The 133,321-nt window shown below is 38.7% G+C and overlaps 3 protein-coding genes across 11 annotated transcripts; all 3 read right to left on the reverse strand.

Annotated features, from left to right (window-relative positions):
• Positions 1 to 3,223: 3,223 nt before the first annotated feature.
• On the reverse strand, positions 3,224 to 67,855 carry LOC137193244 (abl interactor 2-like). 8 transcript variants are annotated; one of them, XM_067604558.1, is made up of 12 exons: positions 67,313 to 67,855; positions 47,513 to 47,680; positions 36,524 to 36,700; positions 34,868 to 34,885; positions 34,464 to 34,567; positions 28,822 to 28,974; positions 26,159 to 26,283; positions 25,370 to 25,696; positions 20,484 to 20,648; positions 20,038 to 20,118; positions 17,534 to 17,716; positions 3,224 to 12,972 (listed from the first exon to the last, which is right to left on the reverse strand). In XM_067604558.1, exons 1-12 carry the CDS (start codon positions 67,427 to 67,429, stop codon positions 12,797 to 12,799), a joined length of 1,794 nt encoding a protein of 597 aa, XP_067460659.1. In that variant the 5' UTR covers positions 67,430 to 67,855; the 3' UTR covers positions 3,224 to 12,796. The 8 variants fall into 8 exon arrangements, with proteins under 8 accessions (XP_067460659.1, XP_067460652.1, XP_067460654.1 ...); XM_067604551.1 differs by lacking the exon at positions 25,370 to 25,696 and having other exon boundaries at positions 3,224 to 3,394; positions 12,782 to 12,972; positions 67,313 to 67,847; XM_067604553.1 differs by lacking the exon at positions 25,370 to 25,696 and having other exon boundaries at positions 3,224 to 3,394; positions 67,313 to 67,850.
• An 8,528-nt stretch (positions 67,856 to 76,383) lies between these two features.
• On the reverse strand, positions 76,384 to 88,862 carry LOC137192169 (transmembrane protein 237A-like). 2 transcript variants are annotated; one of them, XM_067602680.1, is made up of 11 exons: positions 88,778 to 88,862; positions 85,358 to 85,437; positions 84,365 to 84,493; positions 83,190 to 83,295; positions 80,495 to 80,649; positions 79,495 to 79,615; positions 78,978 to 79,169; positions 78,799 to 78,872; positions 78,625 to 78,712; positions 77,574 to 77,695; positions 76,384 to 76,616 (listed from the first exon to the last, which is right to left on the reverse strand). In XM_067602680.1, the coding sequence occupies exons 2-11, from the start codon at positions 85,425 to 85,427 to the stop codon at positions 76,549 to 76,551; spliced, it is 1,125 nt and encodes a 374-aa protein (XP_067458781.1). In that variant the 5' UTR covers positions 85,428 to 85,437; positions 88,778 to 88,862; the 3' UTR covers positions 76,384 to 76,548. The 2 variants fall into 2 exon arrangements, with proteins under 2 accessions (XP_067458781.1, XP_067458783.1); XM_067602682.1 differs by lacking the exon at positions 88,778 to 88,862 and adding an exon at positions 87,252 to 87,339.
• Positions 88,863 to 91,721: 2,859 nt separating this feature from the next.
• On the reverse strand, positions 91,722 to 123,447 carry LOC137193247 (MAGUK p55 subfamily member 4-like). Its single transcript, XM_067604560.1, has 20 exons — positions 123,375 to 123,447; positions 121,259 to 121,380; positions 118,015 to 118,092; positions 116,588 to 116,671; positions 116,306 to 116,437; positions 110,168 to 110,249; positions 109,891 to 109,976; positions 109,624 to 109,695; positions 109,072 to 109,268; positions 107,547 to 107,605; positions 106,993 to 107,010; positions 104,788 to 104,829; positions 104,660 to 104,680; positions 103,800 to 103,838; positions 102,340 to 102,507; positions 101,293 to 101,373; positions 99,939 to 100,032; positions 99,706 to 99,814; positions 94,653 to 94,787; positions 91,722 to 93,391 (listed from the first exon to the last, which is right to left on the reverse strand). Exons 1-20 carry the CDS (start codon positions 123,394 to 123,396, stop codon positions 93,206 to 93,208), a joined length of 1,827 nt encoding a protein of 608 aa, XP_067460661.1. The 5' UTR covers positions 123,397 to 123,447; the 3' UTR covers positions 91,722 to 93,205.
• Positions 123,448 to 133,321: the final 9,874 nt, after the last annotated feature.

The following is a 133,321-nucleotide window of genomic DNA, read 5'->3' on the forward strand; positions in this document are numbered from 1 at the left end:
GTGAGATTGTTGTTTTCACTGTCTCATATTTAAGAAGTATAATGTTATAATATCCAATAATTTGATTTACAACCACTATCTGAGGGAAATAATTGAATAGAAATGTAGATAGCTTTATGATCGCTTAAGGGACAGGGAAGAACGGTTACTGAGACATTTTGCTCTTCAATACTTCTGGAAACCAACCAGAAGTCTAAGCGAGATAGTCTTGTGTTTTATTTGTTACTCCAAGTGAACGGTACCCTATGTGGGGATTTAACTGTCCATATGTCTATTATACAGAACCCTCCTGGGGCAAGCTGAGAAAAAAAAATAGCCATGTCTAAATCCGAGAGCACAGTTTATAATCCATGCACACCATGGTTTCCCAAGGCGATTTACAACATCTGGAAGCTTCCTTTTCCTCTGGAAGAATGTTCTGACAGAATTCTATGACTTTTCTCCTCACGTTTTTGGTTGAGTTTTTGGCGATGCCATAGCGCTTCAGATTCCACCTTCTTTAATAGGTTTCCAACTCGCACACGTGTGTTTGAAGTTTGGCCACTTTGTGTTCTTCCTCTTTAAGACAAGCATCGACATTCTCCATTTTCTTGTTTGTGCTTTATTTCAATGCATGCAAAATTCAGTGTTTTCTCAAACTCTTCGACAGTTTTCTTGGAGCTCTTACTTACCAATTTTTCAATAGAGTGAACTTTGCTCATTTATGAGTTGGGAGAGAATACAGATGACAACATTGTTATGTGGATTCATGCAGCATCCCATACAGTGCGTTTTTTTGCAACTGGGGATTTATAAGGAGTCACAGGTAGTGGAGGAAATTCTTCTTCTGACACAGAGGTCTCTACTGTTGATATGGTGCTAGCATAATCATGGCACGAGGATATCAGAGCATTACCTGGCTGGGCTCCAGGTGTGTGGTTTTTGCTCTTTTGCATTCTTTTTCTTTTGCGACTTGACATTAGGTTGCTTTTAACCATCACAAAAGCTGGTCCAACTGTCACGAAAGTCAAATGAGGTCTTCTTTGTTTTTCACTGTTTTAATGCTTTTGTGTGCAGGAGTTCAGCAATATTGACCTTACTCTGTAGCTATCTTGGAACCCCTAGCAGTTTCACTATTCATTTCAGTTCAGTAAAAACCCAGTAGTGAGCCAATGTAAAATGTGGGTGTTTTGGCAAAGTTTGTACCACATTAAAAATGATTCATCTTCCCGTTGTTGTTGTTTTGCCAGAGAAATATTAATAAATAATCATTTTCTCAAGTTGATAAAAATGAGTAATTAACTGTAACAGAGGCCATTGGGTTGTTTGTAAATAAAAAAAAAATATGTTAATGATTATTAAAGTCATAAAATACATTATTTTCACTATTAATGAATTAATTAATATTTCACTATTATTAAATCAAAATGGTAGAAACCAATAAGCATATTTTCTAAAGTTCAATCAGTTATGAATTTTGTAATATCTTCCTGTAAAATGTCTGCATATGGATAATGAATGTAACAGAGCTGGGGCTCACAAATACTGCATTTACACATGTCATTCTTATACTTCAGAGGACAATGGTTTGTAGGATTAACTGTCTTTATTAGTAAGAAAATATGCAGTATATGGTAAACTTTGAAAACAAAACATGATAGATAGTTTTCTCTTTTAGTAATAAATGATTAATATGCCAAACTATTCAATGTCGTCTCATATGTCATCATTTTTGTAAATATCCCACATTACCAAGACATTATTTTGAGTGAATACTGTATATTTAACACTTGTATAAGGATAGGCACATAGATATTATTCCAACAAAGGGATGTCTTATTAAATGTCGTGAATATGCTCTTCAAAATCTAATTTCTGAGTCAAATTTCTTCCAAAATTATTTCTGAAATATTTGTATATCTTAAAATACAGGGCTTATTTGTCCCATTATCATGTCGTTCAGTGAGGTGAGCATTAACTAGTTAAATTAACAAGTGAATTTTCACAAATATATTGATAAAAAGATGCCCTACTGGCTCATCTTCTCATTCAACCAGCCTTGCCTCTGTCATCAAGGTGTCTGTAGAGCTCTATGGATGTCATGTTTGTCCTTGTTTCTTTTCAGTACCACACTGTTTGAAACAGTGTCTCTTGATTTGCCTGTTTATTTTATTTACCATCCATATGGCAACGCTCATAGGGAGTAAGGGAGGAGAGAAAAAGAAAGGGCATTCTGCCATGAGTGAAGTGGTAACCAGAGAATACACATCAACATCCACAGATGCATCCATGATGGTGAGTAGGACGCTGCTGTGGGGATGATGAAGCTTTCAAGTCTCTGTTATTTTGCCATACAAGGCCCATTCATCAGCCTGTGGTTTTCTGTCCAAATTCTAAGATAAAAACAATATAAAAATCACAGTTTAAGTACAGCTCTAATTAATCAGTTAGTCTTTCAAAACCTAGTAGTTATTGAATGCATTGCTGAAATGATTAGTTGATTAATTGATTCTTCAGTTTATAGAAAATTGATTGTCGAGCAATTTTTGCTAATTGATGAATTATTTCAGTCATTTTTCAATGATTGTTTCCAGCTTCTTCAGTGTGAGGATTTGCGGCTTTTTTCTATTTTATATCATTGTAAACTAATTGGGTTTTGGACTGTGTCTTTGCACTTTGGGAACTTTGGGGAAAAAAAAAATTGATAGCTATGGGAAATGATTGTTGAATCCCTATTTGAATGCAAATGAGTTAATAGTTTTATCAGTAATTGTTACCTTAAAATCCTCCTATTTAGCATGTATAAGCAGTACATAAACATTTAATGTTTTCTGACACACTATGATGTAGTTATAAGCAGATATAAGGTCATTTTTAAGTGTTTATTAATGTACAGTATTTGTCAAGAATTAGAAATTCTCTTATGAAGACATATTCAATACCATTACAACTGTTTTACTATATTGTCATTTCTTCACTTATATCTGCTTATAACTACATTATAATGTTTTTTCTAGGAATTTAAATAAAGTAATTACATTGCTGTAGAAGAAAGCTTGTAGATGGAGGCTTTAATTTATTTTCTAACTCAGTTTGTGTTTTGTATGTCAGTAGTTTTTGTCTTCTTAACAATCTCTTCTCACCAGGTTTATTCTGAGAGTAAACTTTGTGATGTCCACTCCACTGCTCATGCAACCTTTTCATAATCATCCAATGTCTAATAAAAAAAAAATCCAAAGAGACAGACTGTTAAAACATTTACTTTGTCACTCCACTTTTTCCACTTTCTTACAAAAAACAACATGCTTTCAGTCTTGGTACACTTTTGGAAGCAGAAAGCTTCTCCAGATGTCACATTCTACCAGGAAGACACTGCAGACTGGCGGGATGGATTGAAGCTGACTTGATCGGATCACTATGAGGAGACATGAAAACAGAGATACCTGAAGATGAAGCAGGGAATCCAGGTGAAAGCTATAATGCCTTATTGACTTTCACCTGTTTTACATTTATATCATTTTTTAAAAAAGCAGTAATTATTATATTAGCTGAGTGGTGAAATACAAGAATGCTAGTGAGTTTGATCCATGATAAATAAAAAAAAACACAAAATTACAATTAGAAATGAATTAAAATATTTAAACTTTACAGTACACTGTTTAAGAATAGGTTTAATATCTTATATGACCTGCACAGACACAGATCACTGGGAATGCTTTGTATCTTCTTTAACTCATTTATGAATAAAATCCCAAATAGCATGTTTTTATATTGCCATCATAACTGTAGGATATACAGTGCTGCTTGAAAGTTTGTGAACCCTTTAGAATTTGCTCTATTTCTGCATAAATATGACCTAAAACATGATCAGATTTCCCCTTATGTCCTAAAACTAGATAAAGAGACATCAGTTAAACAAATGAGACAAAAATCTTACACTCGTTAATTTATTTATTGAGGAAAATTATCCAATGTTACATATGTGTGCATGGCAAAAGTATGTGAACCCCTAGGATTATCAATTCATTTGAAGGGGAAATTAGAGTCAGTTGTTTCAATTAATGGGATGACAATCAAGTGTGAGTCTGGGAGGCCCTGCCTTATTTAAAGAAGAGAAATCTGGGTCCTCACTATCAAAGTCTGAGCTTCACAACACAAGTTTGTGGAAGTGTGTCATGGCTCAAACAAAGGAGATTTCTGAGGACCTTAGAAGAAGAGTTGTTGATGCCCACCAAGCTGGAAAGGGTTACAAAACCATTTCTGAAGAGTTTGGCCTCCATCAGTCGGCTGTCAGGCAGATCATATACAAATTGAAGACATCCAACACCATTGTTGCCCTCCACAGGAGTGGTCGAACAACAAAAATCACACCAAGAGCAGGCGTGTAATAGTCCAGGAGGCCACAACGGATCCCAGGGTAACGTCTAGGAAACTAAAGGTCTCTCTTGCAGTGGCTACAGTCGATGTTAATGAGTCCACCATCAGGAGAACATTGAACATCAATGGTGTGCATGGCAGAGATGCAAGGAAAAAAGCCACTTCTCTCCAAACAGAACATTGCTGCCATCTACGGTTCACTCAAGACCACATGGATCAGCCAGAAGGTGATCGGAATAATGTTCTGTGAATGGATGAGACCAAAATTGAACCTTTTGGCTTGAATGAGAAGTGTTCTGTTTGCGATGAGCAAACACTGCATTCCAGCAAAAGAACCTTAACCCATCTGTGAAAGATGCTGGTGGTAGTATCATGGTTTGGGCTGCTTTGCTGCCTCTGAACCAGGACAGCTTGCAATCATCGATGGAGCTATGAGTTCTGAATCGTACCAGCAAATTCTACAGGAAAATGTTATGGTATCTGTCTGTGAACTGAAGTTCAACAGAAAGTGGGTCATGCAGTAAGACAACAACCCTAAACACACAAGTCGTTCTACCAAAGAATGGTTAAAGCAGAAGAAAGATAATGTTTTGGAATGGCTGAGTCAAAGTCCTGACCTTAATCCTAAAGAAATGCTGTGGAAGGACCTGAAGCATGTAGTTCATGCAAAGAAGCCCAGCAACATCCCTGAGTTGAGACTGTTCTGTAAGGAGGAATGGGCTAAAATTCCTCCAAGCTGATGTGCAGAGCTGATAAACAGTTACCGGAATCGTTTGGTTGAAATTATTGCTGTAAAAGGGGGTCACACCAGTTACTGAAAGCAAAGGTTCACATACTTTTGCCTCCCACAAATATGTAAGATTGGATAATTTTCCTCAATAAATAAATGAAAAAGATGAAAATTTTTTTTTTTGTCTCATTTGTTTATTTAGGTTCACCTTGTCTAGTTTTAGGACTTGTGTAAATATCTGATCATGTATTAGGTCATATTTATGCAGAAATACAGAAAATACTAAAGGGTTCACAAACTTTCAAGCAGCACTGTATGCATATGTTATAATATGTATGTATATGATATAGTCTATAAGCTTTCTTTTTGCATGTTTCACTATACTGGAGCATATATAATGTTGGAGACAATGAGATATGGGTAATCTTAAACACATGTCATCTTTAGAGGCATGCTATTGGCTGATTCAGTGCTTGAGGGGAGGAATTGTAGTAGACATGATTGTAGTCTGAGCAGTCACTGCAGTCAGCACTTTTAACTTCTTTATACAAAATCAGTCTTTTTACTAAAATGTTAGATTCATAAGTCAAAGTTTATGATCATTCTTGAGATCATTTTTCTTAAGTCTTATGCATATGGGCCCTTTTTTCGAAGGAAATATTTGACAATCCAACTATCTCAGATGCAGGTGCGTTGTGGAGATAGGAGGATCCTGCAGACTGCTCTTGCTCAGTATCAATGATGCAGAGCAAGAGCAGTGTGCAGGTTCTTCCTTTCTCAATACATATGGGCCCTAAAAGACATTATCATATCAGATGAATCAACCTTCTGCTAAAAAACAAAAAAAGACTTTAGTGTCTGATTTTTGATGAATGTGCTTTAACTGACTGGTTGACAAACTACAATTTAAGTTTCCCCAGACACATCATATATTTAGTGTTTAGTTGATGACTACCCAACACTGGTCTTTGCTAATAAGAAACAGAGATAAAAGGTTTGATAATAGATTAGTTGTTTTATTGGATTTATTTATCTTTCCAAACAAACCAGAGGTTTAACATCTGCAGGGATCAGTGTGAAGCAGATTCCTGGTAAAATCAGCCCTGGAGAAGCTGTCTGTAACATTTCACAGATCATCTCATTTGTCAGTCCACACTATTTAAAGGGATACTGCGGGCACAATAAAAAACAGAGTATGCCAAAATGGTTAGAAGCCAGCAGACCAGATGAACAGAAACTTACCTGTAACCTGAGTGTCACAGGTTTGATGTAGACGTCATGACTGTCCACATTGCAATTCAAATAAGCCTGGTGTTGTGCTTGTTGTTCCCTGGTTAGGAAAAACAACAAAGCTTTGCAGGCCAAAAAGAGATTTTCCCTCTAAACCTCTCAGTTGGTCACTTTTCAATAACTATTTGAGACCCAAAGAGGTCAAATGATCCAATACTTCATACAATTATACAGCAAAGATTATAGAAAGGTTTTTAAAATACAACTGTATGTAGCAGAACTTTGTTTTTTTAATTTCCTCTCACATTAATCATCTCATGACCCCAAAGATTTATCTTGTGACCCTTTAAAGGGGGGTCTGACCCTTAGATTGGAAACTAAACAAACTCCACCTCCAGAAGCTACAACAGTAACATGCTGCTTACACACTGATGCTTCAGCATTAATCTAATGTCATATATCAATAGTTTTTAATGCAGAGCAAGAACTTTTCCTTTTGATACTTTTACATTTTATTGATAACACTTCAATACTTCAGTGAGTATTTTTACATAGCTGTATTAGTACTTTTAATGCAGGACTGTGTCAGGCCTTCTAACATTCCAAAAACATTGTAAACACGCATTTCCTGAAGAAAATGCGTGTGATGGCTATGCATACCGATGCTGATAGGCATGATTTGGCATTTGGCATAGGCATTTTTTTTATATGACTTTATAATCACATGAAAATTCATTGACCTTAATGTATTTGATGAATTATTCAGATACAATGGGAGTGAATGGAGTCTTCATAACACTTGCCTTTAATGAAATTACTGTATATAACTTATAAACTGCACATCATCATAATGAGCTTATTCACAGTTGAGTAATGTGCAACAGCGAGCACTTGAACATTTGAATTTGTACTGTATACAATGGCAGAGATATAAATACAATGGGCATCTGTGGAGATTGTACTTCATTAAATAAGTAACAGTTATCAAAAAGGAAAGTCATAGCAGTCATCCACAAAGAATTACACACGACTTGACATATGAATTATCTTGATAGCGTTAACCTGTAGTAGAAGATACAAATCAAAGTGGTCTTCAAACATCCCGTTTTAGGAGTAGCCCATTAAAAAGACTATGAGAACACAGGGAATTGTGAAAATCATGACACATGGGTGTGATTGCTGTACAGTACTAACTGCTACTATGACAAGTGAGTGAATGCAAAAATGTGTCCTCCTCCTGTGATTCTCAGAGAAAACTGAAAGTAAAAGTTTAAATACTTGTTTAGTGTACAAAATGCACTCAGTGATGCATTCATGGCTGTCTTTGAACACTGTAGTCTTTCTACTTTCTATTACAGTGTTACTGCTCCACTCAGTTTTCACTGCAGGTGTATAAAGTTTCTTTTGTGACACACAACTTTCAGCACAATTGGGGGAAACATCATCCAATCAGTAAAATATTGCAAACTGGAACAAAACAGTTTCATACTGAACACATAGTGACTTTACCTTTAGGAAAATATTTGTAGCACTAAACAGTAGTGCAGCCGAAAAGATGGACTCTCCTCTCAGGGATCAACAAGATGATTAAAAAAGAAATAATAGTGCTCTATCCACACTTCTAAAAGGGACATTAGTTTGGCATACTCTGATTTTGTGGTAAAATACCTCTTAAATAACACTGTACAACAAGTTAACACTTTTTCAGGTCCATAGTCACTTCAGTCCACAAGGGAAGGTTTGGTTCATACTGGTTCTCTCTCTCTCTCTCACACACACACACACACACACACATACACACTCTAATGCACGCCCACACACCTGCATTTACACAACACACAGATAAATGGCATGTAATATCCACCTCCATCTGAGAATGTGCCTGGAGTCCGAACACACAGGACTTCAGCCAGAAACCACTGAACCAACCAAAACATCACAAACCTTGGCTGATCAAACAGAGAGAATAAAGCAAGTTGGTGAAATGACAGAAAAATACAAACAATACAAACAAAAAGAATATGACAACTTGGTGAGTAAAAATATCAGTTATATATCAGGCATGCAGGCAAACACACTGTAAACTTCAAAACTGGCAACAGGTCCAAAATCTCTACCAGGCGGTTTGGTCAGGTCCACTTCACTATACACTGAGGCAGCAGAACCACCATGACACGAAAAAGGCTCAGACAGGGGCGAACTTCATATTCAATATTTCAGATTACTGATGCAGTTTGGTATGAACCAATCAATACTTCACTGACTGCCTAGAGGAAGACTTTTACCCGACCTTGGGTTTATGTTCTGTTTTTGTCTGCTATTGGTCCATGACTACTTGTTGGTTCAATTGCTGAGATTTAAAGAGGGTGATTTTAGGTTTTAAAAGGAGGGAAACCAGTTAAACTAATTAGGAATTGAGAACAAAGGCAGATGCACTTTTACTGTCCATTATAACCATCCAGTGAATTACAAGACTGCATAAATAAACACATGTACAGTGAGCACGGTAGATCAAAGTTAAATCAGCAAGTAGTTCAGCAATGCAACACTTTTTGTATATTTCAAAGAAATAACATGTTTAGAACAAGACTAAGAGTCTACAGCCATGCCAGCAGCTCTGTGAGGTCATGCTGTGAGCTAAATGCTACCATCAGCATGCTAACATGCTCCAATGACTAATGTAGTGACATGAGCCAGTACAAAGTCTACAAGGTCTTTACAGAGGCCTGGCAGACTTTGTAAAGATGTATTGAATTGTTTTAGCAATAACTGGACTTCCTTCACACTGATCACCAGATGCAATAAGTTCATTTGTTTCTGCTGTTTTGCATTGTGTTGTGTATTTATATGTTAGTGGGTTCATTTTTTTTTCTTTGCTAGTGTTAAAATGCCTCATCACTGCTAAACTCAGGTACTTTTCAGCCACCAGAAAACACACGGATGCTCAAGTTCCAGACTTCACATCACAGAAGGATGTGCAAAGGATGTGCAAAGGATGTGCAATGTCTTGCACAGCAGAATCACAAGTTTAACTGAAGAATGTCCATCATAGCAGGATGGCTTCCACTTAATTCACAAATTACTAAAACCTGGAAGTCAGTTTTAGTACTTTCTGGTACTAAAAATTCTTCTTACTGCTGGAAATACAAAAATGAATACTGTTATGATATTTTCTCAGAAATTCATTGAAATACAAAATGTGTAGGGACCATGTTTGTGGTTTATGTTTCATCTTTCTGTAGTGATGCAACCACATCATTAGTTATTCATAGCCTCATACTGTGAGCCAACCAATTTCACAACCATCATTAATGGATACATCAGTCTACTCCTGTTCAACAACCCCATTTACCCAAATAATTTATTTATTAGTCAAAGTCTTAAAGTTATAATCCTTGAGGTTTTCATTTAATCAAACCCTATTTTTGATACTATTTATAGTTGGAATTTTGTCAACAATAGCCATTCAATATTTTAACATTCTGTATTTACCTCTCTATATAGTAGTTTTCATTGTTAGTGGGAGAGTGCGCCATTCCCATTTGGGATTCAATTTGCCTTTGCACGCAAAAGGGAATCACAGAAAAACAAAACAATCATAATTACATAACCACACAAATCATCACTTATTAACCTGTGATTGCTTCACAAATAATAAAATGTTAGAATCGTGTTTCCAAACAGTTTGTCATTATTTTAAATAATCATCATAAGGCAAATTTCTGATATTTTGAGGGTCAGTAAACCAGATTATGTTGTGTGCGATTTTTCCCACCAATGAAAAAGTCAAAAAAAAGGGACCAAAGCCAAGATATGCTAAGTGTTTGGAGCCAAACAGAAAGCAAGAGCTGGTCTATACAAGCTCATAACTGAAAGGTGTGCTTCAGAAGGAGGAAGAGAAAAAAATGAATAAAAGGGAAAGAAAATATCAGGATTTAGTGTTAGTATAGTGCAAAGACAGCTACTGCGTAGCTTCCTTTCAGTCTGTCTTTTTAAACTCAGGGATCAGACCCAAAATTTGTCATATAATGACATATCTTCTGGTTTTCTACATGGTAATACTAAAAATAATCTAAAGTCTTCGCTTCAGCTGGAAGACTGATTTTTAATGCATTTTCATGAGATGACCTCGACATGACAAGATTTGTTCTCCCGTGGGCATTAAATTACTATTCCATGACTGAAATAAGTGCTTAAGTTGAGTTGAAAAATAATTTCAGGATTATCATGAGACTTGTTTGACAGCTTCTTTTGTCAAGATAAAGTATGACAAACTTGTCTTACTTTCTAACTTAAAATGTTTCATAAAAAAAGTATTTTGTGATTTCAAGAAAATAGGCTTGTTATGTTGAGATCTTGAAATTTATTTCTTGTGATCACAAGACATCTCAATTTAAAACCTCATCTTTACTAATGTACAGATGTGGCCAAAAATATTGGTGCCCTTCCACCTTGATTTACAACTTAACCTATTATGTAATACAATAAAACAAATGAAAATGGCATGGTAATAAAAATAAAAATATTGGTACCCTTAACTTAATATTTTGTAGCACAGCCTTTGGAGGCAATAACTGCAGTCTGACTGAAATAACTCTGAATAAGGTTTCTACACTTCTCCACTGGTAGTTCGGCCCACTCTTCTTGTGCAAACTGCTTCAGTTCTCTCAGGTTTGATGGCTGCTGTCTCCCAACTACAAGTTTTCAGCTTTTTCCACAGATGTTCAATGGGATTCAGATCAGGACTCATAGCAGGTCACTTCAGGACGGAGCAACGTTTTTTTCTCATCCACTCTCGGGTGTTTTTGATGTATGTTTGGGGTCATTATCCTGCTGGAAGACCCATGACCTCCACCTGTATGTTTTACTCCAAGATGCCTTGATAGTCTTCTGATTTCATTGTGTCCAGCACAGATTCAAGGCACCCAGTGTCTGAGGCAGCAAAGCAACCCCAAAACATCACTGTGCCTCCTCAATGTTTAATGGTATGCATGGTGTTTTTTTCTTTTAAGGCTTCATTTTTTCTTCTGTGAACAAACAGGGTTGGTGTGATTTACCAAAAAGCTCTGATTTTTATCTGTCCAAAGCACATTCTCCCAGAAGGACTGTGGCTTGTCAACATGCATTTTGGCAAAGTCCAGTCTGGCTTTTTTGTGTCTCCCTCTTAGAAGTGGGGTCTTCCTGGGTCTTCTACCAATGGAGCCCATTATCATTCAGACAGCAATGGATGGTGTGACTTGAAACTATTGTACCTTGAACTTGAAGATCAGCTTGGATCTGTATTGGAGTTTTCCTTGGTTCTTTTTCAACCATTCGAACAATCCTTCTGTTCAATTTCAGGCCAATTTTCCTCTTGTGACCACATCCAGAAATATTGACTACAGTTCCATGAGCCTTAAACTTCTTAATAATATTGGCAATAGTGGTTTTGGAGATGATCTTGTAACCTTTATGTTGACCATGCTTGTTTATTACCTTATTTCTAATGACTTCAGACCACTCTCTAGTTTTCCTTCTATTTTCCATGTTCAATGTGATGCACACAGTGGCACAAAACAACAGAGTGAGTCATTTTCTCCTTTTAAACTGGCTGCATGAGTGATTATAAGATTGAAAACACCGTGATACTTATTAAAACACAAGAGTCTGCTTAAAGAATAACTACAGATCAGTTAATTCTTACAACTTCTGAAGGGTACCAATAATTTTGTCCAGGCTATTTTAGAATGTCTTTGTAAAATAAGCATGAATTCAGTTATTTTCACAACATTTTTGTTTTGTTCCACTCCAAACCAAACATAGACACGCACTGATGATAAAATATCTTTTAATTTTAACACAAGAAGAAAAATGCAAGGGTACCAATAATTTCGGCCACGTCTGTATGTCATGTCATGACATTTTAAATGTGAAATTAAATGACTAAATGTCAAACTATTCCTTTAATAACTAATTTGTGCAAGTGAGAATGATGCTGTTTAAATTCTGGTGGCACCACATAATGACACCTTTGAACTGCCTGTCAGTCCTCTAAGAGATCAGCAGCGCAGATTACTTATTTGAGAACATAATCTGAACCAACAACAGCAGACAACCCCAAAATGCAAGGACTTATGGTTAGAAGGACACTGTTGTAGTTGATGCTCAAATTTACAGTCCATTCATCTATAAGCACTAGAATCAGATGTCCTTATTTTGTCATCCTGTCAGGTTAGACACCACGACTGTCCAATACACTATACTAACAATAAAATATTAGTGAACCCATGATTTTTGTTCACAAGCTTTGATTTGATTGTGATTGGTTATGGTGAATCTTAAGGAACGAAATAAAATGGAGTCAACGTTTCCCTTCTAGTTTAGATCCAAGAAACTGAAATGCAGGTGTGATCGTACCCAAACAGCGAGACACAGAGAGTCCAGAGAGAAAGAGGAGCGACTGAACAAACAAGAAAGCAAAATCACCCCTCTTCTTTTTCCTCAGTCGGTGTAGTGCATGATGGACTCAACGTAGTTTCCAGGGAAGAGGCCGGTGGTTGCATTCATCACTCCTTCAAACCAGCCGTCCTCATTCTTCTTGATGACGTAGATAATCGCTCCTTCCTGGAACGACAACTCGTCCTCTTTGTCAGCTGAGTAGTCATAGATGGCCACCACTGGCAGGCGACAAACACACCAAAATATTATTACTAATTATCCACGTTTAGTCATTTCGCATAGTCACATCACGACCTTACAGAATTTTTGTGATTTACTGCAGCAAAATATTAAGGCCAAGTCACAGTGTCAAAGTGAAATTCACTTGTCTTACTTGATGTAGTAACATAGTAACTACTCACAGGGCTAGTTGGTGAACTACTGCAGCCAGTGAGCTAATGGCTAACACGCTAGCCAACCAAGACCACAAAGTCACAATAGCTCAGAGCTTCTTTCTATTTTCTCTGTACTGGGCCATTTACTCCCCCCTGGCACTTTGCTCTCAGGGTTGTACATCATTTCATACAATAAAGACTAAAGGGAGATAGCGGGTCCATCCCAACTGTAGGATGACAACTGCTTGTTCTTCAATTGTGTTAACTAATCTTTGATTCCTGACAAAAATAAGAGACAGACTTGCATGGATTCCAAAGTTGGTAAGAGCAGACCCCTGGCCTGCAGAAATGACCTTTGTAACCCTCTAAGTGGGGATTGATCAGTGATACTCAACAGACTCAGAAAGACCATTCTGATCAACAATTTGAATAACGGCCTGAACTAAAAGCACAATCTGACCCTAAGGCCACTTGGACCGGAGAAAAACAACTCCCACCTTAGATGGAACACAGACTCTCTTATCTCACCAAAGCCATAAACTAACCCACATTCCTGAGGACTTTTGCAAATCTGTGCCAAACCTGAAATTCATGTAAATTAAATGTCTAATTATTATGCAACTTATATCATGTTATTTGTCATGTAAATACAAGAAGAATGGTATAACTTTCATATTTGTGTGACTATCTACTAAAGAGATATTGGACTTTGATTTTATTACCTTTGTACTACATGTAACAATACTGCCCTCTAGTGACAAGAGTTCATTTCCCTTATGTTAAGAGTTAATGAATGTTTGATAACAATGTATTTGTATTTTAAAATCACCCAAGTGTTTAACTATCTGATCTATTAACCTAATAGACAATCATGATTTAGTAGTTAAATTAGATAAGTAGTTGTATTGAAAGAGTGAATTTTCTGAAGTAATAGGAATGTAAAGATATAATGTTTGAAGGATTTGAGTTTAAAGTTTTCTTTTATTGTTAAACTATAGTCACATTTAATGCTTTTATATTATGAAGTAAGGGTTATGTTGAACTTATATTTAAATATGTTTCTGACAGTAATGTAATCACAAGTATTGCCTAACTTTATTTCCTTTCACAATAGTATTAAACTTTAATTTCAGTGTAGATGGTTTGAGATGTGTAAATAGTTTAAGAAAGTTGAATCAATGAAGGCCGGATGCTTAGACATCATGAACATGAATATGAACTTAATGAGTTAATGAGTTTTTCCTTACCGCTGTCGCCAAGTGCTTGCTAATGGGGGAATTGTTGGGTCTCTCTAAATTAAAGAGTACGGTCTTGACCTGCTCTATGTGAAAAGTGCCCTGAGATGACTTTTATTGTGATTTGGTTCTATATAAATAAAAATTGATTGATTGATTGATTGAATGTTTGTTATGTTATTAGAAGAACTGACTTATTATGAAACATATGTAAACTGCCTAAATGTTTTCTTGAATGGTTTTACAAATATGACACAAGCTGCAGGACTGACTGTGTGATTTTCTGCAATAACTTAGTGTTTGGATATTAATAATAATATTCACGCTGACTCTAAATTTCATGAACTTAAAATTCCTCTTGTCTGTAGAATGTTGGTTGTAAAACCAGTCAATGGCGCACTTCTGCCAATTACTGGACCGGTGTTGCGCAGTATAACGTGGTGAATTGTGGGATACACTTGGCTCTGAATACCTGTTCGAAACGGTATTAGGAGAAGTGTGCATCCAGTGTGGACTGAGTGTAGTGTGTGTTGGTATATTTCAGACATGGGACACACTTGCCTACTGTCTGATGGTGCGTGAACTCACACATTAGTCCTCGAGACTACAGGTGTTGGTGTTGGACCCAAAAGTTGGACCCAAAAGCTCTCCAAGCTAGCTTATTAGCTTAGTCACTTACCAGACAATAAGTTCATGCTTGTTAGTTAAAAGACAAATTTGTACCATCAGCTCCTGTCTCATAACTGTCTGCAAACCATTATTCTGTTGTGGAGCAGTTAATACTCTGACAGAGGAGATTTAATAAAACCAGATGGTGACACACAGTTAATAAACTACGATAAGTTTCCTCCATTTTGGAGTCTCCAATCTGTACCCTCAAAGGTCAGCACTGTCAGGACGGCTTGCTATTTTTGAGTTGAAGTTCACGAAAGATGAAATCAATGTGAAAGATTTTACACAGATTTACTGTGCTTTTGTGAGTAAAACCACAGCATTTAGTGATTCCATTTGATGGAATGATTGTACTGCAACATTTTACTGTTTTAAATGCTGGTGTAACCAGCCCTTTTCTGAATTTGCAGCATTTTAGAGTTATTTTGGAATAACCTATGGTAATGTTTAAACTAGTGTACACAACTAAACATATTGTCTAAGTTTACTGTTACAGTAAACCTTCTTTTTCAAATTTGTTTAAGTGCAGTTGGTGTTCTTTACACACCAATTAAGAATATGGAAAAAAACACTGGTGTAATTTCCTAACTAAAAACATTCAGCCCCAAAATACACTGCCTGGCCAAAAAAAAAGTCGCCACCTGGATTTAACTAAGCAAATAGGTAAGAGCCTCCGATTGGATAATTACTGCATGGGCGATTATCTTTCAGTTGGCAATAAGTTATTTAACTCCAACTGATGCAATGAGTAGCTTCTCATTTCTTAAACAACCATATCGAAAGACACAACCCGTCGTCATGGAAAAGATGTTAGTCTGTTTGAGAAGGGTCAAATCATTGGCATGCATCAAGCAGAGAAAACATCTAAGGAGATTGCAGAAACTACTAAAATTGGGTTAAGAACTGTCCAACGCATTATTGAAAACTGGAAGGATAGTGGGGAACCAAGAAATGTGGCCGGAAAAAAATCCTAACTGATCGTGATCGGCGATCACTTACACGTTTGGTGAGATCAAATCGCAGAAAAACAACAGTAGAACTCAGGGCTATGTTTAATAGTGAAAGTAAGAGCATTTACACATGCACAGTGCAAAGGGAACTCAAGGGATTGGGACTGAACAGCTGTGTAGCCCTAAGAAAACCTCTAATCAGTGAGGCTAATTGGAAAAAAAAGCTTCAATTTGCTAGGGAGCTTAAAGATTGGACTCTGGAGCAATGGAAGAAGGTCATGTGGTCTGATGAGTCCAGATTTACTCGGTTCCAGAGTGATGGGCGCATCAGGGTAAGAAGAGAGGCAGATGAAATGATGCTCTCATCATGCCTAGTACCTACTGTACAAGCCTGTGGGGGCAGTGCTATGATCTGGGGTTGCTGCAGTTGGTCAGGTCTAGGTTCAGCAACATTGTGTGCCCAAAGAATGAGGTCAGCTGACTACCTGAATATACTGAATGACCAGATTATTCCATCAATGGATTTTTTCGTCACTGATGGCACGGGCATATTCCAAGATGACAATGCCAGGATTCATCAGGCTCAAATTGTGAAAGAGTGGTTCAGGGAGCATGAGACATCATTTTCACACATGGATTGGCCTCCACAGAGACCAGACCTTAACCCCATTGAGAATCTTTGGGATGTGCTGGAGAAGGCTTTGCGCAGTGGTCCGACTCTCCCATAATCAATAAAAGATCTTGGTGAAAAATTAATGCAACACTGGACAGAAATAAATCTTGTGACATTGCAGAAGCTTATCGAAACAATGCCACAGTGAATGAGTGCCATAATCAAAGCTAAAGGCGGTCCAACGAAATATTAGTTAGAGTGTGTGACCTTTTTTTTTAAGTGGTGACTTTTTTTTGGCCAGGCAGTGTAATTCAAAGCTTAAAACATAACATGTATGATATACAGAAAGTTCATGGAATAACGTCTTTATATTCTCTTCTTTTTGAAGTCAACTAATTTTTGTGTAAGGTTAACCTGCATTGTGTAAACAAACAAAAAACACAAGTGTGACAAAAAATACAAATATATTTGAACAAAAATCAACTTCCAACTTTTAGAGGTATAAAGGAGAGGAAACACGTGATGCATTAGCATTGGCATTCATTAAAATAATTTCAAATGAGCATTTGCTGTTGTATTAAAAAGGTAACAGTGAGCAGTTGGTGAGTACTACTGTGATAGTTTGTAGCCAGTAGTCTATTCAGATAACCAAGAGGTTCTCAGTGACAGTTTGTCTCAGGGACATTCTCCCCTAAATCAAGTCTGTCAGGTAGTGTTTCTCTCAGGCTGAGTAGCACTCCATAAATCATAAGGTTAGTTTGAGGTTATTGATGTGGATGCTTATCACTGTCCCACAATGCAACACACAACCAAATCTAAGGAGCTAAACAATTCAAACTAAATGTGGACAGTGGTGGAGAGATCTAGAAAATATTCTTTGCCCAAACAGTATAGACTTTGTATTAGTGTTGGTTATTTGGTACACTGTAGCTTACCTTTCTCCAGGTAGGTTCTGGGGGCCCATGGTGGGTCCTCTTCAGCGTACGGGTCGTTGTACTCCACTACTGCTGAATCCTCCTCTTCCTGTCCATCCTGCAATGGCTGAAGAGTGGACAGGGGCTCCTCTGGGCCAGCCTGGCTCTCGGGAACCGGGTGAGAAGGAGGAGGAGCATCTGAAACTGGAAGGTTGAAGTGAAATATGAAGATGAGAAGAACACACATACAAACATTTCTGCACTGTAACACATGTACATCCGGCATTTGAAACTGCTGTGTATTTCCTTTCCTTTAAATGGTTCAGTTTGTGCAACAGTGAGCAAAGAACAGCATTGTGTGACAGTAGATATGTGATATTAACATGAATTCAAAAGTAATCTCAGCGCATGAGTGCGGATTTCCCTGATCAACTAACCCTTGTTCAAAGTAATGGCCACGCAGTATCACCACATGATGTTACAGAACAAAATGCCTATTTTTTGTCCAGTTTCAACTTGTTTGTCACCATTATGATATACAAGCTCCAGCGGTAATATTCATTCATAATCAATCATGTCTTAGTGAGAAAAGATAAATAAACACACTGCTGCTGTCAGTAAGAATTTGATTCCCCCACCTGGGTCCATGTGACCTGTCAGCCCATATGACTCCATTTTTATCGCTCTTTTTTGGTATCTTTTGATGTGGAGAGTTTGTATACCAACATTCCACATGATGGTGGACTGGAAGCTATGGACTTTTACTTGAGCCTAGAAAAGATGCACTTCCAGCAGAATTACTTATGTCACTCACTAAGTTTATTCTAAAATCTAACTACTTTATGTTTGACAACAAGTATTACTTGCAATCTCAAGGTACGAGCATGGGGTCACCATTTGCTCCCAACTATGCCAATTTGTTCATGGGTTTGTGGGAAGACAGACATATATTTAACACAATCCCTTTGCTAATAACATCTTGTTTTTTAGGAGGTATATTGGTTACATTTTTACTGGGTTTACAGGCTCTGAGGATGAACTTAGGGCATTTAGTGACTATATAAATGGCATTCATCCCTCTTTGCATTTTATTATGGAATACAGTTGTGAAAAAAAACATTTTTTGGATCTTTTCAATACTGTTAATGAAAATAGAAAATTGGATGCATCTATTTATCGAAAAGAAACTGACAGAAATACCATTTTACACTCTACAAGTTTCCACCCTGATCATATGTTCAGCAACATCCCATATGGCCAGTTTGTGAGGTTGAGAGGAATATGTAATAAAGAAGATGATTATCAAACTGAGGCTAAAGAAATGTTTTAGACAAAGGGGATATAACCAGACACTCATTGATCAAGCTGTTGATAAAGCTAACAGTGTGGATAGGAAAGTATTATTATATCACTATTATTTGACCCTAGTTTAAATCATTTGTCATCCTCTAGACCTTGTTTCTGCTTCAAAAGAGGCAGAAATGTCAGAGATACTGTTGTCAGTTCTATGTATAAGGAACCTTCACAAAGTAATTGGCTTTCTCAACAAGTGTATGGAAATTATAGATGTGGAAAATGTGCACACTGTTCAAACACATTTGATGCCAAGACATTAAATCACCCTCATACAGGAAAGAAATATGACATAAAAGAATTCATTAACCGTCTCTCTACACGTCATATACATCTTGAAATGCCCATGTAGCTTAATGTATGTAGGCCAAACAAAGCGCCATCTCAAACTGAGAGTTGCTGGACATAAGGCTGCCATTAGAAATGGTAATATGGATTATGCCATTGCTAGACAGTACAAGGAGAAAAAACATGGGTCAGCTACTTCCCTCAAATTTATCGGCATTGAAAGAGTGCGACCCGATCCAAGAGGTAGTAATTTGATTAACCAGCTCTTAAGAAGGGAGACACTCTGGATTTATGAATTGAATACTATTGAACCTTATGGACTTAATGAAACACAGGATTTGAGTTCTTTTCTGTGATATGAGTATGTTAACTTTATGAAACACAGGATTTGAGTTTTTGTCTGAGATATGTAAATATTAACTAACCACAGGCTATTTGGACTCTCTGGGAGAGATGAGGGCACTCACCCTTCCACTTATTTAGTGGTGTAGAGGGACAGCTGTAGGGCCTGTAGTCCATTCTGCTTAGGGAATTTTACTCATCCTATTCAATCAGTTGTTTATGGGAGGTAATGAAGTTTAATTATATAAAATGGTGTAATTCTTGTAACTTTGTGTAACAATAATCACGTCATGTTTTTTGTAATATGTATATTTTCATTGTTGTGCCCTTTGTAAAATGTTCAATTTTATCTGCAAAATATTTTTGTATTTGTGGAAGGTGTTTATATTTACAGATCACACATTTACACACAGATTGTCGATCTGTTCACACAAATCATTATGAAACAAATCTCACTCCATATAAAAGTGATGCAAGTAAACACTATTGTGATTCATGATTCAAAAAATTTCAAAATGAACAAAAATGCCATTTACACTTACTGGACTCCTGAACTCGAGCAACAAAGCCCATCAGCGGAAGCTGAGGGGTGAACTGGAGGAGGGAGGGGGGCGGGGGGGAGGCTGCAAACATACAAAAAGAGTTAATTAACATATTGAATTTTTTATTTCATTAATAATCACACATCAGTTCAATTAAGATATAAATGTCTCATGTAAACACCTGAGTCTGATTAAATCAAAGATATTCTCTATAAATTCTGTCCATATTTCAAACTTTTTAATATGTGTAAATAATGAAAATCTATTTCCCACCTTTCCCAAGCGCATTCACTATATTAAACCATGAGTCACAAACACTGGGAATTTTATTTAATAGGACAAAAGGAGCCGTGGTCACAAGTAGACCTTTATCACACACCAACTACAAACTGCAACCTTCATCAGACTGGTTTCACTGCAGGTTGAAGTCGTTTTACAATACATACCTGGGCTTTGGTTGTAGTAGGGACCTCCATTGACCTGGTTCTGTGTTATGATTGGCTGACCGGTCACAGAGGGGGGTCGGCGGTACGGCAGTGACCCCCCTACCTGCGTAGCCTGCTGTCGAGGCTGCGGCCGGTTCATACTGTAGAACTGAGGGACGATAGGACCTGACACAGCAGAGAGGGACACAATAAACACATAACGTTGTTGATAAACTGAAAACTTAATTTAAATTGAAGAGATAAATCACTCTCTATAAGGGATGTGCAGAGAGCCCGGTATTTGTATTTGTATTTGTATCTGTATTTGTTGAGGCAGCAAAATTATTTGTATTCGAATAAAAGTGGAAATAGGTATAAAGATCCTGTTTCTGTTTTTATTACACTTCTAATTTTAGGACATTAAAGTGTTAAAATACTGTATGTGTTCTTCAATAAACTATTGCAAAGTCTCGAAACCCCAGTTTCCCAGACCAGGGATGATTGTGCTGACTGTGAAGCCAATACTTCAGCTCCGCCACACACACAGACCTGCAGCTCTTTATACATCCATGACACAGGGGCTAACGTTAGCAAGGAGGCTAGCGGAGCTTTAGCCGCAGCATGACCACGGGGAAGCACGGCCAGCTAGCCTCCCAGCTAACGTTAGCCCCCACTCTTCATGTGGATACAACCAGAGCACCGAGGCCCGGTTTGTTATTGACGTTAAAGTGGGAAGAGGCAACGGGTCTGACGGGCAGCTGAGTGAAGTGCAGCCTGCGGAGGAAGCATCGGGACTGTCAGGGTGAAACAGTCTGTCGAGGGAAGCACAGTCAGGCTGCGGAGGAGAATGCGACATATCGGCCACTCATAATCGGCAGAATTCGCCGATGCTGATATTTCATTTTAGAGCTTTTATCAGCCGATACCGATGGCATGACGATAATATAGTGCATCCCTACTTTTTACTTAAAACAGAAAAGCAGTATATTTTTGACACTCAACTAGAACCAACCACAAATGAAAAAGCAGGATGCAAAGATGAACAACTGGCTGACTGAATGAAGGGATGACAGAATCAGCATTTAAAAAACAAGTGTACAGTATGTAGTGTGTGCAGTTGGGCAGTTACATTTTATTTTATTTTGTGCTTGTCTAGAAAAGGCATCTTAGGCTTCTGCCTGTGTACCTTCCCAAAATAAAACCATAGTACATCTTACTGGTGCTGACATAAGTTCAATCAAATCAAATGACTGAATGAAAATTAAACAACACGAATTTGGAAGATTGCTTAATCTTTTATTATTTCAAAATATGGAACATTCTCTTATTCCATCTTCTCAAATGTGAAGATTTCCTGCTATTTTCTGTTTAATATCATTGTAAACTGAAAATCTTTGCACTTTGGTCAAACAGAAAAAGACATTAGAAGATGTCTCCTTGGGTGTTGGGATACTGTGCTTGGGATTTTTAACTATTTTCACAGTTTCACAGTTTGCATCCATGTTAGCTACTCTGTGAGGCTGTATTAAGCCACAGCAGTGCTTTGAGCTAAATACTAACTTCAGCATGCTACCATGCTCACAGTGACAAGGCTAACATGCTGCTATGCTCAGGTATAATTAACACAAAGTTATTAGTTTTGCAGGTATTTCATCATAAACCAAAGTAATGGAAAAATTAGAATTTCGACCTCATGTTTGAGTCAGAGTATCACTTAAGTGATTACAATTCATCCTGAGGGGACCATGAATTTGTGTACAAAATGTTATGACAATAACTCCGCTGTTTCAGTCTGGACCAAAGTGGTGGACCGACTGACATCCCATCCTCAAAGCCGCTCCACTAACATGACTAAAATCGAACAGATTGATCCAACATTATATAGGAAACCATGCTGTTTTCTTTCATTTAATGGAATAAAAAAAACTTTCTTTAACTTCAAATTGAGGAGGTGAGTGAATTCTACCGAGACATGGCTTAGTGCCTCACCCCTGGACCCTCAAACCAACCTCTTTGCCAAGTGGGGATCTGACACTGACCAAAGTTTAACACTGTGACAAAATGGAGATTAAATAGACCTCTTTAGAGGCAATGGACAATAATGAAATTATTACTGAACTAAAAACATAAATGACCTTTGGGGTCATTTGAACCAGGAGAAAGTTCCAACAACTTTAATTTGCAAAATTAAAAAGCAACATTATGTAAATCATGTAATGTTGTTTGTCATAGAAATATGTAAAGAACGGTATAACTTTGATAGCTGTGTGGTGATCTATTGCGGAGATACTCATTTTTGATTTTATTATTTTTTACAACATGTGACAATACTGCCCTTGAATTTTTGTTGAATGTTAAGAGTTAATGAATGTTTATATGGTAAATATGAAATGGTATTTTAAAATCACCTAAGTGTTTAACTTTTGATCTATTAACCTCATAGACAATCATATTTTAATAGCTACATTAGATAAGTAGTTGTATTGAATGAATGAAGTTTCTGAGGTAATGGGAATGTAAAGAGATCATGTGTGAAGAATTTCAGGTTGAACATTCTCTTTTATTATGAAATAATAATCATATTTGAATGTTTTTATATTATGAAGGAAGAGTTGAGTTGAGCTGATATTTGAAATTGTCTAGTCACACAATTGTTGCTTTAAACTTTTATTTTTACTACTAGACATGTAGATGGTTTTAGAAGGTGGAATCAATGATGATTGGATGTAAAACATCATGAGAAGCACCAATATGAATGCTAATGTTTGGTATGATAGGAAGGATTGACTTATTATGAAATGAATGTATAATGTTTTTCTGAATGTTTTTACAACATATTGGACAATGTGACATAAGGTATTCAAAGTGATTCTGAAGTGTGAATTTGCATTTAAAACTCAAAATTTAATTCCCCAGTGCAAGAAAAATAATTACCATCTTAAGTCAAAGTAAGACACACCTTAAAAGTCCCCAAAACAAAGGAATTGAATATACATCAACAATCTGGTGCGTCTGTCTGTCTGCCTGTCTTATCCAAACTTCTAAAACAACCTCAGAGGGATTTCTCTTTGAGCTGGACTCCATAAACACATGAGCTAAGACACAGTTCTATTTTCTTTGTTTTCCAACCAAGTCTGCAGTACGTTAATCTTTTACTGAAACAAGTTCAGTTTGTGTTTGTTTTATTTGTAACATTAAGTCTTGTGTTTCCACTAATAGTATTTGCTTTTGAAGTCACATCAACTCACATAGAGTTTTCCCCTACTGAATGAAAATTTGAGTGTAGTCAGATTAAACTTTATTCGGCATTACACTAAGATTACAAGAAGCCAGCGAAAGCCTGAATCCTCAACTCAAACTGAAATGTCGCTTTGAAGAAGAAAACGATGTTTGAAACTGGATCTTGGCCTATTTACTGACAACAGTCAGCTGACTGGGAGTTAAGCCAACAGAGTCTCTTTCACAGAGCAGTCTGAAACATGGTTTAACCCCTCTTCATTGGTGGTTCAACACCGCCGCACTGCACAGACTCTTCTACAACACGGCCCAAGCCGGGCCGCACCGCTCAAGCTCAACAGTGAATCTAACTACAGCTCAACCAACCAAACCTGGACCCTCTGAGTCGACACCAACTAAAACAAATCTTCGTCAACAGTTCGGCCTGACATGGCTTTGTGATGAAGGGCTGATGTTGAATAACGTTAAAATTAAAAGATAATTTCTTTAGAGAAGCTGAGTTAGCATTCTCGAGTTAGCCTCGAGTCACACACTTCAAGCCACTATTTCTAAACAATTTTCTTTATTATTTTATTTTATTATCATTTAAAGGCCTTATTATTCTTTTTTCTTTATTATCTTATGCTTTATCATGCATCCTGAAAACATTTAGCTATTGATAAATGTCTTCATTTATCCTAAGAAGTTGTTGTTGTGATTTCTTTAAGCATAACAAAACAGAGGTCACTGCTTTGAAAAGAACTTACAGTTATGAAACTGATTAATTGATCAAATTGAGGATTGAATTCAGGGTTTGATGTTTCCTCCAGACATTAAAGATTACCCTTTAAGAAGTGGTGCCCATTATACAAGGTTATATGTTGATTATTGCCTACTATTATACAATTAAAATAATAGTAAAGTGCTTTACACAGGTGGGTCCCTGCACACACATGCAGTTGCTGCATCAAGTATGAAAAGCCGAACACTGCTGACTCATTCTTTTCCACAGACAATTATGACAGTATTCAGCGATAGTGATGGTGAATGCATCAGACTAACAAAGGACAAAAGATAAAAAAAGGATAAAAACTGACACAGCAGAACCAGAGATATCGTCTTTTTTATTGCACACGTTCTTCTTCTTTGTCAAAACCTGGTGCCTGCATTACCCACAATACAACTTGATCGCTGGCAGTTCAATCAGAGATTCGAGTGTGTTATGCTAATATAGCCTCAAGCCACTAGCCTCAAGCAGAGATGAGGAGTGGACTAGGTCTTGTAACCTCTCTTCATTCTAATTGCATACCCCCAGATTTCTTTTTCAAACCTCAAGCTGACGCTGACTCAAGTGACATCACTTGAGGCAATTTATTAGATTTCATGTGATGCGTAACAGAGTTCCCCTTTCAAGGTGGTACCAGAGAAACAAAAAGACAGGACTTCCCTTTTTAAATATAAATGTAGCAGACTGCTACAGTCACAGTCATCCACACAACTGAATGACCTGTGAAACCTTCCCTTCTTAGTCAGGATGGGTCTCCGTGAATATGAAAGGGAACTACTATTTCCTTTCTTGTCTAGAAAATGGAAGATGGAGAAAGGGTGATAATGAGAGGAGACAGGAAGAACGGAAGAAAGGAGGACTTGGCGAGGCTGATAATGGAGGCTGCGTTGTTGGAGAAACTCACCTTCAGCAGGTGATGAGGAGGAGGAGGAGGAGACAGAAGGGGCAGGAGGAAGGTGAGGAGACAGTTCTCCAGGAAAAACACCTGACTGGACCTCGGATGTGCCGGGGGCAGGGTTACAGGGTGGGGAGGTGTTGGTGGGTGCGTTTGATTGTGAATTTGGTTGAGGAGTTGAGTCAGCATGTTGTGAAGGTGAGTCTGGTGACAAGGGTGCGTTGGGTTGTGTTAAAGTTGTGGTGGAAGAGGAGGAGGAGAGGGAGGAAGGAGTCGGGGAGGGGGAGGAGTTAGGAGCAGTGGAAGAAGAGCTAGCTGGTCCAGCAGTCGGGGAAACTTTAAGATGGAAGAAAAGAAGGGAAGGAAAAGAGGAAGGACAAGAAAGGGAAAAGCAAAGCAAGAAGCAGTAAAGAAGAAAGTTAAAGGTTAAAGTAGGGAGTGAGTGACAAAGTTGAGACCACAGCTTATTATAAATATTTTAAGTAAAGTGGTTGCTACTAAAAGATATTCAAACATCACATCAAAAATATATTTTAATATATATTTTAAAATATTAATTTGTATCTAAATTTTATTGATCTGACACGTTTGGTCTACTGAAAACAGAAAAGGAAGGAGGAAAAGAGGGAAAAAAAAGATCAGGAAAAAGGAAGAAGAAAAAATGATACTGAAACAGAACAGAGGAAAAGAAAAAAAAAGGGAATGAGGGAAAGAAATTGATCAGGAAGGACAGAAGGATAGAAAAAAAAGGAAAGTGTGGGTGTCCTGTGCGTGTGTGTCTTTCTGGGTGTAGATTACCTGGGAAGGTGGAGGGTGGGGAGGGTGTAGGCACAGCGATGGGAACACCCACACAGCCGCTGCCGCTGTTCTCCCTGCTGCTACTCCGACTGCTGCTGCTGGGGTGGCTGCCCTCACTACTACCACTACACACACACACACACACACACACACACACACACACACACACACACACACACACACACACACAGCAGGATAATCAGTGTCCTTTAGGACACATGACATGATCCTCTCCAGTTTTCCAATTCAAAAAAGTCATGAATTAAACATTCTCCAATTACAAAATATCTTGAACTTCAGTGTGTGTTGCGTTTCTTTCACATATCGAGGCTTGGCTTGTGGTTGCTATAGTAACAACATAAACTGTTGCTGAACAGTAAATATAATATGTCTGATGAGCAACATTCTGTCAAATGAAACTTTTCCACAAGTATGAGTTTGTTGATAGAGACATAGAGAAACAGTGAGAGACAGAAACAAATGGACAGTAAAGGCAAAGACAGAAGAAAAGAGTACGACAGAAGCAGGAAGACAGACTGATGAAGACAAAACAAACAGATATACAAACAGACAGACAGGAAGTCAGCTGCCTGTAGAGAAAACAGCAGAGTGAAAGCAGAGCGATGGCTGTAAGAACTCATGAATGTTAATGCCAGCAGAAGCAATGAAACAGTGAAAAGCAGCAAACACTGAGAATCTGATTGGCTGAGGGCTTCAGAGAGGGATTGCCCAAGGTGGTGATTGGATGGGAAGGATTCTTGAACTGTCTGCAGCAGAGCAGAGCTGTGATTGGACAGCAGAGATGACATTTTAGATCTCTGAAACACCACCAACATCTTTGATATGTTCAGTGATTCCAATAGTGAATAATATTAAAAATAAACAAATACATAAATAACATAGTAAATAATGAAGTGAAATAGAATGGCAATTCAGGCCAATATTCCATATACAATGTGTAAGATTTTAAAATGTGCTTATTTTAATTTTGTATGGATATTTAATTTAACCAATTTAGTTTTTTTTTCTTCTAGTGACTAAAGTGTTATCTGCTTCATCTGTAGCAGGCAGCAAATGGATTATTAAATTGCCACCATGTTTGGACAATATGTGTCCTCTGTCTCATTGAAACCAAATTCTTTCTGGTGACATAAAAACTGTTAGCATTTTGAAAATTTTAAAATTTCAGCTTTAATAAATTCCTAAAACAGTCACAGTCTAGCATGAAAATATTTCAGGAATTTGCAAAATTAAAAAGCAATACGTTTCCCATCCAGAGCACCAATATGCTCACACACTGTTACATGAACTGCAGAGGAGAGAAAATAAAGCTACAAAGAGAAAGTGCATCAGTGAATGAGAAGACAATCAGTTGATGCTGTGAGGATGTAAGCAGAAAGTCGGCACAGTGTGTCCTCTGTGTTCATTCAGCAGTAATGGTGCAACACAGCGACAACACATCACTGCTGGAGATATTTGTAAATGAAATAAAAGTACAAGCAGTCCAAATGTTTCTGGTCTGGATTCACAAACTCTTTCTCAACACAGACACACAGAGAGAGGATGCTCTCACTGAAATTATAGATAATATATTATCGCCAGTAAGTTGCCCATAAACTTATTAGTAGCACTTCACAGAACATCTCTGTGATTAAAAGTTAACAGAAAATCAGTAAGTAGGATTTTAAGAAAAATTTGAGAAAACGAAAAGGTGGTTAAGAAATTTTGAAGAGATTGTTGCTGTCAGTTATACTGTAATACTGAAACCAACCAAATCGAAATTTACTCCTTCAGCATCACTGCAACATGAAACCACAGAAGAAACACTGGACAGCAGCAAATTTCAGACACTGAGAGGCCAAAGCAGAGGGAAATATGACGAAACCAAGATTAACAATGAAGCCAGAAGAAAGGTGATAACTCACAAGCAAAGATTTTGGAAAAATGTAACAGCAAATCGCACTGATGTTTGCGATGTCACTTAAGATTTCCCTTCTTGTTCCAAATCAATGGCTGCCCAAACAATCCACAGAGGTGCTTTTGAGTACAGGTCAAACTCTTAATAAGAGTGAAACCTCATTAAACAATACACTAATAAATGATTATATTATCTCACTGTAGTAGGAAAAAACTGGAACACCTTGAAAACCCAGTTTGGGGACCGGTTCCTTTGGCACATTTCTTGCCTTTTACCAAGAAATTAGCTTTGGACAGATCCAAAATATTTGCTCATGTTCAGTCGCCTCACAAATGTGACTAGATCAGATGAAAATACCAAGAATGGAAGCATAAACTAAAACATGCTGAGAAAAGATGGATGTGATGAGAGAGAAAGGGTGCATCTAAAAACAATCTCCTCATTAGCTTTGGTAGTTTGTTAAAACTTTATCTTCAACACGTGTCAATCTACTTGTGTTACTGCAACACAACACATCTGAACGCCAGTAATTAAATGTTGTTATTAACCTCTATTTGCATTGAGGATCCGTTCGACATATGGATTTGTCTTTGTAGATACACTACTATGAGGCAGATATCTACAGATATAATATCAGAGTGGAAAATATTCAAGATTAGTTATGTAATAAATAATTCCTTTAGAACAAAGGAAAGAGCTCTGAAATCCCGTTCGGGCAGCCATGTTTACACACTGACCCGGCTACCTGTATGTTCGGGGTCGATGGTTGAGGGTGGCTGTGCGGGCCGGACTTGGAAGCTGCCCGACGGCCATATTGTTTCTGGTGGGGCTGGACACATAATCATTGGGTACCACTGGGGGGCGCACAGGCTCCAGTGTCCTGTAGGGGGAGTTCTTCCTGTACATGCAAGACGTAAGAGGTAAGGGTGAAGACAGGGTTATTGTGAAGACAAGTTTTATTCTTTCTTCTTCCTTTTTTTTTTAGATTATTTTTTTCAGCATTTTTTCCTTCATTGGACAGTGTGCAGTGAAGAGGCAGGCAGGAAACGAGGGGAAAGAGAAATGGGTACGACATGCAAAAAAGGTCCTTGGCTGGCATTGAACCAGGGACGTTCTGACCATTCGGCTACTGGGGCAAGAGACAAGTTTATTTCTGATGACAAAGTCTGACGCCACCGTCCTGTCAGGGAAGCACCTCCTGTACAGGACCTCCAACCTGAAGCCGGATATGACAGCCTGGAACAAAGCACTGTCATTTGATATATAAACATGAGAAAGGAACTTTGTTGTCCAACTTTGTTTATTATTATTTTGTGCTGCAACATCTGACATTCAGACTTCCAAATCATAAAAGTGAAAATGGTTCTCCAACATTCGAAAGTTCCTGAAAACCTTCTTGGTTATTTCACATGAAAGATTTATGCATTTGTGTTTTTGTCTGTTCTTTTCTCACTGGTTTGAAGTGACACCTAAGAATGTTTTTTTTACCTTAAAGTTTGATTGTTGCTAGTCATAGAGTAAAGTAATAGAGAAATGCTCAAGATTTGAAACCAACTTTTAAGAAAAAGGATTTTTAAAAAGCTGTAAAAAAAAGCTTTAAAGCTGTAAATCTTTAAAAAGTGTATTCTTGTATCAACTGTCTGTTATGTGAAGCCATAAAAATAGTTAAAATAATCAAATGTGACATTAAATTTCAAGGTTGCATGGCACATAAATATACAGCATCATATTTGATATGTAATCATACATTATTTCTGGATTTGGGATGGCCTGGGGTTTGCCTCCTTGCTGTATAAGAAAGAGGGAAATCTGTTAAGGTCATGTTTAAAGGTTTTAGAGGTTTTCAGAGAATTACACTTCCTTCAGCATAACAACACTCTAGAGAATAAGGACATTCAAATATCATCAAAGAACAAGAACACACCACAACCAGACTGAAGACAAACAGGAGTTGGTCTGATATATTCAGGGTGAGAATTTCACCCAAAATCAAAAACAAATTGCATCAGTTATTGCAGTAAGAAGAAACATTGGACGGGTTTAACTCCTAAATATGGTTACTTGAAAGTAAATACACACACAAAGCACACCTTTCTTGAGTAAAGTCTAATTTCAGCTACATAATTCAGAATGTAAATATTATGTATGAGCACAATATGGAGTGTTGTTGTTGTTAATGTTGATGTTGTTTTGTGTGTGTGTATGTGTGTGTGTGTGTGTGTGTGTGTGTGTGTGTGTGTAATGACAGAAGGACTTGGCCTGTTGATTGCAGCATGATGCTAACCCACTGCTGTGTGTTTGTGCCTTGTCTCTCCATGCACATCTGTGTTTGTGAGTGTGGTGACAGAGGGACAGGAGGAATGGCTTGTTGATCACAGCCCACAGTTCCAACCAACTGCTAAGCTGCTTCTGTTCACTCTCTCTTATAAACTCAAACACATTCTCATCTTATTCATTTGTGTCATTTTTATTTCTGTGTTTCACTGACGTTGATCTCCAGGTTGTTTGATACTTTGACACTTTCAGCAAGGGAACAACTCTGCCACCCATTCCACATTGACTGTACACAAACAGATGGCTGGTCAGCAGGTTACACACAATCTGAACAGAAAGTGCTGCCAACAGGGGGCTACGGTCACCAGCCAATAGAATCAGAGCTTCCTGGCTCTGGCAAGTTTGGCTACCTGGCTACACACACACACACACACACGCACACACACACACACACACAATAATATAATAATACATAGTACAGTAAGGGTTGTAGTAAGTATTGTAATTAATTAATTCTCCAGAACAAGAATTCTTAAATGTATAGTTCATTATTTTGGGAAATATGACTTGCCTTTTTGCTGAGAGTTCGATGAGATGATCGATACCACTCTCAAATCTGTACAATAAATATGAAGCAACGACTAGCAGCTAATCAGCTAGGGTTTGAGCCTCTCGGTGAAGGTTTTCCTTAGCATAAGCTGACTGAGCTCTGAGAGCCAGGACATGCACTGTCAACCTCCATGGTGTGCTAAATGACTGGAGAATGTCATACAGCCAACAAATGTTAATATGAGGCCATTTTCAGGCGCAACAAGAAAACCTCACAGCATAGAATTCTTCAGTAACTAAAGGATAGGTTCAGGTTTTTTAAAATCTATGTTATATCAAAAATACCAGATTGTATCCCTTCGCAGGAGTTCGCAAAGGAACTTCCTTCTGGAGAAGCAAAAAGAGGGTATTTCTGTCTGTTACAGTGTATTCATGTATCTGTGGAATACAGGGTCAGTATGTAGAGTAGGAATTGTTACAATGATCAAGACCTATTTCCACATACATAATGGCATCGCAGTATTGTATTAAAGGTCCAGTGTGTAAGATTTAGTGGCATCTAGTGATGAGGTTGCAGATTGCGACCAACTGAATACCCCCAACCTCTCTCCTTCCAAGTGCGTAAGAGAACCTACGATGGCCGCAAAACTTGTGAAAAACGCAAAAGGCCCTCTCTAGAGGCGGTGTTTGGTTTGTCCATTCTGGGCTACTGTAGAAACGTGTACTTCTCCGCAGAAGAAGACCTGCTGATGTAGATATAAAGGGCTCATTCTCAGGTAACAAGTTATTTTCAGGTGATTATATAGTAATTAAAACATACTTATGAATATTATATTCAATTTCTGCCAAGTCCGTTCTGCTAGATGCCACTAAGGCCCTGTTTATACCTGGCATTAACATGCATCTCCACATGCGTCTTGAGTGACCATTTGTGATCAGATCTCATTTCCCCACTCTATATGCAAAGAAACACGTACATCATTTCCGTTAGCAAAGACCAAATACATTGTTGTTGAGGGGTCTGCTCCGTCCAAAGCTGTGTTCAACTTGTTTGATAACAGGGTTAACAAATATACAATTATGTGCCCCTTCATGAAAATCAAATGCCTGTCCTATTTATTTGCTGTAGCACTGCGCTGGAAAATATAAACTTAGCACAAAAAGCAAGGAAATTTGTTTTTGGTAGATTATTTCTTTGTTGTAACAATGCTTCTTGGCAATAAATCTTATACCGTTGGAAAGCCTGTTTATTTTCCTTTTAAATGGTGCCACATTTGTATGGAACATGCATCCCCCCCACACCATCACATTGCCTCCACCAAAAGATGTTACTCTATCGGTGCAGTAATCACCATAGCGCTCTCTGCGTCTTCTCCACACTTTGACCCTATGATCCAACTGCCGTAGGCACAAACTGGACTCATCGCTGAACATAACTTTCCTCCACATGTTCCGGTGCACCTGTTGCCAACACCAGCGCAAATGGGCCTGACAGTGAAGGGCAGTCATGGCAGGCCTCCTGGCAGCCCTATGAGACTGGAGATTGGCTGCGTGCAATCTGTTCAGGATTGTCTGGGCAGAGAGCCATCGGCCATATTGTCCTGCAAACGTTGACTGCAAATCTGTAGAAGACAGCCTACGGTACCTAAGTGCTGACAGGATGAGGAAATGGTCTTCTTGGGGTGTCGTCTTCTTGGACGCCCACTTCGCGGCCTGTCTGTGACATCCCCTGTTATATGGGACTTGGCCTTCACTTTGGAGATGGTACTAGGGTTCACTCCAAATAATGCTGCAACTTGGTTTTGTGGAACACCAGCTTGAAGTTGCACGGGCCCTATCCAGATCAGTCAAACGTGGCATGCCAATTCTTGGAGCAGACATCTACTGACCACTGGCACCTGATTGGCAGCACTTGAGGGTACCAAAAGCTCAAAATAGCGATAGCAACAGCAAAATAAGCTGTTTGGCATTGGCAGAGCAGATTTGGCAAATTTTTCATGGGCGCAACCCACATACTCAGCTCTGCTGCTCATCCCACAAATGCATGTTCCTTACAAATGTAGTACCATTTTAAAGGGAAATAAACAGGCTTTCCAACAGTATATGATTTATTGCAAAGAAGTATTGTTACAACAAATAAATAATCTACCAAACACAAATTTCCTTACTTTTTGTGCTAAGTTTATATATGACAAATACAGAGTTATATGGAGTGATCTCTCCGCAGCTGCGTCTCTCCATTGAGAGATGCTGTGTGCATTTACACACGAGGCACAGCAGCGTAACTTCATTGATTATTTAAATCTCTGCGACGCCAACAGGATCGGTCAGGATCTAATGTTAATTAATGTCCTGCGTTCTTCTACACATCCAATAGGTCAGCTGTTACAAACACACAGTCCAGGTTCATACTATTTGGAGTAAAGCAGCCGTACAAAAGCTGAAGTGTAAAAAGAAAAAGTTGTGGTTTTACAGGGGATTATGTGCAGGACTATTTCTTGAGTGGGAGCAGTCCTTGACTCTAGTCGTCCTTGTAAGTTTGCCAGGCAGCCAGCTGAGACTCAAGGCAGTCACTGGTCCCAGCCAAGAAATAGTCCAGCACATAACCCCCCGTAAAAGCACAATGTGTTGTTTTTACATTTTGGTTTTTGTACAGATTAAACAAACAAGATATAACATGTCAATTAGTGATCTTAAGTGGTGCTGGTAGATGGATTTCGTTACCTTTGGATAGCTTCATATTTAATGTACAAACATGAGAGTAGTATCATCTAACTTTTGTCAAGAAAGCAAATAAGCGCATTTCCCAAAATGTCAAACTATTCCTTAAATCTAACTAAACCATGGCCTTTGACCCCACAACGTTTGGATGCTGCAGTACCACAGAGAGAGTAAAGAAGAGAAGAGGAACAGAGATAGAGGTTAGAGGACAGGATCAGAAGAATGAGATGCAGTAAGAAAGAGATGGACACAAAGAAAGTGACATGGTTCAAATGAGATGAGGGGAAAGAATGTAGAGAGTGAAAATCCGACAGAGAGGGAGGGAGTGAAATGGAGATGATAAGGAGAGAGAGAAGGAGAGATACAGCTGGGTGACCTAGATGTTTGAGAGAACACAACAAGCTTTCACAACGCATGACGTTATTCCTCTGAGCGTTTCAGTGTGTATGTGTGTGTGTGTGTGTGTGTGTGTGTGTGATGTCATCCCCTCTGCCGGGTCAAATCTGTAATAAGCTCGCCGCAGGATGCTCCGTCCTTCCACAAGAGACAAACACACAAAACTGCAGCACGTTCACACACATCTGTGCATCCACAAAGGTGAATTTGTCTGGCCAATTCTCCCTTTACATTCATGACAAAAAATGAATATAACATACCACATTATTCAGATGTCGCTCACACATTCAGGACAAAAATAATAACATCAAGAGACATAAACCATGTAAACAGAAGAAACAAAGACAGGGCAAAGGATCAGTTACAGTGAATGTTTGAGACATTGAGTGTGTGTGAGTGTTATTGCATGTACTGTATGTGTGTGTGTGTGTTGGGCTGGGTACATACCCTAAAATGCCCTTGCCTGCCCTCGGAGGGCTGGGTGGTTTCTGGGTGGGGGGATTGGACCTGGACAGACCCCCTCCTAGTTTCATGTTCTGCTGGCCGTTCACCTATGGAAACACATGATCTACTTCTTTATCAGATTTAAGTTATTTCTCATATATCAATGTTGGCATTAGCATGAACAATACAGTGTCAGTTACGCCCTGTTCACACATACAAACTGAAAGTAACCTGCTCTTCTTGTCTCTGTTGAGCGTACGTACTCAGCTCTTATTGGACAGTTACTTCCTCCCCTTGCCAGTACACTACACCAGTATACACCTTTAGAATAGTATTTATCCTTCCTCAGTTACAGATATCAGATTTACTGTCCATGTGTTGTGTGTAGGTGTGTTGTGCATCCTTACCTTAAACCTCAACAACCACTAAACTCGTCAATGAAAGCAATGGCAACAGGAGAAAGAAGAGAAAAGTTGTCTAGAGGTTAGTGTCAGTGCTACAGCATCATGCATCATCAGCCATTAGAAACACAGAGCAGAAATAAGACCCCAGATACAGAGAGACAGAGGCAGAAAAAAATTTCTGTTACACTCAATAAATCAGAATTTTGAAAACACAGTGACTAGATAATTATAACTAAATAAATACATATGAGCATTTACACTACTGTAGTCCGCACACCACATGTTTAGTGAGACACACACTCAGCAATGCACACACACATGCAAGTTAAGACTCCATCACTCCTAAATAATCTTATTCTTTGGGCTGCAATCTCTTTTGATGGCTGTATTCCTGTCTTTTGCTTTCTGTTTGCTATTTGTGGCTCATCTGTCTTATTTTGTCTTATTTATCTATTGGGACCATGTACAGTGTTAAACATAAATGTTACCGTGTAATGTACTGCACCAGAGTTAGCTTTTAACTAATTTTCATCTGCAGTCCCTTAAGCAGCTCACAATTAAAACATATAACAGAACAATAACAAACAGTACAAAGCAAAAAGCACACAGGACACATAATACAAAATACAAAGCTACACACAATAGCACATCACATACACCCACAATGTCAACTAGAAATGACTAATGTATACTGTCAAAGATGATCTGTGTTCATGAGAAGACCATGAGATGAAATTTAGATTCAGCGGTCACAGAGCTGAGTAGCTGTTAGCAGACTTTTTAATTTGGTTTTACACATACTGATGGAACTTAAGCTCTTCATATCATCAGGTAGGGCGTTCCACTGAGTTGTGGTTTTCACACAGAATGCTGACTGCCCAAATGCAGTGCCATGAAATGTTATGGTACAATCTTGTATAGAGGATATTCTGGAGGATCTAATAGAACTTACGGAGCGCATATACACAAAGTCACATAGTGGAGGAGCAAAACCATTTAAAATTTTATAAACTAGGCACAAATTTGAAAATAATCTAAAATTGTCAAAGCTCAGTAAATTGTATTTCTCCAGTACCCTACAGTGATGGAAATGCACTGGCTTTTTGTCCAGAGTTTTTAGAGATTGTTTGTATAAGAACTCAAGAGGTTTTATGGCTGTTTCTCCAGCCTGCCCCCAACAAGACATATGGGAAAGAATCACAGCATGCATAAATATCTTGGCTGCATCCAAAGAGAGACAGTTTCTAATATATCTAAAATTTGCTAAGTTGTACTTTATTGTTTTAACAGTTTTTTTTAACATGTTTCTTAAAGTTCAAATTTGGATCCAGTGTCACACCAAGATATTTAAAATCAGTGACTATGTCAATCCTTCCACTTTTGATGAGAATATCACCATGTTTACTAATGGTTACAAATGGCTGCATTGATATAGTGCTGCTGTCCAAAGCGTTTTACAGGTTTGTTTCTGTACAATACATCAACAATCACCTCTGGCATTAACTACCTGCATCTGAACTCTAATATACTGTCTATATTTAATCCTATTGTATCTTTATATACAACTATTTAGTGACACTATAGGTCTTTTCACTACATTGTAAAGATCTATAAACATCATGACCACATTATCATCATCATTTTTATCTTTATTCACACCTTGACTCCATGTCCAATGTCATCGAGCACGCTGTAGTCAATGGGCTTCCTAATGTAGCGCACTGGCCTCTCCGGATTGGCAGGAGCAACGATTTTATGTGAGCGGGATGTGTTCTTATTGGTGGTCAAGATGCCAATTTCCCGTCTCGCCACCTTCTCCTTGTGAATGTCAACAGTCTGGAAGGAGAGATCAGAACAGGTTAATCATCATTGGTTAATCTATCGCTTCTTATATTGATTCATTAATCGTATTGTCTATAAAAAGCCTTTCTGTAAACCTTTCTCAATCTGAGTCCTTGTCTATTCTTGTGTTCTTGTGAAATTCAATGTCTGCATCTGTGTGGGCTAGATAAGTATCCCAGCATGCATTTTGCATCATCCAACAGTGAGGGCCCTTTGATAATTTATCAGGTATACTTCTACTATCTCAACTGCAGATTGAACGTACTGCATCCTCAGGAGTTTGGACCAGCGTTGAACCATGCTTGAACATCCAAGTATGTGAGTCCAAACTTAGCGTACACGGTATCGAGAAAGCCCGTAAATATGTCTTTCTTATATCGTCTGACCAACAGTCCAAAAACCCAAAATGTATTCAGTGTGAGTAAAGCGAGTTAATCTTATTAATGGTAAATGGTTGCATTTAATTGGTATAATAATTTTACTTTTTTTTTTAATCCAAAGCACTTTACAATATTTCTGCTGCTTACTCACCCATTCTCACACACACACACACACACACACACACACACACACACACACACACACACACACACACACACACACACACACACACACACCAATGGTAGCAAGCTACCACGCAGAATGCTAGCTGAATCATCAGGAGCAATTTGGGGTTCAGTATCTTGCATCTTGTAATCTTGACATTTCAAAAGGTTCTCCCACTATAGATATTTTTTGTGTAATGCATTTCAATACGGATGAACACCTGTTCTTCAACCTGGAGCAGGAGTGTTATTATACAAAACACCCTCCTTGTTTTAGGAGGTCCCAAAGACACAGCATTTGGTCTATAAGTTTGAACTCAATGAGTGCGTTTAGGTATATCATACAGATGCATCGTGCATTTGTTTAAACCATGTCCTCTTCATGTTACATTTCTACTCTTTTGACTGATTAGCACACCATGAAATGCAAACTGGATCTTCTCAGTGTGATTCCTTCTGAGAGGGAATTTCGCACTTGCCTACATAACAGATGCGACTGTGTGTCACTGAACAGAAAGTGGTTATTATGACGTGCAATCACAGGGCTGGCGTGACATAACGGTGACAAGCACATCATTATTTCTGTATGCAGAGTATTCTGATTATACTGATTATTCAGAGGCATGAGGACACAGCTTGTTGAACAGAGAATGGATTCTCTGTACCACTGAAAACTATGATTTTATCCCTTTAATTACACAGCTACTCTGGAAAGGGATGGTTGTGGATTTCAATGTTCAGTGAAAGAAATCATTTTCCTTCAGTCGGTGTTGAGCCAAATTAAAACTCAAACTCTGTAATGATGAATCAGAGAGTGCACTGAGTAACTCGTCAGATTACTTTATATGCATATGTGAGTTTGTCTAGGAATATGATAATATTCGACACAGCTGTAGTGTGAGATGTGTGGGTGAGGAGTGTTGTGTAAGCCTGAGCAATGCTTCACACTAAACGGCTGTGTGTGATCACACCTACAACCATGAAGAAGAGTCTTGGTTTTCTTTGTCCTCCCAGACTGTGCAGTTAAATGCACCTATGTTAACTGGTTACTGTCGACTTTTTAGTAACCTGACATCTTAGATGCTGTAAACAAGAATTTATAATGATGGATTAAGAGAAATCCAGCAGGAGAAACCAGATTTCTTAGCCATGCAGGATATTAGCGCCCATCCTGGTTTTGATCTTATTTGGGATATATGTATATATTTTAATTTAATCTTAATCAGGAAGTCTTATTGCGATTAAGCTCTCTTTTCCAAGAGAGAAGTATGGAAGCCCTGAGAGGCAAGTGAGAAAAAAAATTCTGGTAATCCATTTTCTAAGTCTGATCTAAATTGTTTTCTCTCATGTGTTTATGACTTAAAAACAGGTGGAAAAAAAAAAGTTTTGAAAGGTTATAAAAAAAAAGTTTTTCCTGGATCATTTTTCTAAGTTACTTTTTTCCATCTGTGAATACAGGTGAAAAAAAAAAGTTTTAGCAGGTGAATCTTTTTTTTTTGGTCAGGATGTTTGTTGTTGTAATACGAAATATGAAATATTAATGCCACAAAAGGCTTAAGTGCACCATTACCCCATGTTCTAAATAGGACTAAAAGCATTCATGTTTTCTTCAGGTGAGTTTTAATTTCTCCACTCACTCTAAAGGTACATATATTGTGTGTTAGCAAGTTATGTAACATTGCTGTCATGTCTTTCTTTTGGCTAGAAATGTATTTTAATCAGCGCTACTTCACATTCTGGAAGCAAGAATTTATAGATTCAATACAATGAAATTCATATTTTTCCATCTCATTGTATTTTGAACAGAAGGTATGTTGATGTAAAATTGTCCAAAATTTTTAGAACTGTTGTGAAAATGATAAAAGCCCTGTTATCTTTATCCCACTGGATACCAATAGAATCAAACCATTTCAGATATCCAAACTGCTTCCATGAAGAGATTGCATAATCTACTCGGGTTACCCAGATTGGCCCATCAGCCAGTTGTCAGTAGTTGTAAAGGATGTTAGTTAGTCAATAAATAAGTAATGAAAGTAGTTTCACTACAATTTAGTTAATTTTAGTGGTTCAAAAACATCCATAGTAACTGTGATAATTTATTCCTCACCTGCCCATAGAAACCAATCAAAATGGCCCCATGAATTTGTTTATAATTGAAAGCTTCATGTATTATGATACTAACTTGACATCTCTTTCGATGAACAGAAGGCCACGCCCCCTCAACATACTGAAAGTTGGCTGTGCTCAGAGAAGGTGCACTAATACATTTATAACAAATCAAATGATACATCTGAAGCTGAAAAAATGACACTCCTGACATTAACATTCCACATTAAGCTTTTTTCTGACTGAAGTATCATCATATACTAAGTTTTTAAGGACTGTACATTTGAATATTATTTAAAATGAAACAGTCTAAAAAAGATCACATTTTCGGTGTCTCAGTCTGAAAGCATCCAATAGCATCTTTATTGGTAGCATAAGACAACCTTCTTCAGTTGTAGCAAGCCTCTGGTGTTGTTGCAGCAAACTCCCATTTTCACATTCAAATTAGTTTTGTGACTAATTGTTAGCATTCTGGCAAACAGTTCTAGCAATGTGTGGTAAAAAGTGTGGCACCTGTGGTTTCTATTGTTTGCTGCCAGTTTGCAACACAATTGTGTTTGTGGCAAATTTTTTCACATTTCTCTGGCACTCACAAATCAACATCTAAAGTTTAGATTCTAAACATATATAATCATGTATAGTCTCATAAAAACAACAGACAAAACAACAGACTAAAGTTGTGAAAACAACGAGGGTGTTTTGAATACACCTTCGTTTTCACGGGTAATTTGTTAGTCTGTCCCTTCCGCTGCAGGAAATAATGGAAGGGTTACTGGAAGGCTACTAATGTAGCACTTTTCTTCTTATGAAAGGAACACAGAGATTATTTGACCAATGAGAATTTGGTCAGATGAGCGCATATTGACCAACTAATCAACCAGTCGACCGGGAGACTACAGCCTTACTGCAATGTGGGAAGCAGCAAAAAAGTGATGATGGTATGTGCTGCAAGTGAAAAAAAAATGCAAACAGTTTTCTAATGAAAATATCTTCATATGACAAATTATCTGACAATGAGAATTAGGTTGACCACCAAACATTTTAGATAAAAATGAACTCTTGTATACTGAAAACATCTCTGTGTTAAGTCATGAAATGTTAAGGCCTAAACGCACTGGAAGCGTCTGACGCGCGCGTTTTGAAGTACATCTTTTGTTTTTAATGGCCAAACACGCACTAAAAGCATTATGAGGCGCGTCAAAACGTCTTGATGCCCCAACTCCGACCTTGTTGCGATTTAGAAGCATCAAATGAGGACCCAGTTTTCTCTGCAGTCGAAAAAGAGAGAGATAGCGCAAGCCAGCTGAGCACTGGCGAGCGAGAGAGAGAGAGAGAGAGAGCATGGTGGTGGTCGAGCAAGGAAAACGAGCTACAGTGAGAACAAAACCTCTGAATGAGAAAAATAAAACGTTATATTCTGATTATTTCACGGCAGTCACGTTTCAAAGCATAAATAAATAACCATCAAACAGTCAACAGATGATTTACTGTGGACACAGACGCTCTCAGTTTCAGTTTCATTTTCCTCCTCTGCATTTCTCCTTTTCATTCATTCATTACATCCAACTAACGCAGTGGTTAATACAAAGAACAAAATGAAAAACCTGTGTTGGTTCTGTGGTGTTGGAATTTTAAATCTGATGCCTGCACTGCATCATTGGACCATCAACTGACACGTCAATTATCGCTTCCAGTGCGTTTAGGCCTTAAGGACTGTGAAGCACCAACCACCTACAGTTTTTTCAATATCATAGACACGCTTGCTTAGGATGAAGTGAAAGATGGATCGAGTAATGGACTATGGTTTATGCTCAAATTACTGGTTTTGGTATTATAAAACATACTTGCTTGATTTTTTACTTGCCATAGGTGCCATTAATTCTGAGGCAGTAAATAGATACTGTATTTGGGATATGTTAGTCTTCTCTAAAGTCAACTATGAGGATGCATGGTAACCACAGACCTTGTGGCAGAAACCACTGGGTGGTGCATGCGTAAAAGCTGAACTGAGTGGAAACATATTTCTATCAAAGAAATGTCTTTGTAACAAAATGCACTTAGATACTGATGATAGGGATATTATAAATCTTCAGCTTACTGCCTGGCTGGCATTACCAATATGGAACCCACTTGTCATTAAATGGATTGTGGTTTAATTATGTAATATCTTGTCTACAAGAGATTGCATACAGTGAAGTCAATCAGGTTGTGTAAATGTCTGATGAAGTTCTCCAAAAATATAGGTACAACTCTGACACAATACTGAAAAGCTGGATCACATCATCTGATCAGGTTCAGGTACTTTGCCACCAATGGAACCTTCAGGTGTACACTGTATTTTTCCTATAGATTTTATCAAGAGAAGAATTATTCATTTAAATGAAATGATTCCACTCCAATCAGCAATAATCTTATATTGTATACCATGGCAAACAAAGGGAAGGGTCTAAAAGTAAAAAATGAAAGGGAAGGGGAAAATCCATTGAAGTGAGAAGCATAATTATAATGTGTTGAGAGAGTGAGCTGAAATTGGGTCTTTTTAATGCACTGCATGTTGACTAACAACACATTCTTATTTTCTCTGTGAGCACTTTCATCTGCCAATAAAATCAAATTTAGCTCTATAATCCAATATGCTTGGATAGCTTGGGTCATACTTTATAACACCTTACCTACACACAGCTGATCAGGTTTGATTTTCTCCCCAACAGTGTGTAGGTCTCATTCTACCCTCTTTGAAACAAGACAGCATCATTCAGAGTCACAGTTGCTCTTACAAAAAAAAATTGAGCTGACTGCCCTCAAGGGTCATTTAGATTGGTCTAAGTCATTGGTTCACAAAGTGGGGTCTGAGGACCACCAGGGGTCCTTGAGGGGGTTCCAGGGATTCCCCATAAAAATGGGGAGTTGTCCAATTTTACTAATGTTCTTTTCACTAGAAGTTAGCACAATGGATAAGAATGACTATTCTAATCAGAGTTTTCACTCTCTCCACGGTTATCTCCCCACCTACTGTATAGATAGTTATGGAATTCTCTACTAAATCATATCTGACAACTATCTTCTCAGATAGGGATCCCTGGTACGAACCTCTTACGAAATGGGGGTCCACGGCTTGTTACATATCAATTTGGAGGGTCCTTGACATGAAAAAATTTGAGAACCAATTGTCTAAGTACCAATGGTTCACCTGTCCACTGAAGGAGTGATTAAGAATAAGCATCACACTATAATTGCAATAGTCAATAGACAGCATCCAATCCTATATAATAAATATGAATAATAACCATATTAATTTAAATTCCCAAAATGTATCCAAAGTGCTTATTCTGTTGTGTAAAGCTATCATCAAATGTACAAAATCATCCTATTCCCTTAGCAAGTGTCCAAATGTCACACTCTTAAGGGTTTTTTAATCTTTATTGGTAAAACATGCCACTCATAAGGGGATGTTCATCCAATCTACTTCATACCTGGCAAGTTGATTGCTGGGGAAACGAGGAAGTGCAATGTCAATGTGCAAAGTTGTTGATAATAATAATAATGTTGATTTGCTTCTTCTGCCCATGGAGTCAATGAGCAGAAATACAGACAGCACAACTCTGCCATTGCAACCACATTGTGGTTGGAGGTGGGAATACATCCATAGTGTTAAGGACTTGAAAACATTTAAGAGATTCAAACTCTTGTCAACTTTTATTTACATGGCAGTACTTAAAAATATTAGCGTCTATACCTGTCTCATGTTACATAATTATGTTACATAATAATATATGTACCTTGTGTTTAGAGTGCATGGAGAAATTAAAATTCACCTGGGTGAAAACATGAACGCTTTTAGTCCTATTTAAAACATCGGGTAGTGGTGCACTTCAGCCTCTTGTGGTCAAAATGAGTATTACAAAAACAAACACAACAAATTTTTATTTCACTTACTTTTTTTCACCTGTTTTCATGGGTGAACAAAAGTAACTTAGAAAAATTGTCCTGGCAAAACTTTTTTTTCAACTGGTAAAACTGTTTTTTCCATCTGTTCTTAAGTCATAAACATGAAAGAAAACAATTTAGATCAGACTTAGGTTGGTGCCTCTCAGGGCTTCTGTGGAGACCTGATAGCAAGAAATTCATAAGACAAGAATAAAATCAACAAACAGAAACACAACTACACAATCAACAAAGAATGAAATGATAATAATGAAAACCATTACAAGAAACATAAAAAACATCAGATAATAAGACTTAAAATTCTCCAAAGGGAATGAAAGACTCAAGTTTGAGGGCAGTTTGCAGTTCAGTAAATTTAAAAGGTGCATAGTACCTGAAACCAGTGCTGCCATCTTTCATCAGACAGACATAACCATTTACGTGCTTGTCCCTGCAATGTTACGGCTTTCATTCACAACACAGCCATACCGGCATTTTCCTTGAAATGTTACTAGGTCTTGAGGTGGGACATTGGCGGTACAGATTTCCCTGAATATCGATCCCTGTTCCTATTCACACATGACCCCATCCAGGAAATGTTCCTGAACATTTCAGGGATAGACTGCATGTGTGAAAGGGGCTTATGATTCAGCAAGAGTAATATGGGTGTCTTTTCTGCGTTTAAAACTAGTCGGTGATTAAGGAGTAATAATTGGAATGCATCAAAGGCACTGAGGTTTATTTGTTTTCCCAAGATCTGCCTCTGTCCTTTTATAAATTCTTTTGTTAGTCGGAGTTTGAATAATTTCATAAGTTAATTGGTGGCCTCATATCTAATCCACTTAAATCAACATCTTTTATACTCTGTCTCTTCATTTTTAACTCTATGGGCCCTATCTTACGCCCGGCGCAAAGTGACGCCAAGCGCAACGTAACTGTCTTTGTTATTTTTCCGTCCAGCGCCCACATTGTTTAAATAGCAAATGCACTTGCACCCATCAGAGCGCCCATGGGTGTGTTGGTCTTGAAATGAGGTGTGGTCGGGTGCATTGTTGGTGCATTGATATCTTGAGGCAGCAAAGTGCAATTGCGCTATTGACCAACAAAAACCTGGTCTAAAGACAATGGTGCAGTGTTTCACTGTTATTTTAGGGGCGCATTATCAAGACAGTAATATGCGCCTACACAGGGGCTGCACAACGCGTGTAACTCTGCTTGTTACATACACAGGACGCGCAGCAGCGCACAGACATGCAAAAGATGACAAATAAAAGGATTACAATGTGAAAGAATATTATTGTGTACATCAACATATTTTAAAAAATACATGTCATCATGGTTAGGCATAATGTTTATCATAATTAACTAGTCGCATCAATGGCGGATAAAATTGTCTCATTATTTGACCGAATCGTGGCAATAACCGTAGGTATTAAACAGACGGACAACAACAGATCAGACACAGATTGACTTTCCTGCTGCATCAACACATGAGGACATGAGGGACACATGAGGAAATAAATGAGGTGAAATCAATGATTAAACTAAAGAAATAAATCTGAACAGCTTCTAGCTGCTGCCAGCAGCAGGATCAGCACCTTGGAGAGCTGATCCAGTCCTGATAACTGTGTTAATGATTCTTTACATGATTAAAATTAATGATTTAATTTATGAACAATATTTAACAAATATTCTTTAACATTTTTGAGAGTACAGTGATCAGGTTTCCATACTTTCAACAATTAAAACCCTGCTGATTTAACCTGTCACTCCATTACTAACAAAACGATTTTTAAAGAAGCCAGAGCTGTAATTAAAAAATAAACCTTTTCAAAAACCAAACGAAAATACATTCGCAACAAATGAATGAACAGGATCTTAAACTGGTGGTCTGAGGCTGACCACAGGAGGGTCCAGGAGCAGCAGTGTGCTCGTTATGGATCCTGCGTTTTCACTCTGCACATGAGCAGATCTGTTTCCTCTGCAGAGAAGTGCTCCTTCTTATTATTTGACAAATGCGCCATCATATTAGCAATCCGCCAAGGTGCAAGCACACAGCGCTTCTAAAGGGCATGGGAGATGACTGATTGCATGTTACACCGAAAACACACCCATGATTAATGAGACTATGGACAACTCCTTTAAACCATGTGCCTGGCACATCGGCCATTTTTCTGCCATTAAAATAGCAAAAGTGGATTTGGACACACCCTAAATGCACTTGCGCCATGCACTTAAGATTGTGCGCTTTAGATTGTTAAAACAGGGCTCTGTATGTTATTCTTTCCATTTCTGAGATTCCTGTATTGTTACTTTCCATCTTTGATCTGATGGTCTTGAGGGTTTTAACCAATTCCTAGTTATTTGCTTTAGGGCTGCCATTCTGAGTATTCTATATAGGTACTGGTCAGTTTCCGGCATTAACTCTGGTGGTGGTTTTCCAAGAATAAGATGCACTGGGTTAATTGTTTTTTTCATTTTGAGAATACCCATGATTCCCGCCATGACTGAATGCCAAAATGATTTTAAAAAAGGACAGAAAAAGGAATTGTGTGAGTGGTTTGCCTTTGTCTCACCACATTTTCTCCAGCAGTCTGATTTCATTCATGTGTTCATTTTAGAATGTACATTTGGAGTAATAAAAAAAATTGTAATTTCCACAAAAATTCCCTCCAATATTTAAAGTTTGTTGTTTTATGAATTTCTCTGCATGCTTGCCTCTTCATTCAGCTGATCTCCTATTTCAGAAATCCATTTTTGTTTATTGGTGTCTTTATTGTTCTCAAGAGTTTTATATATTTTTGACAGTGTTTTTGATTGCCTTGTTATGATTTTTAATCAGAAAGCTAATTAACGAGTGCATTTCTTTAATAGTTTGGGTTTTTTTAATTTTGAAAGATAGGTCCTTACTTACTTCATATCTAGAGACTAATGACTGAAATTAGTTTACGATATTGTTTATCTGCATTATTGAATATGTTTTTAATCCTTTTGATGCCCATACTTGCAGTATGTTATTTGTCCTGTTTACATACTATTTCTCAGTAGTATACCAAGTCATTTATTTTGTGGATTTTACATATGTTTTTCCTGCTTTTTAGTGTGTTATCTACCCATCTGTTTAGTCCTTTGATTTGTGAATAATCCTTTTTGTCTATACACGGTAGTGTTTTTATGGGTATTGGTATGGATTCTTTCTCAATTAATAGTCACTATGCTTCTGCTCAGTCCTTCAACCATGTTATAATTGTATTTATTTGTGTTGCATTAAAATAGCTCTGCAGGTTAGGACAGTCTTTTGCTTTGGTTAATTTATTAAATTTTGTTCTTTTCCTTTTGTTATTCCAGATAAAATGAGTTATTAATTCATTCCACCATTTAAAAGACGCTGTAAGAATTGCAATACACTCTTTCAATGTGGTTGTGCTGTCTCACTGCTTCAGCCAGGGGTTCTATGCACATAGTAAAAATCAGGCCATACAGTCTCCCTGTCTGGTTTCTTTATGTATTTTTAGATGTCTTGATAGGGTACCGTTCACCTTTACTTTTGCTACAGGATTTTCGTATATTAATTGTAACCATGAAATAAATTTGGGATGAAAACCAAATCTTTTGCTGTATTAAAAATAAAGGTCCAAAGGACCCTATCGAATGCTTTCTGCATTCGTTAACCATCTTTGTACTAAATCCTCCTGAGATGAATTGTGGGCTGCTGCACTCAGAATTATGCAGTTCACAGAGCAGTCAACATAAATGAGTCTGTATACATACATGATTACATACTGTGTGCTTTCACCCATGTGCTCTCTCACCATGAACAGAGCTACACTGTATCTATGATTCTATGCACGTAGGTGTACCTATGCTTTATGTGTCCATATTTTCAAGACAGATTGCAGGTTTAAAAGACATTTTTCATTAATTTCAGAACATTTTTCAGTATCAGTGTGCCTGTAAACACCTGGCTCAAGACAATGTGGTCAGGTGAAAGGGATTCTTATTTGTCTGATTCTCATACATCTACATAATGTTGCAGGTGGAAGAAAATCTTGAATCTCCAAAGTGTTCTCCAAATAATGTTACCGTTAAGGAATACAAACTGCTTTTTAGCTGGTATTAAGTCTGGAGTCTGGAGAATGTTCTCAGTTGTGCAATGTTCTCAAATGAAATGAGCACATTAAAAATTGACCAAACTGAGGTTACAGAGTCATCTTCTGTTCCTGGCACCAACCTGTGAAATGTGGTTAACTGAGCTCTCCATTCGTCGGAGTTGGGAGGCCTGGATGTCCAGCATCTGCAGGACATTGTTGGCAAGCGTATTGATGAGGTAGGCAACGCTGGCCAGAGATTGGGTGGTGTAGCTCTTTGTTTCCTCCAGGGCTTGCTCCTTGTCTGCAGTCTGCAGGGAAAGAGGAGACAGATTCAGGACAAGGGTCATACAGTGCCACCATTTTCTTCACATACACAAAAATTCACATTTGCAAATGAGAAAAATATCAAACAGTAGTGGCAGAACACATAATCCTTACAAGGGATGAGACGATGTGAACATATTTGCTACGGTTGGGTGAAAACAAATGTTGATGGAACAGAAAAGGCAGCACTCAACTGTTCACGGTGCAGAACCTACTTTACCCCTTAACTCATAATACACTCAACATAGCGGGTGGTTAAGTGACAGAGCGAGTGGCAGAAAAGCGACGGTGATGTGAGCGGAGCAGAGGAAAAGGTTAGCAGTAAGTTTTCAATCTGACAGTAAATGTACTGTACAGGCTACAGTGTGTCAGTTAATAAATGCTGCAGCTTCTCAAGACCAAGAAAATACTCTTCTATTGAAGGGGGTTAGCCCAGAAGTTAGCAACCTCACCAGGCTCACTTAAGGTGGACTGACCTTTAAGGTGGACCAGCAATTCTCATTTTAGTGTCAATCTCAGCCGCTCTTTAATAGAGAACAGTGAAATGTCTGCCTGATGAATGTCTTGAGTTTTTCATAAGCTTCTTCTTCCTTCAGCAGATGAATGTGAAAACAACTCTGCACATACATCATTCTGCACAGAGAAGAGGACAACATCCAACTGAAGAAACAAGAAGCAAAACACATTTTTAAGTGGAGGGGGACTTGAATAATATTAGATCAATATTATATATATTTTGATTTCGACTGTCCTTATCTAAATATACGCAGTTGTGGTGTAATGGAACATAGGTGATCCGTGATCCTTAGGGATCGGAACCTACAGTTCGGCCTGCATGTGAACCATTGATTAATTGCAAAATTGAATGTCTCATTGGAGACAAAGTAAACAAACTGCTGTAAGTACAAGTCATGGACAGACAGTGAGCCGCTAACAGGGCTTTTGAAGAGCAACGACCAAACCAGCATCTAACGGGTCCATAGTGACATCAGCAGGTATGTTTACCATAGACTGTATAAAAATATGGACTTAGTTACCGTGACGTCACCTGTTGGTTTTTGAAGAGTGGTTTTAAAGCTCAAAGTGAGCCGCTCCAGCCGTTGCCATCTTGGCAGTGCATGACGCTGCTTAACTCCCAGCCAATCCAAAATGGGCAAAGAGGCGGGCCGAATGGCTGAAACAAGCCACCTAGTGGCTGGTAGACCTGTCATTCAAAGCAGCAATGTCCTTCATTATGCATAACTTTACGGCTAAAAGGTTGAGTTATAAAAATATTCACCCCCCATACAGTCGTCATGAAAGGGGAAATTAGCTACAGAGACCAAAACCGTTTTTTGTACCAGGCTATAAACATGTTTATTTCTGCTGTAAAGTTGGGCATTTTAATATGGGGGTCTATGGGGATTGACTCACTTTTGGAGCCAGCCTCAAGTGGCCATTCAAGGAACTGCATTTGGCACTTCTGCATTGGCTTCATTTTTAATGTGCTGCAGCGGCTAATTAGCTATCTAGCTGCAACTGATGTTAGCGGTGCACTTTTCCCCGGTGAATGTTTGTTTGGTGGCTCATTCAACAAGCTGAGCTGTATAACAAGACATGTGTTCATGTTTGTAAGTTATCATCAAGTTTTGATGATGTGGACACAGGCTATTGGTTCATTCACTACCATGTTTAAAAGAAGATGGTATCATGCCTCATATTGCAATTTAATTAACAATTGAGTATCTTATATATTTTAATATATATTATTAACATTGGACATCTTGAATGTTGTTTTCATTTAAGACCATGGGCAAAAGTTCCTTGCTTTAAGAGTGTTTTACAGAATAAATGGAAAGCAAAGTTATATTTGCCCCCATGCCCCTTTTTTTTTTAATATGAAAAATTATCCAATCTGTGACTTAAAACCGTAATATGATCTGAACCGTGGTTGTGTGATCTGTTGCACCCCTAACATGCAGTGAACTACATGACATACTGCTTTGTTGATAAGTTTACAGTATGTTCCAAGGCTGGATTTTTAGATTGTTTAATTTGTGTTTTTTTTTTTACTTCTGGAACAGAATCTAAAAGTTCCAGTTTTTCTTCAACTCTCTACATGATTTCCGTTGGTGCAGCCTTCTGTTTTTTCAGTCAAACATGATACATTGTCTTCATTTATTTTACACTGGGCTGAGACAGAAGGTAATACAGACATCAACTTAGCAGTCCTAATTAAATTATTGCCCCTCTTTAATGCCCTGCATTGCAAAGTTAATAGATGCGAGTGTAAAGCTAATAGACATAGATACAGAGTGCTCACTGTACATTACACACAGGAGGTGTTTGTGTGTGTGTGTGTGTGTGTGTGTATTTGATCAGAATGTCGACCTGTGATTGACCTCTGGAGGCGAGACACACACACAAACACAAACACACAAACACACACACACACACACACACACACACACACACAGCATATTCTTGTGATTTGTGCTGTAATGTCACATTCAGCATTTTACCAGTAGAGACACACTGTGTGTGTGCGTGTGTGTGTGTGTGTGTGTGTTTTTGCAAGACTGTGTGTGTGTGTGAGGGTACTAATACATTTATTTGTGTTTGTGCACATGTATATACTGTAAGTGTACATAGTACAGGAAGGCCAGTGTAGGGAGACGCACTATGCAAATGTATGTGTATGTGTGTGTGTGTGTGTGTCTGCTGAAGCATGATGTAGGTCAGTGCAAACTCATTCATGCCTGAGGTTGACAAGAAACACTCTGACACCCATCTGTGTCTCTCTCACCCATACACACACACACACACACACACACACACACACACACACACACGATACATACTTACACACAAAAATATAACAGACAACACAGAGTTGGCGTCATTGGTCTAAGTGATCAGAGCCCCACTTTCACATTCTCATACAATTTAAGCTATAAAATCTCTTCAATTAAAGAAAAAACTCCATTCTGATTGGCCGTGACTGCTGAGGTAGTGTCAGCAGCTTAAACACTAACTCCGAATTCCCAGCAGAGGGGAGATGTCAGCAGTGTGTAAGCGCTACTTAAAGTCACAGTGAAGTGTCAGTTAAAGTGGATCACAGACAGGATTTCATGACTTAAGGAAAATATCACGGTGGTGACTATTTTGTCTTTCATGGTGACAATCACGAGGTAAACAGCAGAAATATGCGATTCATGTTACAAAATAATCTACTAGAGATGTGTGTTTGCATGGCATGTACCCTGTATTGTGCCCCTTCTGCGTCAACACACTGCCCCCGTTCAAATTAATGAGAGGGCTGTGTTTTTTCGTGCAGAGCTAATGTCACACAAGGAGGAGGAGGGAGAAATGCATTAATTAGACCTCAACCACACTCTTTTGGAAAGTTCTTCCAAAATGAAATCCAAACACAGCCCTCTGAGCTACTATGACCCACGAGCCAACGTTGACGTTTGCTTTTTTTTATGATGTGCAGGGTTAGGTAGTCACCCGAAATCACATTTTGACACATAAACCAAAAGATAACTGACCAAGAGATAACTGAGAAATTAACACAGGGACACAAAATTAGAGCTTGGAAAACAAGCGTCCATCGGTTCAATCCACACCGACGCAGTCAGACCTCCGTTACGCCATCACTGTTCTCAGAGCCAACTGTCCTGTCAGCAGGCTCGCTGTTTTCAACAGGCTGGTTAATGACAAGTAGCTTCCATGAGCAGTACACAGAAAGAAATCTGCACTCTTTAATTCACTGATTTTCCCTGCTGTATATTATGATGCATTTTACCATGCATCTGATGTATCACAATCTGGATACCAGGTGTATGAATACACACAGTGTTAAAGAATATGTTGCCGTTATTTTAATACTACTCAGCTTTGATATTTATTTATTAACTGATTATAACTCTGTTCTAGTTTTTGATTTTCTTAAGTGGTTATTCGGCTCATGGATGATGTATTACCAATGTATCTTTGAAGTCTTACCGTACATATATTTTGATACTTATTAAAACATAATTATAATTACCCAAGTGCTGGTTAACTTTTACATCAGTTGGCCGGCTGGTTAGCTAGTGCTGGACTTTGGTGATGTTGGTCTATGGGTGATGAGTTTGTGAATTATTCACAAAATACTTCTGCAGATGAAGCTTAGATCAGTCAAGTGCTGTACATCATCTGGTTGCTATGGAGAAGGTCTCATCCGCTCTCTCTTTCTGGCCCTGTTTACACCTGGTATTAACATGCGTCTTGGGTGATCCGATCACATTCGGAGGTGGTCTGAGCCACATGTGACCACATTCATTAGTAGTGTAAACGCAATGCATCCTGGACCACATTGAAGGACCATCTACTCAGCTGATGTCCTCTATTTTCCAGCAGACTAGGCAGGGGAGTTGCATTGCTGCCTCGGGGTCCAAAGCTGTGTTCAACTGATTTGATAACAGGATAAACAAATTAATTTGCTTTTCATGTGAATTAAAAAACGTCATCCACCTCCCGTTTTTTCCCGTTTTTCCCGTTCCCCTAACCCGTTTCCCTCTTCAAATCTACAGTTAGAATAGTAATTAAACCAAAACCAGAAACAAACTTGTTTTTTGCTTGTCTGTCTAAAAAAATATTTCAGAAGCTAAACGTTGCTGGATAGTTTCTTCTTTCCTGTCGACTTGATAACGACAGTTTTTAGTTTTGCTGTGCTGCTCGACACAATGAGCTCAGGATTTATCAGGAGGGTGACTGCTTATCTCCAAACTGTATGAACCTGGACTGTGTGTGTGTAGCGGCTAACGTATTGGATGTGTATTATTAACATTAGATCCTGACCCATCCTGTCTGCGTGTCAACTTCAATCAATGAATTTATGCTGCTGTGTCTCGTGCGTAAATGCGCACAGCTTCTCAGTGGAGAGAGAGCGGGGAGATCGCTGCAACTCTCTCTCTCTCTCTCTCTCTCTCTCTCGCGGCAACCCAGTTCTCTCGCCGGTTAATAACCAACGAATTTGGTCTTTGTGAACGGAAATGATGTGCATGTTTATTTGAATAGAGATCTGAGATCTAATCACAAGTGGTCACTCAAGACACATGTGGAGATGCATGTTAATGCAAGGTGTCCACTTGTGATACCAGGTGTAAACAGGGCCTCTCTCTCTCTCTCTCTCTCTCTCACACACACACACACACGTACAGAAACATCTTGATAAAGAACCATAAATCTTTTTAGTCCTACCCTCTTTCCATCCTCCTTTCTGTCTAATCTTTTCAACTCAGTCTCTTTCTCACCTCCACTGTCATCCTCCTCCCTTCTGACTCTGTTTCTCTTCTGTCCCACTTGTTTTTTATTCTTCCCTCTCTGTCTGTTCCTTCCAGTTTTTCTCCACCATCTCTTTTTCCCTTTCATCTCCCGATCTTTATCATATCATCTTAATATCTCCTCTTTTTCTCTCCATCTTCCCCATCAGCCATCTGATGTCCTGTTAGTGTTGACCTAGTTGGAGGGCTGCCTCCTCTGGCCTGAGGACAGCGCACACACACACACACACACACACACGAATGCACACAGCATAAGCACATTACTGCTGTTGCTGTTTTTTTTCCAGTTCCAACTAAATGTGTGATGTTCATGTACATGAATGAGATCAGACGCAGATACAATCCTATGCACGCTCTGATTCCTCTGACCTCTTTTTTATTGTTATTGTTAAAAACAGACTTAGGTCTACTAGTCGTGTTCCAACTGTTATTTTTTTTCCGCATTATTATGCCAGTACAAACAAGCCAACATCAACATGGAATAAACTCACAACCACCTAAAGGTGTGATGGCAAATTCTGCTGCCAAACCTCAAGATGTTACCATAATCCTTTTTTTTTTTTCTAAAATCAACAATCAGCTCCTTGGTTTTGTTGACATTTTGTTGTTCTCTCTGCACCATTCTGTAAGATTGTTGATTTCCTCCCGATATGAACTCTCATTGTTGTTTGAAATCCAGCAGATGATTTCAAACAACATGACTGCAACCAACATGGAGACAACTCTGTTGTGAAGTTTGCCACCATCTTCAGTGTCAACAAAACCAAGGAGCTGATTGTTGATGTTACAAAGAAGGAGGCAAAGACACACACCGCTGTCTACATCAGTGGAGCTGAGGTTGAGCAGGTGAACAGTTTTAAGTTCCTGGGTATCAGCATCACAGAGAACCTGTCATGGACAAGGAGATGGAGTCCTGGAGTCCACCTTGACAACAGACTGGACTGTGAATGCAACACAGAGGGCTGTCTACAGGAAGGGACAAAGCAGACTCTACTTCTTAAAGAAGCTTAGGTGCAAATCTTCTACCAGTCTGTTGAGGCAAGTGCAATATTCTTCGCTGCTATCTGCGGGGGCAACAGCATCAGAGCCAGGGACACTAACAAGCTGAGCAAATTGATCAGGAAGGCTGGATCTGTGTTGGGGACTCCTCTGGACACACTGACACTGGTTGTGGAGAAGAGGATGTGGCACAAACTCAATGACCTGCTGGTCAAACGACAGAGCACTTTCACTTAGAGGCTTCTTCAGTTCCGCTGTGACAAGGAATGCAACAGGAAGTCATCCTGCCAACTGCCATCAGTCTGTTCAACGATTCTCCTCTGTGTCGGGACAGTGAAGACAGACTTTTAGTTTATTACTACATTGTCCATGACATCTGTTGTATTTCAGATTCATATTCTGATAACCTTTGGGGTACTGTCTGTATATACCGTTATCATGTGTAGATGATCTATATGAATCTACATTTAGTAAACTCAATTCTGACGTCTATGAACAATCATGTACCTTACTACCATTTTATTCTTTCTGTTCTATTCCGTTTTTTTTACATTTGAGTGAGTCTGTTTAGTTATTGTATATAATTTAGCCTTTAATTGCATTTGTTTTTTACCTTTTTACCTCATTTTTTCTACCTGATTGTTGGCTGCTGTAACATTTTAATTTCCCTTTGGGATTAATTAAGTATCTTTTCAATCCTACATCTCAGACACGTCTGACAGAACAAATATGCTTCGGCTCACATTACACAGATCGGAGTGTATTTCTATGTGTCAAGTCTATTGTCTTCCATTTTATTATAAGTACAGTACGTGTGTTGGGCTCTGAATGCTGTCAAAATACAGGTGACCTACACTATTATATACCGTACCTGAATGCATCTTGTGTAGAAACAGATGGATAACTCACGCTGGAGCATTCTCCTTTTACTGCACAGCCTGTGTAGACATAATGTCAGTGCAGCACACAGTGGACAGATCACACAGATAGAAGAAGTGCTGTATTTATGCACTTCAGTATACTAGGAAATATTAACCCTGAATAGCAAACACAGATGTTTTGAAAGGTTTGTTTCAGATTTTGTATACTTTGTATTTCACGTACATAAAAAGACACCAACCATTAAAGAATTGGTAAATAAAAAATTGTGTCAAGAAAAAAAACTTGGTAACTGTCTCACACACTGAGAGGTACAACCAGACCTGTGTCTGTATGTTCTATATCTAAAAATGACAGACTTACAGATCTTTATTTACCATGTGTGACAGATGGGACTTTGTGTGTGTGTTAAAGTAAGGTACACATACACCTCATAACTCTTTGTGTGTTATTCTCTGTGGCTTAGAACCAGATCCTATACCCAATTCTGAGCCACTCATCTAAAACAGCTAAAACACACACACACACGCATGCACACACACACACACACACACACACACACACACACACACACACACACAGAGGTCTGTTTGTACCTTCTCTCAGCAAGGAAGACGGCCACCAACGGCCAACAGCCTGCTTTTACCTTACAAGGACAAGTCCCTCTCTTCTTAGTGTGTGTGTGTGTGTGTGTGTGTGGGTAACAGGAGGTGTTTAAACTTCTAATACAGCTAACTTTATAAGAGAAATGAAATGCTTAAATAGTGCTGATATTTTAATTAAAGGGGCAAATCCCAAGCAGAACATGTTTCAGCAATTTAAAACATCAACAGTAAAACATTTTTGGTAAGTGTCTCTCTGCATCAAGGAGCAAGACTTTCTAACTTCTCCAGTCACCTTTTAGCAAAAATGTTCAACAGTCACATCTGTGGAAGACAAGGAAACATAAGGACCTATCTGGACTGTGCAATAAACTGAAAATTAAACTGCCATAATGAAGGTCTCATTGATCCAGTTTCAGCCATATCTGTATGTTTGGTAAATTCATTTATTCAGACAGGCTTTCATTGGTAGCCTACCCTTTAAAGCACCTGAGAGTAAAACACAATCACATCACACTAGCCGTGTCTCCACTAGATTCACAAGAGAATTGTAAGAAAACTTTTGAAATGTTGCAAAAAGGAAAATGTGAATGAGGTGTGTTTCTATCAACTGGTTTGAGCGAATAAACTAGGCTACGCAACGCATAGTTTCATCAGAAGATGGCGGTACAGAATTAAATAATCTGCCAGTAAACAGAGTAGAAGAAGTAGAGGTTGCCAACCGGAAACAAAACAAATAGCTATATTACCTTGACCAGAGTAAAATGGAGAGAGGCAGTGTTTCCCCTATAATGGCACACAACCAGAACCCTCACCAGGCCCAAAAAATTATTTTTTAATGCCAAAAATAACGCCAAATATCCATTCATTCAGAAATCAATAGAGTTTGGGAGCCTCTGTACAGCGCTGTTCCAAAACGTGAGTTAACCTCTGTGTCGTTGCCTTGGAAACTCTTGGTAGCGTAGCTCTTTTTAAGGAATACAGCAGTGTGTAAAATGTGACATAGGTGGGTGAGTGGTTGAATGAGAGAGCCAGTGGCAGAAAAGTGACGGTGAATGCAGAGGAAAAGGTTTCCATTAAGCTTTTCTAATGCAATACTTCAAAATGTGCATACAGGGTCTGCTTGGTGCGGTGCACACACCTTTAGAATGTTGTGTGCTTAAGTGAAAAAAATCATGATTTGACAATCAAATGTGTCCATAGGGATTTAAATTTTATCCAATGATGGAACTTAAGATGAAAAACAAAGGTTGTGACAAATGACAGTGTTTATTTTGTAGACCTGGGACAATGTGCTTATCTCTCCATTCAATACTATCATGATGCTTGACTGCCGATTCCATTCAGAATCGATTGAATGCATAGAAAAGGGAGAACCATTTTTAGTCTCTTGCTCCAGTATACTGGTAGCCAAACCATTCACTGGTGTCCTTATTCCACTCAAATACAATATGAAACATAGCTGACAGATAAGATAAATGGTCCGCAGCCTTTTCATTTTAAAAAAGTAACTGTGTTAATTAATTAATTAATTAATTTGAAAGCATCTTACAGTCCCTGTATAGAATAACAAAATGAGAGGGAGGCAGAGTGCTCTGCTGTGTTGTTATTAACATCATGTCTCCAGCCAGGGAAGAGCAGCCTCTCTGCTGAACTGTTGGACAGCCATCATTGTACAACACGCTGAGTTATTTTCTTTACCTCAGAGTCCACTAACGTTAGTTATTATTTAGTCATTAAATCCAAAAATGCTTGCAACTGCTGCATTTTTTTTGAAGATGAACTCTATCTCTAGAGTGTGCTCCATGTAGACTGTCCGGATGCTGCGCTGCCCTCGCAGTTGAGTTTCACCTTTTTCGTACCGTCAACATCACATGCCAGGATTTTCAACAAAGGCCTTTGAGTTAGATAGGCAGGGAAAACCCTGGCATAAAAATAGATGAATAGAAACAGCTACTGTCAGAATGTGTGTGCTTGCGAGGTTGCATGATTCTGGTCAAAATGAGAATCACAAATTTTTCTACTCAGAATGGAGATCACAGTTTTCTCCCATTGTTCTTGGGACAGCATTATTATTATTATCTATGTTGTCTTCATGCAGACAGAACAAACAAGATGATTATAACTGCTAAGGGACACACTGCTTTTTTTTTTTTAAACAGACAGCTGATGTTCATTGAACATTCATAGAAATTATTAATTGCTAACTGACCTAATTCCACAATTCCACAAGGTAGTTTGTGGCTATGTTTTTAACTACAAGTGCCCAGTCTAAAGTCTAAGGCCACGTTCAAACCAACATTAGTCCTGTGTAAAAAAATGCAGCTCTCTCATTCATTTCAATAAAGGCAGCCCACCGATGCAATGGGGGTGCCAATGCAGAGAGCTCCAGCAAAACAATGCAGGGTCATCTGCCAAAAAAACACAACGTGACGTCAACTGGCAAGGCCCTGTGTTTAACTATCACATACATGCAAGTGCACATTCCTGGTGGATTACTCTGTAACATGAAAGCTGTATTTCTCTACTGTTAACTTGTGATAATCGTGATGAAATAAAGATAGTTGCTGTTGTGATAATGTTCCACAGTTGTAAAACCCTACCTTTCAGCCTTTAAACTTAGCAATTTGTTACTCCAACTGGACCTCCTGTATCGTACTTTATTGTTTTGCTGTTTGCGGTCTGATTCCCAGCTGAAGCAGGTGAGAGTACCAGCAGCTAGGGATGTGTTTCCACTGTTGGTTTCATTTTGGATCGGCAATATACTCAGATCGTGAAGCTCCGAATCTTATCAAACTTTTATCTCTCCTCAATTTTTATTAGGAAAGATCAACAGAAAACATATATTGTAGATGGCAGCTTCTCATGTTTATCTGAATCTCTGCTTACAATGACAAACATCAGCAGCTGCAGATTAGATCAGCTATATAATCAATGTTAATTCTCTAACGGCTAAAATAAAAAGTTCTCTGGTTAATGTGCTCTCTGCAGCTGCTGTCTGTATTCAGACAAAGTAAGTGAGAAGACACATCACCCTGTGCCACCACTGTATGGCCGCTGTGTGTTTGAATCCGATTAGCTTCATAGTTGTGAATCAGGAGCTTCAGTATTTGGAGTAAGTTGCTAGTGAAGTACAGTAGTCTACAATTCAGATATATATATATCATGTCATTTCATATATTCTGCTGCTCAGCTCATTTTCAGATTGTGAACTTTCAAAACTGTTGTGTTACTGCTTCTCAACCAACAAAAGATGATCAGATGTCTTTGAGTTGAAATTCATTTTGTGTGTACTTTAATTACACACAAATGTTGAAAGGTAAACCTGATCAGATTCGATAAGGTATTCAAAAGGATTCTGATTCAATAAGTGGATTTGATACAGGATTTGAATTTGATGAAAGGCTATCGAACCCCATCTCTACCAGCAGCTGAGTATATAGTTAAGTTGGCCACACATTTGGTCTGGAGCAGTGATGGAGTCTCCCCTGTGCTTCTCAACCACAGTCTGGAGGCTGAAGCAGGAATATTTGACTGCACGATTCAGAAGCAGCAGTCTATTACACAAGCAGACGGAACATAAGCCATACAGGTGGTGTACAAACCCACCAAGGTTAGGTTATATTTCAACTGGTGCCAATGAGTAATGCTGGCACAGAAAAGAGATAGCATGTCGGTGGTGTGGGTACACTTTGGCTTAAACAGAGGAGAGCAGAATATCCTAACATTTGAGAAGCTGGAATCAGATAATGTTGGGTGTTTGCCTATATAAATGACTTAAATGAGTAATCACTTATCAAAATGGTTGGAAATCAACATGATTGATTAATTGATTAATCACTTCTCTGGTTCCTGTTGAAAGGTATTCTGGGAAATGCACAAAATTACTTTAGGTTGAGTGAAAGTGCATTTGCCAACTGGTGTTGCTGGGGTTACTAAAAAATACTGCTGAATGAGCTGAGTATCATAGAACAGAGTAAGAACATTAAATGCGAACTACACTGATTTTACACATTAAAATCTGTATACAGGTGTTTAATACAGCATATGTGAGAAAAGTTATATAAAGGCCTTTTGGGAATGAAAAAAAATCTCTGTTCATCTCTGAGGCTAGTTGCACATTACATTAGCTGATACTAGCATAACACACCCAAATCTCCAAATGAATGAGCTTTGCCAAGGAAGAAGAATATGTGAAATACAAAGATGAAATCACTCGTTCTGCTGCATCAATTTTGATCTTTTTATTAAAAGACTGACCATTGTGAGTCCAACAATGTTATAGAAGAGCAGTTCTAAGTTGTTGGAGTACTCTTTTATAAGGGAGTTTTGCTGTGAAATCATGTAAGCTTGCACACATTTCCTGCTCTGGTTTGAAACTGCCAAGCTTCTGATCACAAACCCATCTTTCCAAATGCTCAGCCTGTTTCGCCCCCGCAGGAGCTGTTCCTGGCACCAACACTGACGGTGGAGGCTGATACTCCTTCAACTGGAAAACCAATCGTTTCCAACACAAAACACACACACACACGCACATGCGCACACACACACACACACACACACACAACCAGCATCGACGTCAAGCCTCTGCAGCGGTACCATGTGTTTTCAATGAGCAGCAGGAGGTCGAGTTACATTACGACTACCTCTGCTGACAACTAACCGGTACCAGCTGTGGAGGACCCAGAGGGAACAACGCAGGACGTGACTGTGGGGGGCAGGGAGATCGGCGCATGCTCAGTACAGGCCGGCTCAAAGGCTTCACTGAAGAAAAGGCACAAATTTAAATCCCAAGTTGGGATTTATGAAAAATGAATGTTGATTAATGGATGCAGAGTTTTCTTGCTTCACTTCCCTCAGTTTCACATCAATTTACCAGCTTTTATAACATTAGGAGATGTTTGCTATTTTTACATTGACTTTTTTGTCAAAGCAAATAGTCCAACAAACCCTGTCCAGTAGGGGTGTAACGGTTTGTGTATTTGTCCCAAATCATTCAGTACAGAATGTTCGGTTCGGTTCATGACTTTTCTCAGTTCAGTATACTCCGTGACCCAAACAATTACTGTCAAAATAGTTTAATAATCCACTTACTCTGACAATAATTCTAGCACTTGAGTTCCACCTAGAACATTTTGGCAGTGCACCACTTAGCAGTAGCATGTGGGTAGCATGCTCACGGATGTATGCTCGCCAGCTTAGCTAAGGTACCCTGGTTACCCATGCTCATGTAGTGTCGCTGCAGTTGTTATTATTAAAATATGTGTCGTTATCCTCATAATTAAACAATATTGTCTCTCCTCGCCTCTCCTCTCTGTGACGGTCAGCTTTGAGTGAATCCTTTCCGAACTATAAACACATTTGATTTCCAACGTGATTGAACAACACATCATAAGAACCAGGTCTGAGCAACCATAAATGAGCAGGTGTCCTGACTCCTTTCCACTCTGTCTTCCTCCTTTTCCACTGCGGCACAACCAAACTGTTTCAATAATAGTTTCCACTAGAGGCGTCACAATTTCGATTTTAAATGAAAAATCGATCAAAATGAGCGTTCAGTTTTGACCTTTGACATCAAAAGTAGGATCAGTGATTCTCTCTATTTTTTTTTCTCCACAGCCGCCTATTTCTGCGCATCCAAAAAAAAAGGTCAAAGACAACACAGCAAAGTTTACCGGTAGCCTAAGTGTGAAAAAACAAAGGCATGAGTGAGTTTCTTGGCATCTTCCAAAGTAAGGTAGGGTCTGACTCTTGCGATGTTTCTTAAATGATAAAAAGCTGTCTTTGTAACGTTGTGGACATGACTTTTAAAATTCAATTCAAAGTCAAGGATAACACCCAAGTTTTTTGCTTCTGGTTTTATCTGTAGAGCCAGATTTCCAAGCTTGCATGAACATGAGCATATACAGGGAGAACAGTAGTGGACCAAGAATTGAACCCTGAGGAACACCAAAGAGAATGTCATGCTTGTTGGAGACATGTTCACAAAGGCTGACAAAATAGCTTCTGCCAGTGAGGTAAGTCTTGAACCAGTTCAGCGCGGTTCCAGAGAGCCCAATCAAACTTTCCAGTCTGTGTAAGAGTATCTCATGGTTGACTGTGATTTAAGCACTTAAATCAAGAAGCACAAGGACTGAAACATTTTTATTATCTGCACTCACTCTGAGATAATTTGTTACTTTTATAAGTGCTGTCTCGGTACTATGACCTCTTCTAAAGCCAGACTGAAATATTTCATGGATCTCATTTTTTTGCAGGAATGCGTCCAACTGTTTTAACACAGCCTTTTCTAAAATCTTACCTAGAAAAGGCAGGTGTGAAAGGGGCCTAAAATTACTCAAAACAGAAGCGTCAAGAGTGTGCTTTTTGAGTAAAGGCCTGACAAAAGCTGTTTTGAGTGTATTTGGGAAGATGCCTGTCTCTAGTGAGCAGTTTACAATGTCCAGTACATCATAGATAAAACTATCTAAAACCTCCTTAAGAAAGAAAAGATAGAAGAAGAAGTTATGTTCATGTTTATAAATTGAATAAGCAGGAGACATTAGCAAGAAAGCTGATATGGGTTGTTGTTCAGAGTCTGTCAAGTCAAGCCAATTTTATAATATACAGCTCAATATCACAAAGCACAGTTCAGATAAGGGAGAACATTTCACCAGGAAACAAATTGAAGAAACTTCAGAAAGAGCAACAGAGGACGGTTCCCTCTTCCAGAACAGACAGACATGCAATAGATGATGTGTACAGAATATCCCAAAACAGCAAATAGCAACAGCAAAGTCTGTGGCTCTTGTGTTGTGTAGCCAGCTGCTATCAGGCTCAGTGTGACCATCTGCTCTGACTATGATAGAAAGACACGTTAATGCTTTATGCAAAGATTTAACTATACCAGTATTCTTTCAAATTAATGCAGAGCTAGGTAATTATATATATATATATGTGTGTGTGTGTGTGTGTTTGTGTGTGTGTGTTGTAGCAGACAAAAAAAATCACTTCTGCATGTATGTGAATAATGAAAGTGTAATTTACTGACCAACATAGCTGGCTAAATGTCTTCAGTAAAGCAAAGGGGGGTCGGTGTGTTGTGGAGTAAGAGGGAAGAGGGTTGTTACTCATGTTATATCTCCAGCAGAGAAGACCAATCTCACTGCTGTAATGCTAGTACTGGCGTGCTGTGTGTAGTGAGTTCAGTACTTTGCCAACATCTATGTATATGCTAACGTAATGCAAAAATAATGACAAATGACGCTCATCACATGCCAGTGAATAGTAATAAAGAGTATACTTCAAATAGGATTCGCTCATTTGTTTCAGGTCTAACTATGAGAGACATGCTCATTTTCTATATTTTCTGTTCATCTAATTAAAAATATGAAAAACAGTATAATGAAAAGCAGCTGCCTTGGGTTAAATAAATCCAGACAGATTTAACCGAGATAGTCACTTGTGGCCACTTTGCCCATGGGGGGGGGACACAGGGCCAAGTAGGGCTTAACATGGGTCCAAATATTGAATCCAAATATTTAGCCCATAAAACAGGATCAGCATCACGACTGGATTATGTAACAACTCACATCATCTGCTGGCAGCGGAAAAGTAGGCCATCAAGTGGGTACTGAGTTAGCCCAGTTAGCCCAGTTTGGACGAACAGTCTAATGAACTAGAAACACAAGAAGACAGTATGTGATTGTTGAGAGGAGAAAGTTATTGCTCATTAAGGCAAAAAAGAGTGTTATGAGTCATTTCAATAAAAGAAAAGGTAGAGAGGAAGGATGAAAGGATGCAAGCAAGGGAAAAGAGGAAAAAGGAAACACTTTAAAAAGGACAATTCGACAAAGCATAGGGAGAAAAGAATGGAAGAAAGGAGAAAGAGAAATGAAAGAAGAAAATAAAGATGTATGGAAATTGAGAAATGAAGAGGGAATAAAGAAAAGAAAGGAAAGAAAGAAAAGGGGCATACAGAAGCAACTATGGAAAAAAGACTGTTGAATTAACCATTGTGAGAACCAGATACTCATTATTGCAAAGGGATGAACAATTCATTGTTTTACATTGAAATCGCAATTAGGTCTGGAGCTAACGTTAGCTTAAGTAGCTACAAAAGCAGATCAATCAACCGTAGCATTAGATTTCATCAGACTGATATCAAAACTTTGTCAAAAGTGATTTACCAGCAGTTTGTCACTATTACTATGATGGCCAAATATGTAGCTGTTATTGATAAATGTAATACTATTTTTGAACGTAATGATTATACTTCAATATTACTGAATAATGTTAAGTATACCATGAATGTAATATCTTAATAAATGTGAACTAAACTGGTCCATTTTTCTATGTAAAACAAAGTAAAGTTGACTTTTTGCTAATTGACTGGTTAAAAAAACTTTTAATGTAGAAACAAGATAGGTTTAATTGGTATAATTATATCTAGTTTAAAACTATGAGGACCATAATTACAGGCCTGTAGTATTATTAATAAATAAAATAAATAATACAATTTATTTAAAAAAAACAACAATACAATTTACAAAGTCACAATCATATATTATATTGGTCAAAATAAAATTGCAATGAGATATTTTCTTCTAATTGTTCAGCCCTATTGTTGCTTAAAAAGGAATTTCAACTTTGTAAATGGGAGGACTTGGAATTGGTATCATATGACCATAGAAAAGTGAGAAAAAGGCTGTAGATTCCCCTATCCCTCTAAGGCTGTGTTCAGAGCGAAAACAGCAGTGCGTGAAAATATGCAGCTCTCCCATTCATTTGAATGGGGGCAGTGCATTAACGCACATTCTCAACTTTTCCCGCTACGCAACCCAAAGTCATCTGGCAAGGCACTGTGTTGGCCAATCACATACATGCAAGCACACATTCCCGGTTGAATACTTTGTAACACGAACGCCGTATTCGACTGTTTACCTTGTGATTGTTGCAAAGAAATATAAAAAGGTTGCCGCAGTGATAACTTTCCAAAGTTGTAAAATCCTGTCTGTGAGTATTACAAACTGCTATATGGTGTTTTGGCTTCTATTAAGCCTTTAAATGTATTAAATGTACCTCTAACTCAACTTCCTGGATTGTATTTCACTCACTGGTACCTTAAACAACATGCCCCCATCATTGTAGCCCCTGTACTGTTTTAATGCAGAGTAGTTCTCGATCTGAACGTTACCTTATGGTGGAAATCCTACAACAACCAGAATGTACTGCCCGTGGCCGGTTAGCAGAGACAATGTTAGAATTGAGCAGCATTAAACCTCTTTACATAGTCTTATTTTCATTTCCAAAATGTTTTTCCTCATCTAGTCCTGTTTATATATATATATATATATATATATATATATATATATATACCGGTGTGCAAGGATCATAAAAACAAATGGCGTGCTGGAGGTATGCGGATTATTGCAAATGTACAGAGAGCTGTACACAAGCCAGAATGCTGCCAGAGCACATCAGTGGACAGTCAAACAAAACCTCTGAGTCTGCAGTCTCCATTTCAGCTTGGTTTGGGAAACCATCATGGACAAAGTGTTGAAAAACTAAAAACTATCACCAAATGCTGCATCTTTTATTGCTATGGATGACAAGGAATCGGGACCTGATTGTGCTCAAGCTGAACACAGCCACATAAATTACGGTTGTGCTGTTCTGTATTCAGAGTTGGCAAAGTCTGATATAGTATTCTTTGAGAAAACAAAGTCAGGTTTACAAAAGCAGCGCAAAGTTTGACAGTCATCACCAGGTACCGGTTGATGCTGCAAAGCTTCTCCGGCCACAGCACCCGTCTTTTAGCTGTGGCTGTAATGTAGCTCCGGTGGTTGCTTCCTCCTCCATACTGCTGTGTCCAATTCCACAACACGATATTCAGCCTCATAACAGTAGCGCCACATCCCTGATTCCAACATCATACTGCATCAAACTTTTTTTTCCACTTATGTTGAAAGCAAATCTTTTAATAGCCAGTATGAACAGGAGGAATAATTACAGCAAGGAAAACCACTTTCAGTGTTCATATGGACACGTGACTGTTGTTTTAAGACACACTTGAAAAATTGTGAACCTGTCCTTTAAAGGCTCTAAAAGGAGACCGTTGATACATCTTATCTTGTTGATTGACAGCAAAACTCACACTCAAGCATGCACGCATGCGCGTGCACTCACACACACGCACACACACACACATACGCACACACACACACACACACACACACACACACACACACACACACAGCTTCTGAAATTTGACAAATATGAAAACAAATCTTTTAAGCAGTTTGTCTCTGGCACTTAACAGGTGTGTGTTCAGAGCCAACTGAGGAAAAACAGTTCATAACAGCCTTGCCTGCCCACATAGAATATTCAATCAACTCATAGTTTAAGTTATTTATTAGGCAAAATATGCCAAATATTTGCTGCTTTTCCAGCTTTTGAAACGTGAGCATTTGCTGGTTTACTCTGTTCAACATTGTAAAAAAAAAAGTATCTTAATGAGTATCTTAAAATATTAAAACTGTTGGTCTGGCAAAAAAATAAAAAAAGAACAACTTGAGGACCTCACCTTTGGTTCTGGGAACTTGTGATGGGCATCCTTTGCTATGGTCTTACATTTTACAGACTAAATGATTGAACACTTAATCTGAATGTGCCAATAACATGACAGAGCATTAAATCCAACTGTTTAAAATGTACATCTTAACCTTTATAAAGTGATCATTAATTTATCATTGTCAAGGTAAATATGTAAAGGTACTCATAATGTATTTTTGGTCATATCACACAGCCCTTCAGCCAAATTTAACTCTCATTAGCATCCTCCTGTACTAATTCTGCTTTGTTAAGTTTGGATAATTTCATCTGGATTCCATCTGGAACCACTTATTAATTCATCTTTAATTATCAGTAAAGTGATCATCTTTCATTTCCACCAAAAATGAATGTTTTGCATGCCAAGTACACATCCATACCTTTCCACTGACTGGTGTGAAACCAGACTTACGACAACTTCATAATAATAGTAATAAAACCTTACTTATATGATATATATACAAATATATATATAATATTAAACATAGGAAGGAAAAAATAATAAATAGAGAAATGTTGAAAGAGGAGAAATCATCTCACTGACTTCACTGAAATTAAGATTTTAAGGAAACATTACAACAATGCCTTGTTAAAACAGCATCGTTTTGTTAGTGTAGCTCAGTTTCTTCCGTCAGTGATTTATGATAAAAACTATCCTTTGCGTTATACTAATCAATACGCTAATAGTTAGGTTAATTGGGAGAATGTGTCTCGCCAGACTCCTATAAAAACATCTCCGTGTAAAAACTCTATGCCTATCTGTAAATGACACACAGCTGATAGAAGATGCTTGAAGGCCTTTTAAAAATAACACAAATCGCTGTTTAATTCGCCACGTATGCAATAACCCAATTAAAAACTCAGGTTAGTAAAACGACAACTTTTAAAACTAGCTCACTACGTTAACTTAATTACACATGGCATCCCCACAGTCAGCTTTAACTAAAACGCAGCGCAGTGCAGCGTAAACCAGTAATAAAAGTTGAATTCTCATAAGAATAACCGTGTTTGGTGAAATATTTGTAAGCCGAATCGACTTTGAGGCTGTAGCCATTCAGTCATAAGATAGGTCTGCTTTTCTATTGAATTCGGCTTGTTTTATCTGTCATGCGATAGCTACATAACGGAGCATGGTACAGTAATGCCACCACTCTCTTCTCAAACCGCCGACTCCCTGCTAACAGTACGCCGACATGTCACTCCACTTTCACACGGGTGATAAAATACAAGCATGTACCTGGACATAGTTGCTTTCGCAGTACTCCGCTACTCTTTCCAGGTTAGTAAAACTGTCCAGTAGAGCTCTACGTCCTGCAGGAATTTCCTCTTCCAGCAGCATTTGTAACTCCGCCATCTTTACATGGTTTTACTACTGAAACAAGGGCTGCTCGGCGCGCTGACTGAATGTGTACTGCTGTCTTCAGGAGCTGTGAGAAAAATCCAAACTGTGACGCGTTGAACGAAAAAAAAAAGAAAAAAAGAAAAAAAGAAAAAAAGGAATTGTTCTGTCACGCTCGAGTGACCCAGAGCATCTGAGATGTGACTTTTAGGGGAAGCACACATAAGATTTTCAAATTACGATTACGATTTTATCATCATTATAAATTATAAAAGTGGGTACCATCCGTGCAAAGCAGGCAACTGTCCAAGGGCCCCGGATCGTCAAGGCCACCTCAAGTTCAGAGTGGGTCAGTTGGTTTGGCAATTTGATTAATTGTATATTTTTATAGGATTATGCACCATTGAATTACATAACTACAACTAAAGTAGGTCCTGCATTATCTAAACTTGTGGCCCTCTGTCAAAATCTAGATTTAAGCCACTTATTAATTTAAATTATATTGTTCTTACATAGTGATACTTCCTAAATAAAGTCATGCTTAAAGTCCCACTCAAAATTGCATTTTTCTTGTTATTTTAGTTGGATGGCTCTCTCTCGAATGATGTGTGTGCAGTTTGTTTTTAACATTCATCTGCAGAAAGAGCAAAGTTTCCCTATGCTCACCTTAAATCTGACTTAAATGCACGTACCTACGGGAATGATTTGTGATATCAAAACTAGTGTGATGTGGAAACTTGAAGCTCTAGTGCACATACACTGAGAATGGACTTTTCAGTGAAGTAGGATCCCACAGTTAGAAATTTTGAAATGAAAAATATTTGCCACTGATTTATAGGCTACTGAATTTTTCAATGAAGGGATATATGCATTATGTAACCTAAAGAATTAACAAGTTATAATGACAACCAAACTATTTTGTCGAAACACCATATTAGACAAATAAAACCAACCATATCAGACACATATTATTATACTTGAGTCTTAAAACATGTCTGCAGGGGAACCTCTGAACCCTCCCAGTAAGGATTCATGGTGATTTGCAGGTCAACAAACGTCTAGAGATCTAGGCTAAACTGGGCTACATTTGGTTGAAATGTGAACAGCACTTTTATATTTCCATGTGATTTGTCTTAAGAAACTAATTTTTCAAATTTAACCCAGAACAAAACCAGCTATCAGGACAGTAGGGGAGAACAGGGTAAGTCGAGCCAGTGGGTAAAATGAGCCACCCCCTGTATCTAGGTAACCATAAACAAAAGTAACCATGTCACCACAAATTAAGGAAGTATAGTTCACATCATGTTGTACTGTATTTATTAGGAACATGTACAGTGTTAAACAAAAATGTTAACATTCGATGTACTGCACCAGAGTTAGCTTAAGCTAATTTTCATCTGCAGTCTCTTACAATTAAAACATATAACAGCACAATAACAAGCAGTACTAAGCAAAAAACACACAGGACACATTATACAAAATACAAACCTACACACAATAGCACATCACATACACTCACAATGTCAACTAGAAATAAATAATGTAAGCTTGTCAAATTAAAAGCAAGATTATTTGCGTTCATGAGAAGACCATGACATGAAATTTTGATTCAGTGGTTACAGAGCTGAGTAGCTCTTAGCAGATTTTTAAATTTTGTTTTGAACGTACTGATGGAACTGAAGCTCTTCATATCATCAGTTAGGACATTCCACTGAATTGTGGCTTTCACAGAGAAAGCTGACTGCTCAAATGCAGTGCCATGAAATGGTATGGTACAATCTTGTATAGAGGATATTATGGAGGATCAAATAGAACTTACTGAGTGAGTGTACACAAAGTCACGTAGTGGAGGAGGGGCCAAATCATTTAAAATTTTATAAACTAGGCACAAATTTGAAAATAATCTAAAATTGTCAAAGCTCAGTAAATTGTATTTCTTCAGTATCCTACAGTGATGGAAATGCATTGGCTTTTTGTCCAGAGTTTTTAGAGATTGTTTGTACAAGGACTCAAGGGGTATTATGGCTGTTTTTCCAATCTGCCCCCAACATGTGATGCAATAAAGGCTCAAACTCACTGCGATAATTGACATGTGTCAAATGACGTGTGTCAATTGATGCTCCTATGGCGCACTGCAGGCATCAGATTTGAAATTCCACCACAGAACCAACACAGGTTTTTCATTTTGTTCTTTGTATTAACCACTGCATTAGTTGGATATAATGAATGAATGAAAAGGAGAAATGCAGAGGAGGAAAATGAAACTGAAATTAAGAGTGTCTGTGTGCACAGTAAATCATCTGTTGACTGTGTGATGGTTATTTATTTGTGCTTTAAAACGTGACTGCCGTGAAATAATCAGAATATAACGTTTCATTTTTCTCATTCAGAGGTTTTGTTCTCACTACTGCTCGCTCTCCGTACTCAACCACCGCCGCGCAGTCCCTCTCTCTCTCGCTCTGGCTCGCGCTATCTCTATTTCGCCTGCAGAGAAAACAGCTTTGGTTACCGGGTCCTCATTTGATGCTCCAAAATCGCAACAAGGTCGGAGTTGGGTTGTCAAGACATTCATAACGCTTTTAGTGCGTGTTAGGCCATTAAAAACAATAGGTGTACTTCAAAACGCGCGGGTCAGATGCTTCCAGTGCGTTTAGGCCTTTCGACATATGGGAAAGAATCATAGCATGCATAAATATCTTGGCTGCATCCAAAGAGAGACAGTTTCTAATATGTCTAAAATTTGCTTAGTTGAACTTTATCATTTTAACTGTTTTATCTAAACATTTGGCACAATTTACCCCTAGAGTGCTCAATTTACCCCATCCCCAAGGTCATTTCACCCCTACCTTGGGGCAAGTTGTGGTAATGGTAATGGTAATATCATCAAATGTAAAAAGTGGCTCATGTTACCCCGTTCTCCCTTACAAGTATGGTCTGAGGAAGCCATATCAATGCTGCAAGACTGCTTTGATAATAAAGACTGGGATTTGTTTGCAGAGGGAACAGACCTTGAAGAATGTTCTGTCGATCAGTATGAGATGTATTAACTTTTGCACAGAAAATGTGTTAACACAAAGGACAATAAAAGTGTTTTTTTTAACCAAAAGCTGTGGATAAACAGCAATGTGAGGACATTACTTAAGGAGCTGGATGCAGCTTTCAGGCCAGGTGACAAACAAGCCTACAGTGAAGCACTGGGGAAACTCAAGAGAGGCATCAGGGATGCAAAGCACAAACACAAACAGCACATTGAGGATCAATTTAACAACAACCCTTGCAGCATGTGGAACGGCATTGTAAACTGTCTCCAACATGGATACAGAAGAAAGATATACGGCCCCAAACTAACCTTATTCTGCACATAGTCCAAGAGGTGTACACAGTCGTTATCTTTAATTTATTTTATATTTGTGTATAATGTTTGTTGATGTGCCTTTACATGGACAATGTGATACATTTCCAGTAATTTTGTTTCATCACATTTCTGTTGCGCTGATGTGTTTGGACATGTTTATCAATGGGCACTAGCTTGAGAGACTTTAAAATGACTGATAAATGTATATTTTAAACCATTTTCATGTAGTTTTCAAGGTGTCTGCTGATGAAAGAGAGAGAGATAAAATAAATCTTCAAAAGACATCTGTTTGATGTGTGGCCATTGATTCATTGAACCAGTGTAGCTACGGTGAAAACGTACCGCTAACATGGCGGCTGAGAATTCAAAGTAAGGAGCAGTGTGTGTCCCGGAAGAAGAGAGGAGGAAGCATGATTGCTTGGGCAGTGTGAAAGCGTGAAAGACAAATACTTATTGTTGTTCCTGCTTTACCAGTTGCATTGCTATGAATGTTCTAATGGTGTTTTTGAACTGAGAGATCAAATGCATAATCAAAGGAGTGCACTGGGGGTTTATTTGTGTAAATAACTAAATATTAGTTCTTGGACTGCATTGACAATTACATAGTTGCAAAAGGTTTACATGCATATTTAGCAATAACTTGGTGACAGATCAATCAATCAATCAATCAATCAATCAATTTTTATATAGCGCCAAATCACAACAAAAGTCATCTCAGATACAATGTCAGTTCACAGAGAAAAATCGCAAGGTGGTAAATTTAGTAAACAAACTGAATCTCTTCAAGCAGAATTGTCTAGGTTAGGTGAACAATTAAAATCACAAACTGATGATGCTGAAAAGGAGAGATTAGAGTCACTCATAGGTTACATACATGCTAAAATGGAAATACACCAAAAAGTAATGATGGAGTCACTTCAAAGACAGTCGAACCCAGGAAATATTCACAGGAAAGACGGTTAAGCCCATAAATGCTGGAGCTGAAGCAACAAGAGGCCTCTCAGAGGGAGAGTAAATTCATCATGCTATATGAAAGGTAGAAAGAACAAGTTAGTGTTATACGTACCAAACTTAAGGATGAGTGCTCCGACCAAGACTTGGGTGACATGATGGATGCTGTTGAAGGGCTGGAGACACAAGTGAGAGATGCGTATGAAAATATACAATCTCAATCAGCACCTTCTACTGAGATGAGAAGAAAGATGGATTCCTGCACAGCAGTAACAACAGATTTAATGGGGCTAATGAAAGTATGCATGAGTGAAGTGGGGTAAAAGGAATTTGATGCTCGGGCAGAAAATGCAAGATTTTGTTTGGTGCTCAACAGAGAGTATGTCCAGTCAATATTTGAGACTACAATCTCCAAATCTACTGTTCATAGCCACCATTCAAGCTGTTCATCAGAACAGCAAAGCACCACAACAAAAAAAGCAGAGTGTGATGCACAATTTGCTGCAAAGAAAGCAGAAGTGAAGATGGAGGAGGCAATCGCTGCACAGAGGAAAGAACTTAAAACAGAATGGAAAATCAGAGAGATCTTCAAGTAATAGCTGCTAAGCTTAAAGCGTACTCTGAAGCTGACTCAGGTGAGGCCTGTGACAAAAGTAGAACAGCACACAGTGAGGTGGCCATTTGTCCTCCAGTGCCTTATAAAGAAATTAAAAGAGAATAAACAAGCACAAACAATAACAATGAACAAACAAACAACGCTAAAAATGAAGCATTGTTAGTGCAAGCCCTACATAGCACAGTGGTTCTCACCAGATTTCCTGTACTTGAGCCCTCAGTCTTCTCAGGGGACCCACTTAAGTCTGAGTGAAGCACAAGTTTCAAGGCATTGATAGAACGGTGATGCACAAATCCAGCTGACAGGTTGTTCACCTACAAAAATACATCAGTGGTGTGTATTTGAAGGAAGCTTCTCGGATGGAAGCCCATGACCAAGCATGGGAGGCATTGAATACTCAGTATGGCCACCCTTTTCAAGATTCAAGATGTTTTTATTGTCATTCAGCAAAAAAGCAGAACGAAATTACGAGCATAGGTCCCGTTAAAAACACAGATAAATAAAAAGAAAACAGAATATAAAAAGATCTATATAAAAACAAAACAAAACTCAATAATAAATAATAAAATTAAAAATAAATAAATAATTTCTGGACATTGCACGGGTGTGAGGTGTAAGGAATGTAAACATAAAAAGGAAGAGGGAGAGTTTTTGCACATATGATTGTGTTATATTGCACATACATAAATAAATAATATTGCACTTTTGTATAGCAGCTGCCTGGCTGTGGATGAGAGAAGAACACAGAAGCACAGTCAGTGGTGTGTTATTTTGTTGAGCAGTCTGATAGCAGCCAGGTAGAAGCTGTTACTGAACCTGACAGTGATGCTACGCAGGCTGCTTTACCTCCTGCCTGAAGGCAAGAGGGAGAACAGTTTGTTGCAGGGGTGAGTGGAGTCTCTCAGGGTGCACGTCGCTTTGGCCAGTAAGCGTTTTTGGGCCAGATCCTCTATAGGTGGCAGTGTGACCCCAGTAGTCCTTTCTGCTGTCCTTACCACTCTCCTCAGGGCCTTTCTGTCTGTGGTGTTAGAGCTCTTATGCCAGAGAGAGATGCTGCTGGTCAAAACACTCTCAATGGTGCCCCTGTAGAAGGTGGTGAGATTGGCTTGGAACAATATTCATATTTTGTATGTATGACTTGAGTGTAACAACCACCTCTTGCACAACAGTGCAATCTGATCTTCGATGACTCCTGAGTGGTCGAGGCTGGTACTGCAGACTGTAAACCAAACTGACATGGTTCATCTGGCCTTCTGGATCAAAGCTGTGTCATCCTCGGCCCTGATAACACTCATTTTATTACAGTATCATGGCCCTCTGAACTTTTGGGATGGAGCTGTAGTCTTTGGCCTCCTTCAGCATCTGAAATATGAGAATGACAACTCATGTCTACCAGCAAATGGGTGATTATACAGCACTGCTTCTCACTGATGTATTTAATAACTACACACAAAGGAAATTATTTTACTTCTTGGCACAAGGGAAGACTGGGTATATTAAAAATATGCTAGAAATAAAGCTTCAACATCATCAATGGTAGAGCAACACATTATCATACAGCAACGCCAACTGCTGATCCATCTGGAGAAACAACTAGCTCAGGGCAATGTTTCTCAGAAGCATGTTTTAATGGTTAGTCTAGCATCACTTACATTATTTATTTAATCAAACATGCTAAAGCAGAGCAACAGTATGTAATACTGCGAGCTATTGGTTTGCCTTCAGCCTGAAAAGTTCCTGCCAGCATTGATGCTGCTACTTCGGTAGCGCTAGCAGACATTCGCTAACAGAAATATATATATCTGTGTGCACAAAACTTTTTCACACATGCACAAAATATTTCTACAGCTGCAAAACTTAATACACATTCACAAACCATTTCACAAGCTCAGAATATTTATGACCATTATTTGATTCCATACAGACCCCCTCTCTGAGTGTTTAAGTGAGCAAAGAACTGGTTTAGGATCACCAGTTTAGGACCACCCTGAGGAAAGCAAGGTGACAGGCCCAGATGGAGTGCCTGGCTGGGTAATAAAAGCATGTGCCGATCAGCTTACAGAGGTGTAAAATATTCAACCTCTCATTACAGCAAGCTGCTGTTCCTACATGCTGTAAATCCTCCATCATCATTCCAGTCCCCAAAAAACATCTGTGAAGTGTCTAAATGACTATTGCCCTGTGGCGCTAACACCCATAGCCATGAAGTGCTTTGAGAAACTCGTGCTTTCACATATCAGAACCATCATCCCATCTGATCTGGATAAGCACCATTTTGCTTACTCAGCAAACCGATCCACAAAGGATGCCATTAGAACAGCTGTCCATACCACTATGACACAGAGGGTCCAAACAGTTATGTGAGGATGCTATTCATGGATTTTACTTCTGTATTTAACACTCTAATCTCCCACAAACTAGTCAGCAAACTGTACAACCTGGACCTTGGTTCTTTGCTGTGCTCATTGGTCATGGACTTCCTCACAGACCGGCCACAGCAACCTCCTCCACCCTCATCCTAAACACAGGAACCCCACAGGGCTGTGTGCGGAGCTCTATGCTCTTCACACTCTTCACCCACAACAGCACCCCCATCCACACCTCTGACTCCATAATTAAATCCACAGACGACACAACAATAGTTGGGCTGATTTCAGACAACAGGAGACTGTCGACAGGCTTGAGGTGGAACATCTGGCTGAGTGGCGTAAAGACAAAGGACCCAGGTGATGATTATTGACTTCAGGAGAGCTAAGGAAAGAGTACACCTCCCCTGCCACATACATGGAGAAGCAGTGGAAAGCGTGGAAAACCTAAAGTTCCTTTGAGTCAATGTGTCAAAACAGCTGACATGGACCTCCAACACCTCACTCCTGGTTAAAAAGGCCCAACAAAGAATCTTCTTCCTCAGGAAGCTGAAACAGGCCCAGCTCCCACAGAAACTGCTGCTAAATTTCTACAGGAGTGTCATCGAGAGCATCCTGATTCAGCTGTACAGAGGACCTGTATCATGTGGTGAAGGCGGCCCAGAGCATTGTTGGGATGGAGCTCCCACACCTTGAAACTATTTATGCCAGTTGACTGAGGAGGAAGGCTAGCAGCATTATCAGGGACACCAAACACCCTGGCCACTCGCTGTTTGAACTGCCGCAAATGGTTCGTTCTATTCAAGGAGCTGTGAGCACACTGTATAGTCCCCATAATCCACAAACCTGAACACACACACACACACACACGCTTTACACATCCAAGACTGTGACACATATATGCACCTACACACAAACATTTATTTATTTATTTGTTTTATCTTAATGACAATGACAGAAGCCCTGCGAAATTTCATTATACTCAGGTACAATGAAATTTTGCAAATCATCAAATCACTGCTGGATCTGAAACTCCCAGCTGAGCCTCTTTTCAAGGGGATGACTGGCAGCTTTATATGTCCCTGTGACTCCTGTATAATATCCCCAGTTGAGGTCTGGGTAATATCTGCTATCATATTCAGAGTCACTGAAAGGTTTCAAAGAGCCGTTTGACTGTGCCAGTAGGCCCATTTAGACTACAGAAGGCAGCCCAGGTCTGGAGAGTTTTGAGAGGCTAAGAGCAAAAAGAGCAAACTTTCAAAGAGCAAAAGAATTAGGAATTAATTTCTCTTGGTGCAGAATGATTTTCTGTCTTTTTTTCTGAGTCTGTCCATCACTGGTTATTTTAAACTACCAAGTTCTTCTGTTTATTAGAGCAACAAAATTAGAAATTGTGTGAACTGTGAACTAAATGCAGTTTAATAATGGTGATTACTGCCAATAACATGCCACAATTCTTATTATAGTTTTTATAAAACGTGTGAATTGAATAAAGCTTGATTCTACAACTGAACCTAAATCTACAGCAAGAAGTCCTTACTACCCATGTGATTTTATACATGGCTTACAAGTGATAAACAAACACCAGCAAATACTTTGTTCTCCTCAGTTACATGTTTCTTGGAGCAGCAGCTCCATCCTGTGGTCAAAAGCTGGAAAAACACCAAACAACTGACAGCTGCACACATGTACTGTATTTCTTTATTTACAAAATCACACTCAGGAAAATTAAGTGCTAGATGACACATTGTACAAAAACATACATCAAATGACAAGAATACTGAGAGTTAGACAGTGACATATCAATATATGACCAGAGAACAGACAGGGAGAGGTTTACAGGTGTTCAGGCAGGAATGTCCAGGTTCTCGTCTCCTCTCGGGTATCCCTCTACTTCCATTGTCATCAAAAACTCTGAAAAAAAGAAAAGAAAAGCAAGACTCTCACATTATGCATGATTATGGAAATCACACACACACACACACACACACACACACACACACACACACACACACACACACACACAAACACACACATACACACACGTGTATAATACCTGCATATCTACAGTAGACAGTATATCCCACTTGTATATGTCATTAACATGATCCTAATCCATAGGAATCAAATTGACAATCAGTGAAGTCACCTTTTAAAGACATTCCTTACTTTGGCATCATCTTGTGGTAGTATTAAAAATGACACTGATAAACAGCAACACACACAGCTGATATACTGTGTCTTAGAACTGGCTGAAGCACATGACCTTCAGTCTCTTATTTGTTGACTCCAAGACATAACAGGCTGGATGGCCAAATATTTTCCAAAACTAAAAGACAGAGGTCCTTATTATCTGTTCTGCAAATTTCAATAGCAGTGCAACCAATTTTCTTGGGCCTCTGTCCTCAAATGTCCATACATATGAAAGAAATCTGGGTGTCACTTTTGACAAACAAATAAATTCTGATCTTCTATTAGTATTTAAAGTTGGTTTACTACATGAACCAGTTTGCATCTCCAATCTCCTCAGTCCCTCTTCTAAGTCCAGATCCCTCAGATGCTGTGATCAGTTACTCTTCACTGTTCCACATTCCCATTCAAAGTCTGAAAGTGGCTAAGCTTTTTCCACTGCTACCCACAGACTGTGGAACTACTAATATTATTGCCACTTTAAAATCCTGTCTTAAGACTTTTGAACCAGCTTTTAAAAATTACATTTGAGTCCCATTAATTATTAACAGAACTATAAAATTGTTTTTATCAGCAACATAACATCATTTAATTGAATTTTTTATTATTTCCTATAGTGTATAGTATAGTGTTTAAGAGAGTTAACCTGAAAGTAATCTACAGTATCATATTTCCACCTACCTTCTGTATAGTCGATGTCTGGCCGTGTAGAGACAACGGCCCAGGCCAGGCCCACCAACAGTGCCACCACCAGGTTCACTACAATCCACGGCCGTAGGATCTGCTGCTCTGAACCCGGAGGCCTGGAGGAAGTAAAGGTAAACAGAACAGAAAAGAGTTACAATAAAGATTGATAAAGATAAACTACTGGGAACAAAAAAAAACGGATGTGTAAAGAAGACAGAGTCTGGAATAAAATTAGAAAAACACTGAATGTAGATAAAGAATTTACCATTTTAAGAGAAATGAGACAGGATTAAGATTTTACTCCAAATCAAGGAGATAATAAATTTGGGAAATGGTCTCAAAAGAGTTTTAATATATTTGGACAGTAAATCAATAAAAATGAATAATACGCAATACATGACATGCACCCACTTATTCAATACCTTTGGAAAAAATATGAACTAACTAATGTTGAGTATCATTTTTTTGTTTTGACCAATGTTGACCACATTGGAAAAAACCAAGAAATTGAAAAAAGCACTTTGTGTTAGATGCAGGATTTGTATTACATGATAGAATGCCAATGTAAGAATGATATATATTTACTTAATTTTAAGGATTCCTGCTTTGAACCTTATGACTAAATGATGGATACAGAAATCATGTCTATGCATCCACGACTGGAAGAAAAATAGGGAGAATTCTAAACCATGGAGCGAGTTAGAAGGGAAAGTACATAAACGAAGATGAAGGACATTCTATCATTATTGAAAACAAACACATGTTCCTGAACTTACTTAATAGAATTATCATGTCTTAATAAGTGAATGTATATCAGATTTTGGCATAACCCCCCAGCCCACAGTTTTCTATTTTTTTTTTTCAGTTTTCTATGTTGTCTTATGTTGTAATTTTATGACTTGCCTGTTCTTTCTTTTTTATTGCAATGTCTATGTTTTCATAAAATGTCATCTTTGATCTTGCTTAAATTATTATTTCAATTGATTGTGTTTTTTTTATAGATGACAATAAAAAATATAAAAAGAGAGGAGACTATAATTCTCACCACAGAGTCTCATTGGCGGTAGGATAAAGGTTGATGCGATCACTGGTCATTTGCTGACTGAGGGACAGAATCAGGGCTATGAAATACACTGAAAACACAGAGAGAGAAGTTGGTATGACACACATCATACTCATAATCATCATCACCATCCCTCCTTTGTCTTGTCTCACTTACGGAAAGAGGCCAGAGCAGCAGGGTCCAGGGTGAGGAATCCTCTCAGGGCCATGGAAGCTTTGGCCAGGTTCACTCTGCAAGTGAACACATGATTTGTTTCTTTGTTTATTTAAACATACACACACACACACACACACACACACACACACACACACACACACACACACAGATCCACAGACCTGTCGAATGCAGACACCGTGCTGATGGCCAACAGCAGGTAGAGCAGAGACTGAGCCGGGTAGGCTAGAGGGTGGTACTGCTGCAGCAGGTTGGGCAGCGTGGTCATCTGCTCACCCGCCAACACATACACAACAATTATGTTCCACACTGCGTAGCCAGCTAGGAAACCATGAGAGAACAGACCAATCACCCTGCAGAGGGAGAACAGACAACATGTAACACAGGAGTTAAACAGTGTGTTGCCATTTGACAGTCCCTTATAGGTTTTGACAACTCAGTACCACTCAGATATTTAGCGCAGCATTTTGCATTACCTTGTGATGCATGCAATAACTTTCAAGATTTTTGAGTAAGACTTGGTTTCAGGTTCAGTTTAAGGTAAAAGATGGGTAAGGGAAATAGCGGTTATGAGTAAAGTTAGGGTAGGGGAAGTCTGCAGGCAATTAATGTACATCAATGCAATGTCCTTCTAATTGATGGAAACAAGTTTGTGTTTTTGTGTGTGTTTGTACAGACCTGAAGCCACTGTGGACCCTCATAGCAATGTCTCTTGTGGTCCAGATCTGTCTGGGGTCCATGTAGTCGTCCATCAGCTCTGAATGTCGGAGCTGCTCAACTCGCTCTGCCTGGAAACGCCCTGCACATACACACGCACACACACCCATGAGACAGTAGCTGTTATTAATGTATAAATTACACGCGTGCTCCGTCAACTGTGAAAATATCTGTGAAATTTTTAGAATCCTGAAACAGAGTACTGATAAACATCAACTCTGTGGTTAGTTCAGCCAGGCCCAGGCAAATGCTCATTGTCTGAAGAGATTTGGTATGTTAACTACCAGTGACCCACACAGACAACAGTACTGCTTCTGATAGATTAAAGAGGCTGCTGGTTCCAACAGAAATGTATTCTGGGATATTGAGGGTATAACTCCACTCTTCAGGGATTTCTTCCACTAAAGAGTTTTGATTTCAGTGAATGTAATTTGTGCTAGATTGGAAGACCAAGTAAAGTAAATCAAATCCTTATTGGCTAGGAAGTTGCATATTATATTATATAGTGATTGAACCCAGAAAAAGTTTGTAGTTTCAACAAACACTTTCTTTCTGATAAATAACATTTACATTATAATAAAAGATTTATATCACATTACAATATTTATTCAGAATCACTCACTAATTTAATGTAAATTCACATTTTTGTCTTTTGTGAAATGTATTTGTGCTGTTTTTGTGGTTGTGTGCTGTATTGTTATACAAAAACAAGTCTAATGAACAAGTCTGATCTCAGAGTAGGTTGACTCTAAATCGTGCTGAATGTGTTTGTCTTTATATATCACTTGTTCTGCTTTGTGATGTTCGTTTAACAATGCTGGTCAGAAATCTCTATCAGACTGGAATGCTGTGACTGGAAGCAGGATGACCACAAAATGCTGGTTACTTGTGACTTCAGCAACTAAAAGAGTAAGTAGTCTGTGTGATATAATTTACCCAGTAAAATCTGATTCACACTCACGGTTCCTCTCCACGAAGACTTTGCCAACTGGCTGGCTGTGTCCGTGGGGGGCAGAGAACAGGGAATGCTGGGGGATGGGTGACTGGGCGTCTGTGATGATATCATCATCTTCGGCGCCCAGATCATTGCTGTAGTGCTCAGTCGCCTTCGCCTTCCTGCCATGTGATATAAGAAAGAGGATTTTGTCTAAAACAACATACAATTTTAACCACACTAGGGGCATGCCTCTGTGGATTGTAGTGTTCATTATTTAGTCATTATATCTCAAAAACAATTGAGCACTTACTATGACATTTTATACAGACAATTACTGTCTCCAGACAATGAATCCTGGTGATCCCCTGACTTCCTCCACAAACAACAACAAACACTATCTAGTGAAACTTCTCAACATCTGGGGTGCCCCAGTGGATTAGGGGTTAAGACACTGACCATTGCCCCCGGTTCAACTCTTTGTTGCATCTCTCTCTCATTTCCTGTTATCTCCCCACTATCACTATAATATGAAGGAATAAAAGTGCCCTCAACCCGGCGAGGTGTCAATCACCTCTGTGACAGGAGTAGCCCAAGTGGATCAGCTAGTGAGAGGCTGTGCTTACTGTTGCAGCACTTCTACAGCTTAGGTCAGCATTAAACTCTCCTGGCTGAATGTTAGCATAAAAAAATAACAAAACTGTTAGAAAATATCTGGTTCTTTAATGAAAAGTTGAAGGTACAAGTTTGTGTACATAAAAACTTTGGGATGAAAGTTTTATAACCTAAAGTGCATTTTGGCAAGAAACATCCAGTCAAAGCTTAAAAGAGACCTTGACATGTCAAAGCAGGAAAAGCACATGTTCCATTCATAACATTAATCATGGCTGAATCCTATTTCGTTTTTTCAAATATTTATATGACTCTGGTTGATTGCATGATGGCTCACCACTACTGTATGGCTTTACTGGATACTTGAATGGAACTGTCATCGTTAATGTTACCAGTTACACCTGCGCTTTTCCTACTAAGCCCAGGTATATGCTGTGAAAAAGGTCTATTATGTTAAATAAACCACTAAATGGTAGGCAAAAGCTAAAGATTACAATGTTGAGAAAACACAACCTGCAGCTTAAATCAATGCACTCTTGGATTCTGGGTCAACTTTGGATGAATTCAGCAAGTATGACGCTTTTGAGCACAAATTCAAAAACAAAGAGCTTTGAATTTGTTACTGCTCTCATTTGTGCCTCTTGCCTCTTTCACACAATACATTACTTGATAACCTTTCAGGCACCGCTAGTGATTTTCACTATTCACACATGCAGCAACATTCAGGAACATTTCTGTCATGTTCCTTTTCACACATGTCATGGTAATGCCAGAATAGATGGGGCAAGGGCCAGTCCAGCAGATGGCAGTAATGCAAAACTTATGGATGCCAACCACCATAAAATTAAACAGAAGCAGAAGAAGAAGATGGGGCAAAGCCGGATATAGGTGTACATGGCAAGAAGACGACTTTTTATTTTCAGGAACATGGCGGGCAAGGAGCTGTTTTTGTCCAGTGTCCAGCCATTGTTGAAAAAAGGAGCAAACAAGAGAACTTGTATTGCTTATCAAATCATTCGCGAAAACCGCAAACAAGTTGCGGATTCAAATGAGTCATCACCATAGTCTTGTGATTGGCTCACTTGCTCCACATGAAAATGTCTTTCGTCAGACAGACGTAGCCCTTTACATGCTTGTCCCTGCATTGTTACTGCTTTCATTCACAACACAGCCGTACTGGCATTTTCCCTTAAATGTTACTGACTGCCAACGCACAGTATTTAGATCTACTGACCATGTCGAAACCTAATTTCTCAGAAACACAACTGAAATACATTAATGTAAATTGAAGTAAAATCGGTGGCCACTGGTGGTTATAACATATACCTATGTGATTTTTGTTACATTATCTGAGAATCTTCTCTTTATATGTCAAGTAACACTGAAGATATTGAACACATGCACAAAACAGAACATGCAGTATCACCCAAACCTAGAAATCACATGCGATCGATATCAACTGACACATTTTGTAACATGATGATTGATTATAGATATGTTAAAAACAATTATTGGTCGTTGTTTGTCTTTCGTCTATGATGAAATTTGTATCTTCAATTTGTTTCTTGTCTGTTGTGAACCTGTTATTTCTCTTTTCTTATCTACCACTAATTAAAAAAAAGATGTCATTAAAAGCAACTTTTGAAATGGGAATACAGAATGAAGAAAAACTCTTCTGGAACCAGTGTTCCCTCCAACTTCACAGCTGTATGGGTTTATGTGTCAGCTTTGCTTTACTCTTCCTCATTGCTACTACCTCTAACCACCAGCTCTGGTTCCACAGTTTATGCGGTCGCTACACTCAGCTCCACTCATTGCCAATCTAATTTCATACTGATGTGCTTGTCATGCTACATAACATTTGTCTGTTCAGAACCATGAGTTTATGATTCATGTGGAAATGAATAATAATCTGCCACAAAACTGCTCTTCAAGGTTGTCGGCACTTAATATTTTTAGAGTCTGGCTATTTCTGCTTCTGCTGCTTCAATTTTGATCATTCTTTTTTATATGTGTCTCTTGTAAGCCTCACAACTTTTTTGGAAATCACTGGAGTAGGACCTATAAGCAACTCGCTCAATTCATTAGCTTACTTAATATGGGTACTCACCTCTTCCTTTTCGTCCTTCTGGTTACAGCAACAGTCATTTCCTCTCCGTCCATCATTGGTTCAGACATGTCACCGTTTGGCATATCAGCATTCTCTGCTTCCTGATCTGATCTCACAAAACATGACATGAAAGCTTTGAGTATGCCTTTTTTGACCGGGGAAAGGTTAATTATCATTATACAGCAAAGCTTAGTCACTTTAATAAGACATTGTTTCTTGTTAAAAGTCAATGCTACAAATTATTGCAAATGCACTTTCAGAATCAAATCAGTTTCTTACTAAATTTATAAGGAGTAAAACATAGTAATTGAAGATGATTTCTTGACTCTGCTCAACATGGAAACCTGTCTGTACTTCTAGAAGCTCTTCCTTGATTTACCTTCTCGTTTATTCTTGGTGTTTCCATAATGAGTTAAGTAAACTCTGCCCGTCAAGGTAACAGTCAAGCCACTTTAGACAGTGTTTATTTTTTTTGAAAAATATTAAAGGGCTCTGGAAATCTAAGTTGATGAAAGGTCAACTCAAGTGATTGATTAATAAGCATTTTTGCATATTTTTTCCTGTTGCCTCCCAATTTGGAATGTCCAGTTCCCTGTGCAGTGCAGTCAGTTAATGGCATAAGGTGTCAGTATGCTTCAACAGAAGCATTGGGCTGGTCGACCAGCACAAATACACCCTTCCCCCAACACCTTTCAGACGTTGGAATGTCTGAATCTTTTTGTACCTTTCCGATATGACAATCTGACATTCACACCCACTTAACACAGTGATTAGCTAGGCGTGTGGAGGTGTCTCAAGCTCTTTTTTTCATTCGTCATACAACTATTTCTGATGTGGTGGGACAACATGTACAAACTAATTGTAACTAATTAATTAAAACTAACTAACTCATTTGTTTTACGCATAATGACACTTTAATAGTTGGGAGGTTCATGCTATCCCCCAGCTCCAACCAGCCAGGTAGTGCAGCACCGAGTTGGAGACCCCCTGTCAGCTTCCCAACAGCCAACAAGGTGTTAGTTGGAACTGACAACAAAGCTGGAGGTATCACTATGGGATGAAGGGGAACTTTGATTCTGCACCAAGCGTTCACCCAGACACCGGTTCATCTCGGGCTCTTGCTTTGGTGTAAAAGGCACTGTGAGCAACAGTCAGTGCAGTACATGCTTTGTTACCGATAGTAGGCGCCTTCTTTTTTTTCTTCTTTTTCTGTGGTGCTGGATCCTGCGGCTCTGGGGTCAAAGGGTCTCTGCTTTCAGAATGACTCCTATTGGTCATTTCTTCCATCTCGACCTCCAGACCCACTGCAGTGAAATAAAAGCAGAGAATAGAATAAAATAGTGTTGTGTGGAGCTGCAGGTAGAGACTCCTGGTGCTTCTTATTTTCCTTATTTCATGTGTCCTCAGTCCTCAGGTGACCCTGAAATCTGCCATTATGCCATCATCTCAGTTCACTTATATCTGCTCTGAGGAGCGGGGAGGGATCCCTTAGGCGAGGATACACAAAACCATCCTTCGCCAAAGTCTATTATCAGACAGAAATCTGTGACTAGATGCTGCAGCTGATTGGACTGATACTACACCAATGCAGTTTTATTTTGGGACTTTTCATTGTTGGTTATTTTCCTACTTTAACCTGTATCAGGGATACAGGTTCTAAGTATAGAGGATGTTGCTGTACAGATTGTAAAACTCGCTGAGGCAAATTAGTGATTTGTGATGTTGGGTTATACGAATGAAATTGGCTTGGCTTGGATATGGTTATAGTCTGTGGTAAGTCTATTATCTTTTAGCAGTAATCACATTTTAATGGGTTTTCTTTGAGGCTGGAAATCCCCATACATCGGGAAGAAAGTATATTCCTCTTTCACTAAAAGATATAAGCAACTAAATAATGTCTACGAATTATAGGACATTCAAACTCCAAGGCATCAAAAGTCACCCGCAGTCACAACTGATCCAGCTATTCCACCGTCATCAGAAACTGACGTCACTTCAGATGACGCCTTTGAGGAAAGGATATCTTATTTAGCCAAAAACGTAATTTGTTGATTCCACTTTCCTCACATTTTTTCCTGCATCTCTCCTCACATCTTACATGAAGACACTAGTGAGGGAAACAAGAAGATATTATAGACAAATGAGAAACACCCTCTGTCACATCTCACCTTCTGCCTGCTCCTCTCCATCGTTGACCTCTTTCTTCGGCTTCTTCTTCTTGCTCTTGACCGTTGGCATAGTGATGTTTCTATGTGAGAGGATCAACATTTCAAAATGGCTGTCATGTGAATAAAGTCAATTACAGGGATCTGTCAGCATGTAATAGAGTATCTCCCTTTTAAGAGTTATTTAGGTCAGTTAATTAACGTTTAAAGAGGATCTCGAGGTGGTCCAGCAGTGATGCCTGTTTAAGATGATTGGATTAACCTGAGCTTTGAGAACATGTGGTAGAGCAAAGCCTCAGGAAACACACCAAAATGATTTTTTAAATACTTATTTTAAAGTAAGTCATCAGTCCAAGATAGAACAGTCAGGATATGGAAATATACCACATGTTTAAATTTCAGTTTCTGTGTTACATGTTGATTCACTCAGTGTGTGTGCATACTGAAACTGAATAACAATTTTGGTTGACAGCAGCTTGTCATTTCTTTAAAGTCTTGTTCACATATCCCTTGGTTGGATTCATCGGACCCTATAATGTCACATAAGCTTGTGTTCATGTGGCATCCAAGGATTTCCTCCATACACACAAAGAGCAATTTGGGGTTTTGACTCAAATGTCTCAACAACTATTGGATAAATTACCCCAAAAAATGGTTCAGACATGTCCCCCTCAGGATGAACTGTAATAGCTTTGATTCTGTGGCTTTTCATCTAGTGCCACCATCGGATCAAATTTTTCTATTTGTCCAATACTTTGATTTATGACCAAATATCTGCAAAATTAATGACATTCCCATCAGCCTCAGTTGTACTTTGTATTTAGTGCTAATTAAAGCTTTAATATGTGGCTATTCTGCATTAAAATGTCTAAAAACAACTAGACCTATGTTATGTATTTTGTTGAGTGAGACTGTTGGTTTTTAACTATATCCTTTAAATGGATGATGGATTTTAGTCATTGGACATCTGGATCAGAGAAACAAACTGAACAAACGTTAGAAGCAGCTCAGCTAGCAGTCCCTCCTGGGAGTCCAGTGCTCGTAGATCATCGTCGGAGAAACATTGATTTTTTGTGTGAAATAGCTTTATTCAGTATTTTTACAGTTTTATTCCCCGTGTACATTGTTTTTGGAGAGGAGGATATAATTCGGTTCCCCGTAGAAACCTGCTGAATGTCTGGATCTTAAGTTATCAGAGGAACAAGCTGAGCAAATGTTAGCAGCAGCTCAGCTAAAAGCCCCTACCAGACGTCCAGTGCCAGCTGAACAGCGCCAGAGAAACACTGATTTTTAACGTGAAACTGCTTTAATCAGTGGGTCCGTTTGTTTTGGAGAGGAGGCTCCCAGTAAAAACATCCTGAACGATGAACACTAGAGTAATCCTAACCCAAAGAAGCTGGTTGTTTAACATTGAAGACAACAACTCCCATGATCCCACGCTACTTCACACCGTCATCACACTCTGTCTTTTGTTATTGTTTTGATTTAGAGACCCCTAGTGACAGACATTACATAATATGTGTTTAACAAATGTTAGCATGTTGACATGCTAAACTAAGATGGTGAATTATACCTGCTTGCCATCAGCATTTTAGCATTGTCACTGACATTAGCATTTAGCTTAAACCTTCGCTGTGCCCAAGTGCAGCCTCACAGAGCTTCTAGCATGACTGAAGACTGTTAGTCTTGTTTAATTTAAATCCAAAACATGGTTATAAGCAGACACTGGGTCTGTTTTAGAGAACACTTTCCTTTCCACAATATGCCAGAGAACAGTAAGAATGTGAACACCAGGCCATGGGTACACACCCCCACTTGAAACCACGGACACTGCTAAATCAAGGAGGACTACCATGGACTGACTTAAAGAGCTGCTAAGTCACGAGTCAGCACTTACCACAAACCATTCAACACCTCAAGGTCTCTATACCATAGACTGTATAGCTCTACACCCTAAAGAGGACGCTGCCCCCTCCCTCCCAAGAGGAAGACTGGAGTAGTGTATGACATCACATCACAGTGGTGGGGAACACCATATCAGTGAAACGACAAGGACCCTGAACCAAGCCCCCAGAAACAGCTCTGGGCTGTGAAGCCAATTTTACATAGCAGCCAAACCATGTAATTACAACATCATGTGACGCTACTGGGCCCAAAAAGACTTTTTCCCATAGACTTACATTGTAAAAGAGACGTCTGAAAATCAGCGCATACATTTTTTTGAACATCACAACCCCTGCAAAATGACTCGTCTCACTATCGGAATTTGATCCATTCGGTTCGATCACATTTCAAAAGTCTAAAAGAGTCGCACAATTGAATTGTTTTATCCCCATTCAAGTTAGCTGGAGGGCTAAACTGGAAGTAGCCGGCTCAGCCAGGGAAAGTCACTCATGCGCATGCTCTATGGGCCCAATGATCTCGGAAGTTCCGGGTAATTTTATGCCCGGGAGTCAAACTTTTTTGGCTTCATGCGCCACTGAGCAACTTTCATAGGAATGAACGGGGCCCTGCCTCTGACATTGTATCCAGTTCTCTTTATACATCCATGCCCTGAACAAGAGACTGAACAAGCACTAGAAACAGACAGCAGCAGCTTCTGTGAACAGCATCCACTGGGAAGAGGCCAAAGGTGAATGAATGATCAGAGAAGGGATACTAGAGGCTATCTTTAAACAGACAACACAGTACCATCTCCACACATGTAGTGGTTATTATGGGACATACTTAGGTCACATGATGACAAACAGACAGTGAGATGCAGTTGAAGGCTCCAGAAAAAGCAAGTAAGTAAACCATGAGTTATGTTTTTTTGTCAAAGAATGTGACAAATGCCTTTTTTGGGGGGAAAAAAATATTGACTATTTTTAATCATTGACCCTTGCAATGAATTTGAACTTAATATTGTTACACTGTTGGACTGCCAGACTGCTTTGGAGTAAAGGAGGCACCATATTTTTAAGGTTTAAGTTGTATACTCTGCATTTTACGACCAGATATTCTGATATATAAAGATGAACACAGTAACTGAAAAGATGAGTCTAATCTTTCAATACTGTAATACATTAAATGTTAATATTCATGTAACTTTTCATAGTAATAGCAGTCTGTTAAAGCTGGGGAGCAAGGGTAAGTCAATAAAACACAGTTTTGTGAATCGTTTCTATTGGGTCTTGCAGCTTCACACTGTTTGCTGCTGAACAGTGACTGTGACACACAAAATGACCACAATCAATGTACCAATATAACAAAACATGGTTTAGTGCTGTATGAAACATTGGATATTTGCTCTAAAAGGAATAAAACAAAATACTAAATGATCTGATTAGTCTAAGAGGAAATATTTATATACCAAGTGCTGCTTCAGCATGTTTTAAAGATATATTTACAGGTGTATCTCAGTGAATTGGTATCTGTGCTCACCTGTGTCAGCTGAGTCTTTTTGCGGCTGTGAAGAGGAGACACTACAGACAGCAGACTATCACAGCCTTCCCCTCTGTCTCTGATCTTATCAAGTGGAGGGAAAGTGTCTTAGGGTGAGCTTCAGTATAAAAACTCACCTCCTTCCCTCTGTTTCTTGGTCCTATGTCCCTGTTCAGTCTCAAAAAGGTGGATGACTGGTCAAGGTGCCTGCAGAGTTCAAAATCTTAAAATGAAAAACTTGAAGCACATATCCAAGGTGAGGTAATAAGGTGAAGCAGAAAGGAGATGCAGCGGGAGAAGGAGGCTCATTTGCAGATTTGAGACTTGTCCTGGTGTTTAGAGTGGCAGGTGGATCTTGTGCTGAGCCGTGACAGCCTCTGAGAGCTTTGTGGTAGGTTGATCAGCTGTGATGTCACCAGATGGCAGGGCTCCAAAGTAGCCATGGATGCTAATAATCCCTCAGCCTGCTTTCTTGCCAATCTTTTCTTAAACAGATGCACTCAGTCTTTATGCTGCAGTTCAGTCATCAAGAAACAAAATCAGGTCAGTCTGTGGTCAGACTATTCCTTCTCCTACACCTGTGCACTATGGCAGTCTGAAATGGGAAAAATGATTATCTTCAAATTTATAAAATACAATGCTAATAACAATGCATATGAATAGGTCTACATAATGATATCTGCTAATTGTGTTCTCACATTAGTATGTGATACCATGTGTGCAAAATGTGATTTCTAGGGGGTACAATATCCAAAAAAAGCACAACTTTGTGTCATCCAATGAGGAATAATTACACTATTTATGGTATGTGGTATGGTATTCATAAAGTACCCATAAAGTTGCACTGACACCAATTTAATAAGAGTAAATGTTGGTCACAGTGAATCACATTTAGAACATAATACCACATGGGTCTCATTTTCGTAGCTGGGGTTATTATGATTACAGTGTTCACCAAGTTAAATGCTCCATATTTTGAACTGTTAGAGGAGAAGATTGATACTACTCTCATATTGTACAGTAAATTGCCACAGTTCTGTGTATGAGGCAAATTGGAGGAGAACCCAAATGCAGACACCAAGGCAGAGCAGGCTGAAGGAAAGGGGTCTTCAATAAATCAGTGTTTCAAAATCAGACTTACAGTCAGGCAACAGGAAGGCACTCCAAACAGGCAAACAAGTCCAGAGGGGCAAAGCAGGCAGACAGGTCAAAAATACTTATAACACAGGTAGCAGATAATCAGGCAGGAAAATCAGGAACCGGGACTCAGGTTCAGGATCAGGTAAGCAGGAACAGGTAACAGAATGGCTAAAATGTAAAGGCTCAGTGCAACACTGATGAACTGAAAAAGAATGACTGAGTCTGGGCTGGCATATACAGTTTATACTACTGGAGCTGATGAGAGGCAAGTGAAGATGACTGAGGAATGAGAACAGGTGAGCAGGTGACTTGGACCGGTGGAGAAGTCTGAGGGCATCTGGTGATCAGCTGAATAATGGCAGGGGCCTGTGGCAGTGTGAATGTGGCTGAAGGCAGAAACGTGGTCAGAATGAACTAAATGAACAGGACTGAGACAGTAGTTGTGACAGTAAATATGAAGTTACAGCCAGCAGCTGGTTAGTCTAGCAACTATGTTTTTGAGAAATCATGTTTTTTCCATCTGTTTGGTATGATAGATGGCTTTAAATACTACAGCACCCATAAATCTCTGAGGTGGTTTCTATGGAGTTGCGAAGTAGGAGGGGCTGTAGGTTCCAGCGGTTTCCCCTTCTGTATTCCTATTTCAAACAAATTCCTTAAACAATATCCTCAATATTACTGAACATAGAAACACATACATTTCCCAGATAATGTAAAGACCTTACAGGTTTATGTTTTACTTACTTTAACTTTCTTTCTGACAAATCATGTTTTGTCTGTCAGTTTGGCATGGCAGACAGCTCTAAATACTGCAATACCCATGAGCTTCACCCACTGTTGTCATGGAGAAGAGGAGAGTCAGAAGTGCAAATTCAAAAACACTGCATCATTGAAGTGAATTGATTTAAGCTGCTGATTGGATTGTCAGTTTTCTCAACAGCATAAACTTTCGCCTCTGCCTGAAGTTAGGGCTGCATGTAACAGAACTTTGAGCCTGGTTATCAGTTGTTTCTTTCCAAAATGCTCCTTGGGGGTCATAGTTAACTTCTACCCCAAAGTATTTGTATACAAAGGTTTGTACCTTTAACTTTTTATCAAAAAACAGATGTTTTGTAAATCTTTAGTTCATCTTTTGTACAGATGATTCAAATGCGAGAGATACAAGCCGTAGAAGTGCTCCAACTGTGAGTCACAGACTTTTACTTCCTGAAATAGCTCCTCCTACTTTACAACTCTATGGAGAAGAGGCTGGTTAGAGGTGATTCAATCACTTCATCAGCATAACTATATAAACCTGCAGAAACTGGTTGGTTCTGTTTCAGGTTAACAGGTTAAAGGTAAAGGTAAAACCCTTATACCACAGAAACCAGGTCAACACATTGGATCCTATTAGACAAACAGACACACACACACATACACACACACACACACTTGCAAACTGTACATATGCAGCCTGGAGTGTGCAACCAGAATTTTTATGTACTCTTTTTAGGTTATTGTCATTTCAACACAGTATAGAACTATCACGTCTGGGGGTTAATTATCCAGCAGATCCCTATGTTGTTGTGTTACACTGACAGTCACTTGCTGCTGTTTATGTGGATGAATCTGAATGATGCAGGCAGAAGATCCTAATCCTCCTGTTAAATCTCCTGAGCTACATCTGCCCTGCAAAGGATTAACCTGAGAAAGACAGAGCAAGAGAGAGACAGGTGTGTGTGTGTGTGTGTGTGTGTGTGTGTGTGTGTGTGTGTGTGTGTGTGTGTGTGTGTAACCTTTGGAAGAGAAGAAGACACATGGACTGTTATGATTTTATCTCAATCTTTAATTATCACAGATATATACACATCCACTTTCATTCTACCTAACAAGCAAAGTGGTTCCCAACCTCTTTTGTATTGTACAAAAAAAACAGGTCTAGCTGGGGTCTTTCTCGGCTTGCTATGATTTGTTAACATTTCAAACAGAGTGATTTTCCCCTCTAGATACCCCATGTGGTTTCATATGAATAACTGTTCAAGGCTCAAAGTGGTAAAATTATCTGATATTTAGCAAAAAACAGCAGAGAGTCCAGAATGGATACATTTGTGTAGCAGAATTTTATTTTTCTTCTTTTTCTACCCCATTAATCATCTCACAACCAAGACGACTCCAAAAGCCCCCTCATATTTGGCCATATTTGACATTGGGCAATGTTGGGTTAGCATTAAGAGCAACCTCATACAGCTCTGATACACTTGTAGGAGAGTGAACAGTGAGCCAGATATCACTGAGATCAAATTACAAACAGTAACTCTGGATTATATGCTGCATTATTTCCTGCGAATCTTGCACGTGGGAATGCGGTTTGAATCCTGCATGAGAATGGCGGATTCCACCGCTAACAATGAAAACAACTTCATAGAGAGGCAATTACAAGATGCAAAATTCCTGAAAAAAGGCAGACCATAAATAGGAGGTTAGATTACCTGAAAATCCTGAGAATTTTAACTTAAAGTGCAGCTTTTAACGGAAGATGTGAGATACTATAACGTGAGACAACAGAAAGACTTTAATCAATGGGCTTTAATAGGCTTTACCTGTGCTTTCTTTTAGCCTGAGGCTACCTTGTAAATTAAGGTAGTTAGTAGCTACTTATTTAGCCTGGTTTTCTGCCAACATTGTGAATGAATATAGAGACAATTTAGATTTCCTTATACTATCCTTTCTTCTTTGTTCCTTCTTTTCCATTCAGTTAGCTTGTGCTGTGAAAAATATGCTTTTTTGATTCTGCCCAGGGGTTATCTCAACCAGTGATATTATTTCTTCCTCAAAAATTGCTCTGCCTCAGAAAAGATATTGATATAACTTAAGTTCCATATTACTTAAGAATTTGGGAGCAAATCCCAAAGACAAGCTGGGAAAAGTTCCTCTTAGGTTCTCCCGAACCCATCAGTTTCCCTCTTCTCTCCATTATGCCATAAACTTCTTCTTAATCTCAAAATTCAAGTCTTCTCTCTACACATTGCATCTCCCCTTCTCTAACCGCTTTCCATCTGTTTTTATTTCACTTAGTATTCTCCCCTTTCAACCTCATTTCTTCGTATTTTCTTCTCTTTGATTTGCCTCTCCTTGTTCTTTATCTTCCTCCCCTCTGTCCCTACATGTCCTCATTTCACTTTGTCTCTTATTCTATCCAGTTATCCAATACTTGTAACTCCCTCTCCACTTTTGTCAAATATTTTCCTTCATCTTCTTCCCACATTTCCCCCTTTCTTCTCCTCCTCTCCTTTCCTCTCCTCTTCTGCTCTACTCCTCCATTCGGGTCCAGCTGACAGGTATCCACTGTGGTTCGTCCTGTGCCTGCTGCATGATGGAGCAGAGCTGCATGCAGGCATCCTGCAGGTCGTCGTTCACCAGCACACTGTCGAAGAACTGTTTGTACTTCGCCTCCATCAGCCGGGATGCCTCCTCCAGCTCCACAAAGTCATCTTCCTACAGAAGGAGACACATGAGGCCGTGCTTTGTAAGGTGTTGAAAGGCCGATTTTGTTTTGTTTTGTCATTACAACTGTCTACTACTAGTTACTCTTGCTGCTCTTCTTTCGCTGTCAATTTTCTGCGCTTCACTTTTTCTTCACTTTTGCCTTAATTTGTGAACTACTATGAGGTATGAGGTTTTAGAAATTTGACATATATGTTCTTCAGAGGCAGACTAACTTATTTCATTTCAACCAATTTTTTTTTTCAGTTCAGGTAGCTAAAATGGTGGCTGCACCTTGAAGAGTGAGAGTTAATGCACAGGGATGTCTCCAGTTCTGTTACGTCACTGGGCTGAGTTTGGACTTTAACAGCTAGCCTGGCTCCGTCCAGCATGGGAAGTCATTGCGCCCAGCCATAAAATAGTCCCCCACATGACCCCCATAAAACCACAACTTGTCATTTTTACATTTTTTTTTTAAACATGTTAATCAGTGAACTTTAGAGATGCTGTTAGGCAGATTTTATTACCTTAGGACGGAGACAGGCTAGCTGTTTCCCCGTTTCCAGTCTTTGCTAACAACCTACTGGCTGCAGCTTCATATTTAATGGACTGACATAAGAGTGTAATCAATCTCCTCATTTCAAGAAAACTAATAAGCGTATTTCCCAAATTGCTGAACAGTTCCTATAAGCTTCATACTACATTATCTACTATCTCCAATTTGTGAAATAAAACTAACTATGGGAAAATAAACCCACAACATCGAAACAAAAAACCCATAAAAATGATTTGAAAACATCATGTTGTATTTAAAATGGTCTTGGAAGTTCTTGGTCTCCACTTTTTTCATGATTTTCTTGTATCAGTACAACTTCTCATAATCTCTTACATCTTTTTTTAAAATAAAGCAGCTGGTGTATCTTTGCAGCACAGGATTTCACAGATGGTTTGGGTATAGGTGAACTTTGTTGGTACCATCATGCTGGGGATCCTAATGTAAGTACAACTGAAAATAACCACCTTCTGATTTGACAACATGAAAACATGCCAGAAGATATGCTCATCTAAATGTGAAAGTGCTACTGTTGTGCTAACCACTGCAAAAGCTTAACACAAATATGTACATTGCACTAAAATAATACTAATCATACTTGTGTAATAACTGCAGAACAGACACACAATGTATTCTCTAAATATGTATGATCTCAACAGGAAAAATTAGTTTAAATAAAAATTTAGATCTGGATAGATATCTGGAGGGCAGTGCTCTTACTTTGAATGCTCTGCTGATGGTGTAGTTGGTGATGATACGGGCATCTCTTCGAGTCTGCCTCAGTCTGTCCGGGCTGGGAGCTTTGATGAAGATCACATAGGGCTTCAGTTTCCTTGCCCGAAGTGGCTGGATGCACTGACAATGAAGCCAACATATATACGATTAGTAATTAACTGCAAGTCTACATTGCAAACTATATCCGGGCAAGGCTTCCAGGTGATGACTCTTCCTCACAGGATGGCTACCTTGGAGGTCAACAAGCTCTGCCAACAGCCATGACTATGTCCATCTCAACAGATTTGAACAGACATGGTTAATTTCTGATTCTTACTGGGAACTGATCACTTTATTACTGATCTATATGATTCTTTTTTGTTTATAAACTAGCTAACTGTAGAACCTAGTTGCTAATTGATTAGTGCACAAGCTAACGGGGCTGGATAATCTGTCTGGCCTGGGGATGCAGTAAAAAATGTTATGGGGGCATACTGTTCCAATCAAGTACTATTGTTTATTTTTGTGGTTTTAGATGTTTGCATATTTGTTGTTATTAATTGTTTTCCCCTCTTAACTGTGTGTCACGACATATAGGAGAAATGATATTTCTATTTGTATATTTCACAATACATACATACATACATTCCAATACATGTATGTAGATTTATCAGTAAGTAAGTAAAATGACAATGAACATGCTTTAACAAAACACTACACTACATGTTTTAACTAAATATGAGTTTCTCCTCTCGGCCACTGTAAATAGGAATTTTTGCAGTGAGTGGTAAAATCTTAGTCACTTACTGTGTATCCATTACCTGAAATTCAAATGAACATTTTTATACAAAAACTCCAAAAGTTTACCATTAAGCTTTTTTTTCTCGTTGTATACTATTTGCCCCATCTTGTTACCTTTTTCATTTAGATTTTTTTTTTTTTTTTACCACATCCCAGTAACAGTCAGGTCTGGTTTGGTCCCAGCAGGTGAGCTACACTTTCACCAGTTGCCTGTCTCAGTGGTCGCCTTTCCTTTTCCAAGGCTCATTTAGTAAAGACATCATTATCAGTGGTGGCCCAAAATTTTCTGCAGGGGGAGCAAATGCGTCTTGCTTTACAGAGTATTCTGCAACACTGGTTAAATGCAATAAGTATCAAGTAATGAGAGACGGACTTACACATATACTGGCTATCATAGTGGCCAGTTTTCCTGCTTTGGGTGCATGCATCAGCGCTGCGTGTGCCTGTCAGAAGCTCTGCAGAAGCAGAGGTCTGTACTCTTAAAACAAGATTTCATCAAGCTATTTGACTCCCTCAAAGACTGTGGCAGAATTTACATATCTGGACTCCTCTAACCTGGACTTTTTATTTTTGATGGAAACTTGGCTGAGAGGTAATGAACACAGTCAATTGATTGAACTATGCCCCCAAAACTATGAGTTCATTAACTCTCCAAGATCTTATGGCTGTGGTGGTGGACTAGCTGTTTTTTATAGGAGCCACTTCAACTGTAGCTCTGTTAAATTTGGTGCTTTCTCCACTTTTGACATACTTGCTTTTAAGATTGTTTGTACTACAAGCCCTGTTCTCTCTATTGTCATTTCCTGTCCGCCAAAGTGTAAAAATGGTTTCCTTGAAGAGTTTTCCGAGCTGTCTAAAATTTCTACAGACTTTGATTATATGGTAATTTCAGGGGACTTTAATATTCATATTGATAATCTGAATGACCATGATACAAAAGAGTTCATAAGCCTACTGGAGGCTTTTGAGTTAAGCATGTCTCTGGACCCACCCATAACCAAGGTCACACTCTGGACCTGATTATTGCCAAGGGATTTAATATTACAGTAACCTCAATCAAGGATATTACAGTATCAGATCATTTTTGTATTTCTTTTGATACCTCCTTTAGTCCCCAAAAATTAATAGGGAACTGTGCAAAAATGCTATATTGGTATCAACACTGCTGAGGCCTCTACTAACTCCATATCCAATCTGGTACTGTCCACTTCAATATCTCTGGATGTTCTGGTAGACAACTTCAATTTCAAAGTAAAAAATCTTATTGACAATATTGCACCCTTGAAAACAAAAACAATCTCCGGAAAACAAAGAGCTCCTTGGACAAATAATATTTTGTAAGACAACTGAAAAAACAAAGTAGAAAGGTAAATGGAGAAAAACTAAGCTCCAAATCCATTATGACATCCACAAAAACTGCCTCATCAATTATAACAAGAAAATAAAAACTTCCTATCATTTCTCTCTAAAATCATAAATAATCATCTGAATAATGTGCTGTTCTCCACTGTTGATCAGCTCATCAATCCATCATCCCACCGTGACCTACTCTCTACTATAAAATGCAAGGAATTTGCAACATTTTTCAACAGCAAAATCAGCACCATCAGAAAAAACAGAAGTTCTTTGAGTTTTGGCAAAGAAGATGTGTTACCTGCTCACAAGAATAGGACTTGTGATATGTCTTATTTTTCTCCTATGGACTCCACAGCACTGGAGGATGCTGTGCTGAAGCTCAAGTCCTCCACCTGCTGTCTTGACCCACAACTTTTTTTGCTCTTAAAACTGCTGTTATAAAACCATTGTTAAAAAAGAACAATCTAGATCCCTCAAACATGAGTAACTACAGACCAATCTCAACTCTCCTATTTCTCAGTAAGATCTTTGAAAAAACCCCAACTGAATAGCTACCTAACCACACATTACCTTTTTGGTGTTTTGCAGTCTGGTTTTAGAGCTCACCACAGCACAGAAACTGCCCTTGTGAAAGTTGTAAATTATCTCCATATGAAAACGGACTCTGGTAAACTCTCAATCCTCGTACTCTTAGATCTCAGTGCCGTGTTCGACACTGTCGATCATGGGATTTTGATAGACAAACTAAAAAACTGGGTGGGATTGTCCGCTCCTGTTCTGAATTGGTTCAGAATCAACCTGCTAGACAGGAATTTCTTTGTCTCCATTGAAAATTTGGATCTGATAAAGTCACTGTGACCTGTGGGGTTCCACAGTGCTCAATCCTTGGCCCACTTCTGTTCAACCTATATATGCTTCCGTTTGAGCACATCATAAAGAAACACAATATACAATACCATAATTACGTGGATGCCACGCAACTTTTCATCTCCCTCTCTCCTGATGATTTGAGCCGCGTGGAAACACTGATTAAACACATTACGGACATTAACACATGGATGAGCCAAAATTTCCTGCAACTAAATCATGACAAAATTGAAGTTATTATTATAGGTGCAAAAGCAAAGAGACACGAAATTGCAGCCCATCTCGGTTCCTTTTCCTTTGAGAGCAAAGAACATGCCAGATGCTGAAAAACTAGTCCATGCATTTCCAGAAGCAGACATGACTATTGCAATGGTCACCTGTTCTTAAATTCCTGCACTGGCTTCCAGTAAATGCTAGAATTGATTTCAAAGTCCTCCTACTTGTCTACAAGCCACTAAATGGCCCTGCTCCAAATGATATTAAGGAATTGCTTGTGCCGTATGAACCAACAAGAAGCCTCAGATCATCAGTTGTCCCCTGTGTGTGCTCTAAAGCAAGAGAAGCTGCATTCAGCTATTATGCTCCATACAGATGGAGCATAATAGCCTTCCAAGTGATATTAGTGATGCCCCAATGCTTAGTTCCTTTAAAAGTAAGTAAGTAAAGACTTAAAACATTTCTGTTTACTGTTGTGTTTAACGAGGTCAAGCAACTGTTTGCTCCTGTTTTAGCTGCATTTTTATGCACTGTCTGTATGCATTTTTACATTCATCTGCTGAAGGAGGAGAATTTGTGAACTAGTTTGGAGCCAATCATGTTCCAATATGCAACTTACAAAACTGTGGTGTGGAAACTTGAAACCTCTAGTGCACATACACTGAGAATGGACTTTTTTGTGAATTGTGATTCAAGCTGGGGAATGGATCTATCGTGGCCAGAAAGGCCACTTCCTCACTGTCTGTCCCTGTCAGCCAAGAGAGGATGCTTGCCAGGAGCAGTTTGGGTTCTGGTTAGCCCAATCTCCTCCCTTTCCAACCTCCAACCCCCAACCCCGAATGCAGCTTGAGGCAACACTCTGTTGGGATCAGCAATGTCTGCCCCTACATGCTCTGGTGGATTCTGGAGCTGACGAAAGCTTCAAAGACTCCTACGTGGCAGCCCAAGCTGGTATCCCTAGTGAACCCCTGACAACTCCACTCGACACCAGTGCACACAATGGTGAGCTTCTTACCCATTAACATACATGAGGGGGGTAAAATATTAGGAACACTTTTCATCATAATGCACTCCAGGACATCACCACCACCCACTATGACCTAAATAATAAACATAAAGTAGAATTTTCACCCTTCTGACAATGTAAACAAAAACTGAAAATGTATAAGCTCCGTAAAAGAATTTATGGCAGAGCTGCTGTATTGGGTTGCATTCGATTGCACAGGTGTTCCTAATAAGGTGCTTGGTGAGTGTATATTTGAATGCATTTCCTTCATCATAAAATATTTGCATATTTAAAAATACTTTTAAATCTATGTTTGCTAGCTAGCAGATCAATGCAATAGTGTGAAACCGTCAGTAGGAATGTGTATCACTTTGCTGTGTACGTGTACTTGTGATAAACAAAATGGGGACCCACTTGTACAAACATAGTGGTCAAAAACTCCACAGGGTCCAAAATAAATGAAAATACATTTGTGACACTTAGATAACAACATATTTAAAGTGCTAATAGCCATGCTGATGCTACACCCACCACTTGCTGAAAGAGCATTACTTTGCTGTTCGCATTAAGTGGAGACAATTCTATTTATTCAGCCCAAAATTGCGAAAATCACAATTTAGCCCCAAAGGGCATTAAAATCTGTACAGCATACAGCACCGTCTATCCTTAGACCCATGATTAGGTTGGTAAAAAAATTTCATAAAAATTAAAATAAGGGTGAAACCTTAACAAGATCAACAGAGGAAGGATTCCTCTGAAGGAAGGAACAAATTAATCCATGTCAGTACTGACTGGCTTCTTACTGAAACTCACGTGTGGTTCAACATCGATGATGCACATCCGTCCTCGCTTTAGCACTTCGTCAATGGCGTCAGTGCTGGTCCCGTACAGATGACCCTTATACTCCCCATACTCCACAAACCTTAACACACACACACACACACACACACACACACACACACACATTCATTTAACAACTGTTTTTAATATCAAGAATGAAAAGTCACAATGTTAATAGTCAAAAAAAAAAGAAAAGAAAAGCCTACCTGTGGTTACAGACCATGTACTCAAACAGCTCTTTGGTGACAAAGTGGTATTCTCTTCCTGTTTGCTCCTCTGCTCTGATTGGACGAGTGGTGTCTGACAGCCAATCAAAACAGGCAATTATTCAAATGAGACATAGCAGTATAGCAACACACAGATGCAAACAGCTGCAGTCTTTATAAATATATCTTGTTGGGTGTTTTTCAGTATCTTTTTCTTCATCTGGGATTTCAGATTATGATCCACTCAGTCCTCAAGTCTGCTAAAAAACGCAGTGTATGTTTTTTTAAATGATGCAGACATCATCATCCTAGAGGAGTGCGAACTCATTTAGAAATCTTTTTATATTTGTTTCCCTGACTTATTTTCTTTGTCCTTTTCATTTGTTGATTTATCATTTATGAGTGTAAATTAAACCTTGAATTTGTCATAGAAAATCTAAAAATGTGTCTTTTGTTTTAATATGGTTTCTTGATATAATTACTTATTTGTGTGTTGTCTTTTGTGTATCATGTGTAATAATCCATGTGAGCATTAAAATATACATGTCAATATGTGGATAATGTGCTATGCACACAACCGAATTGTTATTATTTTTTTGTCTTTTCTATCACTGTAGATTCCATTCTATCACCATGGGGCATACAATGTCAAAAACCAAACTGATTTTAATGTATGTGGAAACACTAAAGTTAATGGGCCCTAGGACTTGCGCCAGGTGTAAGATGCATAATGTGATGCAAAGTGGCACAAAGTAAAGCAAATGCACTTGCAAATGCATTTTAAAACCACCATGCCCATGGGCACTCAGATTAATGTGTTGATCTTAAAATGAGGTGTGGTCAGGCGCATTGTTGGCACATTGCTATCTTGAGGCAGCAGAAAGCGATTGCGTGATTGACCAACAAAAACCTGGTCTGAAGTCAATAGTGCAGTATTTAACTACTCTTTTAAGGGCACATTATCAAGACAGTCATATACACCTACATAGGCGGGTGCACAACACGCATACACTCTGCTTGTTACACACACGGATGCGCAGCAGTGCACAAACATGCAAAAGATTACAAATAAAAGGATTACAATGTGAAAGATTATTATTGTGTAGGCTACATTAACATATATTAAAAAATACATGTCATAATGGTTAGTCATAATGTTTGTCAGAATTAGCTAATTGCAGTAATGACAGATGAAATTGTCTAATTATTTGACCAAATCATGGCAATACACATAGCTATTCAAACAGAACTGTCAGGTTGAGGGTGTCTGTCAAGACCCGGCAAATGGATAAGGACAACAGATCAGACAGGGATCAACTTTCCTGCTACATCATCATTTGTGGAGGGCACATACGAGGTAGTGGTCCCTGGAAAGTCGAAGGGTTGAGTTTGATGAGTCTTTTCCTCAGTTCATTAACTCCAACTCCTGAAGCGCCTGTTGAGTAGAAAAAAAAAAAACAGATGAGAGATTCCTTTTGCACTTTAAAGGACAACACAGTAGATGTAAAACAAGATTTCATGGCTAGTATGCAGACAATTCTATTTATCTCTAGTGCCCAGCAACCCCAACAGTCTAAATTGTATAAAAGACTGCTTAAAAAGTATTACAACTTTGATGACTAACAACAGTTTGAAATAAAATGAGGATAAAACAGCAATTATAGTTGTTTGGACTGAAAGAAAGAAAGACAGAATTTTAGATGCCTGTAAAACTCTTGCAAAACAGGTTCAATTATAGGCAAAAGATTTGGGTGTCATTATTGGTCTTAAAGAGCAACTTGCAGGCTGATTTTCTCACTAAATTCATAATTCTTCATAAAAATGGTTACTAAACAGTTAATGTGTGATTTTATTAGTTTTAGAAGAGAAAGGCAGAAATTCAGAGGAAAAGGTTAGCGTTCCTTTACACATTCATTCACTAGGATTGCTGACCAGAAAGTTGCTCTTTTAGGGTTAAGAAAGCACACTGACTGTGTCAATAAGACCACATTTTTCCACCTTATAGACCGGACCATATCTGGCACTTTCTGACGCAAAAAAGCTGATTCATGCTTTGGTTTTCTCTTGTCTCTACTTTTGCAATGCTCTTATAACTGGAACTGAAAAAAATCCATGAACAGACTATATAAATAAATCTTACCTTACTTGCATTCATTTTTAGTCACCAAGCCCAAACCAAGATTTCTGAAGTGATTTGATTTGACAAATGAATGAAATCATTTAAAAAATCTCAAGTCAAGGTCCACTTACTGGCTTTTTCTGGAGCCTTCCTCAGTGATATCATTTGAGGTTTTTTTTACCCTAGACTTGACTCCTTCAGAGTCACAGAAGACGTTGAACAACTGTTTCCATGGGCTGTCTTCAAATTCAGGTGAACAGCAGGTTAAACACCCTAACTCACCGACGAGTATGATGAGGCGGTGATTCTCCTGTGGGGGGCGCTGGTACAAAGCAACCTCCTCGTATGGGGTGGACAGAGCACTGCTGCTGGGTGAGCAGGAGGTGCAGGACTGCCGTCTCCTCCTATAGGACGTCCTCCTCCAAAGGCGGAAACTGCGACGGAAACCAGCTGAGGAGAGTGAAGAACACTGATCATCCACTGACTGCTTCGTTCCATTTTAAGTCTCTTTTTAACTCATTTTTATGTGCATTAAGCTGCTGACACATTATCCATGGGATTAAGTACAGTAACTATTAATATACAGTGCATTTATATATACCAATATATAATTTTCTATGTATCTTCCCATTAAATTATTGACTTTGTCAAACAGCTAACCAGTACATTCCTTCATTCATTCATTTCACATGTGGGACTAATTCTTTTATTAATGTACATTGTCATGTTATTCAGTTACAGATTTTCTTATTTCAGAGAAATCTGAGAAAAAAAGAAGCTACAGAACTTAAGAATCATTACATTTTTATGTTTTCTTCAGTATCAAAGTAATCCAGTGATAGCTGTCTGTACATCCACTGGTACATTTTACACAGGAACTCTTAATAGCTGATTAAGCATACTTTTAGTGCAGCCAATTTGCCAAAATGTAAACAAATATTGGCTAAAAATGGGGCTCAAAAGAACATGCCAGTACAACCTATAACTGACATAACAACAGCCCATTTGATGAGTTTTTATGGGATCTTGCTCTCCTGATGTTTTCTTTTTTTTCAGTTGTCATAATGGTTCCCAAAGGCCTATGTGTTGGTGGCAGCATGTTTCCATCTATCAGAGTGGTAAAATATTTAAAAAAATATTTCTGAGTTTCTTTATTGTCATGCAAAAGTCAAATTTCACACAGCTGTGGCTCAGGAGGTAGAGCGGGTGGTCCACTAATTGGAAGATCGGCGGTTCGATTCCTGGCTCCTCCAGTACACATGTCAATGTGTCCTTGGGCAAGATACTTAACCCCAAATTGTGTGTGTGTGAATGATTAGATTTACCCTGATGGGCAGGTTGGGACCTTGCATGGTAGCCCCTGTACCCATTCACTATATGAATGTGTGTGAATAAGTGAATGTGATTCCTAGTGTAAAAGCACTTTGAGTGGTCAGAAGACTAGAAAGGCGCTATACAAGCACAGTCCATTTATTATTTGTTAAAAAAGTAGGGCAAGCAGCTCTTCCCACAGAAAAAACTAAGACATCCACAGGTAACTTTGGCTGTAATTATTACTGGGGTGGGGGTGAAAAATGACCCACATACGTGCTCCGGACTGGATTAAAATCACAGACCAGTGCAGGTAATGTTAAAACCCCACCTTCCCTAGAGAAACTTATCTAGTCCAAATGGGGCTTAAGACTGAGTGAATACAATTTCACTATGTTAACTAACTAACAAACTAATTAGATGTGTCTTACCAAGATAGATTCCATCCATAATATCAGAGTCATTCTCATCTGAAGGAAGAAAACATTAAAACTCTTCACTCTCTCTTCAGGATTAATTTCACTTTACACTTCAGAACAGTTGGTTTACTTAAACACAGCTTTTAATTGAGCACACAACAGATAGTTAATAGAAACAAGTTTTCTACACTGAGATGGGTCACATTTGCAAAAAGGCCTTGTACACAAAAAAGTGGAAGGGTGTCAGACTCTACCTAATGTCTCTGTCTCCACAGATATCCAAGTCATATGAAGCTGTTGAGAAGTTGCATTTCAGACCAAGCTACTCCCATCTGCCCTGCAGTTACACTTGTTTTCTCCATCACCTGACATCCCTATTCCCTAATTTTCTTCCTAGTATATACACACAGGCCCACATTTCCCAGTCATCTGCCAGACCGTCTATTGTGCTACCCAGTCTTAGCGTTCCAGCACTCAGTCCTGTTTTCTGCCAGCCTGCTATTTGCTGGCTTCGTTTGCCCTCACTAACTGATCACCTGTTGCAGAACCCAGCTTTGATTTAAGTAAAGAACTTTCAAACTGCCCTGCTCTTGAGTCTTGCTTTTGAGTCCACATTCCTGTGTTCAGAGATGTTACATGCAGTGGTATAATATAATTCCCCACCTCCTTAGTGGATAACGCTCATGTACTACTTAATGCCCCTGAACATAAAAACAGCAATTTCTGAGAAATCACGGAGAAATTCCATTCACTTTATTTTGTATAATGCAGAATTTTATAAAACACATAGAATGAGACTGTTCAGCAGTGATCCATATGTAACTTCAGTATTTTTTATCTGTATTTACATGAGTCTGAACAAACTTACCCACCAAAATAATTTTTTTCGTGATCTGGGAAAAGAAGACAGACAACAGTCATTCCCACTGCACTGATGGATGATTAATTTCAGTCTATAAAATTGTATCATATATTTATCATTGTGTCTGATACGTTTTACCTGCTATGGTGAGTTTGTCGTCAGCTTGTGTAAGGTCGTCCTCTGGAACAAAGGAAAAGACACTTTTTTAGTTCAAGTTTGTCTCCAGACAGCCAGGCTTCAGTATGTAACAAATCATACAGTATATGAGTAGTTACTCTGCTCCGGTGATCTGTTTTGACCACTATTTTCAGTCTTGTTGTGAGACCAGGCCCCTATCACAAGACCTGATGTACTATAAATTACACAAGGTATAACAGCACCAGTACCTATTTATCATTTAATAAACAATAATAGCAGATGAATATGTGGACATATTGTTTGCTAGGTCTAGGGGAAACTCACTCTCCAAAAAATTGGTGAGTGAAATGAAAATGCGATAAAGAGTACAATGAAAGAATAATTGGCTGTTGTGATTGTTCCTCCTGTCCATATTGTCCACAAAGACATCTTGTACTATAGCAATTTCAATGTGGGTGATGGAGGACAAAATCCAGTCCTCTTTCTGTGTAAGAATGCATTCCAAAGTTAGCCTGAAGCTAATATGAGGCTTCAGCAGACTGTATTTTGAGCATGATGTTTCCTCTTTGTGTTAGTCTGAGCTGGGGGAGAAGGATGGTAATACAAAGTGGAAATTTGGGACTAAAAACACTAACTTTGGATGATATCCAGTTGATTTGTCTAACACAAACTGCTGAAAGCTTCATAGAATAGAATGTGTTTTTGCACAAAATGAGGACTACGGATTTTGTCCCCCATCACTGATATTGAAATTGCTTTAAGAGGGGTGGATGAAAAAAACGATTCACATAAAAATTGAGATTCTCATCTTCTATGATTCCAAATTGATTTACAAATGCCAAAATCCCTTTTTGTAATATTGTCAGTAATCTTGATGGAACAAGAAACTAGGAACTGGGGTACAGTACAACAGTGTGCACAAACTAGAGTTATCTTGTAGTTCACCTTGTAAAGAGGCAGGTGTTTCCTACTACTGTGTTGTAGTATCCCCCAGTCCAGAACACACAAACAAACTTCTGTTTTTAAATTACACTTTCATTATTCTCATACAAGTGGAAGACTGTAATGTAACCATATTTATGCAGTTAACTGTTCAACAACAAGCTTCAACAAGATTTGTACTCTCGCACATGTTTATCTGCACTCTTCTGTTCGTCAGACAGTCACCTTCATCAAGACCAGCTTAACTACAGTACCCTGTTTCATACTATAGTGGATAAAGGACACAAGTAAATGGTTTGGCACACAGGTAACTGAAGTAAAAGTCTAAAAATAGTGCCCACATTTCTATCTATTCAGTTTGTGATGGCCCCTCTGCTTTGTGCTCCTTGTTTCTGCTGTGTTCTTTGTTTGCAGGGGCAGGATCCTGAGCACACTGACTAGCAGGATGGGACACACCTGGGCCGGGTGTGCCCCATATATCAAGTCAGAGAGGTTCTGGTTCAGGTTCTCTCCTCTCTCCTCCTGCATTCTTTTCGGTTCCTTTTCTTTTGTTTCACCATACAACACCCACACAGCATACACTCACTCATCCACTCCCTACAGGACTGATTTTACAGATTAACCCTACCTATTGTTATTTTTTGTTGGTTTTGAGTACCTTGTGTTAAAAACATTTACTTCTGTATTACTGAATACCCATGTGATTTCCCTTTTTTGCCACAGGCTAGAGCCAGGCTGTGACAAGTTGAGAATCAATTATGAATTGAATCGTGACACCAAGAATTAGAATTGAATTGAATTGAATTGTGAGATTCCCAAAAATTCCCACCTCACATTACAGAAACCAATATTTCTTTCAATGTACATAAAGACATGTGAGTGTTGTTTTAAGACAGACTTGAAAAATGTGAACCTATCCTTTAAGGTTGCATTCAGGTTCTGGTAAATAAATTGTCCTAAGAGGAAACTTGTCATGTGTTTGGTATTGAACCTAGGCTGTCTGATTTTAAGATAAAACTGTTTTTGTAAGTTTTATGCCCCAATCGCCTTTTCTTTGTTTTCTACAATAATAGGCCTCTTTCACAAAAAAATATTAATTAAGAGGTCTCAGAGCAGTGAAAAAACATATCAATATCATCTCAAAGTCATAGGAAAAGATGACAAACTATTGTATATAATGTCTAAATAAAAACAACCTGACACAGTAGACATAATAAGTGAACTGCGTCGATGTATGACTCTTGTATCAGCAATCATACCCACCATTATCAGCCAAGGTCACTGTGGCCAGCAGCATTAACAGAGAGAAAGAAACGGTGGTTAAAAGTGACTCCTGTTTTTTCCTAGTAACAATGTTAAATAGAGCTTAAGAAACAGATGGGAAATACCAGACACAGGATAAGAAGACCACGCTGACACAAAATGACAGCAGTGTAACAAGGTGTCATTGAAGTGACTGACCTCACCTCAGTGAGTTAGGGTTTACACTCACAGTTACACACATTCACACCTGGAAGCTGCCCAGTGTCTGATCTGTTGGCTACTGGAGCAGCTCCACTGGAGAAAGCAGTTGGGGGGGTTAAGGGCCTTGCTTAAAGGAGAATTTTGACATTTTCATTTAGTTTCTTGCAGAGAGTTAGATGAGGAGATTGATACCACTCTCATCTGTACAACAAATATGAAGCTCTAGCAGTTAGCTTAGCTTAGCATAAAGACTGGAAACAGCACTACTCTGTGACTTCACTGCAGGGATTGAGGCGACCAGTGATGTATATGCAAATTGATGATTCAAGTTAGTGATAGCAATGAGTCCTTACATGGTCTGATACAGGTATGAACCTGTAATGGCTGACACCACCACTGTTCCCTCTGTCTACTGCACAGAGAGAGAGAGGGAGAGGGAGTGTGTGAGAGAGAAGAGAGAGAGAGAGAGAGAGAGAGAGAGAGAGAGAGAGAGAGAGAGAGAGAGAGAGAGAGAATAAATGTAAGATAACAAACTTGAAATGCAGTTAAACACAAATAGTGTTTTAACAAAAGTGAATAACCAGAAACACTAAAGTTCTCGAATCATTCCTCTATTAAAATGACAATTGACTGGATGACAATAAATTGGAAATGCTGAATTAAATATCATTATCACCGTATAAGGCTGATTTACACACCCATCAGATACAGAGCAACTTTAATTTCACTGTGCAACACATCTATGCAAGTTTTGTTTTTATTACTGTTTTTTACTTTTTTATGTATTTTATTCATACAACAACTACAAGTGTTTAATTTAGTCTTTAATTGGTTGAGAACAGACATTCTAGAGGGACATCCTCTCCACATAGAATAAACATCATTGAGCATTATAGTTTTTTAACATTTTAGCAATCATGTGAGCTTTATCTGGGTTATGGGATAAGAGTTACAAAGGATTCATTATTAAGTCAAATATCTTCATAATTTTGTCTCATTCATGTTTGATATGAGCAGAGCATCATCCTGCCTCATGAGAATACTCATAGTTTGCCACAAGAGATGCACCGAGAGCTGCATTTGCTACTATTCAAGTTTGAAATGCATCAAAAACAAGAGAGAAACACTGTTGGGTGGGTTTGCTTTTAGAGTTTACTTTCATGTTGGTGTGTATGTTCTACAACACTCCTGTTGATGAAGAGCAGTGATTTAGAGCCTATGTTTTCCTCACAGACTTCAGACCCAGATTGTCAATGACTGTTTGACATCCTGGAGTTAGCATTAGCATCAGCATTATCCTGCAGCATTGTCTCAGTGGAAACTGGAGAAAAGTGCAACAGAGGGAATTCAAAGAATCAAGAATTCAAATTGTTAAATTATCTACAAGAAGCTTTACTTTTGATGATCATCTTTAATTATGTTTTGTTTATCCTAGTAAAATACTGTTGCATGTCAGTACTGACTCAGTGTGTTTCTGTAAAAATGATGTCCAGGTCAGACAGAACATCAGATGGACCATTTTAGAAAGAGCATATAAAGTTAATCTAGACATATAGGTTGTATAAAGCTGCAGAATTTACACTGTGGACATAAACCTTGGCAAAATAGTTAAATAGACCCACCGATGATGGTAACAACATCTTTCGATGTTGCTAGCATGCCCAGAGAGGACCTCCAGCTGACAGCCAGAATACTGGATGTCGCACAACTTTAATTCTGGAACTATTTTGAACCATTACAGGACGTCTTGAAGGATTGCTTAAACAATGTTCATACAATGTCTTAATGTTTGCTGGGTTATCACAGGAAGGATATTAAATAACTGCAACCTCTAAATGCAGACTTTATGGCCAGTATTCAGGATGTGTCAGGTGTTACCTCTTCAGCATGCTGGCGGAAGGAATCAGACCAGCGTAGGACATAGGACAGTACAGCTTCCTGGCTTGCCACCACTGTCCATCCGACTGGTCAACCACCTCCAGCAGGTCTCCTCTGCTAAACGCCATTCCTGCATCAGGACAAGGGATGGAGGAGTCCTGCAGGGGGCAGTAATCCACCATCGCCCTCATGTACACCTGACAGTAAAATTGAGAGAGACAGACAGAGAGAGAGAGGAAGGGATGAAGTTAAATACTAAGCTATATATTAATATTAAGCTCCTGTAGTTTCATACAGATATGAGAGTTGTATCCTCTCAGTGTATGTCCCAAAATGTTGAATTATTCCCATTATTATCTTTTTTTTTTTTAGATAGGTGTAGTCATGAAAGCCTTACCTTTTAAATCAAATTTTGTCCATTAGATTTCAATTTAAGAGATAGGAGCAACCTGTATATGTCAGCATCTCCTACATTTTACGGTCATTTCAAATTTATATTTACAATAAGTCATTGCTATGAGAGGCCTGTAGAGTCTGGTGGATGTTTCTTACTGGTTTCTGGCTGCTGCTGGTCTGAGCTGCATTTGGAATGACTTTAAACAGGATAGTGCCTTGGGAATTGATCTGACAGGGAGAAAAAGTCACCACTTAATTTGAGATCCCACCAACATTTCACAACCAAAAGAGTTATTTTGATTTTTAAAATTTTACTTTTACTTACATTGTGCTCAAATTGTCTTCTTGTCATCACAAGAAATTTACTTATGTCACCTCTGCCCTTTTTATTTAATTACATTTTTTTCCTACCTAAAAACTTACCAGTATCTGGATGACCTGTTCTGGCTCCAGTCCTACCACTGGGTTTCCGTTCACCTCTACTAACAGATCACCAGGATGGAGGAGTCCTGGGACACACGTGCATGCACACACAGAAACACAAATATCAAGTCCAGGTACTGCACATTTTGACCATGTGAAAAGCATATTTTGGATCTGTGTGTCCCATGTGTTGTCTGCAAACATCATCATCTTATCATCATCTCGCTGACACATTCACACAGAAACACATATATAGTGTTATACAACTTAATCTCACCACTGCGGTCGGCCAGTCCTCCATGAATCACCCTGGCGATGTAGATCTCTCCTGTCTCCTCGTCCCTTCTTATAGTCGCCCCCTGACAGGCAGACAGTTCCTCCAAATTTAATAGCTACAGTAGCAGTAACTACAAGGTTTTGAATACCTCTGTATAAATAGAGGGGAAATAGGGGCAATATTAATGTGGAAGGGACACAGATAGGGGATAGGATGAAAAAAAGGATGGCGGAAGCCCTTAATGCAAAAGCCGAAATCCCTTATGGGTCACTCTAACACTGGCTGTTCATTTTAACAGGTGGAACACCTCAGTTATACAGACTTTTGTTTTTGGCTAGTCTCAGACTTGGTCCCTACTGGCCACCATATACACTCTCAGCCAGCCAATTAAATCAAATAATAAATAAATAAATACATAAATAAATAAAATACTAATTGCCTTCATGTGGTCCTCATTAATTTACAAGCAAAGACGAAACAGAATGGAGGCAATAACTGAACTAAGGGCATTTTCAAACTTGTCTTGTTTAGTCTGGTTGAATTGGACTCTAGTTTGTTTTCCTCCTTGGTGTGAATTGTTTGGGATGATCTGACCACAGATCTCATACTCCTGTGTGGACCAACAACTGTACTGAGATGCTTTGACAAAGTGGTCTTGGTCCAGTCCCAGACAAATTTGGAGTGGTGCCGGGGAGAGTAAATCGAGATCCAAGTTGGGCCAGTACAACGAAGTATGTTGCATTTGGCGATAGGAGCTTCTTCAGGACCTTCTTCCTGTGTTTACGTTTTTGCTCCCACCCTAGACACGGTTAACCAATGAGTGGAATGAATGTTCTCACAGGGCTTTGAGTGATGCATTTTGGTTTGCTTGAATCTTTTCTGTATGAGAAGAAACTAAACCAATGGGAAAACACAACAAGTGTACCAATTCATTGACTGATTTGGACCACTGGTGATAGGTATCAAAACGCAGCAGAGGATCACCAACGTTATTACAGTTCATCTTGTGGGGGACAGGAATGTTTATACTTGATTTCATGGCAATACATTCAATAGTTGATGAGACATTTGACTCAAAACCAAAAAGGTCAAAAAGATGAAAAACTTTGCCATGATTCATCATCTGGGTAGTGCAAATGTCTGTACCAAATTTCATGGTAATCCATCCAATGGTTGTCAAGACATTTCACAAACAATCAAAGAAAAGAGAAAATGTCAGGGGATCACCAAAGTCAGTAGGCTTGGTTCTCTGGGGAACATGGATGTTTGTACAATACATGTCATACAATTCATGGCAATACATCTCAGTTGTTGAGATATTTCAGTTTGGACCTAAGTGGTGAACTGACAGACCGACATTACAATTTCTATAGCTATGCAGCTAGCATGGTTAAAAACTGACTGGAAGGGATAAAGTGGCAATTCATGAGATCATGAAAATGTGTGACCCTGATATTTGAATGGTTTGGAAAATAGTCTCCTTGACAGGAACTTGAGGTACTATGCATCTATGTAAACTGACTTGACAGGTGGAGTTATTCAAGGCTAATTTCTCAGGTCTCATTATGCTTTTATGCTTAATGGAACCTTTATGCTTCCATTAAACCAAATGATGCAAATGATGCATCATAATTATACAGAGGACACCCGAATTTACCTTGCCCTCTCACTGCAGTCCCATAGATTCTCCCCACAGGTGCATTGAATCACTTAATGATTTGATGGGCCAGAATATAGAGTCAAATTAGGATAATGCTGAAAAAAAACACTGTGACTCAGCTCTCATCTTGACTACATGTATCGATAATGTATCACAAAATAAATGTATATAAATAATGCATCACAAGAGTATTCAGACTGTCTGAAAAACATTAGCAAAGAATGAAAGAGAGCCAATGAAAAAAGTGAAAAATGGTCATAATTTTAAGGATAGCTGGATGAAATGGGAAATGTGGATGTAGAGAATGTAATTTTGCTGTACCTTTTTTTAAATATTTAGCTGTCTCCCCTTCGAGTTATAGAGCCAGTGATGAAAAAACAATTGTCTCTTGAAAGTGTTTGTTGTCCAAGAATTGATTTAAGTCTGCTTCTCTTATAAGGTTAAAAATACAACTTTGTCCCTTAACTTAATAGGTGGTTTCCTGTTTGTGAATAATGTTCTCTTAATCTTCTTAGACTGAAAAAGTCAAAGAACTAGAGGTATATTAGTCAGTTTCATAGTCAATTTCCATTAATAGAGCAGAGAAGGAGAGGAGACAGTTTGTTTTCAGTCTACTTATTCTTTTTCTTCTTGCTTGTCAAGCAGCCTGTGCCGTTACAGTCTTGTTGGACATCCAAAGGAGCTCTAGAAACTGTTCCATTGTTGAGCCTCATCTGTCCATTACTACCACTGCCACTTGCCATCTGGGTGGCACCAAAGGCCACCAACATCCTTTTTGAGCCTCCATTCAATCGTCTTGGACTCCTAGACATTGCAAAGCCATCTGCACAGGAACTGATAGATGTGGACGAAGAGGAGGAGCAAGAAGAAGAAGAGGAGAATGAGAGGTGATGTGGGTAAGGTGTGGCAGGGTTGCACACTACTTTTGGAGAGATTGAGGAGACCCTTGGCGGAGCTTGGGGAGGAGAGTGCTGTTTTGGCCTGCATGGAGGTGATGGCATGGGGTGTTTGCTGGCCACAATGAGTCCCTGGAGCTTGTCAACCACCTCAGCCAGCAGGTTGAGTGCCTGGGCGTTCTCTTCCACGCTGTCAGTGATCATCTCTGTCGCTGCCACCATCTTCTGACCAAGGTGGCATACATCATGAGTGCCATGCTCAATACTGCTGGCCAGTGTCTGAACAGTGGACCTAAGCTCTTCCACGCTGCGCTGTTTGGTAAGCTCAGGAGGCTGATGATGTTGATGGTGTTTTGGTTGCCGCTGCTGCTTGTTTTTTGACTGTTTTGGTTGGTTCTGGCATCCATTGTGATGTGGAGCAGTAGAGTAGTGGAGCATTGAGGGACAATTTAGAGATTCTTCTTGGCATCTGTTATGAGGTCCTGTCTGATACCCATGCTGTCTGCCAGAAATAGGCAGAGTGCTAACTCCCTGCTTCCGAGTGGAGTGCTGAGTTGCAGGACTAGAAGGTGCTGTGTGGGCTCTAACAGGGTTCATCCTAGGACAAGCGGAGGCTCTGCCAGGTGTAGGGATGTTCCTTGAGTGTCCACCTATAGCCCCCTTTTTGTATAGGACAGGGGAGTTAGAAAGGCTGAGACTGTAAGCTGGTATTGGAGGAGGAGGGTGGGCGTAGTCATCGCTGTTCCCTCCAATAGAGTTACCTTCTCCCCCGTTGTGTTTGGGTTTCTCTGAAAATGAACCTCAATGTAAGGAGGGAGAAGAAGAACAGAAAGAAAGTTGGCATATTCAATGCCAACATAAAGGGAAATACACATCACTGAAAAGACCAGCCATGCAGGAAAAACTAAAAAAATGAGCCAAATGATGGCAAGATGAAAAAACTGATTATAACAATGAGTGACATGACTTGTTGATGATACAGAGAATTTTGCGCGCTGAAAGATACACAGTGGATGAATTGATGAGTAAACTGGTTGTCACGTTCCAAAGTAATAGATGAATGAAAAGATGGACTTTCCGTCAAAGGAATAGGCAAATGCAGATATGCATAGATGAATGAATGGATGGAGTGCATGATTTACAAGTGAAAATACTGATGGATGGACTGTTTAGTCCATCCACATAGTTTTGACTGAATGGCTAAATGAATGATCGGATAAAGAATGACATGAGGAAATAGACAAATGATTAGTCATTGTATGAATTGACCATATTTCTCTCCTCCTCCTCTTACCAGTGCAGAGGGTGGGACTGAAGACAGAGGGAGCTGATTGGTTGAACTCTTTCTTCAAAAGCTCTGTGGTTTGTGGACACCAACAGCAACTTCCTGTTGACTCATAGCGGGGGAGAAAGGGGCAGGACTGGCCTCCTCTAGAAAGAGGCAAAAGCCTGGCTTCACTTTCAGTTGCTCTAAGCTCCTCCCTCGACCATGCCCTCCTCGCAGGGATGAGGCGCTCCAATGTGAGGCGACGAAGGCTGCTCCACCGACTACGAATCACTTGTACTCCATCTTCCACATTTCCCCTGCGATCTTCTCCATTCTTGGTGAATGAAAGATAAGAAACTCATTTTTTTGTATGGTTTAAAAAGGTTTAAAACTTGCTTTATGGTACCAATTACATTTTGTAGGGAAACGTAATTGCTGCCTGGATTATGTTCACAAGTTCACTCATATGCATCACTTTGACACCAGAGACCAGGGTAAACATCCTGAGTCAAGTTTAGGCAACAAAAGCCTGATGTTTAAAGGATAGTTTGACATTTGGGAAAATATGCTTATTTTCTTGTCTGCAGAGAGTTAGTTGAAAAGATCAATACCACTGTCGTGTGTGTTAAATGTGAAACTATAGCCAGTGTCCGGTTAGCTTACCTTAGCACAAAGACTGGAAAGAAGGGAAAACAGCTAGCCTGGCTATCTCCACAGGTAACAAAATCTGCCTACCAGCACCTCTTAAGTTCACAAATTAACATGATATAGCTCCTTTTGTTTAAATCCACAAAAACCGAAATGTAAAAACGACAAGTTGTGGTGTTACGGGAGGAGTTGCCAGACTATTTCCTGGAGTCCTGTCATCACCGTGAGGTTGCCAGGGAACCAGTGGAGACTCAAGAAAGACACTGTGCTCAGCCAAGAAATTGTCCAGCACATAACCCCCTGCAATGTGTCCTTTTTACATTTCATTTTTACACCAATCACACAAACAAGATATAACATGTGAAAGAAAACGAATAAGTGAGATCCCAAAATGCCTAACTATTCCTTAGGGTTAGGGAAAGATTGTGTTTGGGTCAAATGGTAATAAAGTCCACTTTTGAGTTTTTTAATGTTTAACCAAGACCGCCATCTTTCCCTAACCTTCAAAAGAGGGGTTACTACACTGCAACAGCAGATATTGCGGGAAATGAAATGAAATTCTTTGTCAGTGAACATTTTACAGATGTGTTCGGTATCAACACTCTGTGATTTGGAAAATACATTCATTAACAACATTTCCTCATTATGTTGATAGAAAACAGCTAGTGGTAATGATAGCAGTAGTGATGGGAAGAGCTTGCTTGATACCAGAGCTTGTTTCGCTCCAGTGAAGTGCACTGTTTTACGTTGTGTCAGAGTTTGTATCAAATGAAGAATACCACGTGACTAATGACGTCCAAAGCATCAAACATCACTGATGCTTCAGAGAGTGCTTCAGTTCAGATTAGTTTGACAGTTTTGCAACTAAACAATATGCTCAAGTGATATGCACATTGGTGAGATAAGAAGAGAGGAGAATAACTGAGAAATATGGTGATGTACACTAGAAAGACAAAGTCATAAGTATGGGAACATTTTCACATTATAGCCTACCAAGTACAAGAGTAGTATTTTAATTAATATCAGTCTCCAATCACATCACATCGTATGTGAGTCATATGAAATGTCAGATAAATATTGACCATGAAGTTAAAGATATGAGCCCACAGTGGACTCCGGGTGATTTTACAATAGTACATTTACTGCAGCACTTCTAAACAAGAGTATTACAGATTCAATAAATAATAGGTAGGTGTCTTGGATATTTATTGCACACATGACGTTAAAAACATAACGGAGAGGCTTCTATAACTTTTTTAAACCACCAGAAGTCACTACTGAGTTTAAAGCACCAAAGCTGCAAGTCTATTTTTTAGCACAAACAGAAATAAAGCCCCAAAGCTTCATAAGGCTTCATTGACCAATCAGTAGCTATAGATCTATATATAGAGAGAATAGATAAACTATTATTTCAGAGGAAATATTGAATGCTGCACTGACAAACAGAAAATTCCTTATTTATTCCTCCTCAGGCATAAGATATGCAAACCAGTGTTTCCAAGTTTGACCAGTCAAAGCATTTTATAACTTTTCTAGTAGATTTAATGAAAAATGCAAAGGACAGTCCCCTAACGTCAGATTTGAAAATACACCAATTTCATCAACTGCATAAAACTGAACTAGAAAAGTACACTAAACTGAGAATTACAAAGATGCCTCTTTCTCACCAATGGCTGATTATTCTTCACCAGACAAACAATCCTCATGGCCTCCTCGTCCTCAGGCAACTCATCAGGCAGAGGGGGTAAAACAGGTCCGTAGTCTGACTGGGCTACGCTGTCATGGGATGACAAGAGGGCCTGAGAGACACAATGACACAGAGACAGGTACAGGTGTTATAACATAGCATCTAATATGAGCTGCAAGCCCTGCTCTTTTCCATTCTGTGCATATCTGGCTTACGCACAGGCTTTGGATGTGCACAAATATTACTAAATGAGAGTACAGACCTGGATGTGTGGTGAGCTGAGGAGGCTGTAGAGCTCTCTAGCTTCAGCAGAGGGACAGTGGGCCCTCTGCATGACAGTCATGATCTGAGAGATAGACAAGCAGACAGTGAGGAATACAGATTTTAATGCTAAAGCCCAATACTGTCTGGAGAAAAATTGGAGACAGCACATCAGCAAACCCTTTGGCCTATTGGGTGTCAAACTGGGTGCAAACAAGCTCAAACTTGAGGCACATTGGTGTGATCTAATAATATTTTTAATTTTTGAAACCAGACACTGAAGTATAATCAGCAGGTGGAGTTATAGTATGTTTCATATGATTCCTATTCCAAGTGACATATGATTTCAGTGAACAATCAAACCAGCTCATCTTTCCCCATTAAGAGTAGCAGGCAGTTTAAATGGCTGGGAGAGGAGTCAAGGCCAGCTTATTTGGGGAAAAAAAACTGTTGTGTTCACAGTGGAGAAAAGAAGTTTGTGTTTTCTGTAGTTTTGTGTCTGCCACTTGTCTACACCTTGCAACATATTCAGAGTTGTATACTGCCTTTAACTTAAAATGACAGAATGCTGAGAAAGAAAAGCTAGACACCAGTATGTGTCACATTTTAGCAATTAGGTTAAAGAGGTGACAACTCAACAATACACCCTGACATTACTGTCTGTTCAGTCAGAAATTCCGTGGGGTGTAATATATATATATATATATATATATATATATATATATATATATATATATATATATGTATAGGCCAGTTCAACATTGGACACAAGATACCTACTAAACCTAACCCTTTACTGAAAAGTCAGTGTATGTGTACTGGAGGCTTCAAGTTTTTACATCGTACTTGTATGAGTTGTATAATGGACCATGACTGGCTCCAGACTAGTTGTGATATCACAAATCCTGCATGTAGGTACATGTTTTAAATTCATATTTAAGGTGATCACAGATGAATCACATGTGCAGATGAATGTGAAAAAACTCTGCACATACATTATTGTGCACAGTGAAGATCATACATCCAACTGAAAAAATAATAAGCAAAACACATTTTTTTTAGGACTTTAAGACACACTTCAGGTTCATATTGTAACAGCACAATCTTTTTCTTCAGGCTATACATATTAAATTTGTTTTTCCATTTTTTCAGTCCCACAGTGACAAAGCTTTTGAAGATCTTCTGAATTTTCCTGGGGTAACATCAAGTTGTAGAACATGAATGGGTAGAATATGTTCCCAACTCCATTACATACGGGAATTGGGACAAAGGTTTTAAGGTTGAATTGCTCATGCAGTGTGACTGAACCAGTAAACATGCTAATGCTAGCATCCACAAAATACATTAGCAAATCTGCTTATCTAATCTAATGTAATTGAATAGTGACAGATTTTGTTTTGTAGTATGTGTTTGTGTATATATATAAACCTCGTGTAAGAGTCCTGAGGCATAAGGCAGAAAGGGGCTGGGCTTCAGTCTCTGGAACTGCAACAGGCACTCATAAATCTGGAGAGAGAAAACAGGAAATTATATCATCACTTCACAGGAAAGTGTTACCTATAGAGTAGTGAAGTGAATGTGTTTGGGAAGTATTTTTCTGCTATTGTAAATCAGCATTAAATGTTCTTTTTCTTTATAATATCCTCGGTGTTCTGCACGATAGAATCATGAAGTCTCCTGGATCACTTATTTGCACTATAACTTTAGTACTATAACTATTATTATAGTTATAGTATAGTTATAGTACTGTTTGTTAATTACAGATTTGGTTCTGATAAAAGTTAGTTTGGTATGATGAATGGTTCTAAATACTAGACTAGCAATGAGCATCAACGGCTGTTTCTAAATTAGATGAGTAGCAAAAATCAGAATCAAAGTTTACTCTCAGTGATTGTTGGATAAATTCAGCAATTTGAATCAATTCACTTTTGGATTTTGAATCAATTCAGCAACAGGTTTTGTTCCTGACCACAAATGGTTCTGAATTAGTTAGAACACTGACCCGAAATCATGGCTCTGGTAGCACCTACAGCAATAGCGTCGTAAGTGTCATGGGTATTGTAGTTTTTAGTTGCAGTCTTCTTGCTGAACTCGTTTGCCTCAGTTTGGCTCAAATTGCTCTAAATAATGACATGACACAAACCAAAGGACTCTAAAAAACGTTCTTCTTCATATCTTACTTGATCAGTTAGCTATTTCATTATACTTTCTGCCAATTGTATTTACACAACATGAAGGCCTAAAATGTGTTTAAAGCCTTCTCTGTGAGGAATACAATTCTGCGAGAGAAATGCTAAAGCGTTTATGTATTTCTTTTTTTATTGGCCTAAATTAGTCAAATGTACACATATTCAGTTAAAAACCAACTGTAATCAGCTTATAATATACCCACCACGTGTAAGGTTTTAATTATAGAGTGGAAATTTCCCTCAGGTTGCTACAACCAACAAGTTCACCAAAAAACTAAATTAAATTAAAGCTGCAAACAACGACGAACAAGCCCTCGCACCTCGTGTGTGCCGTGGTATTGCTACTGGTTGCTATATCTCATGTGTAGACTGCACCATGTAAATTTCATGTTAATTGGATGATGTTTGTCACATAAAGCTGACTTCCTGTTGTCAGTACGTGGTGCTATGACTATGACTCAATATTGACATGAAGATATGTTCAGGCCTCATCAAAGTTGAGAAATTTGGGGCAGACTGGACAATGTAAGTCAAGTAACAACAACTTCCTGTTTAAGGCCCCAAAAATATTTTGGGCAAATTGATTGACATGCCACGCCAAGGGCCTTCCATGAAAACTCAAAAGCTTCACAATTTAGCATCGCAAAGGCCTTTAGATGTCACCTGCCAAATTTGAAGTTGCTCAGGTTAAATCACTAGGAGGAATTTGTTAAAGTACAATGCCTGCACATGGATTCACTTTGTGAAAAGAAAATGCACAGTAGATTCAAAATGGTGGACTTCTTGCTGGACTTAGGGTATGGCTAATTGGCCATGACTGGTGACCAGCCCTGATCAGTCTCATATATCCCATTTTTTGCTGATCATATTTTCCGAACATAGCTGCACTATGTTTCATGTCACGCACACAGCTGCTGCAGCACAGACAACCCACACAACATGCATGTCATTCACACAGAGCACAGACAGATCAGCCACACATATACACAACATGCACGTTGCACACACAGAGCATAGACAGCCACCCCACACATACACAACATACATGTTGCGTACACAGTGCACAGACAGTGTAGCCACACACACTAGTGGTGTGCCCGAATACAAATATGTTATTTGGCAAAGCACAAATAGGTGGGTGGTTTTTACGTGTATTTGTTTCATACAAATATTTCAAAAATTATTTGTTTTCAGGAAGAAAAAAAACCCATGTCAAATACCAGCATGCAAGTCGGTTACATCGCTATTTCAGTCTCTCTACTCCACCCTACTGTTACGTCTATCAGCAGGTCTCAACAAGGGGAGTCACATCCACCTGCTACATGATGCACATTTCTTTATTTAGACATCACTCCTGGTGTTGGGGGTGTTCCCCAGAGATAAAACTGAGCTACTGACATAAGCGAAGTGCTCTCAAGGGACTCTCCATAACCTGTTGTTTCCCTTCTCCTTTCCACAAAGTTAGGTTGTAAAAAATAGGCAATAAATGAAAAGTGCAAGGCAAGAATCACCTTTGAAGTTCTTCCCTACACATTACATGGTGTGCTGTCTCTGTGTTATGGGTGTATAAATAGGCAATGAGGCGATGAGTAAAGTTTTAGCTCAGTAGTCAGTGCAGGCGTCTATGATCTGCTGTGGGGGACCTCCTTCGTAAGGTAGTTTATTCGTGAACACTTATTGTAACACTTTGATTTTCTAAAATTAAAAGTGTATAAAAAACCCAGGATTGTTAAGCTTCTTTCCACTTTTAATCGAATACAAATACAAACACTACTACTAATACTGGGCTCTCTGCACATCCCTAACACACACACAACACACACGGCTGCAGCACAGACAGTACAGCCACACACACACAACTCAAAAATGCTAAAAGTAATTAGGGGGCACTATTTAGCTGAAATGCCATGCATAAGCCCAATTGTGATCCTAAGCAAAATATGTACTAGTTTGAACATAGAAGCAAAGTTTTGTGAGTTTTTGCGCATCCTAAAGGCCACAAATGTGTTCATAAAATGAAAATTGACGCATAAAATCCAAAATGACTGACTTCATGTCGAGCAAAAAACTTTGAAAAAATATGTATTATGTCCAGAGTAACAAGAGCAATAATCCCACCAAATTTCATGAACATCCAACATGGGTCTGCATTTGGGGGTGCTATGGAGCCCACTGGCCACACCTTAGCCCAGTCACTACAGAACTTTTCTTTTTTTTTTTTTTGAGCATTCCAAGCCCCTCAAAAAGGCAATGGTGATGGAGAATAATAATAATCTCTACAAAAACAATAGGTTCCTCGCACTTCATGTCAGGAACCATTTGCCCCTGGCACTTCTTGCTCGGGCCCTAACTAAACAAAGGTATGTCCCTGAACCTGAATAACATTACCATGTAGTATCCAGGAGATGGTAGTATATCTGTATACAAGTACAGACACCTGTACAAGGTGTGTTCTAGTGCACACCTTTTGAATCAGGTTGTACCTTAAGCAGGTTGCGCAGCCACGGTGCGCTCAATAGTTCATGCAGAACTTGAGCACCATTAATGTTTCTGCTGATGGCTTGACCGACATCCTCCACCACACTGGACAGCACTTCACTGACACCTGTAGAAAAAGCACAAGAAAAAATTTAAAAGAAATGAAGATGTTCAATTTGAGAGCATAAGAAACATTTTTAGCCACAGTTTTGGATATTTCTATGTTCTGGATGGCAATACTGGCTGTACAGCCCAACACTTTGGTCTGGAGTAAAATATCTCTTCAAATATTATATTACAGATATGATAGCCATTTTTTAGTTTAACTGTCATTGTTTATATTAGCATAAAATTTGGTACAGACAGTCATGGTCCCTAATGACTTTGGTGACCCCCCTGTCTGTTCATCTAGATCCACCAATCTTTCTGAATATCCTCTTGTCTACTTCAGTTTATGACAGGCAGCCCAGTACCCCTACGAATTGAGTACTTGGACAACTCATGATTTACGGCTAATGCAACATTTGCCATGAATGATTGCAAATCCATGTTGGGACACTAAGTGTTTTAGTTGCCAAATCTTACCCCTACTGTACAATATCTATAGTATATTTGCCATGACCACTTACCTAAACCTTAACCATACAGTAGTTGCCATACTCAGGTAATGTAGGAAGTGAGAATTTTAAAAACACTGGCATTGAATATAGCCAAAGCTGCATCTCCATTTTTCATCCACCAACATTTTTTGTAACAAGCATTACAGCCTCACAGTCTGCTTGTCTGGCTGTAGAATTTTAAGACCCAATTTTCGTGGCACAGATTGCAGTCAAGTGTCATAGCACACTTTAAGTAATTTCATGGCTAGGTTCATCGCATGCATCCGTGGCACACTTGGATATGGGGTGGGATCAGAAAGAATACTTTATCACACTTTATAAGCCGGCGTGTTGACAATCATGGCAAATCACATTTGCTTTCATCCCCTTTAAACACAGGGCTTTCCCGGTCATGATGCACTGATAGTTTGAAATCCTGCAGAGACTTTTCCCCAGAGGAAACTTGTTGTCCAGGATGTAAAAATATGGATACAGCAGCTTAAAATATGCTTCAAAGAACAGATGATGATTCTTTTTTAAGTTGAATTCATTTTTCTGGATATGCTGATGATGTAAGTAGAAAAAAGAGCAGAATGTGCATGTACATGGGTTTGTGTGATTTTAGAAAGGTTTATATGAGTGAGCCTTCACCAAATTGTGACAAAATATTATGGAACACAAGGTCCCAATCTGTAGACCTGCTCTGAGCAGGCAAACAGTAGTTGATGCACGGTGAGTCACGAAGATACCAAACCTGCACAGTTGAGGATATAACCTAAGTGCACTGCAGGAAAATAGCAATTCGCTGGTGTGGCACTGCATTTTCTCCCCTGCATCTTAGTCTTGTTTTTAAAATGAGTTTGATTTTCTTCACTCCTCTAGGTGGTGGGTAAAAGATTGAGATTTAATCAAACTGTGCTGTGAGACGATTGTTTTTCTGACAGATGTGTCTAAAAAGTATTTGCAGGGCCCCTCGTTGATATCATGTATCATTTTAGATGAGTTCTAAACTAACAGATGAACACCATGACAACCAGGACATTCAGATAAAGTGGAGCAATTCATGTAGGCTACAGGGTATATCCAATGATGAACACTGCCACCAAAAAGTGAAAGAAATAAGACACTGAAGCCTCACCATGGCAAATACAATATGTGACACTGGTCAACAGGAGTTTATAGTGATATCACGGCAGATGTTTGAGGCTGGATGTTTCTCCAGAGCAGAAGGTGAAAAACAGACATGTTTGGGCCAGACAGGATTAACATGACTGAGGAGGCCTGACCCCACAGTGACCGAGAGACTAATACCATCTGAATTAGGCTTTAGACAAGATTAAATTCAAATTAAGCCCGGGTCAGGATTTAGACCTGAGTTCAGGGTTAAGACTAGAATTCAATTAGCTTTATGCTAGGAGTAAATTCAGATTAGAAAAGTTCAAGTGTATGAGGGTCAAATAGAAGCTCATATAGGGATGTGTGTGTGTGTGTGTGTGTGTGTGTGTGTGTGTGTGCTTCTCACCATCCTCCATAGCTTGTCTCATGGTGATTGTCCAGCCACAGAATCACCACAGACGAAAAAAAGCTTAGTTCACTGAAAATAAATGTAAAGCAACTTTCAGTTGTGTGGAAGGTTCAGAGGCACAAAATTAATCATAATCTGGTCTGAGGCAACAGTGTCAAGATGCATATATCTAATGCTCTACATCATATAACAACCTTTCACTAACAAACTAAATGTCATTCTTAAACTACATGAACTGAAATAACTGCTAAATGTTTCTTAGTTTCATGTACACAGATATGATACATGATACACAGAAATGATCTAATCAAGAGCTGATTTAGCATGTAACTGCATGCAACATGTTTTGACTGCAAAAGAAGTTCACATAGGGCTAGTAGCAGGCCTGTGTTTTGCCATATTGTCTAAAGTAATCATATGGAGGTGAAACTGATACTAAATACAAACGTTTTTGATGGATCACTGCATAGAAAAAGTAGGACAGAAGTTGCTAATTCAAATGGATGTTTATAACTGACAGATTGGGTAATAATTTAAATAACTTTCTATTCTCCTCTTGTACTCTGATTGTATAAAATACTTTCCTACCCTTCCTATTCCTCACTGGGCAACTTGAGTCAAGGAAGTTTGCAAACACAAATACACACAAACAATTAATCAGAAATAATTGATTTGTAGTGATACTTTAAGCAGACTATTGTGTTTTAATCAGTATCACAGGTGTCAACCTTATAATCACTCATGCAGCCAGTTTAAAAGGAGAAAATGACTCACTCTGCTGTTTTGTGCCACTGTGTGCATCACATTGAACATGGAAAATAGAAGGAAAACTAGAGAGTGGTCTGAAGTCATTAGAAATAAGGTAATAAACAAGCATGGTCAACGTAAAGGTTACAAGACCATCTCCAAAACTAATATTGCCAATATTATTAAGAAGTTTAAGGCTGATGGAATTGTAGCCAACATCTCTGGACGTGGTCGCAACAGGAAAATTGGAGAGATAGAACAGAAGGATTGCTTGAATGGTTGAGAAAGAACTTCAATACAGATCCAAGCTGATCTTTAAGTTCAAAGTACAGTAGTTTCAAGTCGCACTATCTGTCACTGTCTGAATGAAAATGGGCTCCATTGGTAGAAGACCCAGGAAGACCCCACTTCTAAGAGAGAGACACAAAAAAGCCAGACTGGACTTTGCCAAAATGCATGTTGACAAGCCACAGTCCTTCTGGGAGAATGTGCTTTGGACAGATAAAAATCAGAGATTTTTGGTAAATCACACCAACCCTGTTTGTTTACAGAAGAAAAAAATGAAGCCTTCAAAGAAAAGGACACCATGCCTACCATGGAACATGGAGGAAGCTAAGTGATGTTTTGGGGTTGCTTTGCTGCCTCAGGCACTGGGTGCCTTGAATCCGTGCAGGACACAATGAAATCAGAAGACTATGAAGGCACCTTGGAGCGAAACATACAGCCCAATGTCAGAAAGCTGTGTCTTGGTTGCAGGTTATGGGTCTTCCAGCAGGATAACAACCCCACACATACATCAAAAAACACCCCAGAGTGGATGAGAAGAAAACGTTGACCCGTTCTGAAGTGACCTGCTATGAGTCCTGATCTGAATCCCATTGAACATCTGTGGAAAGAGCTGAAACTTGCAGTTGGGAGACGGCAGCCATCAAACCTGAGAGAACTGAAGCAGTTTGCTCAAGAAGAGTGGGCCGAACTACCAGTGGAGAAGTGTAGAAACCTTATTCAGAGTTACAGAAAGCGTTTGACTGCAGTTATTGCCTCCAAAGGCTGTGCTACAAAATATTAACTAAAGAGTACCAATATTTTTGGCCATGCTATTTTCATTTGTTTTATTGTATTAAATAATGTAAAATGGCAAATCCAAAGTAAAGTTTCAGTTATTTTCAATGTGAAATTAAGAATGATGGATACCATATACTTCTGTCAGTTTCAACTTAATACAGAGAAAAATTTAATTTTTTTTGATTTTAAAATATTTTTAAAAAGCCAATATTTGTATTTATATACATAATATCTGTATTTGACTACTTTTAGACTAAACATATATTAGTGTATATATACATATATATACACACACACACACACACGTCTAATCATTAACTTTTTTATTAAAATTCCTTTTTAAACATGAAAACTAAAAATAAATAAATGTGAAAATAAATAAATAAACCAAATTGTATGAGTGTCTTGTTACATGTAGAAGATGCTTTTAGTTAATTTATCAACAACCTGATCAAATCAAATCCATCAAAACGGCCAATATATGATCATACTGTATGTTATCACCAGTTTAGTCTATAAAATTGGATTTATTGCCCCTTTAAACTTACTCAAGATGAGCTGAAAAATACAAAAGCCCTACCAGTGTTATCATTTTCAAAGTCATAAATCAGCTGATAACATCCTTCATATTCCACTGTGAGTGTTAATAATCTGTGATTTTATTAGAGTATGTTACATGTCCCCCAACAACAGGGTTTTCTTCATATGAAGACTTGAAGATTTTAAACACCCCTTGTGTTATTTTAGCACTTCCTTTTACAGCAGCAGGTTTCTAAATGTGGACTAATTTGAAGTTACGTCTCCTCTTTAGCCTATTATCTGGGCTCAGCTTCTGTTTCCACTGACGCTGCTCAGGAAGAGTTTCCATTAACAGACCTGAAAGTCATGAAAAGTCAACTGACTACGTCACGCAGCCTTACAGAGCTATAAAGCCTGGCCTTGTTTCTGCTGCTTAAACTCTGTTGTACTTTAGGCCTACTTTAACTGTCAGTGTGATACAGAAGTGTTTTGTAGATTTTTATTAAATAGGGATATGTTTGTGGTTTTAAACAGTAAAATTCTAAATGCCTAATGTCTTAAACATGACTGACTTTTGCCCAAAGTGTGAGGGCAGCATTTAGGAAGGTTGTGTCAGTGCAGCCGTTTCCCTGAATCTTAGGTTTTAGTTGCCTAAACTTAACCAAACTGTAGCCAGAGGTGGCAGATCAGAAAACAGTCATATGAATTGTTTTTGTAACATTCATACTGATCCTCTATTTACCACTTTGCTGGATTTTTGACAACTTCTTGGACTAAGTTGGCCACCTGGACTCCTGGTTTTGAAGGCATGTTTCCACAACAGGAACGACCTGTAACTTGGAGCTTGGATTACCATCCGTGCAAAGCTAAAATATTCATTATTTGTCAGTTGGTTTGTGGTAATTCAGGAAAATGCAAATTAATTGACAGTGAACACAGTAAACATTATACTTGCTACACATCAGCTTTCGGCATTGTTATTGTGAACATGTTAGCATATGGAGAAGAGTAAAAATATAAGACTCAAAACTCTTTAAGGAGAAGAACTTACCACCTCTTCTTCTTCCTCCTCTTCCTCTGGTCCAGTTTCCACAGCAGATATGTTTCAGTGTGTGAACTCTGTGGTGAATTGAATCAGCGGTGTGAGCTGGTGTGTCAGCAGCAGCCAGTGGTGACTGACATTCATGTGATTTTACTACCAAACCAAAACAAAACAGGCACTAATCCTCTTTAACCCGACTTAATCCACAAACCAACGACCTCTCTATCTCTTTCTCTCTCTTCTCTCGTCTCGGTTTCTCTTTGCTTTTATTTTAGGATTTTTAAAAACAATTTTCTTTCCTCACCTGCCCTCCTGTCACTCACTCCATCTATTTCTCTGGTGCGCTCTTTGTCAGTGTCTCTTTACCTCCCTACTGTTCACACATTGTTTCGCATCCTCATGCTATCATGCTCTCGCTCTCTCACTCACTTTAAGTACTTCAACAGATGACAAAGCTTCTTAACTCTTTGCTGCTTTTAGCCAGACACTCACACTAACACACACACACACACATGCACAGCAGGTCACACGTGCGCAGCAGCAGGCAACACAGTGTTAAGAGTACAACACAAAAACATTGAGTACAGTAGTTTTGATGCATTAAATCCCACTGCAACATCTGGGTCTTCAAGAGGCCAGCCGTTATCAGCTCTGTGTGTGTGTGTGTGTGTGTGTTTTGTGTGTGTTGGGGGTTATTACAGAGTAATGGTCACTGGGTCAGCTCCTCAGAGATTAACACTGATCCTTCAGAAAGAGAGAGAAAGACAGGAAGAGAGAGAGGTCATAGATATAAGGCAGATATAAGAAAACACAGCTGCCAAATGAAGCATGACAGAGATCCATGTCCTCACACAGCACCCAAAATTCATGCCGGGAATACCTCTTCACCTCAAACAGACACCCACAGTTTAATAGAGTAACTGCTCAGACAATGAAAAGCTACAAATTATACTGGGGGTTATGTTCTTGTACGACAGTTTGTCTCTGCCTGCCACCACATGAGGGATACATTGGCCTCAGATTAATTTTATTACTATTTTTTTGAATTTATGTATTCATTTTTTTTTAAAAATTTGTGTCAATTACTAATATTAATAGTAGTATGTTCACGTTTATTTCCATGTCTTATTACTTACTTATGACATTTGTTCTGTTCTTCATCTTCCGCTTATAATTTGTGTTCATTGGTGACTCACATACACACACATTCATTTAAGTTTGTTATTTATAATGAATGCTTGAAGTTACAAAAGTAATGAAATGACTATGTTGAATTTATATTTGTTTCTGAATGTTGTGTTAACCTCACAGAATTGCTGCCTTAAGCCTTTTTATTCACTATATTACAGCAAGACCATTATTAATCAGAAATATCATGAAATACTTTCACATTATGAAAAGAATGTGTTTACAACTGTTATGTGAAATACTTGGCCACAGTGACTTGAAGTGGGATTTTTGTGTGTCAAAACTCAGAATTAGACTCTCCCAAAAATTCCTTTGTTTCAGAAGACGCAGGCTGCAGACACCAGCCACAACTAATGTCCCAGAGGACAAAGAAATTGAATATTCATCAGTAATTCATAGTCAAACTCTGCCTGTTTTTATCCTAACATGAAAACAGCCTCAAAGAGATTCCTTTTTGAGCTGGCCTCCAAGAACTCGAGAAAATTCTTAAGATATCTCTTTTATTTGTTTTTCAACCAAGTATATGCGTATTTCCATGTACAGTATATAATTTTTGAAGTAAACACGTACAGTCTTTTATTTTGAAGTAAACACCGCTAAAGATTTGAGTGTAGTCAGATTAAACTTTATTTGGCACTCAACTCAAGTTTATACAAGCTAACCAAAGCCTGAATCCTCAATTTAAACTCCTGAAGAAGAAAACAACGCTTGAAACTGGACCTCTAACTGCTTTCTGAAAGCAACACTGCAAACTAGAAGTTAAACCGGCCTAAAGACTCAACATCTCTGCACCCATGAGGATGTGCCCACAGTCCGAAGCCTGATCTGGGCTCTTTCACTGCCAAACACCGCTGTTGATGCTACACAAGACAACGCTGGACCTGCCGAGATGACACCTCTACAATGATGAAACACCTCAATAATAAGGCATAACATGGCTTTGTGATCAAAAGTTGATGTCAAACAATGTTAAAATTAAAAAGATAATTTCTTTAGAGAAGTTGAATTAGCTTTCCCTTAACATTCCCCGTTGCAATACGTTAAGCCTGGAGTCACACACTTCGAGCCACTCTTGCTGAATGATTTTTTAAATTATTTTTATTACCATTGCTAGGCCTTATCTTTTAATTTATTTGTTTTACTTTCATTTTATATTTATATATTATCTTATGCTTTATCATGTATCCTCAAGACGTTTAGCTATTAATAAATGTATTCATTTATCCTAAATGTGTTTGGTTGTTTCTTTGAGCTGCAGTAAACAGGCCAACCCTACTATACGATACTATGTCTGAGACATAGACACCCCATTTATTGTTAATTTATTGTATATATATATTTTTTATTTAATCTTACTATGTATCTATAGATACAGTAGTATACATAATTATTATTTACATAAAGCTTTGGGGAAAAAAGCTCACCTTTTATTCCAATTCACACACTTTTGCCTGACAGCCTACAACTACACGTTTGTCTGCCACCTTCTGTTAATGCATTCGATCTGCAACTACATTCCTCTTCCCTGTCAAAATCTCCTGAAGTACAACTTCCAGATGCATGAGCTGCCTGACAATATAGCAACACTAAGAATTGAAGGTGAGCTGATAAGAATGATAATTGATAAGAATGTCAGGGTTCATGCAGGGCCAAGATGCAAGGGCAAGTGCATCACAACTTTTAAACTCTTATACAAGGTGAAAGTGGGTCATAATATGGCAACAAAATAAACAGAGAGAATCCTAAAAGTGATGTTAAGTGTGGCTTTGATTTGTGTGTGCATGTGTGTGTGCCTCAGAGGAATGAATGGAAAAAGTTATTTCCAATTAGTATGATGCAATTTGTTTAGATAATGCCAACATTGTGTATACAGAAACCCAGAGCTGATGTAAGAATACTGTAATGAGTCATTAGTGTCCTTTACTATGACTTCCCTCGTGTGCCACCTCCAGTGTGATGAACAACAGGCCAGGCCTTAGGGGATGGGCCTGACTACTGCCAGACTGGAAACAGTTAATTATGACCCAATGGTCACAGTGAGCAGCCTCATGGGATGTTCTGCTTAGCAAATACCATCTACCTTTGTAATCAGAAAGAAATGATCCACCATGTTGTATTATGTCAAACTCTCCTGATGACTGTGGCTCTTGGTACCAGAAAAGTTTTACTTTAATTGCCTGTGTAATAAGTAGCTAGATTAGGTGATTAGAAGTAATTATCACAATTATTATGTTAGAATTGGTCTACAGGTCATTATCTCTGTTGTCCTTTGAGAGCAATTAAACACATTATACAACTCCAGCCTGGCATGAACCCCAACAAACATGACCTTTAGCCAGTGCACTTGAACAATAACAGTAATAATAGTAGTAAAAATAATAATAATATGAATGAATACACAATAATAAAACATGCCTTGAAACAGTTGACTGTGAGCTCCCCAGTGTTTTTCTCATAATGATCATCTTCAGTGTTCTATTACAAAGTTACACACAGCAGCTTGTGTTTATTTTGACCACATGGCTGATTAAAACACTGTAGGAAGTACAGACACCAATCAGCAAAGCTACACCAATAAACTAAATGTCAATGCCTTTATTTTGAAGGGGGAAAAAAACAACCAAAGAATCAGGCTTTTTCTGGTCACTGCTATAGTTAGTAGTCATACAACTCAGAGATATAATATAAACACTGTTGTGTGTGCTAAATCTTTTGCATGATTTGATTGTGATGATCCAGATGAAGAGAGTGAGTATGTGTATACAGACTTTTAACTATCTGGTCTTAAAGTCGTGACATATCACCCCATCAAAATACTGTTTCCAGGTCCAAGACTCATCTTTTCAACAGATCTGAGTTAAAAATAACAAACCAATTGTCAAACTACCACTTTCCTTGCAATGAGAAAGAGAAGAGGAAATGGATGGACTTGATAAGGTAAGTTAAAATTCTTTAACAAATGAAGAAAAACAAAGTTTTGGTGCCAGTGCTAAGGTTAGCTAGCTAAGGTTAGCACCCACTGACAAAAGCCAAACCAACCCTTTGCAGATATCATTGATAAAGGCTATGAGTTTTGTGCGCAGCTGATACTACTTCTTACATCCTGTTAATGTTACCTGGTTACATCCTGTTCTTACCTGTCCTTACCAGTTCTCATTATGCATATACTGGTTGTGAAACTGTTAATGTTTATGTTCTCCGTGGTTAAAGAGGTCTCATTCATCTCCTCCATCTCTTAGAGTGCACAACCCATTTACACTGCAGTTAACTATTACTGCACACATACTACCACAGTATTATATTCTTACCATTGTATTATATTCTATTTAGGGCCTGAGCACAAAAGTGTGAGGAACCTATTATTTTTGTAAAGATTATTATTATTATTATTAGGGCCCGAGCACAAAGGTTCCAGGGGCCCAATGGTCCCTGGCAATGAAAGTGTGAGGAACCTATTGTTTTTGTAATTATTATTATTATTATTATTAGGGCCTGAGCATGACATTGCCAAGGGCACTGAAAGGGTTCCTGGCACTGAAAGTATGAGTAACCTATTGTTTTTGTAAAGATTATTATGGCCCGAGCACAAAAATGCCAGGGGCCCAATAGTCCCTGGCACTGAAAGTGCGAGGAACCTATTGTTTTTGAAAGGATTATTATTTCAAGGGCCTGAGCATGAAAGTGCCAGGGGCCCAATGTATGAACCTATTGTTTTTGTAAAGATCATTAGGGCCTGAGCACGAAAGTGCGAGGAACCTATTGTTTTGATTGTTATTCCTCATCCGCACTATGGAGCCTACTGGCTTGGGTGTGGCCAGCAGGCTCCATAGTGCCCCCAAACGCAGGGCATTTTGGATTTTGTGTGTCAATTTTCATTTTACGAACACGTTTGAGGCTTTTAGGATGTGCCAAAAATTAATGAAAGTTTGCACCTATGTACAAACTAGTAAGTATTGCGATTAGTATCACAATTGGGCTTGGGCGTGGCTTTTAGTATTTTTGAGGTGCTAGGGGTGCTCTATAACGAAGTTCCACTACTCTCAAAACCTGATTTGATACCATAGCCAAACCAGCGATCCTATTCAGGACACACTCCTTTATTTAAACATATTTTTTTTATAAACATTAACAATTGAACAGAAACTTTGTGTGTTTCATTATTTAAGCATACAGCCTGCATTACAGTAAGAGTTATACATTGAATATTGGCCTGTAGCAAGTAGAAAGCAAAGCAGTCCAAAGACAGACATTTCAAATCAGAGAAACTGTATGACATGTGACAAATGGCAACAAATACAGCTGTGTGATTATGTGCTCTCATTTTGGTTTGCAATCTTGTAGGTATGACTGAAACTTTAAGTGTTTCAGCTCTTTAACAAACACACTACCAATGATACACTGGTATTAGTATCATTTTCTGAATGCTGGTATTGATTTGGTATCTATGTGTCTATGGTATCCATGTATTGGTTCTTGTGACATCCCTAATTGTATCCACTTTGTAATGTGGTTATCAAGTTGTTTAGGAGAATGATTCCCAAACTGGGATCCAAAGACCACCAGGAGTCCTTGAGAGGGCTGCAGAGGTTCCCAACAAAAGCACAAATAGATTAATTTCACTTATTTTACACTAATTTCCAGGGAATGTATCTTCTTAGAGGGGATTTTTTCAGACAAAATCCTCTAAAACATGGGTCTGTGGTATATTGTGCATCCATTTTGGAGGTCTTTAACATGAAAAAGTTTGAGATTGCCTGGTTTCTCAAAATCCCAACAGTGCTGTGTTTTTCTAGCTTCCATTTATGTCCATTGCTCACTTTTTGCTCCTCTGATGCAGGCAAAATTTATGTTATGTCATATTGTGTCATGTCATGTCTTTCTATTTGGAATGCTCAGAATTTGTAAATCTGAACCCATGATTTTAAAGTATTTGTTTTTTAATAAATTAAATTCTGAATGAGTATTTAACAAATTTCTGCTTTGATTCTTTCATAAATTTAATAAATAAGTAAATAGTAATAGTATGCATATTTATAATATTTTTGTCAACAAGGGTCATTTTGGTAGAGACATTAAATATATGACAATAGAAAAGAAATAATTTTGTTTTACTTTTGTACAGCACTTTGCAGGCAGGACGTTTTACTGGTGTCATTAAGGTCTTTGATAATACGTTAGTTGCCTTCAGTCCAACATGGTGGAGGCGGAGCTCTGCTGCTGCACACTGATGTTGCAATGAAATGACCAATTAGCTTTCACTTCTTATCAATGTAAGTTCTTTGATCTCCTGGAGCCATAAGTCCAACAGGAAATCAGCCATTTTGAATGTACTTCACATTTTTCTTGCAAAGTGAAGCCATTGACAGGCATTCTAATTTAATGA

Source organism: Thunnus thynnus, chromosome 11, assembly GCF_963924715.1.
Source record: "Thunnus thynnus chromosome 11, fThuThy2.1, whole genome shotgun sequence".
NCBI lineage: Eukaryota > Metazoa > Chordata > Actinopteri > Scombriformes > Scombridae > Thunnus > Thunnus thynnus.

Coding starts and splice junctions, on each gene's coding strand:
- LOC137193244 (XM_067604558.1), bottom strand. CDS start 67,429: ATGGCGGAGTTACAAATGCTGCTGGAAGAGGAAATTCCTGCAGGACGT. Junction 47,681..67,312: donor GCGAAAGCAACTATGTCCAG/GTACATGCTTGT, acceptor CTTTCCCTGCAG/ACTGCAGACAAGGAGCAAGC. Junction 25,697..26,158: donor CCCACCCTCCACCTTCCCAG/GTAATCTACACC, acceptor TCCATCTTAAAG/TTTCCCCGACTGCTGGACCA.
- LOC137192169 (XM_067602680.1), bottom strand. CDS start 85,427: ATGCCAACGGTCAAGAGCAAGAAGAAGAAGCCGAAGAAAGAGGTCAAC. Junction 79,170..79,494: donor AGGGTCCACAGTGGCTTCAG/GTCTGTACAAAC, acceptor CTCCCTCTGCAG/GGTGATTGGTCTGTTCTCTC. Junction 77,696..78,624: donor ACCGCCAATGAGACTCTGTG/GTGAGAATTATA, acceptor TACTTCCTCCAG/GCCTCCGGGTTCAGAGCAGC.
- LOC137193247 (XM_067604560.1), bottom strand. CDS start 123,396: ATGAGACAAGCTATGGAGGATG. Junction 109,977..110,167: donor AGGACTGGCCGACCGCAGTG/GTGAGATTAAGT, acceptor CGTGTGTCCCAG/GACTCCTCCATCCTGGTGAT. Junction 104,681..104,787: donor CGACAAACTCACCATAGCAG/GTAAAACGTATC, acceptor TTCTTTTCCCAG/ATCACGAAAAAAATTATTTT.